The sequence below is a fragment of the Sparus aurata genome, chromosome 22 (assembly GCF_900880675.1).
Source record: "Sparus aurata chromosome 22, fSpaAur1.1, whole genome shotgun sequence".
Lineage (NCBI taxonomy): Eukaryota > Metazoa > Chordata > Actinopteri > Spariformes > Sparidae > Sparus > Sparus aurata.
This window is the reverse complement of record NC_044208.1, coordinates 6,826,751-6,948,646: the sequence shown is the minus strand read 5'-3', so window position 1 is coordinate 6,948,646 and position 121,896 is coordinate 6,826,751. Positions and strand designations below refer to the sequence as shown.

The window sequence follows — 121,896 nt, the reverse complement described above, 5'->3', positions numbered from 1 at the left end:
GGAGGAGGAGGAAGAGGAGGAGGAAGAAGAAAATGTTGGAGGAGGAGGAGAAGGAGGAAGAAAGAAAAAGAAGAGGAAAAAGAAAATGTTGGAAGAAGAAGAAGAAAAAGAAGAAGAAGAAGGAGGAGGAGGAGAAGAAAAAGCAGAAGTTGGAGGAAGGGGAGAAGGAGAAGTAGAAGAGCAAGGAGGTGCAAGATGAGGAGCAAGGGGGAAGAGGCAAAGAAAAAGAAGAAGAAAGAGAAGGAGATGTTGGAGAAGGAGAAGTAGAAGAACAGGGAGGAGGAAGAGGAAAAGAAAAAGACGAAGAAGAAGTTGGAGGGGGAGGAGCAGAAGTTGATGATGATGAAGAAGAAGAAGATGAAGAAGATGGTTGACCGCTGACTGCCCGCTGTCACAACTTTCTGAAAAATAAGAAGAAGAAGAAGAAGAAAAGAAGAAGAAGAAGACGGCTGACAGCTGACAGCCCACGGTCGCAACTTTCTGACGGGTCACAGATTCCTCTGTAACACCTGTGACACACCTGGTTAATCATCATCTTCTAATGGGAAGTTGGATCGAGCAATGGAAAATAAAAACGGTCCTTTACAAGGTAACAAGTAATATTGCATGACAGTCAGTTCGACACATTTCAAGTGTTAGCATCGTGTAAAGTCGATGAACAGAATTAGTTACTGTGTGTTGTTTTTAACAGCTAGCTAACGTTAGCCCGCTGTGCACCGCGGTAACTTTAGCTAACTTAGTTGTCCTGTTGCCACAGTTGAGCTAATCTGTAGGCGAGTTCGTTATTGTGTCCTGCAGCTGGGATATATTTCCCAGCGCTGTTTTTCGGAGACAGTTATGGATTCAGACTGCCACATTATGTTGGTAAATCATAAATTAGCACAGGGGAATCTTGGCTTCAGTCCCAGCTAATCTGGATGCACCTGTGCTTAGGTAAAGGGAGAAAATTAACCTTGTGCGTGACTGCGAAATAATATTTAATAAATATGTGTATCCTTACAATTTTCATCATTTCAGTCAGAAATCCGAGAAAGGACAAATGTAGAGATTTTGCGGGTGGTATTAAACAAGACGGACAGACGGACAATAAGTCTCAGAGATGACAGCTAGCTAGTTAGCTTGATTTGGCTGTTAGACAAGGACTCTGTTGAAATACATAACGGGATAAAGTTGGTTTGGTTACAGTTTGGGAAGATTTTGAAAATGTAAGACGTGCTAATTTAACGTTACTGGTACTTTGTTTGTGTTAATGAAGTGTTCTGTAAAACCTAGCACAACAAAAAAGCTGATTAGGTAACAAGTTACAGGGTTCTCCCCAGAAATTCTTAGTATAGCGGCGCACCGTCTGTCCGGGGGGGGGGGGTGCGCGACCGCTCGTCAACGTCAGTCCGGGGGGGGGACAGCCGGTCATCAACTCCGTCAGCCGGGGGACGGACGGACGCTCATCGCCGTCAGCCGGGAGCTCCTAGCCGTCAACCGGGGGACGGCGGACGGACGGACGGACGCTCAACACTGTCACGCGCGGAGTATAGCGGCGCTGACCGAGCGGTAGAGCGGCGCAGCGCCGCTGTTCCACCGTCTGGGGAGAACCCTGAGTTAACTGTGATGGGAAGCTTTTAGTCGTGTTTTTTTTTGACTGACTGAAAACCATGCAAGTAAATATACCTCCCACAAACTGCTCTGAAGTAGCACCTATGATTAATGTTATTTAGCAAATTTGAATCCGTGAATTAATTTGTAAAACCACACTTGAGCCTCCTTAAATTGAGGATCATACGCCTGAATGTTTGACTAAACAGTTGCCAGCCTGTAGGTAAATATTAATAATAATAATAATAATAATAATAAGTGGCTGCAAATATTGATTAGAATATCTTCATTTTAGATAAATCTGTAGATTATTTCCTTAACAAGTTGATTAATTAAAAGAAAATAGTTCCACACAAGTTTTATTTATGGACAGTACATTTCTATTTTTTGCCACGCACCTCAGCAAAACAGTTATCTTGAAGGCTTACTCTTAAAAACATGTATCTTCTGAAGAAATGTGGATAAATTAAAAAAATATATATTGATTTACTTTCTTAAAATCTGCCCTCCTCTCTGTCTCAGGAGCGAGTCGGGCAGAATGGTTTGTCACGAAAGTCAAAGTGGCGCTGGCGGTGGCTATAATAAAGATGAAGCCCTCTGGTGTGAGCAGCAGAGAGTACGTCGAGGCTCTGGCGCGCAAGTTGGAGAGTCGGGATGAAGGCTGGAAGAATAAAGCTGAGGAGCTGCAGCAGGAGGTGCTGAGGCTGCGACAGGAGCTGCTGATCACCAGAGCGACGTCCAGCGCGAGGAGCAGCACGGAGGCAGCAGGTACGAGGAAGTATTCAGATGCCTGACCTGAGCAATGGTACTCATACTGCACTGTAAAATACTCCTGTCCTGCAAGTAAAAGTGTGATAAGGAAAATACACTTCAAATTATGCATTCAAATTATTCAAATCATTCAGAAGAATATCTGCAAATCTCCACATCTGTGAAGCTGGAAGCATCAAATGTTTTTTTTTTGTTTTTTTGTTTTTTTACAGCAATCAGAGTCATTTTCACTTGTTGGAAATAACTGTTGTCTTAATCATTAACAGGTCATAGTTTGCTTAAAGTTGGACTCTTTTTAAGTCAAAGTTTCAGAACAATTCATCCAGGGACCTGCAGTTTATCTGAGCTGAAAGGTGGGCTGGTGTCAGAGAAAGAGCTGACAGTTTGTATAAAAGCACAGCATGTGTGCTGATGTCTTAAGTGTCAGGAGAGGACAGCTCAAGGACATCCTGACAAAAGACGCTGAGTGGACTGAGGTTATCACACAAGGCTGCTAATGATTACCGACATGATGCTCATGAATGTTGAGGTGTCTGGTTTTATAGCTGCTTATCCCTCCCGTCGACCCCGCTCATCGGTTATTCTACTAACAGGAGACTTGATATGTCTTCACCACCACACTCGTAAAACAATATTACGATATGTAATTCTGTGTTCTTGATTAGTCACTACCTTAATAGAAGTTGCAAAGTACTTTTAGCTAGTCTCTCCACTAGGAAACTGTCTTGGCAGCTGACTTATAAGCTGCATCAAAAGGATATGAAGTTGATTTATGTAAAAATGGAGATGGATCCATGAACAGAAATCACAGATCACCTGTGCAGAGTCTGACACAGGTGCGCAGGGAAGAAATGCTGTGGAGGACTGTGGAAAATGATCCTAAATATTGTAATGCTGTTATTTTTTAACCATAGAGACACACAGAAAGACGTCTTTTATGTGGGGAGTTTGTCTAAGCTGTAAGCCGAGCATAAGGTTAGTTTAACTAGCTTTAGTCCTGGTGAGGAGGACAAACCATTGTAATCTGTGATACTGCGCTACGTTCACAGTCTTATGTGCAAATAGGAAACATCAAATGTTGCAAAACCTGGTGACAGCACACGTTGGCTTCAGTGAGTTGTGGGAACGGAGTAGAGGAGCAGGTTGATAGCTGTTAGAGAGATTGAGATAGCTCGTAGTTTTGAGCACACTGAGCAAGAAATAACATCACAACAAGCAAAATGTGGAAACACTTTTACTACTGCAGGTGAAATGAAAACACCTCTGTACACTGCTCATAAAAATGTTCAGATAATCCAAGAAAAAACATCGCAATAAGGAAATGTACCTGTGCAGGCACTGGTCATTTCTATTTACTTCTAAGGGTTAACACGGTTTCATGACCTCAGTTTCATTCAGCTCTTCCCAGCAGAGCTCCTGAACAAATCCGAGACTTCAGTGCTTAAAATGTCATTTAAGCGTGCATCTGCATGATATTCTTCTTTTCCAGGCTTATTCTGAGTCCGTCTCCACCGGCTCTTTCTTCCAACAAATCAGTTAAAACCGCCGTGCGTCTCAACTGATCCTTGTTCGTTTCCTAGTTCGGTTGTGATAAAGCAGCTGACTTATTACGGCATTTATCCCATATAACCACCATCTCTGGTGTCACAGACTTTTCTCTTCAAACTGCTGTGGGTGATTTGTCTCCTGTCTTTAACAGTCCGTAACCCAGAGATAAGCAGTTCAGTCACACGAATTGGTAAAGCTGCAAATCATGACGATTGAGAAGCCACTTAAATTGCTTAAATTTTAAGAAGATAACATAGTTTCTCTCTTAGAATAAAGAATAAGTAGCACGTAAATAATCGGCCTTTATCCACATCGTTTCAGAGGGCACTGGATGATCTTCAGCCAGTTATCTAAACATGAGGAAGACCATAATATGATCAATTTGGCAAGAATATAATACAATTCAATCTCATCTGTATCAGTTATTAAATAGATAATGATTCTTTTATTTTGCTGAGCACATTAAACACGTTCTGCATCTAAACTCAGTACAGATAAAACTAACGCAGTGTAGTAGGAGATGCTTTTATCATTCACTGATTGTATTGAGGTGGACAAAATAGTAGAAACACGTTTCTGTAATGATCATTGAGTTCCATCAACAACTCTTCAGATGCTGTTTTAAAATGTTTTTTTAATGTGGATTTTAGTTGAAAATATTTTTCAAATCGTCAGTCGGTATTATTGTATTTTCAGACCTAATGTAAAAATGACCCGGAGGCCTTAAATTAATTAACTTTTCAGTTTTTTAATTGGTTCATCCATCCATTTCTTGCTGATTATGCAGCTCCAGCGTGTAAAATTATTAGTAATTAGGAAGAGTAATTACAAAATTGTGATACGCATGTCAGTAAATTATTGCACTTGTTAAATGACTCAAGGCCATTTTGAGCCGCCTGGTTTTTGTTGATATCTCTCATAGTTTGACTGGTTTGACCATGAAAAATCTATTGAATTCTCAATAAATTGGACTTTGGGAGCTGTGCAGAAACCCTGTACACTGTACACATAATATGATGAGTTTACTTACAAACTGAAACACGCACAAAACGTATCTGTACTTGCAGCTATCCACTTCTCAAGTTTTTAAAGCTTCTTCTCATTTATCCATCTTTCATTCTTTCCCTTTTCCTGAAAAAGTACCTGCCAAATATGCCCTGGTGAAGTTATAATTCATTTCTTAGGAAAAGGTTGCAGTGTTCCCCAGTCAAGAGTATGTCATTTTGAAACAACACTCCCATCTGTGTAAAACCCTCACAAAGATATAAATAGCGTTTTCGTTAAAGCACTCGTCCTCCTAAATCTAAAAGCTCAGGAGCCTCAGAGAGACATTTAGGACTGCAGCCGGTGAAACTGATAACCAAGAACCACCTGCTTTTAGAGTTATGAGTTACAACAGCTATAATTCAGATTCTAAAAGCCATTGGTTTGATTTTTAGGGACCTGGAATACAACAAAGGATCATATTTTTACCCTGAAAAAGGAAAACACTTTGTCCGGAAAGCATTTAGACTGACTCACTAAAATGCAGATCAGTTTTATTTTGTCGTAATGTTCTGCTTTATTTTTATCCAGCAGCGATGTGACACAAAAACAATTCACACATAGGGAAAATATGAAAGTTTAATTAAGTGCAATTTTCCTCCCCAATAAAAAAGTGTTGTGGTCATGTTTTGATGCTTATGATGTTGTGTGAAAAGAATAATATTATGTTTTATAACAGAAGCTGAGGCAGAGACTGAAATAGAAACGCTGTGATTCCGACCACAGGGATCATATTTGTAAACCTGTAATGATGTTCTTTAATGATCATTATTTATGTAATAATCCAATTGTGTCTCTTCAGTCATATTAAATCTGTCCTTTTGACATTAATGTGTCCCAAAGCCCCTTCAATGAGTCTTCCATTCCATTACCATCTGACCTTCATTTTACATTTTTATGACCTGAACCTGTAGATAATTCTCATTGTCAAACACTCACGGTGACACATTTTGTCCCTCTGTGGCCCTTTTGTGCCTCTCCATTGTGACATGCTCATTAATTTTATTGAGTCTAACCGTGTTCTGTGCCACTGAGTGGGTTAAATGCCAGATCTCGCTGAAGAGAGAGGGGCGATGAATAAAAACCCCAGTCTCTGGTCAGGGATTTTGTTGCAGAAGTGGCTCCAGGAAGAAAACTTGAACATGGAGTCTGTTTGACAAACAATAGTGAAGATACACCCACGCTGCAGAGGTCAAAAAGAGAGGCGTGTGTGTCTCCTCTCATCTCCCATGTCCTCTTCTCTGAACACCAAAATACACTCAGAAGAACCAGTTTACAGCCAGCACGTCTCCGAAACTGAGACACCCAAATGAGACGTTTGACGACGAGCAAACGAATCAGCAACTATTCCGATAATCGATTTGTCGGTTTCATTAATTTTTTAAGAAGATAAATCAAAATTCTCTGATTCCAGATTGTTAAATGTGAATATTTTCTACTTTCCTTCCTCCCCTGACAGTTAACTGAATACATATGAGTTGATGACATCATCTTGTGCTTTAGGAAACAGTGATCGACATTTTCTACCATTTACTGACGATGACAATAACCGTTAGTTGCATCTCTTCTCTAAACCCACCTCTTCTCATTTTTATTACTGCTGAACAGCCTCTGTGTCAAACATAACAGTTCTTCTCTTGAGTCTTTCAGTTGCGATTAGCTTGGTTGTACTCTTTCTCAGGCTATATTAAGAGGTTTATGCTAATGTGACTCATTATTTTTGGACGACCTGACAGCGTTGTCTCCTAAATACAATTTTATACGTTAATAAAATGGTTTTGCCGAATAAATTTTGAAAAAAATTGATCTGTTAGCTCTATTTTAGCTTTATTAGTGCTTTGAGCTGCCTGAACTCCATGAGAAAGATATTTAAATTAAAAACTTCTGGTCATTTATAAAGAACAACTTAAAAAAAAAGTACTTGTCTAATGCACGTAGTTACATTTCATCACTGTTTATGCATTTTGTCCAAGTGTATACAATTTATTTGACTCCTCTTTCTTCTGTGTAAAAACGTCAGGTCATGATGTCATGATGGAGGGTTCAGAGGATCTGTTTGGTCCAGAGAGTGTCAGGCTCAGCACAGACCTTCAGCTAGGCAGCGACTCAGAGACTCCTGAACTCTTTCTGGACCCCCAACCCACCATCATCTCCCCTCAGCCTCCCACTCCACCTCTCTCCAGTCGTCATGCAAGCCCTGGAGGGGAAGCCATTCGAGCTCATGTGCAGTTCCTGCAGTCGCTTTGTTCCCTTCACAGAGTTAAAGGGAACGACAGAGGCCTGGAGTCACTGTGGTTCCGCCCTGATGACGACGCAGGGTCAGTGTTGGTGGACTCTGTGTGTCAGCTTCTGGACTCTGTAGTGGCGGCGTGCAGGGATCCTCCTCTGCTGGGACCTCCTGACCTCGTCCTGCAGGCCTGCCAGGTCGCAGCCCAGGCGATGGACCTGTTCTGCTCGCAGAGGCTGCCGTCTGTGGAGTTCATGAGGAAGGTGGAGGGGTCACTGAGGGAGCTGACGGGGATGCTGCTGCACTGGAATCAGCTCAGCAGGGTGAGTAATGGGATTCATGGAGAGGGGATGTTTGCGTGCACACTGTATTTCCTCTTTAATGTGACTGTGGAGGTTGTCCACAGCTGGAAGAGCAGAGCAGGGAAATAGATCTGGACTTTTCGATCAGATATATTCATATACAGACAAACTCTGCATCAGCACCAACTTCTCTGGACCTTTTACCAAAACTGAGTCGAGCTGCAGCAATTAGTCGATTAGCTGTCAACTACTAAGATAATCACCAACCAATTTGATAATCGATTGATTGTTCTAAGGAATAAAAAGTCAAAATTCTCTGATTCCAGCTTCCTAAATGGTAATATTTCCTGGTTTCTTTCCTCCTCTGTGACAGGAAGGACGCTTTATAGCCCAAATTCATTATGTGAGAAAAAAATCAAGAGAGAGTTAACAATGACCGTAATTATCAGTTGCAGCCTTGAAACCAAGTGAAATCAGATATTGTGTTTATGTGATCAGTTATGATGGAAACTGTGCCCGTGTTACCATACTTATTAACATATGTGAAAAGGAATATTTGCGAATGAGGTATTAATGTGTGAACCTGCTCTAAATGAAGACACACCTTTTGAACTTTGTACATCAGCAGAGATCATGAAGTTATATGTAGAGTTCGAGGTGCACTGTTTACAATGGCAGGGCAAATTTGTTTAAAATAAAAGCATTAAAATAAAAGCAATGATTTCTATGTCATTTGAAGTTTTTTTTTTTGAGAAGGAAGAAAAAATCGATTAAAATCGTAAGTCGAGTTTGGTGTGAAAAATCGGAGATTCGATTTTTAGCCCATATTGCCCAGCCCTAACATACAGTAGTTTAGAGCTGTCCCAAACGATTATTTTTCAAACGATTAATCTAGCGATTATTTTTTCGATTAGTCGACTAATCTAACGATTAATTTAACGTTACATGACCAAACAAAAGTAACGTAGTAACTGTAACTAACTGTCGTTGGTAACTTATATGAGGAAAAAAATACCGCAGTTGTAGGAGGAGCAACATCTGTCCTCCCGCCTGTCCTACCAACTCTTCGTCACATTTCTGCCTGAAAAACAGCGTCTTTCACCGGCCAAAAACCTTTAACTCACTCAAGTGGTTGTGTTGATAGAAATCACCGCGATGGTCAGCCCTCCTGACCGAGACTTCAGTGAACTTTCCCCCAGAAAACAGCCTCCGTCCCCGCAAGTGACAGAGTCACGCAGCGACCTGTTTACTGATGGCGATTATGTAATAATCTAATTTAGCGCGAACTCTTTCACCTTCCAGGATGTTTAGGGGGCCGGGTTCTCAATCACTACACATTATAAACGGTCCGTGGGTTTAGAGTGACAGATAGATAGATAGAATTACTTTAATGATCCCAGACTGGGAAATTATTTTGTTACAGCAGTAGTGGGTCCGCAAATAAAACACTTAAAACACATAAATAGAATCCAATATATACATAGTGAATATATACAGTGCACAGTGTGCTATAAACAATAAACAATAATAATATATACAACAAAACAAAATATGCAAAATATACTATAACAATAATAATATATACAACAAAACAGTAGAGAGACCAGAGTTCTCTGTCAGACAGAGGTGAGAGAGTTGTTGTATAAAGTGATGGCTTGTGGCAGGAAAGATTTCCTGTATCTGTTGCTACGACAGCGAAGCTGAAGCAGTCTTCCGGAGAAGGTGCTCCGCTGTCTGACCAGTGTGAGTTGGAGAGGGTGGAGAGGATTATCCATGATGGATAACAGTTTTTTCAGTGTCCTCCTCTCCACCACAGCCTCCAGAGTGTCCTGTTCGCAGCCAATCACAGAGCCAGCCTTCCTGATCAGTTTGTTGAGTCTGTTGGTGTCGCTGGCTCCGATGCTGCTTCCCCAACAAACCGCAGCAAAGAAAAGTACACTGGCCACCACAGACTGATAAAAGATCTCCAACATCTTGCTGCACACGTTGAAGGATCTCAGCTTCCTCAGGAAGTAAAGTCTGCTCATCCCCTTCTTGTACACAGCTTCAGTGTTAGATCTCCAGTCCAGTCTGTGGTTGATGGTAACACCAAGGTACTTATAAGACAGGGGGGACACCTGGGAAACACCCCGACGTCATCATCATGACGTGTACCGTCACGTCTCTTTAGGAGCGGCAGCACAGCTTTCTGTGTGAATTACATGGCGGTTCGTCTTTATTCCAGTGGTGCTTCGCTCTGTGTGAATGACCAACGGCGGAGAATTGACGAACCGCCGCTGCGGCGTTTATGCAGCATCTCTGTGTGAGAGGGGCTATTCTTTGAAAGTTGCTGCATTGTGAATTGGTCCATCTCAGCTCAACTTCGGCCAGCTGATGGTGTCGCCTGTTAACTCAGCTTGTCAAATCATCTGTGGCTGGAGAAAAAGGAAAGTTATATCATCGGTTTGTTTGAATAACAGCCGTGTTTGTACGACACAAGCCAAAAATGTAAACTTACAGATAAAACCGACAACTTCACTGTTTCCTCACTTGCCGCTTGCTTTCACCTCTAATTCATCATCATGTATGTAGTATGCTATAACTGAACTCATTCATATTTTAAGGCTCTACAAATTATAGCCAAATAATAAAAACACACAAAAAAGCCAGCACATTACAAGTAGTTGCAAGTTTCGACTTGATCTGAGTGAATCTTTGGTCTGAACATGGCTTAACAATTATTTTCATTGTCAGTGCAATGAATTGTTTAGTCCAAAAACTGTGAAATATTTTCATCACAATTTCTCAGAGCCCAAAATGATGTCTTCAGATTGCTTCTTTTGTTCAACCAACAGTTCAAAATCCAAAGACTTCTTTTACTGTCAAAAGCTACAAAAGAAAAGCAGCAAGTCCTCGCTTCTAAGAAGCTGTAACCAGACAATGTTTGACACTGAAGGGTTATTATCAAAATAGTATCAAAATGTGTTGTAATCAAGTCATCGACTAATCATTACAGCTCTGCAAATCATAAAGTGCCTATATATTACACCATAATGTCAGTTTCCATGACAAGAGGACGATTGTGCTACATCTCTAAAGAGCAACTTGTGTCCTTTACATACATTTTGAGAGGAACAGCACAGCTTTTGTGCATGAATGTGTTTGCTATTCCTAGTCATTCCCTGAGCAGCATGATTTCTCCTTTGTGTTGTGCTTCTTGTCTCAGCCCTCTAGCAGGAGCAAAATTATAAGACTTTGGTCTGTTAAATGTGTATGAACCTATTTTTCAACTTCATCACACTAGCATCTCATCACTTCCTCTAAACCTAAAGGGTGGCTGTTAAAAGAGTCGTTCTATCACAGATGGCCTCTGATTTCTGATTTCAGCGTAAATTTGTAACCATAAAAATGTACTCCAGAGGCAATGGAAAAGAGTAAATATCAAAGTAAAAGTGCAACTTTTTGCGGCACAGCAGGTGAAAAAAAATTCAGATTTGAAATGAAATCGATGGGAAAATGAAGTTGTATACAAGGTAAATCTTCCGAGATAATTGGAGCGAAAAGAAAAAAGGTAAAGCCCTTGGCAGACCAAAGGGAGTGATGCGTCTGAGCCTGTTGTAGGTGCAAATAGACCTGACATGAGCAGTATTCACTAGTATCATCAGGGTATCTGTCATCTCCCAGTTCTACTGTCAAGATTAAAGAAGCAGCAGATTTCTGTGGGATTAAAAATGTATAGCGGTCAAAAGTTTTTTAAGTCTGGTACAACTGATCATCCCTCTGGTAATTTTAGTTCTTTGCTAATGGGGCTTAAGGAGCTTACGGGACAATTGAAGTTGTTGGAAAGCTTCGTTATCTTTGCACAAAAGGGGTTTTAATGCAACCTGATTTCCCATGAGCATCATTAAAAATATCATATTTTATTTTATGGAGGCAAGGCAGGATTATTAGTGTTAGTGTAAGAAAATGTGTCGACTCAGCTTCATTTATTCAGCAGCTGCAGCCCAAAGCTCGAAGAAAAAATGTGAGAGAATTATAATTTTCCTGTTAAACCCAAACAGAGTTTGATTGGAGTAAAATGGCCCAAATACATTTTATGCATCAACATTGTCCTGACAGATTCCAAAGCAGCAGAAAGTGGGGTGAGCAAAATGCTAGGGCTGCAACTAGTGATTATACTCAATCATTTTTCCTCATGGTTTAATCGTTTTTTTTTTGTTGTTGCATAAAATGACTCAATATTGTGCAAACACTCATCATAGTGACTTTAAATGGCTTGTTTAGTCCAACCAGTAACAAAACTCAAAGATATTCAGTTTACAGCTTTAAAACACAGAGAAACGCAGGAACGCTCACAACAGAGCAGCTGGAACCAGAGAATGTTTGACGTTTGTGCACAGCAGGTCTGTCGAGCTTTATAATTCTGAACACGCAGAGGTGATGTGCACAAGGCTTTAGTAACTAAGATACAAAAGGCTTAAGAGGGTTGTGTCTTGTTTCCACTGATCCAAAACATACATCTAAGGGGTTTTGAAATACTTCTAATTAGAGGTGTCAAATTTGATGACTTTTGATTTTAAAGTCATGATTGGATTTGGATTTTTAAAAGATTTTCAGCATCGACAGCTTTGCTTTTGCTAGACTTTTATGCCCTGATGACTGTAATTTACATTTTCATGATTAAAAAGGGATATTTTACAACAGCAGCCTGACGTTATCCTGGTGCTATTTGCTAATCCCTTAATATTCACTATAAATAAAGATACCAGAGTTTAGCAAAAATACAGATTGTCAAACTAGAACGCTGATTTTGATCAATTTTTTATTTTAGAATTGAAATTGTGACACTCGTTCTTCTTCAAGAGGATGGTAGAGACACCACAACTGCAACGACAATGACAGTGGTGAATGATAACGTGATCACTTTCAGAGCGTTTTGCTAAAAGATAGAAACACTGACAGTCACACAGAATCCATTTGAATGTTCAGGCCATCGTGATCACAACTTACAACGCTTATATAAAGTGATATTAAAGATGTAATATGTGGGAATTTTGCATTAAAATAACATTATCAAAATAATATTATTACATTATTTGTAATAATATTATGTTGACTTGTGTACTTGCATAATCCCAAATGTTTCCAACAATGTTCCAACCAGAGAAATCTACAATTTTACTCAACAGCGCGTTTCATTTGGTTATCTGTTGCTACCTCCGGGATCGGGAGAGTTAGCCTACATGATTATAACTTTAAAACATTACCACGTCTGTGAACATCCGTGCCCCTGTCATGTCAGAGATTTTTATTAGCGGTGGTGGTTGGTCTTCATCACAGCTGCTTTTATCATTTTTCTTCGAGACAGCACATTTAACAGCATCGATTTCTACCATAGTTATATGCCAGCCCAACACCGTTATTACCCTGACGCGCAGTGCATCATGTGTTATTAGATTTAACCTTCATTCAAAGCTCGCTGAGCCTATAAAGGGTAGAATTGCCTTTGCAGCAGATTGTAAAAGTCACTCACCGCCTCGCACATGTTACTGCCATGACAGGGCTCAGCAGCTGGGAAATGGAGATGAAAGTTAGGCTGAGATGACAAGGATGAAGTTATCCCATCTGGCTCTTACTAAATTCTCAGCGAATGGCTTACCCAACGAAGATGGCTGCAGGCAATTTCCTCTTTACAGCAAATTCCCCTTCTCTCTGTTTGTCATGACGAATGGCGAGGAACGTTGAGTTTTCTTCCGTGGCGGCGCAGTGATGTTTAACAGTTGTCAATGAAACTGATGATGGCGCTGAGGAGGGTGTTGAATAATTTAAATTTAATGAGGACTTCCATTAACAGAGCACCAATCTGTCTCAGAGAAACGTCAGCGTCCCCACTGAGGACCGTTATCTTACAGCCTTATAGGACAGGTTACTTAGAGCAAAACAACCAATCACAATATGGCACAGGGAGTAAATTAAAGGAACAGGAAGGCCATTAGTATGATTCAATATGTGATTGTTATGGAAGGAGAGCACTTAATTATTGTGTGCCATTACAGAATCTATGACTGGTCATTGATTTCTGAACAGATGACAAAACATTTGAATTTTCTGAGTTCAGATTCAGTTCTCATAAAGGTAACCCTTATTATGTGACTTACTGAAATGTATAATAATGTTTAGATATAAAAGCTGAAGCAACTGTCATCTAGACTAGAATACCGAAGAACTTTTTTTAAAATCCACAGCACTGATTCATGACTCCTAAATACTGCTCACACCATCATCATCCAACTTGTATGTATGACTGGGAACATCATTTTTTGAAGGCTTATACATTTTTAAGGGCATAAAAAAGTTTTAGTTTTATGATTTCTAACCCAAATCTGACCAGTGACAGCTATAATAACTGTACATTAAATCCGATGTTCCGACTGATGGCCTTGTTTGCTTACTCAGTTCATAAAGAGTCATCAGTATTAAATTGAGACGGTTTCATAACCAGTTGAAAGGTCCTTGAAGTATTTTTAAGGATTGATTCTTTTCATTATTCATTAATCTGACACATACACTCTAAATCCACAGATACATTCAATTTACAGTTTGGTAAACAAAAGACAGCCCATTCTCACATTTCAGAGGCTGGAACAAACAGTATTTGGTATTTTGCTTGTAACATTACCAAAACAATTTGAGTATGAAAAAGTTGATCTAGTTAATCAACTAATCTTTGCAGCTCTAAATTGGACTTCTAAATCCTATAGAAGTGCATGTGAAGGCAAACAAACATGGATGCCTTTCATCAGGTTAAGTCTGTTGAACTAAATATAGCTGTAATATATGCTATATTCATGTGTAGAGTAACGCAGCAATCATACAAACGTCCCTCAACGTTGGACCTTTATATGTTTGGTGTTTGAAGAGAGTGAGACAGCTGGAACTTCCAGCCGAGTGAGAAGCAGACGTTGTAAATGTGAATCTTTCCTACCTTCTGTCCCACATGGTATACAGTAAACCTTCCTGTTTTGATGTTTGAGGTTCTTGATACTATTCTTTAAAATACTATTCAGTTACAGACGAGTTTAATCTGTAATCATCTCTGTTGTCTTCTTCTGTGACTGTAAATCGCTCGAGGTTTGGCAATACATTTATTCAGACTCTCGCTTTTTTTCATCGGAGCACCTCAGAGTGAGCTCTGTGTTTGGAGAGAGATTACACTGTTTAAAGTAAAAATCCACTCTTTGATAGCTCTAATGTTGGATTTAACTAATCTGTGATGTTCAATGCATGTGTAATTAATGTTTTTGATGTGCTTCAGCATGACTCATCCTCTTGTTTTGGTGAGTTTTATATTATTTTTGCCCAAATCGTGTTTTGACAAAGCCTCAGTGGAGGGCTGTAAGCCTGTTACTCTGTCAAATGCGGGTCTGTATGGGGGGAGAATAGCTTTTAAAATGTGATCATTCGGCTGTGGGTGATACGGGTCACTGAACTCAGCTGTGCTTGTTACTCAAAATGCAACACCTCTTGGCTGCTTCACATTTTGCTCTATTGACACAACTGTGCCAGGAGAAATGGGTTTCACTGCCGTTTCTTTTATGGATGCCCCCTTGTCTGTTGGATGAGCAACAGTCTGAAATGACAGCTTTACAAAGGGGCTTTGTCATATTGATTCTGAGGATCTAAAACTAATGTTTTAGATATTTTTCAACATGTTTGAACTAGGGATGTCCCGATCCAATCACATGATCGGAAATCGGTACCGATCACGTAGTTTCAGACTTGATCGGAATCAGACGTTACATCGGATATATATGTATATTAATTCTCATTATTTTTCATCAGATCTATAATATTTCAAATCAAATCGGAAAATAACAGCTTAGTATTCACTAACGTTATGTGGTGGTACAGAGTCAGACCGTCTCAACTTCAATCAGAAACAACGCATGCAGCTTGACATCACTTTGCTGCAGTGACACTATTGGTTGAATGCCATAAAGTGAAGCCGAACACGGCAGCAGCTTGAAGCTGGGGGCGCGATTATGTCTGCGGTGTGGAGTTTTTGTAACGTTGGTGGTGAAGGGGAAGGTTATGGTCCGCTTTCAATGGCGGTTGCTCCGTTTAGCTTAAAGACAGGGCAGGCAACATGTGGGATTTCCGCACGTACTTTTATTCCGCTATACAGACTATACCAAGCCAGGTCTCTACGGCACTAGTTATTACATGCATACCCGCACAAAACACAGGCCGAGGGTCCTACACCAACACACCACAAAATAAAATAAAATAAAATGGGGTCTTCACTCCGTGGACGGCATCTTTACGCATGATGGAACGGAAGTACACATGCTCTTCTTCTAGGTACAGGTTACATTATCCACTAAACAAAAGGAGGCGCCACCTAGTGGTGCTACATTCAGTAACTGTAGAAATGTTGCAGTATTTTAAAGTTGTAGACAAAAACATTGCGATTGCAAACTGTGAGATATGCAAACTTGGGATTTCAAGAGGTGGCTTTATACACTGTGGCACTTTTATTTGCTTATTTGTTTACATGCCTGCCGGGTATTTTAAGTTGAGCTGCTGTTCATTTTTATATTAGACATTTTTATTTAATATACACTGTTGCACTAAACTCCAATGTGAAGAATTTATTTTATTTGTTATAACTTGATTGTTCAAGCTACCTCACAGAAGTGCTACGTTTATAGGTGTTGAATGATAAAATAAGATGAATAAGATAAAAAAAAATAAGGGACATCCTGGATCTGTTTCTACGCTCTTCTTCATTTTTTAAATGTATTATAGAAGTATCAGATCAGGATGTGAGATCCCTTATTATGTGTTTGACATAAGCTACCCATAATTGTATCTCTATACATCAAACAATAAAATGGCCAAAGAACTAAAGGGAGTTTGCTAATAGTCTTATTGCGAAAATAATGTATATTTGCAATTAACTGGTGCAGTTGGCCCTTTTTGAAGGACACATATACGGCTTATTTTCGTTCTCATAATTGTATGAGCTGTTTGTTCCCCCTTCGTCTGAATAGCTCTGTTTTAGCTCCTGTCCTGTCCTAGTCATTTTAATGTTCTGGCCGATCGGTTTATGTTCATCACTTCAAGCATTTTCTATGTGGTAGAAACATCCTTTGCACAAATTCTCTCCAAGAAATTCTTCTTAAAAAATTAACAGTCTCCCCCATTAAGGATGTTGCAAACAACTTTGAGGATACCCGTTAATGAAGTTTTTATATTTCTGATGTCCAGTGAACACTCCATCGCTCTGCCAGTCAAACTGATTGTTCATGACAATCCAGATATGGAGAGGAGGTCAGAGATGAAGGGCAGGGCTAATTATAATACTGGGAAGACTCCTGACAGGATCAAGGAGTGCCAGTGGAGGAAGATGACCACTGGGACACTATTCTAAAACATTCTGACACCAGACTAATCAGTCAAACAGGCTGTTCAAAAACAGTTTTATATTTGGAGGGGGATAATATTGTCTTAATGAACTACTGATAGATTTCAGCTGTATTTTCTTGCATCTGACAGTATGAAGGGACAACTCATTTTCTGTTTAATGAAATGGTTTCAAAGAGAACATTTCAACATTATCTTTAAAAAAAAATTGTGTTTCATTTGAATTTTCGCATTATTTCAGAAACAGTCTGATCAAATAAATAATGGTCCAGTCCCCTATCAAATATCAATTTTTCCAGTGCTACCTGCCTGTTTTTCTTATCAGCCTTATCACCTCAAACAAACCTTATCTAAATTGACTGTCTTGGTTGTCAGTCATTTGGAAGTAACTCCCAGTTAGATTCAAAGTGAATGGTTGTATTATAGCAACCAGAAGTGTACCGGTCAGAGGGCAGTGTGCCCCCACAACTGTAACTCTCTTTTATGTGACATGCCATTTTTCATCACAGGGACAGGAAATTAAGTTGTGTTGACAGGAGGGTGAGGTGCCGTATCCCAAGTGTGAGTGTGAGATATGTTCTTCACAGACTCTTGTAATTCTTGCAGGCTGTAATGCATCTTACTGTACATACATGCACTGTCTGATGTGATTTATGTTTTTAACCTTTCTTAATGAAAGTTTGTGGTACAGTCTACGACATCAGTGGAGGGATGGTGGGCTCGGCCGTTTCCATTCACCTCAGAGTTGTAAATAACAACAACACAGGGCTGAATGTGAGTTTCTGCTATCATTAAGTCTATAATAAAAATAGACCGCCAGTTAACCTTCTTCTTTTTCCCGGGTGACTACAAGCCCAGTGGCAGACACAATTGTGTAGTTACAAGACAAGGTTTATAATAATAATGATAATGGATTAGATTTGTATGGCGCTTTTCTAGATACTCAAAGCGCCTCACAGGGTTCCAGGTTCCATTCATTCACACACAGTCATACTGGTTGTGGTAAACTACGATAGTAGCCACAGCTGCCCTGGGGCAGACTGACAGAAGCGTGGCTGCCATTCAGCGCCAACTCAAACATACAGCAGTCATACACATTCACACGAGGCAGAGGGTTAAGTGTCTTGCCCAAGGACACAACGACCATGGCGCAGTTGGCAAGGGTGGGGGTCGAACTGCCGACCCTCCGAACATAGGCCGACCTGCTCTACCACCTGAGCCACGGTCGCCATAGGGGTGCAATGTATATATCAATGGCTTCATTATGCTATATTCATTACATCTCGTAGTCAGTACTTACTTCATAACAATAAGCTGAAAAAAACTCATATCAGGGATCCAGACTGTGAACATTTAGGTGCATTTTGCGACCATTTCTACTTGCAACGTTTAGCAGTGGCTGCCACAGCAATAACAAAAGAAATCACAAAAGGAAACCAAACATTGCATGATCAGTTAGCTGCTCCAAATCCAGACACAGCCATTTCATACATGAAATGTCACCTGTATAAGGTGGATCTACCGATGTGCATTCAGCGTACGCTGGACTTGGGGCAAGGGTTCATATGAATCAGCTGTGACTCTGTATGTCTATTATAGAGAATCCAGTCTTTGATTTCATAACAACAGATCTCCACACAGTCAGAGAATGTAAATCTTTGGGTCCTGCTTGTAGTTTAATATTTAAATCCCAGCGTAACACAATGTCTCTTCTGCCAGGCTGCTGTCAGAGCAGGGCTGGTGCCACACGTTTTCGTGCCTTAGACAAGATTAGGATTTGGTGGCCCAAAATTGCAGCTTTTCTCACCAGTTAACCACCATTGAAAGTTTATGGTTCCCCTTATTTATAATTCCTCATTTAAATGCTATAAATGTGCATTTTTATAAGCATCTTTATGTTATTATTGTAATACACACACAAAGACCGGAGCTACTAGTTGACAACATTAATCTGGTCACTTGCCAGTTTAATGAATTGACTATTTTTTAAGTCTACAAATTGTCATAAATAGTTTAACATACCTGAGTCAGTTCAAGGAGAACATCGTTCACATTACTTTTGTCCAATCAGTCCAAAAAACCACCCTGCAAATCTTTGCTGTCACGTTAGACAAAGAAAAGCAACAATTGCGCAGCTAAAACTGGGGAATGTTTGGTACTTATAAATGTAAGAAGACAGAAGCACTTAATTGATTAAAAGAACAACGTCCAAAAAAATCATTGAAGTGTTGTAGATTATTGTGTTTCAGCTCTAGTTTGCTTCATGTTTGACTGAAAAGGTAATTGAGTAGAGTATTTAAACCTGCTAATGGTCTTTCAACTGAAAATAGCCTGTTCTAGACATTTTGGTACCATGGGGAACTAACCCTCACTTCTAAAAACCCCAGCATGGTAGTCAAACAATGTGGATGTCTGAAAAAGAGTTCTCTGGAGGTGTCGACAAAGTGCTTCCAGTCTAAATGTGCTCCATATTCAGAAATAGAGCCGTGAGCAACTGTAATTTACCCAGCGGCAGGTTTCCGCCTTCAGCCCTGCTCACGTCCACGACGAGAGTTCTTATTTCAGGCTCAGTTTCTCAGACACACCTGGAGGAGTTGTTACAGTCTAGGAGGAAGGAGATTGGACAAGATGAAGAGCACAGACGATGAAATTGCAGATCCTAAATCCCAAGTGGCGTCATTCAAATGTCACTCTCCCACTGTGTTCGCCTGCAGACATATTTCATGTAATAACCTTTCAGGGAGAAGGATGGTTAAATGTCTGGCTGGCCTTGTATAGCCTCACACCCGCCTCATCTTACCGTGTCATCCTTTTGTCAACTGGATGAACTTTTATGAGCTTCTTGTATATTGCATCCTCGCCTTGTGTGTTTCAACCCCAAACAAAGCGCTCAAGTGCACCTTTTATCACTCTGTTATTTTTCAGACAATACTACCGCTGGCTTTAATGGCTGCAAAATGTGCCTGTAAACAGGAGTTATGGGAATATAAGTCACTCAGAGGTTTTCAGAATTTTGAAGATGTTCTAAATGTTAACCCATGAGTGACTTCACAGGCCTGTCAGTTTATCCTACAGCATGCTCCATGTGTTACAGAAGTCACAGATATTGTAATATACAGACTGCCATTAATCCTTTTCAGTTACAATGACAAGTAACATGTACAGACTTTCAGTCAAAATGAAAGAAGAAAGAAAAGACGAAAAAAGCTCAAAGATGGTGATGAACCTGACTGACATCAGATGAAAGCTTGCTCAACAGATCTGAATCTTAGAACAGTTAGATAACCTGTGCTTGATGACCTGAGAGGTCTGGATTTTAGTCCGTGAGCAGGTCAGACATAAACTGGGGAGCTTAAGTGCTTTGGAGACCATGTGAAGAATTTTGGTTCAAGATTAATGGCAACTTGCCTAATAATGTGGCTCACAAGTCAAACATATGACACTTGATAACATGCAGCCATGATGTGAGTTTCTAGAGACACAAGTTGTACACAAATGCACTGCTATCCTGAACTTTTCTCAACAACAACCAGAGTAGCTGTATTTCAGGTCATGATTATCCTGTCCAACATAGTTGCGATTCAAGATATCATCTCTAAAATCATCAAAATATTCTATAAACTTTTTAAAAATGCCCTGAAATATACTGGAATCACTCTGACCTTACATTATGTTTGAAAACAAAGCTTTGTATTGCATTACAAAGATAAGCTGAGCTACAGCTGTTGTGGCAGTTTTAGACAATTCAAAATAAATCAGGAAACTAATACAGGACTGTATATCAGCGAGCTAGACAGCTGCTTCAAGTCTTTCATGTGAGGATATTCACAATCGTCTCGAGAATGAAAATTCACCACAGTCAACTTATTGTGAGTGTTTTGAGCGCGATTCTCACCAAAATCTTTTGTTGTCCCCTCATTAGTGTGAATTAGGGTTAGGCGGTTGAACGATGCCATTCGTGTGCCAAATGTTCACAGTTATGAGGCTGGTTCCACAGAATCTGACATCTTGATATTTTGTCATATACCTGAACTTGTTGAATAACAGATTTTTTTATCAACAAACTGTTTCATCTCTAAATGTACTGGACCGGTTTTTTTAGATCAATATCTGCAATCTGTACATCTGCAATATCAGGAAAATGTGCAAAGCAAAATACAGGCAAGCTGAAAAGGAGCTGCTACACTTCAAATAGACATTATCCTGACTTTGCACTGGGAATGTAAGTGCCAAATGACTCTGACAATTGCATTCACACTTGGGTTCGGTGTTGTCTGCCGAACTGGCATGTGATGAACGTGAAACATTGTGATGGACGTAGACATTGTTGTTTATGAATTTGAGGCAGTGTGGCTCCTCAGTGTTGTCCTAAGGCAGCAGTTGCGTATGAGCTCACCCCTGTTTTAAACAGTTGATTGATGTAGTAATGTAAATCAACAGATTAAGCTATTATAAACATAAATCTTTGCTGCAGCCTATTTTCATCTGCGCCGCATTATAACCCAGTTGAAACGCAAATCACAAAAAACTTTTGATGTGTCTGTAGCACGACAATACTACTGTAGCCACCAGTGGTCATAGGGTAAGGACAGTGAAGGGTGGAAGATGCTCTTGAGATGGATTTAAACCAGAATGGGACCATAGTGTAGCTAGAGATGAGAGAAGTGGTGAAACAGCTGTGAATGCAGTGTGAAAGCTGAATTTGCTGTGGCAGAACTGACCCTCAATCACAAAATCAAAACACTCTAAACTCAACATCTCTTTAAGTCTCTTTTGCTGTGTCTGTGTCCAGGGAAAAAAAACCAAACAAACGAGCTGATCCAGTTGGGCTTGTGCGTTAAAAGACACTGAGGTCAAACTGGAGGGAAGGATTGCCTTGGAGAAAATCTAGTTAGGAAAACTGAATAACAATCTCCTCCCTCCCTCCTCATTCTGCACGCGGCTGTAATCGGCATCACAGGCAATACAAAGCGGATTGAATTTCAGGTTCTTAATTTCTTTTTCTTTTTCGTTCCTCCTTCTCACGCTCTGTTTGAAGCAAACAGCTAAACACGCCTATCTGATCAGCTTTAAGCATCTGTTTTAGCTCTGCACTTCTGATGTGTGCAGGCTACTAGTTGAATTCCTCCGACTAAATTGAAAAGCAACAATGGTCGCAATGCCCTTGAGCCAAACAATTTATCCCCAGCTGCTGCCGTGGAGCTGCCTACTGGCACAGTAACAGAGGACTGTTTGGATTTGTTGGGCTGCTCTCAGTCGAAAAAATATGAAAAACTGACTGAATATGAATCAGGCTGTTGCTGAATATGAGCGTGCATGCTAAGTATACTCCCTCCAGGATCACAGAAATTAAAACCTGTGGCAGTGGCAGCAAACTGTGTGTTGCATGCGTTTGGCATCAGGATGAAGAAGCTACTGAAGTAACTACTAAAACTAAAGGACAAGACAAATTGTATTTTCTGTCGTGTGCACGGTGGAACTTGCAATACATGTAGCAAGCCTGATGTATCTTTGTCCTCTGTTAAAAACACATCAATGAGCCACAATGAGTTCCCTAATCACCGCGAACACACACGTTGTAGTTTATTTTCACTCAGTCCCACACACACCATCCTGCTGCCACAAATACTCAAGGGGCCACCAAATGTGGATAAATCTGCTGCTGAAAACACTCCAGTTAATACACCATTTCCTCCTGATTGTTTGAGTAAAAACTACAGCAAGCTGGCCTGGGAACCAGGGTTGGGTAGGTTTCCAGTTTTACTGGTCCGGTGTACGAGCTTCAACTGGTTTGACATTCTGCCACCTGACTGAACCGTGGACATTTGTCAGATGTAATGTCAGGTGGAGAGAACCAACAGCACACGGCTAATTAGCTGGAGCTCAGGGATAGCAGATTACATGAACTTCATAGGTGGTGCAGTGCATATGTCTTGTTATGATGTACTAAAACTATGACTCAAATACTACTCAAACCAGCGTCTGCAAGAGAAAACTGCATCTTATTAGCGTCGAAGGTTTTTGTAACCTGCAGTACGAAGCCTTTTTTTGATCCACTGCCCCTGTTTGCCCTGTTAAAGTTACTGCATTCTGCTGTTAATACAAACACTGTATCCATTTCGAATTAAAAGCCCTCTAGTTTGTCAGTTAACCATAACCCATTTATTTCTTAACAAGGCTTTTATTGTGAAAAATTATCAGGAATAGGCCTGCACGATATGAGGAAAATCTGCTCTGTGCGACAACACTGTTCAATATTGCGATGACGATATAGCATACGATAAATAAACAAATATTGAATTTAGCATATTATTAGCTATGCAGTTAATGATGGCTAATGTTAGTTTAGAATTTTCCGTGTAGGTCTTTATGGTTGCATTGCAGCTGGTGATGGAAGTTGGTTGTGTTTCCTCTAGAAGTTGCAACAACTGCTCGGCATATTATGCACAGTACCTGTGTTTGTAACTCGTCGTCTCTCCTGAATCCAAAATAAGTCCATATAGCAGAAGTGCTGTTTCTTTTCACCACAAGGTCTTCATCAACCACATTTTCATGGCTTCTCTCTCCTCCCTCTGCCGTCATAACCTGGCAGTCACCACCAAACTGATGCCGATTAATTTTGTCAGGGTAGCTAACAGCTAGCTGGGGCTTCATCTGATGGGCCCTTGTATCCAGGACTCTGGCTGATAGGCTAAATGTTGGCATGCTCACGGTGCATGCATGGCGCATGTAAACAAAATGTTTTTCCTTATTCATCGCGTGTCAGGCAGTCTTTTGTGATGTGTTTATCGCACATGCTCGTATCGCGATGACAATCAGGAACATATTGTGGAAATCTCATTGACTTCCGAGATTCATATACTGTATGTGGATGAATTGAACTGTCATCTTTTCTCCTGTTTCACTCGGGTAAAATCTTATTTATTTAGTATTTTGGTGTTAAACTTTAGAAGAAGAAAAGTTAAGTTGAATCGTTGAAAATGAAAACAGTCGCAGTTGCCCTAAAGGATTGTAGTGCTGCTACACTCATTCATGGGCTCTCATTATGTTCCTCTTGGGAGCAACTGAGTCTTCTGGAACACCTATTGGTGAAATCTGGTAGTACTGGTTGGGTTTGGTCTCGTCTAAGGCCTTAAGTTAGACCTGATTGAAAAGGTTTTATTTGGTCCAAACCTAGTGGGAACCAGTTGAATCTGCTGAAATCACGTTTTATTTGCTCTAGTAAACTTGGTTTGTTGGGCGGGTTTGATATAATGACTGACAGAGGAGCTTCACTGGTCCATATTTGACAAGTTGCCGTTTTACTGATCTGATTGGTTGTAGGTCTATACACTTACAACCAGTTTGCAGGTCTGTTCAGAATAACAAAACAAACTGTCAAACTTAATTAAATATTCTGTCACTGCTTTGCTTACCCATGGATACTGACCTAAGGAGCCAGATGATTTGTCTCCCAATCATATGTAAAGATGCTGCTAAAAGCAGTTTGCAAAGGGGCAGACACTTGGCAGGTGACTGGACAAACCATCTGTCTATCACGGGCTAAATTCAACAATTTATCAGATCAACAGTAGGAGAGTGCTACCACCAGTAGAGCCAGTTGGTAAATTAAACTCTCACAACAACCATCAAGAAAAGTCTTCAGTATCATTCTTTGCTCTTTCAATGAAATATACTCTCCAGTTCTGATGGAATTACTAGATTAAGCTTGCTTCTCTTGCTGGTCATCACACCTTAACCACTTCTGGAGCTGCCAGTAGTTCCTCAAAGGATGCTGATTGGTCCAATCAACTGTGGTTTTCCCAAATGTGCATAAATTGAAGTATGGCAAGATGGATCTGTGATCATAAGAAACCAGCCAACCTTAAATAAATGGAGAGGGACCAGACTAATATGCGTCTGTATTGTATTGTAGTCGCCTACTGTTATTAAAAGTTAAGTGTTTTCTCAAAAGTTGATGGACAAAAACCCTTATCCCTTTGTTGCTGCATTTATATTGTTTGTAGTTTGTTTGCCACATAATGAGATTGCCACTATTAATCATAGTTTTAATGATTTGGAAGACTAAATGCATTTCTGCGCCTATGTCATCTTGTATCCAAAGTGAATATTAAATCAAACGAGATATTGCCTGTGTGCCTTTGAGCCAGTCATGGTCACATGTGTGTGATTATCCCAGAATCATCAGCAGCAGCAGAATTAATTTTCAGCACTCTTCATAATGAGCATCCGACTGCATTCAGTGTTTATCCTGAGTGTGAGGCGCCTGGAGGCTCAGAGGGAGACTGTCTATTGTGCGGAGGAGTTTCTCTGGGGCAGAAAAATGGCAGCAAAGTGTCGTAGGTGGGATTTCATGTCATGTCTCAAAGATTTCCATTTACCTGAATGTAACAACAGAAAATGACTAGTCATCAAGGATAATTCTAGTTACCTGATGAATGCCAGAAGCATCACCCGTCCAGGCTCCAGTTTTGAACAACAGATTTTAATGTTCACAATGCACTAGGTGCTTGAAGATGTAATATGTAATATTTCTGCCTTAAAATGTCTAAAAATGACAACACCTCTGTTCTATATTTTGCAGAGTTGTTTGCATTTATGTTCAAATTCAGTTTACCCAAGGTAACGGAGCGTTTCATTTGGTCCCCTGTTGCGATAACTGCCAGGGAAATGTTTGAGAGTGAGGACGGAGAACAAGGCTATATGTAGCGTTAACAAAAAGCTCGACTCGCTTTACTTGTGTGGGTTTGATCACAGGATCATTTGTCTTTGTTCCTCTGAAAACAGTCTGATTATTTTATATAAATTGCAACACCAAGGATGTGTGCATCTGTGTTTTTAAATCCAGGTGGACCTCGTACTGAACTCAGCGTTCAGCAGATACTCTGGTTCTCTCTTCTTTTTCCCCTCTCCTCTCTGTAACTTTACGTTCATGAAGTGAAGTACATTTCCCCTCCAGCTCCAGTCAGCAGTCAACATAACAGTACATAAACACCGGACATTGGAGGTCACCTCTGCTAATCACTGCTACAGTCAGGTTGACTAACAGGTTTTAAGATAATCCACTTTTATACCCCGAAAGTTAAAAAGTAATCCCTGAGCTCTCCTCCAGATCAGAGCAGAATCTGATGTGTCTCTGAGTGTTTATTCCTCCAGAAGGTCTGGATCTGTGCCTGACGGTCCTTTCCAGGGCAAGATGTTTGAAGTAGCCACTTCACGCTCTGAGAAATTTTAATTTTCTGACATTTCTTATGTAAAAGAATCAATTAATCAAAGAAATTGATAATGAAAATGATCAAAGTCACAGCCCTCAACTGGACACATATTGTGTTTACCATGTCATCTGCACTGTACACTTTTGTGGTGTCATTAATCAGAAAGACTTGCATCATCAGCACATCTTTATTGCTACCAGCTTGGAATAGAATTTGTTTTTTTATTATCGATACAGACTTTTACATATTATTCAGTTATAAATGTTATAAAGTTATAAAGTTATAAATTTTCGGTGAAATCTTTTTTTTTTCTTCCAAACCTCAGCTCCAGGCTGCAGAGAAGCTGACGGAGTACCTGATTGCGCTGGGGAGCAGCAGCATGTCAGAGTCCTTTCTCATTCGTCACATCCTCTCTCAGATCAGCGCTCTGGCTGATCAGCTCTGGCAGGCCTTCCAGGTAAACACCCCCACTGCTTCTCCACACATCCTCCTGCATTCCCATCATCTTTTTCCTCTTCTGCTTTTGTATGTGTCGTTCTCTTCTCTTTCTTTATGTGAAGGTACTGCAAATTTAAAGCGGTATGAACTTTTGACAGTTCGTATAAATGGCAGTTTTGCATTTGAACCATACTGCCATCATGAGTCTCTCTCTCTTACTCTCATCGGCTTTGTATGTTTCTCTGTGTGTTTCTCCCCCACAGGCTCCCTTTCTCTCTGTCATACACTGTTTTATTTCACCTTTCTGCTCTTAGTGAGCCACCCTTTGTGCAAGGCTTCAGGTACAAACGGTTTGCCCTATAGACTTGTTGCCACGGCCACTCCTGTACCCACATAATCAATACTGCGTCCCACCAGTTTCCTGTCTGCCATGTATTCAAACATCTTTCAGTAGCTCTGGAGACCGCCTGATTCACAGGCAGGGCCAGGGCTGCGTTTGTCCGCCTGGCTTCCTGTGAAAGGCAGAGCTGAGTGTCAACCCAACGGGGGTCCTTTCGAAATGGAAATGTGCAAAAAAAGGAAAAGGATACAGATGATTTTCCCCCTTTGCCCTTCCTGCTGAGCTCCCCTCCCACTCAGCAGGGTCGGTCATGCTCACTTGTGCCTGTTTTTTCCTCCTCCTCATGAGAGCCTCTCGAGGCAGGCGATGCCAAAAGGAGAATTTTATCAACACTGCATTTTTGAGGGCCAAGTCGAGGAGAAAAAAAAACAGCTGAACCCACTGTTCGCTGGAGATACTGACAATGCAAAACAGCCTTGTGCTGCCGTGGAGCCATTGTCTTCAACAAACCAGCAGTAATGAGTATTTGTGAGGAAGATTCTGAAGGCTCAGTGGTCCACAGTCTGTCACATAAAGTGGCGTTATCGTCCTTGGTGCATTCAGGAGATCTGAAATTGTGAACTTAAACAAATCCACATGTAGGCGTAGACTTCTGGTAATGTGGTGGTTTAAAATTTAAAAGCACATAGACAGCTATCCAGACATGTAATTGCGCTGGGGGATGAGAGTTCACACCCCCTCCAATATTTAGATTATTGAAATGTGTCCCATCAATATCTAAGCTGACGAGACACAGCCTCCGCTAAGGATAGCTTATTTGTCACTTTTACATTCAATATTAAGATGAAGTCATTCTGCTACATGTTTGTGTTCATATATGTTCTGTAACATCCATTTCATTATGCAACCCTGTGCTGTATAATAATGATTAGATTACTTTGTACCTTGATATTAATCAGCAGCAGCGACCAAAACAGCTCTGCTTTTGTTTAAGGAGCCTATTTAACCTGCAGCATCACTGTTAAGAACAGTGATTCATTGGTTTATATGGAACACAGTTGACACATGTGGTTGGGTGTTTTTTAATTACAGGCTGGAGGATGATCGGAATTTCACTCAGTAATGCTGGCCCAGCACGAGGGGATACAGTAAAGCCCAAAATGTTTCATACCCCTAGCAAATTTTGACTTAGACTTACTTTTATTCAACCAGCAAGTTTTTTCTTGATTGGAAAGGACACAGGCGTCTCCCAGGAGATAATAAGACAATGTACAAGAGGCATCATTGTGTAAAAAAATATTTCTCAGCTTTTATTTACATTCGAACAAAAGTGGCATGTCCAAAATTGTTCATACCCTTTGCAAACTGTCACAGTCTTTGGGAAAATCCAAAGTTCTATACTATTCCAAATAGTCCAAGCTGTTCTAAAGTATCCTAATTACCCTGATTCATTGGGAACAGCTGTTTTAATCAACTCAACAGGTGAAAAACAGCAGCTCTCTGCAGTTGGTTTGTGGACAGTCATGGCTAAGACAAAAAAGCTCACTGAGGACCTTCAGCTGCGCATTGTGGCTGCTCACAAGGCAGGAAAGGGCTATAAGGCCATATCTAAATATTTTGAAGTTCCGGTGGCTACAGTGCAAAGTATTATTAGAAAATACAAGACATTCCACACTGTGGAAAATCTCAGAGGACATGGTCAGAAGCCAAAAGTGACACCTGTGCTGGCAAGGAGGATAGTGAGAGAGGTGAAAAAGAATCCAAGGATCGCCACCAAGGCCATTCAGGTGAATCTGGGCTCTGCTGGTGGCAACGTCTCAAGACAGACAGTCCAACGGACACTGCACACTGCTGGGTTCCATGGATGCAGACCAAGGAGGACTCCACTTCTTCCAGATTCCAAAATCCCACTTGGCCTTTGCAAATGCTCACCTGGACGAAGAAGAATACTTCTGGTCTTCTGTTTTATGGTCAGATGAAATTGTTTGGTCGCAATGATGTATTGGTGTAAAAAAGGAGAAGCCTTCAACCCTAAGAACACCATCCCTACTGTCAAACATGGTGGTGGGAACTTAATGCTTTTGGGGGTTTTCAGCCAATGGACCAGGGAACCTAATCACAGTAAACAACACCTTGAAAAAAGGGCAATACATCAAGATTCTCAACAACAACATCAGACAGTCTGCAGAGAAACTTGGCCTTGGGCACCAGTGGAAATTGCAGCACAACAACGACCCAAAACACACAGCAAAAGTGTTGAAAAAATGCTTAGCGGAAAAAAACATTAAAGTTTTGCAATGGCCCAGCCAGAGTCCTGACTTGAATCCAATTGAGAATCTATGGAGGGAGCTAAAGATCAGGGTGAAGGCACGGAGACCCTCCAACCTGAAAGAGTCGGAGCTCATCGCTAAAGATGAATGGGCAAAAATTTCAGTGGGGACGTGCAAAAGGCTGGTCAGCAATTATAGGAAGCGTTTGATTGCTCTAAGAGCCAATAAAGGCTTTTCTATTGATTATTGAGAAGGGCATGAATAATTTTGGACATGCCACTTTTTGTTCAAATGTAAATAAGCTGAGAAATATTTTTTTCCACAATGATGCCTCTTGTACATCGTCTTATTATCTTCTGGGAGACGCCTGTGTCATTTCCAATCAAGAAAAAACTTGCTGGTAGAATTTTAAGTCAAAATTTGCTAGGGGTATGAATAATTTGGGGCTTGACTGTACGTGGGCAGGTTTTGGGCCTGATTCAGACTGTTGCAGGGATGTTTCCATTTCAAAGCTGGTCCTGAAGTTAGAGCCTGGATTGGAGTCCTGCAACTTTGAATCTTCACTATCAAAAAAGATATTCATGACTTGAAACCTTGTAGTATGAAAAGAACAGTGATGGAATATGTGATAAAGCAAATGGCTGTCTAAAACAATGTTTTCTTTATAATGATGCTGATCATAGATCAACAACAACATAACATGATGTTTGCCTGTCTTACCATCAGATTTGGGCTCCTAATAGCTAAAAATTCATATGGTATTATTATTTTATGCTATTTAATTGGCAAAGCTATTAGAATTTGCATCTACTGCCAGTCAAATTAAAAGGCCTGTTTTTACTGCAAAGGGGACGAGGGCATGACACAGGGGCAAAGTACCGTGTGGGGTTGTTCACACATGATGACATTCAGCCAGTATGTTTGTTTTTTCCTGAGGTCACGTTTTATCTTGAGAGTTTCTATGAGATCTTAAGTCAGTTGTTCAGTATAAACACCAAGTGTGTAGTCCTGAGTCATCTGTGTTTTCATACTTTTACAATATTTTTATTTTTTTTAATCTGTAAGGTGTAAAATCAGAAATCCTTAAGCAAACACCAGGCATTGTGTCGCCAACCAAGTGAACTGACAAGGTTATTATTGTGTTGTTGGCAAAAACGCTCATGCTTGCACGTGGCTGGAGTGAAAATTGTGTCTAAATGCTCATCTTCGGCTTGAACATCCAACATGTAAATGTTGGTTAAAGAGCAGAAAATACAGATAATTAAATGTTAGGTGGCTTTTACAATAAAAGCTTGTGTACTGACTGTACTACACATTTGGATTCATACAGAAGCCTGAATGACCTGTACGGTGATTGATTGCACCGTGGGGAAGAGCCAGATAGGTGGAACCATAAAACAAAAATAAAATAAATATATCAATCTATCCATCTGTCCCTCTATCTATCCATCATAACGGCTGACAGGACTTTGTCCTTGCAGCCATAAGTATGCTCATCGAGTCCAGCCCCTACCACTCCCAACTCTCATCTATATTCTTTCAAGGCTAAAGATGGAACAATGAGATTGCTTTTGAAGAATCGGTATGTTTGAAGACTGAGCCACGGGGGCCGTCTTATTTGCTTGTACCTCCATGCCTGCAGCTCTCTGTGGCTCATTCTCTCAGGGAAAGAGGTCTCAGGGGGAGATCTGCACGCCTCCCATTATGTAAAAACTGTAGAAGAGACCACATCTATATTTCCATTAACATTTTATGCACTTAGCTCATGCTGTTATCCAGATGGAATGGTAATGATTGGAATTTCAATTCCTGAGTCACCATCGCAGACAAACTTTTTTTTGAGCAAAATGTCAAGATTTTGTTGAGAGTTTTTAGTTACAGAGAGCAGAGGTTATATTTAACAAAGAGGAGGAGGAGGTAGGAACTGATTTACGTTTTCATTTACATTTACAGTTGGGGCATTTAGCAGATGCTTTTGTCCAAAGCAACTTAATGCTATGTGGGGGTCAAGGTGAAGTCTGAACAAATGAGTCTTGAGTCTTTTGCGGACGATGGCGAGTGATTCTGCTGTCCTGACATTGGTTGGAAGTTCTTTCCACCTCTGAGGTGCCAGTCGTGACTTGGCTGAGAGGGCTTTGTATGCTCTTAGGGATGATGGTACCAGCTGGCCAGCTGTTGGATGTTGGATGTTGGATGTTGGATGTAAGGTAAAACACCTTGATTCCATGTATAGTAGCTCTGTGTGAGTGACAGCTAACCTGAAGTTCATTAATTCCTGTAAAACCTCCATGACCTCCTCCCTCTTTGTTTTTTTTTGGTCTGCAATATGCCATTCAACTTTGATCTTTTGCTGCAAATATTGGAAAGACCTGTTTCACTGTTTGCTACAGGATGTATAAACAAATTGGCTAACTAGCTGATTAATGCAATACAGCTTTGTTTGCTCTTACATTTACAAGTGAGAAGTTATGCCGTAAATGTAGTTAGCTTTGGTAGCATTTCAGCTGCATAACATATTATGCGCATAGCATTAGTAGTTCAAAAGTCTTTTACAGTATGTGTTAACTTTAGAAATAAAAGTTATCACGTCACGAGAGTACTGCCATTAAACTTGTTACGTTACTGCGTTATCTACTGAGAAAAATATTGCCTGAGGGTACTCTAGAGTTACCAAAAAGTACAGCAAAACCCTTTGCGACTCGTTGAGCATGTGGGTTATATTGCCAACTGTGCATGTACCTTTTGAATATATTGACTCCATCATTTTGGTAGAGTCTTTGCGGCCTATAATCAGTAACTGCAGCCTAATAATAGGAATGACAGATGCAATATAACATTTACATCTCTTTGTTTTGCGAACAATCTGACAGCGAGCTGTGCAGAGGCATACAGTATCGGGCACAGCTGTTTCAATGAAAATAATATAATATTGGCTCTTATAGCGGAGTATATGATGTTTAAAAATGGGACTAATGAACCTGTAAACTATAAGTGCTTACATAGAAACCATAAAAACATAATGAAAGTGAAGGGCTTTTTAAAAAAACACATTCCTACATACAAACAATTAAACTTGCAAATCACTGCTATGTCGTTTTTGTCCTTTTCGCCCAAAATCAAAATACTACTGTAGGTTTACTTTCTGCCGGCACGCAGCCGCCTGCTGAGCAGCAGGAGACAAACAGAGACAGTGCAAATGATTCAAGGATTTTATTTTATTTCGTGGCAACAAAAGCAACCATCACTAATACTAATCTAGCTCCTCAGGGATGTAAAGGAGAACTTCGGTCGATTTGAACATGCAGCTTCATTGCTCAAGCTACCCTTGACTTGCCAGTACCGAAGACGCGAACACATTTGGTCCAACCATTACAGAGCTCCGTGAATGGAGATTTAGCGTTTACAGCTAACAGTATGGGGTCAGAACTTTACACTGTGTTTTAAGCGTCTTAACATGCTCCACATCTCACACCAAAAGTTATGCAACATCAGCAGACACCTTACAACACAGCACTGTAGCGTGTATGACTCAAAATGATTAAAAAAGTAGTTAAAACAGCGTGTTTGTGCAAGCAGCTACATATAGTTCATAAAGTGGTCCACTTTTCAACACAGGACTGTGTTTCGTTTACGCAACATCAGTGTGTCAAATGTTAACACCACCATATTTTTTTGAAGCTCTAAAATGAGCTACTCCCACATTAAGACTACAGAGGTTATACAGTTTAACTCAATATCATTGTTTATTTTACTTTGTTTTGTTTACTTTTATTACACCTTATTAACATTTGAGCTACTTTGTAATAGTTTTGATACAAAGATTAAACCACCTCAACGTAACATTTTATAAGTAAAGACTGAATTCAGTATGGTTCATGGTTCAGTCATGGTTTGCAATATTTTCATTACTGTTAAAACAAGCAACCAAAAAGTCCAGTAAAAACTTACTGCACGGCAGACATAGCAGGCAACTTATAGTGAGATATTTGTCACTTTGCACTTTCCCTCAGGGAGTTCTTGTCCCCTGTGCTACACTACCTGTAAAAAGCCATTATACACTCCCCAGGCTGAGTCTTAGACATACCTCAGCTCTTTGTCAGCAGCAGCAGACCCCTCACTCCCCTGCTGTCAGTAGTGCTGAGTGAAAGTATTTCTCAGCTCAGAGGATTTCCTTTGTGTGAGAAACTGTCGTGGCAGTGACATACAAAAGCTGAGTGGATGACTTCTGTCTCCTTTTTGTTCAATTTCAAGCCTTTCCTGTGTTTTTTAATTTTTTAATTTTATGTCAGGATTAATAGGTGCACATTTGTTCAAAATAGCACAGTGACAGAGTTGTTTGTCATCAAGCAAATAAAGTATGATTTTTAAAATAAAATGCCTAGTCGTTTAATTGGATGTAATATTTTGAGAAAGGTACTTTGATAGCTGCCCTGTTCAGTTTGGTATGAAAGTACTCTGGTGCATTTGCATATTTTGTTTGCTGGCCTCTAAATGGGGGGTGTGCTAACTACCACCAACTATGTTCAAGTACCTCATACGAAACCCATGTCAACAAAATGGTCTATCCCGATGACATAGCCAAAACTGTCTTTGAGTCTGTGTAACTGTTACATCAGTGCAGACCAAGTGCAGATGTGAACACTACTTTAAAGAATTGGCCGTTAGCCTCTCATCAAATGAGTTAAACGGTATGGGCAAACATGACTGTAGCCGCCTGCAACACAACATTTAAGAGCACAGGATATAATGCCTAAGCTGCTGCAAAGACTTCTCAGATCTAATTTTATGATGTGATATGAGCTGCTTGCGTCATCAGGTTTCCATCAAACTCAGAGTTGCTATGAATTACCATCTATTCTTGGTGGAAAGCATTGATTACAGCTATCAACAGAGAGCATTAGTCACACTCGAAAGCACAAACTAGAAAGTGCATAAATTCTTTTAGGAGTTACAGCTATGAGAAGTCTTGGTTTGAGACTTTGTTTCGGCTGATTTTATGAATAAGAGCATCTTATCTTATAATAATCAATACACCATTTTTAAAATGCATTTCCCTGATTGATAATGATGCACTTCAGTTGTACTGAATGCGGCCTCCAGACAAACATTAAAACGAAGAATGATTGTAGAATTTAGATACATTGAATGCCTATTGCTGAAAAATGCCAAATCAATTTGATTTCTGTAGCCAACAATCACAGTCATGTTGCCAAAGTGGGCTTACAATTTGTAAAGTGAACACTATCTTCTGTCCTTTGACCCTTGAGTGAGGAAAAACTTGCCACGGGAAAAAACAAAACAAACGGGGAAAATTAGATGAAATAAACCTCAGGAAGAGCCACAAGCTGTTTTTAGACAGGGCAGCAAGCCGCCAATTTGCCCGTCCTTTTGGCTGCTCTGTCCGCAGTTTTAAACAGAGGCCGGCAAATTGGGGGTCTGTTTTGGTCCGCCGATTTTGCCGCGTCGGAGGGTACACTTCTTTCTGCCTCGCCTGCTATCTAAAAATGAGGCGGCAATTTGCCGGCCTCTGTGTGAGGTGGGCGGAGGTGTTGATGACCTGCACTGTTGTGTGACCCACAGCCGGGGAGTTTTAAAACCAAGAAACAGCTGATCACAGCAGTCAGTTCATCTGTGGACATTAAGACGAGCAACTGGACAGCCGCTGAGATCCAGGAGATGCTAGCGTCTCCTTGATCTCTGTAGCTGTTTGGTTATGTTAGCTTGTTGTTGTGTCGGTAAGCTAAGAACGGTTGCTACTTTCAAATTAAAAGCCCCCTGCTAAGAACCCAGCTCTAAACTCCAATGGGGTGCAATGTAAAGCTCTTATTTTGAAGACAAATTCTTTGTCACTGTTCACAGCCCAACTTCGAGCTTCTCGTCACATCACATGTTTACGCCTACCCCAGAGGCGGCTTTTTGGAAAAGGAGGAATATTACGCCTCCGTTTTAGAAAGACAGGCCAGCACATTGCCTTCCTTACCTTGGAGCAAATGTGCCGCCTTTTCTATCTGAAAAGGGCTACAGATACCACACAGTTAACGATGATACAATGTGCTTAAAAGCAAAATATGTCATTTCGGCAGCTTGGGTGGGGTGTGAGGGGGGCGGTGTTCACGCCATCAAAGCAAAACAAAAAGACATTCGCCAAGGGTTGTGTTGGGATGGGATCCAGACCTGAGAAACACCTTGGGATTCAAAAGTGGATTTTTTTTTCACTCCTGTTTATGCACCTTACTGCAGCGGTGATCTGGGGAGGTGACCCCTATTGTCGGTTGTTTATGTACTGTAATGTTGATGGCTGACCAGAGCTGAGGGGTAAATGTACTTTACTTCATGAAAGTTATGTGTAATACATACATACATACGTACGTATGTATGCGAGGCGTTTGTTCAGAGCAGTGAAGGGAGGGAGGCTGCCGGACTGGATGGCATGACAGGAAGGGTTCTGAAGGAATGTGTGGACCAGCTCTCCTGTACTTGTTCAAATCCATCATCCCAACGTGCCTGAAGTCTGCCCCAATTATCCCACTGCCAAAAAAGTCTCATCAGCGACTACCGTCCGGTCGCACTCACACAGTCATTATGAATTGTTTGGCGAGGCTGGTCCAGCAGCACATCAAAGCCAGCCTCCCACCCTTCTTTGACCCATACCAGTTTACTTACAGAGCAAATAGTTCTACTGTATATGCCATTGTCACATCTCCCCCACCATCACACTCAGCACCGGCTCCCCTCAGGGCTGTGTGTTGAGCCCCCCCGTCTAAACTCCATGACTGTGACCCCACCCGCTCCACTGATATCATCATCAAGTTCTCGAGCAATACGACTGTGGCTGGACTCAACTCAGGAAGGAATGAGGCTGCCTACCCAAGTCCAACGACTGGCAGCGTAGTGTTCAGACAACATTCTGATCCTGAACACCACAGAGGAACTTATAACAGACATCCGATCCGAACATTAGTGCAGACCCTCTACCCCTTTTCATCAACAGAGACTGTGAGGAAAGGTTCTCTGTGTTCAGATTTCTGGGCATGCACATTTCAGAGGATCTCTCCTGGACTACAAACACCACCACAGTAGTCAAGAAGGAACAGCAGGGACTCTACATCCTGAGAATCCTCATGAAAAACAACCTAGAGGAGAAGCTGCTGGTGTCCTTCTACCACTGCTCCATCGAGAGTGTTCTGGATTACTGTATTTCTACGTGGTAACCAAGCCGCTCAGCAGCAAGCAGGAGAGCCATTCAGAGAATGATCAACACCTCCCAAAAAATCACCGGCTGCTCACTGCCCATAGTGAATGTATATTTATTTATATTTAATATTTTATTATATTTAGCTCAAATGTGCAATATCCTAATGTGTAATTCCTTCAGCAGCTGCTACTGTAAAATTCTGGAATTTCTGAGCCACATGTTCACCTTCGACATTTTATTTATTCTTGACTTTTTTAATACTTCTTTATTTAAATTTTTTCATACTAGTCCCTTTCTTCAACTCTTGTCACTTTAATTTGTTGTTTGAATGCGCCGTCAGGAGGACCGCTTACTCAATTTCGTTGTGCTTGTGTGTGATGAATAGATAAAGGAATTGGGATTCTGATAACAATGATCTACTCGTTTTTAGTCATTTTAACTAAGAATTCTTACATGTTATATCTTTAAATCACTGCTCTTGCATTATGCATCCACACTTCACTGCAAACAGTAAGACTTTCTATAACTTGAGTTTAATCCAAAGCAAACCTCTGTATGTTTGAGTTTGCTGTTTCTTCCTGCGTGTCAGCCTGCCTGTCCCATCGTCTGATCTACCCACCAGCTGCGCAGCAGTATATTTCTGGTGTCTGTCAGTGATTTATGTGGGCGTTGTAGATTCAGTTAACCCCTTCACTCTGCTGATAACAGAATCATATGATTTGCTGGCCTGAATGTGTGGCCTCTTGAACACCTATTACTGTAGGGGCTGCCCCCCTACGGGATGAAGACTGGCAGACTTTTCTGGCAGAAGATTCAGCATATATCTGCTGTGTTGTCCTGCATCACAAATTACCTCAGAACTTATTCAGAGTGGTGGAATGTAATGAAGTACAGATACAGAAATGCAAGGCTTTTCTTTTCATGCCACTTTCTTAATCTGTTTCACTCCATCTAAGAGGGAAATATGGTATTTTAATTCGACAATTTAAGCTCCCTGTTACTTAACAAATCAAAGATTCTAGCATTCAAAACATATGAAGATTTGAATGTATTGGTAATAATGTTGAGGTTTGGACAAAACAAACATTGTGAAGGTGTCATTTTAGGCTCATTGTGGCCAGTCCTTGGCAAGTCACTTTTAAATTGTAATGCATTACAAATTATTAGTTACTATAATTTTTATATTATTATTATTATTTTATTACATACCTTATCTCTGTGCAGTGTGATGCATTACAATATTCACAACTTGGATTCATTTGATGAAAAACCCTTTTTGGTTCTTTAGATCAGTGGAACCTTACAGTCTGAAGGAATATAAATTATCAAAGAATGGACACAGATTTTGACCTTGTGCCCTTTTCAAAGGCAGAGTCACAATTTCTTTCTGTGCGACCTTTGCTGACCATGCCCACAAATCTGAATTAATTATTTGTCGGCTATTCAGGTTTCTGTTAAAATTGAAATGTAGAGACTCTAACCTATCTTACCATGTATGTCCATACTGCCAAAAGTTTAAACATTTATATCGTTCTGAGCCTCTTTGAACAAGCTTAAACAGGCTTAAACAGGCATCAAAAATATCAAATATGTTTAAAATATTGTGGGACATGAAACACTGTGTTGTGTTTTGTTCCTACCACTGAACTGTTATCAAAATTCATAAGTAGCAAGTATATTATTATTTTTATTATTATTGTTATTATTGTTATTATTATTATTATTATTGAAATATTATTGAAATATTAAACTCTCATTCATCACCATTCCACCTGACCCTGTAGTGAATGTCACACAGGCCATCCCCTCCTCCAGCTGCAGGTTAAGAGAGCAGAATGTTTCTCTGTGCGGAGACTCTTAGCTGACTCAGGCATTTATGATGCAGAGGTGGAAAGGACGGGCGATGATCATTAAAGGGCTTTGTGTCATTTTCACACATCAGCAGGCTTATTTCCCTGCTGTCATTCTTGTCATTGTTGGGGAGACCTTAACAGCCCCTCTGGGCGTTTGTCTGGAAACACATGCAAGATGACTAGCAAATGAGGGAACAAGTCATGAGGTTTTCACTTCTTAAACTCATCACTTCTTGACTTTACAGGTACTTCATACAAAATCTACTTTGTTAACTACTGTACAGTAATATGTCATTGTAGATGTACATGGATTTTTCGTATTCCTTTGGCTGAAATTGGTAGTACTTGTCAGAATTGTTCATTTTAACTATTGATTAATTAGGAATCATTCTAAAACTACATATTTCATGCTTATTTCCATAATGAAATTTCTCCAAATGAGTTTTTCCTCATTTCTTGATTCTTCTTTCATGCCAAAACCCGACGGATGCTGTTTTTTATGCTTGTTGACACAGGTACATGGATATTGAGTTGGTTAAACATTGTTCATTTGAATATTTTATTTTATAATATATTTAAGTCTCCAATGTTTACACTGACGTGACCTGTTTTCCTGACAACTTCCTGTTTACATAGGCTAAGTACATATTCTCATGCTATAACTGACTAATATTATGGTAAAATCCATCATCTTAATTATGGGACATGTCACATCATTCCCCTTGTGATTTTGCAAAGACTTTGTTAAGGCCTGGTCCTTCAAATCTGAACATTAAGGCAGGCTAATAATAATCTGAAGCATCAGACAGTGCCAGTCTCCCTCAAAAAAGAGATTTTATCTTCAGTGGACTTCCTGGTTAAATAAGATAAATAATGAAATGACAATAGTTTGTTTTGCCAAACCATCTGAAAAGGCTCTAACAATTGTTCGGAAAAGAGCAGACAATTAAAAAAAAAACATTTGGGCAGAACAACATTGTAATATAAAAGTTTAAATATTGCTCAAGCCTAGACGATGGTGAAACAGAGTAAACTTTGTTGAAAATCTTAAAATATCATTTTTTTAATTTGATGGAAGACAAGGAAAAGGAATAAATACATTCTGAAATATTCACAATGGAAAAGACAAAATCTGCAGATTTAATCTGAGAAAAATGAATGATTAAATGAGAAACAGAAAAAGAGATAGCTACTGATTAATTTAGGGCTGGGACGACGTGTCGACGTAGTCGACATAAATTCGTCGACATGAATAATTTGTGTCGACGCGTCACCCCAAACAGGAAGTGGTAGTACCTGCGGAGGCTGAGAATAGCCCCTCTCACACAGAGACACTGCATTAACGCCGCAGCAGCGGTTCGTCAATTCTCCGCTGTCGGTCATTCACACAGAGCGAAGCGCCGCTGGAATAAAGACGAACTGCCATGTAATTCACACAGAAAGCTGCACTGCCGCTCCTAAAGAGACATGACGGTACACGTCATGATGATGACGTCGGGGTGTTTCCCAGGTCCCCCCCTGTCAATATAAACCCGCGGACCGTTTATAATGTGTCGTGATTGAGAACCCGGCCCCCTAAACATCCTGGAAGGTGAAAGAGTTAAGTTTTTCGTGCTAAATTACATTATTATATAAAATAAAAATAAACTTGCCATCAGTAAATGGGTCGCTGCGTGACTCTGTCACTCGCAGGGACGGAGGCTGTTTTCTGGGGGAAAGTTCACTGAAGTCTCGGTCAGGAGGGCTGACCATCGCGGTGATTTCTATCAACACAACCACTTGAGTTGGTTAAAGGTTTTTGCCAGTGACAGATGCTGTTTTTCGGGCAGAAATGTGAGGAAGAGTTGGTAGGACAGGCGGGAGGATAGACGCTGCTCCTCCTCCAACTGCGGTATTTTTTTCCTCATATAAGTTACCAACGACAGTTACAGTTACTACGTTACTTTTGTTTGGTCATGTAACGTTAAATTAATCGTTAGAATAATCGTTTGAAAAAAAATCTTTGGGACAGCTCTAGATTAATTGATTGATTGTTTCAGCTATAGGTTGACTTGTGATTTCAGTACAGTAAAGCAAACATTTCATAAATAAATGAATAAATAAATAAATTTTTACTTTCACTGCATTTTTTGATGCACTATTTCAAGGACAGAGGTGGTAATGAGAAGATGCATTAAATTCATGAGTATTCTATCAGGAGCAGCGTGGCAGAGGCCACTGTTCCTGTCTGACATACATCCTCAGTGACGCTGCAGCCGGGTGCCACTGTCCTTGGAGCAGCGTGGCATACAGATTAGCCGTACCATCTGGGTGCTGTGTTGTTCTGTCGGAGGGCGTGACAGTCAGCAGTGTACACCAAACAGCCACAGCCCCTCAGGACAAAGCCGCCGTGAAACCCAGCAATAACACTAAACCACTGGGCAGTGTAAATGCCACTCTGACGCCATTACAATGCATCCTCAGTTGTCAGTGTCCCAGTGTTGGCGCTGTATGCAAACTGTGGGTGGTGCACAGCTAGCTGTCTCACCTTCACCTTTTCAAACGTATTTAATGTGGAGGCTTGTAGTTACATGGAAGGCAGGAGGAGATTTAAATCTCAGTTGGATGCTGTTCAGAAAGGAGAAAGCTAAGAAGAAACTGATTAATCCCTTTAATTATTTAACTTGGTGCAAAATGAATTAAGTGGGAATATGAAAATGAACCAAATGATGCTTCTGGAACCGCATTTGTGCAGAAGTTCCCTCTCACTGAACATAACAGATTAGTCAGTTGATCTGTGCTTCCTAATGACCCTTGGAGAGTTTCCAGGAGTCCAAGGTGTTTTTTCTTTTGTCCAATCAAAAGACCAAAGAAGAGACATTTTACAACTGGACCAGAGAATATTTGGTACTTAATTCAATATTCAGTTTTACAATTATTATCAGAATTGTAGATTCATTTTATGTTGATTGATTCACTGATTTTGAGTTTTGAGGGTCGCTGTAGGGAGGACAACAGTGTAATGATAACAATATAACTTGTGTATGTCATAGCTGTGAGAAGAAATATGAGTAAAAATAGGATTGTTATTATTTTTAAATCTAAAATGTTAGGGGCTTTTGCCGTATGATGGCAACAACTAAAGAATGACAAACTAGTGTAGGGATGAGGATCATGGGCTGGAACCTGGACCACTGCAGTAAGGACCTTGCTGACGTACAGGTGAGCTACAATGGTGCTCAGAAATGGCCAATGTTGTAAGTTTATTGGCGAAAAACAGGCAGTACTTTTGAAATAAGTCCTGTTTACCTGAGATTTTCTTGGTCAGATCTTTTTGATGTGTATGAGAGTGGAGCTTGGCTGACTTGTCTTTTTGGTTGCTGAAATGATCGTATTGTCTTAAACAAGATGTTAAACAATCACTTCTAGTAGATACAACTTTGACAAATGTAGTTGCCCCAAAGGATTACATTGCAGCAGTAGCAGTCATGTAGCTGCTTCCATTTACTGGACTGATGCTAAAACCTTTGGTAAGAATAAATCATTTACACAGAAAAACATCTAGGTTTAAAAATACCAGGATTTACCTTTTAAAGAGATAAAAATGCTTTGTAGAGCTACACCTGGTAAAAATTCTCTTTAACAAGGAGCAACACCTTTCACATTCCACTCCATTCTTTCATTAGTTATATTTGATTAATGGTAAGATTCCCAAACAATTGTAAGTTCTCAATTGTTCTAAAGCTTGATAAAACAAGAAATTGAAATTAAACATTTAACGTGTTAAAAATTTGCCATATATCATGATATATGCATGATCATCAGTTGCTTGGAGAATTGAAGAATTATAAGTAATTTGAGTACAGAGAGTCTTGGTGAGGCGGCCCTCCTGGTTAATCTGCCATTCATTCCCTGAAACTTCTCCGTTGTATTGTCTCATTAGAATGATATGACGAGTTTCCCAGCCAGCCAGTGTCTGGGCTGATTGCCCTTAATGATATTAAGTTTGGCTAGGGGGATATTAAATTTAGCTTTGGGATGATGAATGAGTTTTCGGACAAGCAGGGTTCAGCTGTGGTGGCAAAGCCAGAGGAAATGAGCATCGCAGCTGATGCCTGTAAAGGCCAGTGCCAGTTCAATTTGCAGCCTTTGGCTCTGCAGTCTTCAGTGAATGCTCAGGGAATATTTTTGCTGCAGGACTGCTCCGTACATCATTTTTAAATACCAGGAGGAGGCTGATTCCTGAGTTTCAAATACTCCTACATTTTTCTTGAGAGCCGGGTGGTACGATGCTCATTGGTCATCTCTGACTCACATGAGATGAATTTCACTCTCACAAATTGTGAGTTTAATAGAACTTCTTTGTCGGTGTGAGTGGCAGTGGTATTTGCAGAAAGTCATGAAGAGATGTGAGATGAGCAGTGGTGCACACGGGTGGCATTTCCAGGAAACTGGCCTCATGTGCCTTAAAGCTCATTTGTTATGGGTTTCATGTTTGTCACCATGACTGCAGAAAGTTCAGCTGGATCACTGCCTCCAAGGCTCTGAGAGAGATGTGAAACTTGAAGAAATCCTAACTGTTCAATGGCAGAGAATTCCAGCTCTATTTAAAGACTGCTCTATGAATAATCAGGTCACTTTATTATTTTACAAAATGTCAGTTGTGGTGCAGAGAAAAGTCAGTTCTGTAGTTAGAAGGGTTGGGCGATGTCTGCCAAATTGGCATATGACAATGTCTACAGTGAAACATCGTGATGGAAAATGACAACGTTGTTTATGGATTTGAGGCAGCATGTGTCCTCAGTGTTGTCTCAAGGCAGCAGTTCCGTATTAGTTCACCACTGTAGTCGCCACTGTTTCCCAAGTACCCTTGTCTCTGCACTACATGTCTGTAACTTAGCTTTGTCAGCCTCAAATGCATAACACAGTGTTGGTTGACTAGCCAAGGAAGCTAAGTTTAGAAAACTATATAGAAAATCGCTACGACTGAGAGAAACAGCGGCCGGCTGGTAAAAAAACACTGCTGCCACAAATTTAACCTAGTGTAATAGAATAAAAAAAAAATACCAAATAGGACATGCAAACATAATGTTAGTGCCCTCAGCAACGACATACGTTTCTCCTTAAATTTCCTCTCCCCAGATATCACAAATAACAATTCTTGCCCTATGGCAACTCTGAGGGGACACGGCACTTAATTGTGCTCTCTGGTGGGGAGCTTTTTAAATCGCTATGATACGATGGAGTAGTTGGTGGCTACTAGTTAGAGCACATTGTAAATGGATGGAGCATGGTTTTTAACCTATATTAGACCCCATTAACCTTTGATGCATATCTAGATAAAGGGAAGGATCCAGATAGATTTTTTCATGTTTTAACCCTAAGACTAAAATGGATTCCCATAGTTTTTCGATCTAAGAGTTAAGTGAAAGATGAAATTTTGTGGCATGATTAAGGATAATCTATTACCATCTATTATATGACAAATAAATAAGAGGGCCCTGATTGATTGAAAATGATCATGTCTTTGTCAGTGAAGTGCCATGTCAGTACTAGCATATCTTAGCTAGCGCATGCTCATTTATCAGTCTAGTTCTATTGTACTGTTTTCTATTCGCTTGACTATATAGCTGAACAGCAACGTATAAACTCCTTATGAATGCAGCCAGAATCATGTAAAGCAAAGTGAATATTTAATGTGTATACACAAAGCAATTGTACTTTTTACTGCTAACATAATTTGCTAGTCATGTCAGGCTCCAGTTCCATCATTAGAGCTCCATAATGTTCACATTGACTCAGAGTGAGAACTACAAACACCTTTCCTCTCCGCTCGAGTTGCCATAGAGTGCCTTGTCAGTATATCTCTGCTTCTTTTTACACTTACTCACTGGCTCTGCTGCGCTCCTCAGGGAGAAAGAAAACCAATAACACCTTTGCAGGGAAAACAAATAACGACATTGTGATAGTTTTCTTCCTGCTGCACAGCTTTGTATGAAGCACAGGGCTGCCAGGTGGGGAGGATGCTGGCATTGTGGGTTGAGTCAGCAGTAAGTTGAGAGGAGGAGATAGTCCGTCCTGATACAGGATAGCCATAGAGAAACCATTGTGTAGTAACAATCACTGCAGCATCCAGGTGCCGATAAAGCTGCAAACAGAGATGCAAGTCTCAGGGTAGAAATCCAACATTTTCACATCAGCTGTAGTGGCCATGTTAACCATATTAAACATTTCATCTTCACTTTTTCTGGTGTTACAAACATCCACCTAAGACACAGAGGTCAAAGAGGCTAAAAGACAATAACCAAATGGTGTTTATAAATAAAGGTTACGTTAGTCGGTTACTCTCGATTGTCCATAGGTGTGAATGTGAGTGTGAATGGTTGTTTGTCCCCATATGTCAGCCCTGTGATGAACTGGCGACATATCCAGGGTGTACCCCACTGTCGCCCAATATATGACCCTATAAAGGATAAGAGGCTCCAGATGATGGATGGATGTTTACAACGTTGTTTCTTTATTTTCAAATTTTATGAAAGAGATTTTAAATTTGAATTTTTAAAAATATCTTGTAATTGTCTATGCAATTTAAAAAAAAATAAAATCACATTTTATAAGCAGGGTGCCTTATCTCTTGTGCTCACTACAGCCAAGAACCACTCAATCCAGTCTTGATTTATATACAGTATATAAATTTATACATCTGGGTCTGCTCCGCAATAAACATTAATGCTGCCTACATAGTTTGTATTCAAATCAGTTCAAACCAGTTACCTGTTTGACAGCCCTAAGTCGTGTAATTTCTCAGTATTATGTAAAATGCCATTTGAATCCTTTTTCATATTGTTTTTTCTGTTTTATCATAATAGTCCTCATTCTATTTAAATGTTGAGTAAGTGCATTTCTGAAAAGTAAGCAAATATAAATGTGAATCATGGGGTGTTATCCCTTACTGTTATGCTAATATTCTCGAAAAATGTGACAGGATAACAGAATTAATCGAAGACCATTTCTGGCCCATCATGGCATTTCAGTGTTGTTTCACAACCAGAATTATATTTTAATTAATGAATTTATCTCTTCTGACTCAAGCATATCTTGCTGTGTGTTTTTTAATCAGCGGCTTTTGAAACTGTTACAGCAATAAGGGATCCTGTCTGAACTCACGCTAGATTTTTTTTTTATGTCTTTGCAGGCAGATGTTGGTATACATTCTCCATAATGAGACAGTTCCACAGCGATTCAGTGTTTGAAAATTTTTAGTGTAGCGGCGCACCGTCTGTCCAGGGGGGGTGGGGGGTGGGGGGTGCAAACGCTCGTCAACGTCAGTCCCGGTGGGGGCGGGGGAGACACGGACGGACGGTCATCAACTCCGTCAGCCGGGGAATGGACGGACGCTCATCGCCGTCAGCCGGGAGCTCCTAGCCGTCAACCGGGGGACGGACGCACGCACGCACGCACGCACGCACGCTCGCTCGTTCGTCACCGTCACGCGCGGAGTATAGCGGCGCTGACCTAGTGGTATAGTGGCGCAGCGCCGCTGTTCCCCAGTCTGGGGAGATCCCTGGTATAGTTTAAAAGTGTTTTTGGTTTACTAAAGCTATTCTTCCCATTTCTGTCTGGTTTCCGTTTTCATGTTTTAATCGAAAAAGCATTTGAAGTCGGGTTGTTTTGAGCTTGTTATCATCCATACACTTGAGCGGAACTACAGATTTTGATGAAATTTGGTGGAAGGTTTTCAGCCCAGAATAGACCCCATTATTTTTCACTTTCTTTAACATAGTGAAGTAGGGACATTTTTGTGAATTTATCAGGGAATAATGCATGGATCTTGATAAAAAGAGTAAGGTGTATCTAGGTGTCTGGCAAAAAAAGGGTTGTTGGGCCTAGGTGGAGGCAAGGCAAGTTTCTTTGTATAGCATAATTCTGACATAAGGCAACTCAAAGTGTTTTACAGGGGCATACAATTACATTAAAATACATTTAAAAATGGAAGGTTTAAAAGAGACAAGACTAAAGAATAAAAGTCACAGTGCAGTTCAAGCTTTAAAATTGTTTTAGTGAAAGGCAGTGGCAAACAGAAAGGTCTTCAGTCTTGATTTAAAAGAGGTGAGAGTTGGAACAGACCTGCAGTTTTCTGGGAGTTTGTTCCAGATATGTGGCGCGTAATACCTGAACACTGCTTCTCCATGTTTAGTTTTGATTCTAGGGACTGAAAGCAGACTTGTGCCTGATAACCTCAGAGGTCTGGGTGGTTCATAACTTAGCAGCAGATCAGAAATGTATTTTGGCTCAAAACCATTCAATGCTTGAAAAACAAGCCGCAGGATTTTGCTATCTATTCTTTGACAGACAGGAAGCCAGTGTAAAGATCTAAGAACTGGAATGATATGATCTATTATTTTGGTCCTTGTCTTGAGCAGCAGCGTTCTGCATCAGCTGCAGCTTTCTGATGAATTCTGTAAAGTCCTGTAAAGGCACCGTTACAGTAATCGTCGGGTCTGCTGAAGATAAGTGCATGGAAGTTTTTCCAAAGTCCTTGAATCCCTGATATATTCCTAAAGTGATAGTAGGCTGACTTTGTAGTTGTCTTAGTTTGGCTGCTGAAATTCCGGTCTGGGTCCAGGATTCACCAAGGTTTCTAGCTCGGTTTGTAATTTTCAGCATTACAGACTGAAGCTGTGTGGAAACTTGTAGTAGTTCTTCTCTTTAGCAGTTTCATTAGGAAAACTCTGGCACATCCAATAGTTGATTTGTTCAATGCATCTACTCGGCATTTGTATAGGATTATAGTCCCCTGGTGATATGGTTATGTGAATTTGTGTGTTGTCTGTATAACTATGGTAACATATTTTTCCCAGTAGTATATTGTGGTCGACCATGTCAAATGCAGCACTGACATCCAGTAATGCTTAGACTGAAATTTTGCCACTGTCTGTTATCATATGAATGTCCTTGAGGGACCTTGACAAAAGCAGCCTAGGTGCTGTGATGTGGTCAAAATCATGTCTGGAAGGCATCAAAGCAGCCATTTATTATTAGATATTCACTCAGCTGTTGAAAAACTGCTTTTTATAAGTTTTTACTTTAAACTTGGAGGTTTGGTATGGGCCAAAATTATTCATTACCAATGTTGACAATATGTAACAGATGTATAGTCATGCAGTCTTAAACCTTTTTGAAGAACCATGTTGGTAATATATTTAGGCAGCAGGAGGAATATTTTAAGTGTTGTATTATGTCTTGCAGGTTTTTGTCATTGATTGGATCAAATTATGTCATGGTATTAGAGTTGGTTTTAGGTGGACATGTGGACAACACACCTCCTGTACCTGGTATGGTGGCACTGACTGCTTGACATATGATCTGTATTTTGGCAGTGAAGAAGGATGCAAATTCATTACAGGCCCTGGTAGATTGATGTTCAGAGGTTACCTGTACAGGACGGTAGCTTGTCAACAGTAGCAAACAGGGCACTTGCATCATTATTGTTTTTGGTGATAATGTCTGAGAAGGACTGCCTTGACTCTTTGGGTTCTAAATTAAAAATGTCAAGTCTCTCTTCATAAATCTATTTTCTGCAACCTGCGCTCAGCTTTCAGACATTCCTCTTCAGGAGATTTTTTCTTACTACCACATTCACTTTAGTGGTTGCAATGGCATCAGTGACATTTGTTATTTTAGAACTGAAATGATCTACAAGGTCATTGAAAGGGAGCACCTGGAGAGGGGAGGTGTGGAAGAGACTGCCTGAATGAGGATATCACTGGTGTTTTCAGTAATGTAGCCTTTTGAGGCAACCTCATTTTGAACGTTTGAGGACACAGATATATCAATCTCAAAGAAAACACAGTAATCATCAGAGAGCGCAACATCAGATACCTGAACCTTACAGTGATGTTGGGAGGTTCTTGATAACCTGAAAAGATATCACCCATTTTATTTCCACCTTCTATGCACTTTTATATTCTAAATCCACAGGAGACATCACCAACATTGCACACAGAAATGAAAGAGTGACTTTGACACTAAGTAGACTGAGAGAGACACGGTATGAAATTACACCCTCTACATATAACTCCTTCTATCCTGATGGACCGTCGGGCCTCATCTGTGTGTAACAAGTGTCAAAAGGAGGCTGACACGTATTACCATTTGGGGCACAATTTCTCAAGAATTGGGTAACATCTTCAGGGTAAAGGTTAAGAGAGACACAGGCCTTTTCATTCTGAGTCTCCTGCCAAAACAGGTCAATCTGACCCATTTAAAGTTTAAACTATGTGACAAGTTAGTACTGTTGGCCAGAAAATGTATTCTGATTAATTGGATTAGAGATGAACCACCCACAACAGGGAGATATTCAAGGTCCTCTCCCATGCGAGAATCAGTGCCGTTCTGAAGGGCAATGAGAGGAATTTTACTGAAATGTGGTCGCCTCTGCTTAACTACTTTTCTGATGAGGGGCCAATTGCTCCTTGCAATGGCCACTCTCATTCAGAATAAATCCCAAGTGTTCTTTTTTCTTTTTCTGCTGCTTGATTATTGCATGTATATGTTTCTTAACTCAACTTCATGTATCACTACACTGCTGTGGAATGGTAAAGCTGACGTGACCATTGTATGTGGCCATACTTACCAATAATGTGTCTGTATCCAGAACAATGTAAAGGGAGCTTCTGTCTGTAATGTAATGTTGTGGATGGCGCTCTTTCATTTTCGACTTGTTCGTATTTTTAGTTTTTTTATTTGTGCATTATAAATATGATGCCAAAATGTGTAACTTAAAAAAAAACAGAAAAAAACCCTTACCTTACCTTATTGATGGAATGTTAAAACCCTTTGAGTGAACCAGGTGTCGGGTGTGGTCCATGTTGTGTGTGCACTGCGTCACATGCTATGTGAGTCCAAATTTATCGAAGACGCAACACATTTCATTAGTCCCTCTGTCCTCAGGTTTATCTACATGGATGTTTAAGTCACCAACAATTAACACACAATCATAGTCAGTTAAGAGACAGTAGCTCAGCAAAGTCATTAAAAAGTATGCACAGTATTTAGGTGGTCTATAAATATTTAAAAATATAGACTGAGACGATAAGCTTAACTGCTACATATTCTAAAGAAGATGAAAATATCATATAAAGAATGTCTATAAAACATCTGATTGCATTTGACTCCTGACTTCCCCTTTTTTATGCATTCTAGTCCCACTCATGAATGACAAGTTAGGAGGGCGATATTCAATGTGAACAGCTACACTGTTATCTTGGCCTAACCATGTTTTGGTAATAAAGATAAGATTGCCCTCTACTGAGTGCCGCTCCAGTTTATATTATGTGTTTTATGTTATCCTGTTCATCCTAGAGTGACTATGGCGCAGGAGGTAGAGGTTTGTCATTTAATAACAGGGCTGGTACTTCATTTAGGGTTGGGAGTTATGACCTTAAAATACCAGGGCAATACACAATATATAGCTTGATTTTCTTCTGTTTTTAAATTGCTGTCAATGACATCACCATTTATACCAAATAACCATGTCCAAAATTTAAGACCATATACCGTATTGACCCGAATATAGGACGACCCTGATGATAAGACGATCCCTCATTTCAAGACTAATCCTCAGAAAAAGACTCAGATAACCAAATTGACTTTTTTTAAAGAAATTATTTATTGAAATTCTGAGAAAATCATTTAAATGCAATTAATGTAAATGAATCACTCACTAAGCAATTTAGAATTTAAAATATTAGTTATTCATTAACCATAACAGTGAGATCAATTTGTCAAGCAGTTTGACAAAAAACAAAACAAAACAGAAAACACAATATTGCATTAAACAGCTGTGCAATTAAACAATACTGAATTTAACAGGAGCAAAAAATACCACCACACACATTTCATTTAAAAGTCTTGCAACACTGCAACTAGGATGCAAACTGTTAGAACTGATGCTCTTGAGATGTCTTATCTTAAGTCTGCATGAGGCTTTTACTCACAAACTTCCTCTGCCTCGCTGCGCTCACTGTCACTCCCACTCTCATTCTGCGGTCCCATCTCCTCCCACAGAACGTCATCCTCGCTACCATCCAATGCATTTGATATGCAGCACTTTTTAAATCCACTGATGACGCTCTCTGGTGTTACTTCGTCCCATGCCTGGAGGATCCATTCACAAAGCCGACGTACAGCTGGCTTTTGAATTTTTCCAGATGGTGTGAGTGCGTGATCACCGGACAGGAGCCATTCGGTGTACCTCTTGCGCAGATTGTCCTTGAAAGGCTTGTTAACCACAACATCCAACACCTGTAGCTGGCTGGTCACCCCCCCTGGTATGATGACTAAGTCACCATTCATCTTCCTCACCTGAGTTTTGACAGCATTAGTCAGGTGGAAGGCATCCATAACAAGCATGTTTCTCTTTTTTCTGAGAGCCCCGCGCCGTGTTCCCCACACCATTTTCAGCCAGTCTACGACAAGTTCACTCTCCATCCAGCCCTTTTCCTGGGCACGTACACTGTTTTGTGTTTTAAAACACATATGGGGGCAACTTTTTCCCGTCTGCCAGGCTCGCCAACATGACAGTGACGCAACTCTTTTCATTTCCAGTTGACTTCACAATAACAGACTTCTCACCTTTCTTGTGCACAGTCACAGGTGTAGGCATGTCAAAAAACACGGGGGTTTGATCAGCATTGCCGATCTGATCGAGGGGGTATGAGTGTTTTTTCCTCAAGCCAATCACATAGCGCTGAAAAGATTACAGCTTCTCTCCAAAGTCCGAGGGCAGGTGCTGGGCAAGGCTGGTTCTGCGCCGTAATGCAAGGCCGCTACGGCGCATCATCCTTCTGCACCAGCCGATGCTAGCTTTAAACTCGGTGGTGGGTATGTCTAAATCCTTGACAATGTCCAATGCTTTCAGCTGGATGATAGCTCTGGTAATGGGCATGCCTTCGTTTCATTTCTCAATCACAAACTCACATACCCTCCTGTCAATCTCTTGGAAGTGGCCGCTTTGAGGACCACGATAAGCTTTTCTCTGACTGTTCGCATTTTTCAGACAGTCTTTTTGGACCCGCCATCTTCGGACGTTACACTCCGTAACTCCATATTTCTTGGCTGCCTGACAATTGTTTGATGCCTCTGCTGCATTGTCCACCATTAACTTAAAATTAGCATCATAGCTCCACCTCAGATGTCTGTTGATTTGCCCCACTTTGGATCCACTTTGCTCTGTACAATCACAGCGTCTCTCCATTTTTCATCTCCTGTCACTTCTTTTCCGCTGTGATTGACAGATAACCCCAGCCACAGTGTCAGTGACGTCTCTACAAGGCTGGCGCCCTCTGCCGTTGCGGTCGTGTAGCGACCCAGACAACTATCAGCATGTGTCAACGGTTAGACCCCGATTATAAGACCCACTTTTTCACATTATTTTCATAGAAAAAAACCTTGTCCTATATTCGGGTCAATACGGTGTATATATAGTGGTGTGAAAAAGTGCTGGCCCCCCTCCTGATTTCTTATTTTTTGTCACACTTAAATGTTCCTGATCATCAAACAAATTTAAATTGTAGTCAAAAATAACACAAGTAAACACAAAATGCAGATTTTTAATGAAGGTTTTTATTATTAAGGGGGAAAAAAAATCCAAACCTACATGGCTAGGGCCCTATGAAATCCGTTTTATTTTTTCCCAAATTCCGTTTTTTCCGTTTTAATTTTTGGGAATTCTGTTTTTTCCATTTTAATTTTTGGGAATCCTGATTTACTCTTATTATACTACTAAAAACAGTGTGTTTTCAATGTAAATAACTCAAATGTACACAAATTAAATAGAAATTACCTTAAATTAATTGAGGGGACTAACATATTTCCTCAATACTGTACCGTACAGTACAGTAAACTGCATCAAAAATATTTTGACTTCATCATGTCTTCATACAGTAGTATATTTTGTGTTTTTATGGGTTTCATTGAATAAAAACATGGTCAGCTCTCAGGCAGATCCAGAAAAGCCTCCCAGCCCAGGCAGAGTCAGCTAAGAAGGCTGTGGCTAACGGGGCTAGCTAGCTAACAGCAGCTACTGTTAGCAGCAGTTAACAGTCACTCTGGTATTACATGCAAATAATATGAATCGGACAGTGGCTAACTCTGACGCATTACACCTTTAATTATGATTTCTCAGGTCTGCTTCTTTGCAAAACAACAGTTCACCTGACACATACAAGTCGTTCGGGAACTGCTCGGCTCTGTACTGAGGGGTAAATGTCAAGTTTCTCAGCTTTTTCGCCGACGAAGACGGAGCCGTGGGCAGCCACTTCGCCATGCTTGCAATGTTTTGACGGGAGAGCTCAGTCTGTGGGGAGGGGGGGCGGCCGCGACTTGTTGTGCCACCCAGATTTGGTTCCCCCCGTGCAGTTTTCCCCAGACAAAAGTTCCTCTTCCACACGAGAACAACATTTCAGTGAAATTATGTCAAATTCCGCGATATTCCGTGTTAAAAAGTAGATTCCGTTTTAATCGGCCAATTCCGCGATTCCGTCCGCAATTCCGTGATCGCGGAAATCATAGGGCCCTACATGGCCCTGTGTGAAAAAGTACACCCAATAACTGGTTGGGCCACCCTTAGCAGCAACAACTGCAATCAAGCATTTGCGATAACTTGCAATGAGTCTTTTACAGTGCTGTGGAGGAATTTTGGCCCACTCATCGTTGTAATTCAGCCACATTGTAGGGTTTTCGAGCATGAACTGCCTTTTTAAGGTCATGCCACAGCGTCTCAATAGGATTCAGGTCAGGACTTTGACTAGGCACTCCAAAGTCTTCATTTTGTTTTTCTTCAGCCATTCAGAGGTGGACTTGCTGGTGTGTTTTGGATCATTGTCCTGCTGCAGAACCCAAGTTCGCTTCATCTTGAGGTCACAAACAGATGGCTGGATATTCTCCTTCAGGATTTTTTGGTAGACAGCAGAATTCATGGTTCCAGTTACCACAGCAAGTCTTCCAGGTCCTGAAGCAGCAAAACAGCCCCAGACCATTACACGACCACCACCAAATTTTACTGTTGGTATGATGATCTTTTTCTGAAATGCTGTGTTACTTTTATGCCAGAAGTAATTGGACACACACCTTCCAAAAAATAAACTTTTGTCTCGTCAGTCCACAGAGTATTTTCCCAAAAGTCTTGGATATCATAAAGATCATAAAGATGTTTCCCAGCAGTGGGTTTTGTCTTTGAACTCTGCCGTGCCGCCCAGTCTCTTTCTTATGGTGGAGTCATGAACACTGACCTTAACTGAGGCAAGTGAGGTCTGCAGTTCTTTGGATGTTGTTGTTGGGTCTTTTGTGACCTGTCGGATGAGTCGTCGCTGCACTCTTGGGGTAATTTTGCCGGCCACTCCTAGGAAGGTTCAACATTGTTTGTTTTCGCCATTAGTGGACAATGGCTCTCACTGTGGTTCGCTGGAGTCCCAAAGCTTTAGAAATGGCGTTATAACCTTTTTCAGACTGATAGATCTCAATCACTTTCTTTCTCGTTTGTTCCTGAATTTCTTCGGATCTCGGCTTGATGTATAGCTTTTGAGAACCCTTTGGTCTACGTCATCTTGTCAGGCAGGTCCTATTTAAATGATTTCTTGATAGAGAACTGATCAGGCCTGGGTGTGGCTAGAGACATTGAACTCAAATGTGATAAACCACAGTTAAGTTACGTTTTTACAGGGGGGGCAAACACTTTTTCACACTTAATAATAAAAATGTTGTGTTTAATTGTGTTATCTTTGTTTTATATTTAAATTTGTTTGACGATCTGAAACATTTAAGTGTGATAAACATGCAAAAAAATAAGAAATCAGGAAGGGAGCCAACACTTTTTCACACAACTGTATAGTCTGATAATATGATAAAAATATTCTATCTTTATTTTGCCCAGACCTAGGAAGTGCCTTTGAGCAGGACACTGAAGTTGCATTGCAGCTCCACCCCCACCAGTGTGTGAATGAGATGATGTGGAAAAAGCTATATAAATTCTGTACGTTTGCCATTTTGCTGTGTCATGAGCTCAGCAAAGCAAGCTCCAAACAATTTTGTTGTAGTTCAGCTCAAACTAGCAAATCCAAACTCACTTCCTGTTTGAGCCACAGCTCTCAGTGGACATTTAGTACGTTTTGTCACTTGCATCACTGCAGTACTTTTTTCAGCTGTGTCATTGTACACAGAGACAAACAGGACAACAGCATGGCAAGATATAAATATTCACACGACACGTTGTGTGACTGAACTACAAAATTGTGATGAAACATAAAGGGATGCCTGCGTTTGCTGCTGAATGTTGGCAAACCCTGCCAAACTATCAGCAGCAGGAGACATGCTCCATGGTGTGCTAGGATTTTAAAGCTTAACTGATCGTGACACTTTTAGAGCAGAGACTGTGTGGAAATCTGATGTTTTCATATCACAGATGCCAAACAAAACCACTGCAACATGAAACAAGAAAAGACACAACTAGGCACACTATAACACATGACAGGATTGGTATGTTATAGCAAGAGAAACACTGAGTGAAGATAAAGCAAAGAACAGAAAAAAATAAATAAAAGAATTGAGTATGTCCAATCATATAAATGATTATCTGATAATCTATCATTGATACAGCTGACTATGAATGAAAGAAATTGCTTAAAATTTGCATCCCTCATCAAGGCAATCAAACCTTATTGTACAGCTAAGAATGTCAAATTAGACTTTCCCTGCTTGTGAAGCTGCAGGGGTCCATGTCACTGTCAATTTACACACTGCATCCTGCTGTTGGACATCACAGGGAACTTGGAAAAAAGTCGACTACTTTAATTATCTTTAGCAAAACATAATGTGTATCCTATTTTCTGTAGAAGTGTCTGCATATTAGTTGTTGTGGTGACCTGCTGAGTCATATGGAAAATGAACAGTGCTATAGTCAGCTACAGTTGATGCTTGCAAATCAAGATGCCCTCCCTTTGAAATCATGACTGACTATTGTCTCTCTGTAGATCAGCCTAAAGCAGGTATATTATCAAGTCTTTGTGGTAGAAAACTGAAAGGTTTCGATATAAAGTTATCATCTTTAGTATTTTTTAGGGATTTTCTGGGGACACTTTAAAAAAAATCTTTTGTGAGGAAGCTCTGCCGGAATCTGCGCTGATGGCTTAATTAATTAGCATTCTTTCTCTCTCTGGTTGCCTGTTGTCTTCGTCTCTGTCTGTCATCATCTTCCTCCCACATAGCTTGCCTGTCTCAGCTTTCATTAAAAATAATCCACTGCATCCACTGCTCTGCTTAATCTTCTCTATCACATTCATCTTGTTGCTTTGGATGGATAAATACATGGAAGGGCAGTGATGATTGTATTGAATTACTGTGTAGAAATTCGTGGAAAATATGTGGTTACATGATTACCATGGTCTGCTAGTCACACAATAAAGGTTCATATCTGCAGACAAGACCTCAGGCGGTGGGAATACACTCTTTTTGTCCCCGTCCTCTCTGACTTTTAATGGGTAGAAGCATATTTTAATGTCAGTTAAATGTGCCCCACATAAATGCAAGCTATAACATTCTCAGGCAGCTTGATTAATGGCTACTGGCACTTCACAGTCATAGTCATAATGGCTTTGGCATTTTAGGTGGAGCTACTATTGGACTGGCCTAAAAATCCACTAAGAGTTAACTTACATCATGCTGATCACAGCATAGAGACATGTACACACTGTGGTCTGTCAGCTTGTCTGCAAAGCAGCTAAACTTTGGCTGTCATTGCCAGAGAAAATGTAGAATTAATTGAGCCAATGTTTAGAGCAATCTGCATCATTTCCAAGTACATTTAAAGAGCAGGAGTTTGGCCCAGAGCAAAACATGTTTTGGCAAAAACCTGTTCTCGAATCTGTGCAGAGACAGAGGCTGTCTCCCATTTTATACCCAGAATCCACTGATGCACTTTCACAACTCTAAATTACGGAGAATTAAAATAAGCATTGTGTTCAAGTCACTTTTTTGTTTCTCGTTTAAATTAAAATCAGCCACTTCCAACATTCACCACCACCACTGCCATGGCCACAAAACAACCACTACAACAACCACCACCAGCAGCATTACAAAAAACCACCACCAACAACAATGACCACCACCACCATCACTGCAAAACAACCACCACAAAAACAACAATAACAACAACTACCACCGCCACAGCAATCACAACAACCACTACCATGACAACCACCATAACGACCATAGCAACCACCACAGCAACCACCACAACAACCACAATGGCAACAACCACCACCACCACAACGGCCACCAAAAACCACCACCACCGACTACCACCGTCATTACCACAAAACAACCACAACCAACCACAACAACAATCAACCACCACAACCACCACCACAGCAACAGGAACCACCACCAAAGACGCCACAACCACCACAGCAAAAAACACAGCAACAACAACAAAATGTATTATCAATATTTTTGGTAATGAATGTTTCATCCAGTAGTGTCAAGCTGCTCTCTGAGAGGTGGGCTGCTCTGTTTCCTCATTTCGACCAAAGAAGCTCTGATTCTTAGATTCCTGGAACCTCAAGGTGCTAGTTGCAAACCATCTTGTGTTTCCACCTCTTTTAATCTGGACCATTGTAATTGAGGATGTGTCATCAGCAGAGGATGTTGCACAATCCACAAAGGATAGTAGAATATGACACGCCCACTTCGGTTCAGACTGAAAAGTGTTTCAGCTTTGAACCTTGTTTCTGGATTCTAAACTAATTTATTTTGGGTCAAAACGCTCCAAACTTCTTAAAGTTAGGTGCACAAACTCTAGCAGAACTGATCTATGCTGGTGGTAAAGAAACCTGTGTGTGATGCAAAGATGTTCTGTTAGGTGAGATGCTCCCTGTGTGATGAGCACTGCTCTGTCCCCGTCCACTGCCGTGCATGTGACAGATTTTAAGAACGATGAGATTAAGGGAAAAGGCAGAGAATTTGATTGACAATTAGCCAAGGATCAAAGCTGTCCTCTATCCTCAAAGCACAGCACTCTCATTAGCACTCTGACCAAGAAGAAAAATTAGACTGGTTGATCAAAGTCACTTTATAAAAGTAAACCTGGGAGCTTCTGTCAAGTTACTGTCAAACTCACATGCTCATAGTCATGCAAAAATGTACAAACACACTGTAGACACACTGAATTCATTCAGGTGTATGAATGGTACCTAAATCTGTAATATAGTATTTCTAAAATCTAAATTTAGTCTGTTTACAGAGTAAAAGCTGCACACAAAGACATTATGTTGTGAGTCTTTGATATCCTTCCTTTTCTGTGCCACCATTAGCCATTTCATGATTTCTTGTTCTCGGTTTAGAGTGCAGATCTTTTCGGTCCTTTTTAATGTAATAACTGTGCTGCTGAGAGATCATGACATGTAATCTGTACTTTGAATTAGAAAGAAAACCATCCAGTACGTGTTATGTACTGTATGATAATATAGAGCAGACTGCAGCATAGAGCAGAGAAGGTAGTAAGAAGCAAAACTGAATGAAGCTTTTTTTCTCCAGATCTCAGATATTAGATTGAGAGCAGTGACAATACTGACATCAATGTATGACAGAGTCTGTTTAGTGTTTAGTAAAAAAGTGGAAGAAGGTTTTCAGTTGTAGGATTCACTGGTAGTCTGGTAAAACTACACGGGGCCCTCTTTCTCAAAGACATCTCAGACTGGTTTGTAATGTTTGGCCAGTCTAATAAGTGTACTGCAGATCAGATGATTTCGGTAATAAGTAATGACGTTTTAAAGTAAAAATAGATATATTTTCAACTGTTAGCTGCCTGGTTACTTTCCAAAGTAAAGAGCAACTCTAAGACTCCACGTTTGAGGTAGAAACCCTAATTTCAGAGTTGTGAAAGGGCAGCTGGTTGTATTAGTAAGTAGGCAGTTATTTCACTCACTGACCTAGTAGAAAAAGTTTTAAACTGTCTCAAGTACTGGTGGTAAGAGGAAATGCATATCAATGGAGCGCTCACTCTTGTTATACCCCGGTTTCTGTCACTGTCCATCTTCACCTGCTTTGCCTCATACCTTTTTCCAAGAAAAATCCTATTGCCAGTTCAAGCCACAGAAGTTAGCCACTTTACAACCAGGCTAACACTGAATTTACAGCCATCATCAACTAGTCTGAAGTGGGTGCATGAGCTTGACCACTGGTATAATGTCATTTCAAGTCAATTTGGGATCTCGGGGCTTCCAGTGACTTGGATCGCTCAGTATGGAGCCATTTCATGTTTTTTCAGCTGCAACGCTGTTTTGCCGCCAAGTTCCAATTTTCTGTGGTCTATGAAACTGACTTTTTTTTATCAGCATGGTGCAAACAGTAGATAATGACCGAATTTAACATTTTGGTTGAATCTTTAAGGCACCTTTGCACTGGCCGCACCTTTTAAACCCGGAAGCTCCATCCATATCTCATGTTTTATGCAGCTCAGCTCTGCTTCACTTCTGAGAGAGTTTATACAACTGGAAGTATAATGACATTCTTTAAAACATCCTTGAAACTGCAGACTTCTGCTGTAGTGAAGGGTTTGATGCCTTGTTTTCTCTTCATATACACAGAGTTCAAGTCAAATAAACTTTCTTTACCTTGAAGTTAGACGATCTTGGTTTGAGCTTATCTACAGTCCAAGTCTCTTTGTGAAACCAGCCTCTTGAGGCCGACCAACCTCTCAGTGAATAGGGGGGGATAGGCAGAGGAGAACCAAGGAGAGCTTGATGAGAGAAAAAAGAAGGACTGCAAGTCTTTGGGTCAAAGGTGAAGCTCTTTTGTCAGCTTCCTGCTCTATCAAGTCTCTCTGAGTGAGTGAACACTGTACATTTGTTCTTTTGGGGTGTACATCATGGTCTTTTGGGGGAACTCTGCTGTCTTATCAGCTGTGACAGAACTGACCCCCTCTCTCTGTCAGTCTCTGCTTCATCAGACCATTTAACAGAAAAGAAAAATAATCATCCAACCCAACGGACCTTTCTTGGGTTGCTGATGCTTAGATAAACTTGCAGAATACAGGGAGATGCAGTACATTTTTCTGTGTGTGTGTGTGTGAAATAGACAGACCTGTGTTCTTCCACCTCCTCGGGCAGTCAAGATGTCAAGATATGAGCTCAGAGTGCCGGCTTGGATGAGATTGGATCGATTTTCTGTCGGTTGAATCAGTGGATTGTCAGCGGACCGCCTTCAAAGAGACGGTCAGGGGAAAAAATAAAACGCAGCAAGAGGACGCTTCTACAAGACGGAGGCGAGAAAAAAGAGAGGAAAAAAATCAATCCCTAGGAGTTGTTGTCTGCTGCGGGCTAACGGGCGGGGAAGGTGGTGTGTGGTCATGTTGTGCGTGAGCCTGCAGCACACTGGTTGTACTCACTTCAGTGGAGAACCACAAGGAATTATTTGTACGCTGCACTTCAAAGGAGAGTCGTACCAGAGAGTAATATGACTGCTGTGTGTAACGGGGCTGTATGAGGACAACCACTGGGCTGAAAACAGTCTGTCTAAAAAAGGCTTATCTTCATATTTGACCCCTTTTTACTTCAAGTGTAAAATTTTTGCTATCGACATATTTTAGCAGAACCCAAAAACGAATTCCATTTTAATCAATTAGTTTGTGATTGGCTCTCTTATGAGGTCACTGGATCATGTTCCTCACCTTGATTGATATTAAATCAAAGTGGATACCGACTCCATACCTTTTTCTCTTGTTGTGCTTTTCAGTTAGTTTCAGTTTGATGACATGCTATTTACTATTTACTAATTAGTTCATTTGTGAAATGACTCTTTTTTAACAGTTTTTACTTGTGCACCAATCTTTTTCATATAGTTGCATACAGTGATACTTTTTAATTTAGTTTCCTAATACTATTTAAATGATTATAAACTAGGGGTGTAATGATTCATCTACTACATCGATGAATCAGTTTATATTCCTATGATCCAACTACATCGATCAGTGCTCGGCAAGTTGGCCTTCCAGGCGACATATATCGATAAAAAATCATTTGAAATGGTAAACAATCAATTCTATCGATTAGGGCTGCACGATTCTGGGAAAAATGAGAATCACGATTTTTTTGCTTAGAATTGAGATCACGTTTCTCTGGCACGATTTTTTTCACAAAATGTTTATTGCACTAATGAACTTCAACAAAACAAAAAAAACATTGCTTTGGCAGAGGCATAGTAGTATGCCTCTGCCATACTACAATGTTTTTTTTTGTTTTGTTCAAGTTCTATCATTGGATGAGAAATTATTTTTACAAAGTAAAAAAAAAAAAAATAGTCTCCAAGATGAGAGGGCATCCTTTAAGCCCTCATGTTGTACAGTGTTTATTGGGGCCGTATCCTTGGCTAGGTGATATGTGATAGCTGCTGTGGTCGGCTTTCTAAAACGGAGGCGTAATATTCCTCCTTTTCCAAAAGCCGCCTCAGAGGAAGGCGTAAACATGTGACGTGACGTGAAGCCCGAAGTTGGCCTGTGAACAATTGACAACGAATTTGTCTTCAAAATAAGAGCTTTACATTGCACCCCATTGGAGTTTAGAACTGGGTTCTTAGCGGAGGGCTTTTAATTTGAAAGTAGCGACCGTTCCTAGCTTGGGCTACAACAACAAGCTAGAGATCCAGGAGACGCTAGCATCTCCCGTATCTCAGCGGCTGTCCAGTTGCCCATCTAGCAGGCGAGGTGGAAATAAGTGTACCGTCCGAGGCGGCAAATTGGCGGACCAAAACAGACCCTGAATTTGCTGCCTTCTGTCTAAAACCGCGGACCTAGCCGCCAAAAGGACTGGCAGATTGGCGGCTTGCTGCCCCGTCTAAAAACGGCTTCTCACTCTCACTCCTTCCAAACACTCAACTGAAGGCGGGCTTCCTCCGCTGAATCAAGTGCTGCGTCTGGGGGCGCTTCAAAAAATCCGGGAGGAAAATAGGACCATTTGTTTGTGATTCAGCTCGAGATATAAAATGCTTCAGAATCACCATGTGTGGAAATGAGATCACGTGTATGTGTGAATCGAGATCGCGATTTTTTAACGATTTTTCGTGCAGCCCTACTATCGATACTAGGAAATTGCACATTGGATTTAAGCACAGCAAACTTTAAGGATGCGTGTTTTTTAGCACTTTATATGAATACATGTTAAACGTGTCTCAATTCAGTCTGCCTGTCTGTGATGTCATCGGCACGTACCAGCAGCAGCGGGAATCTTAGAACAACAAAACGCAGCATGGCGGGTGGCAGAGGAGACGGCGAGTGCGTGTGGAAACACTTTGGCTTTTGCAAAGGCGGAGATGTTTTAATTAAGTTGCTCGCTGTTTGTAGAATATGTAAAAGCCAAGTAAAATACACGGCAACACGACTAATCTCTCTAACCACCTACTAAGGCGCCATGGGATTTCACACAACGCCGACCCCCAGGCACCTCTTGCAGCGTAACGTCAGCTCTGCAGAATGTCGATTGCACTCTGTTTTTGGTATTACTATTGTACTCTTTTTAGCAGAAGTAGCAGGTAAACCTACTGTTAATTCAACCTGAAGAAATGTTGGTTGCACTTACTGTACTCTTTTAATATTGAAAATGAGAGCAGAAAAGGTAAATCTCCTGGTTGCACTTCATTCAGATAAAAGGTTAATACATTTGCTATTAGTTGTTGTTTACTTGTTTATATCCATAATTAATTTAAACCTGATTCCCCTACAAGAAACAACAGGGATCTAGGAAACTTTACCTGTACTGTCCAGTATTCAGGTATTTATTTTTATTTTTGGCTAAAAAGTTACTGAATCGATTTCAAGTCACTGAACTTTATCGGATCGTATCGTTTTAAATGAACCAAGATCATCCTTGAATCGAATCGTTGTTAAAATGAATCGTTACACCCCTATTATAAACAGTAAGTATTAAGTTGCATTAACCCCTATTGTTTGAAAAAAAAAAATGCAAAATTTTAGGCACAACACTGTGACAAATGAAAAAGTTCAGTCCGACATTACAGATTTCGCGCCGTTAAGCCCTGCCTACTAACTGGTATCAAGTAGTTGATGAACAGAAACCAAAATGGCAGCAATGTTGAGAATTATTGATCAAGCAGATATACCAATCTCTTTGTTTCTCTACTTTATATTTATAACTATGTTTACATCCTATTAATCAAAATTATTATTGTTATTATTATCATTAATGTGTTTTCATACGTTGCTGGTTTCCTCCTCCAATTAATTGGGATGTTTTCAGGTGTCCTATAGTGTTTTTTTAATTCATGAACCATTGGCTCTGTGATGGAGGAAGTTCTGATTTACAGTTTTCTAGAACACACTTTTTCCTAGCTTTGCCCAGGAATATGAAATATTCTTATCAGAACATATATTCAGACCTTGACAAGACAAGATTTCAGTTTTCGTAGTGTCAGAAGTTATTCTAATAATGTTTTTCAAAGATTTTTTCTGATGAGAACAATTCCAGAGCATGTGAGGTAAATCTTCATCAGTCATTATAGGTTCAATCTTCAGATTCAAGGATTGTTCTGACTCAGAGTTGTTCGAACAAGTCTTTGAAAAGATAAATCCATCAAGCCAGAAACACAAATATTGTTCCCAGGACATGATGTGAGTCCATCATGAAAATTGTATTAACAGGCAGAGTGAATGCATAAATTTTAATTTCTCATTAACAGTTGGAACAAGAAACTTCTTCTTCTGTTATGTTTCCGGACAATTACAGGCTTCACAGTTTGCACATGTCAAAATTTCAAAGCCCAAATAAAATACAATACATAACAATACATATATGAAATACATAAAATATTTAATATAGCAAGTATAATTAGCTCTTTTCACACAGAGAAGCGGCATTATCGCAACAGCGACAGTTCTCCAATTCTCCGCCGTTGGTTGTTCACACAGAGCAAAGCATTTGCACCTTAAAGACGAACCGCTGTGTAATTCACACAGAAAGACAGCGCTGTGGCTCCTAAAGAGGTGCGACGGTGCACATATTTGTTTTTTTTCAAGGTGTTTCCCCCGGTGTCCCCCCTGCCAATCTAAACCCGCTGACAGTTTATAATCATATGGATGCTGTTATAATGTTGTGTGATTGAGATCCTGACCCACCAAATGTCCTGGAAAGTGTCAAACTTTTTTGGCACCGGATCCCTGCATCCAAACGGGAGAGTGAATGGGGCTACTGATTTATGCAGTGCTTTATATATACATAAATATAATTAATGTTCAACATATTCAAAACCACCTAATATACTAAAACAAGATCATCAGGTAAAATCAATGTAGAATATTATTATGATATAGAGAGAACGTTAAAATGCACAACCAGGTTCCAGATCTGTCAGGTCAGCGGCCTTAAAGCACCTTGTTCTGCATCTTTCCTTCCAAAACTTTTTCATATCGATCGAGACTTGCTCAGATCAAAGGAAGCTGTCATATCAGATCAGCCATCTGTGATGAACACCCACGATGTCTCATCTATGACCACAGTCGTCAGCCAGTTACTGAGACTGCTGCAGCGTGGACAAAGTTGTTAATTAGCAGTGGAAAAGTTGCAATACTGTTCTCATAAGTAGTCCAGTTGAATTCGTATACAAACAATGTGTGTGATTTCATGATGTGATGGCAATCCTTTTGTTGCATTCCCATATTGAAAGCAACTCAGAACAGAAAAAGAAGTCCAAATTAGTTTAACCTCAGGTGAAACCAAAAGAAAAAACTTTGAGCATTAGATCACATCCGTGTCATGTGTGAAAAGTTTATTTAAAAGTCTACATCACAGCAGGAATGTAAATCAGGGAGGCACTGATTTTAAAGTTCATGGCCAGTACGATACCAATGTTAAATTAACAGTTTTGATACTCATGATATCTTGTTCTTGTTCATTGCCCCTTTTATGCCAAAGAAACAACTATGTAAGGGATAAAGCCTGACGAGGTGTCCATAATCAGGAATTAATGGACGTCGCGGAGGCGTGGTAATGGACACCTCGAAGGGCATTATCCTGCTTATTCCATGGTCACTTGCCAAAGAAAAGAAAGTCGGACCATTAATGTATATTTTCATGCGTTTTACAATCAAAATATAAGGTTTTTCACAAGCCATAACTGAGTTCCCCTGGTAACGCCTGAGGGTTTGACTAATACCTGAAACAATCATTACCCTCCTGTAAGGTCTTTATGCAACGGAGACGTTGATCACTCCACCAGTAAATAGGACGGACCTTAGATACGACTTGGCAACGGGAGATATTCTAGTCCGCTCAGCGATGAGCCAGAAAGCTAACGCTATGCTAGCAAGATTCAAAGTTAATAACATTGCATATGGTTGACAAACGGTAAATATAATTTGACAGTATGTTTAACAACAAGACTAGCTAGCTAACCAGTCATGTCATTGTCCCCACATCAATATCAAGATTTTCCCAAATAAATGATCGGCCTTGTGTAACGTTACTGTGGCCGCAGCCTGAAGTAGAGAGCTGAATAGCGAGCAGGATGTGAGATTATTCGCGTATCAGTAGGTTTAGAGGGAAAGTGTACTTTCTGCAGCTTGTGTGTTACAGTCGCCATCCTGTGGTGTTCAGAGGATAAGGCACTGAAGGACTGACAGACTGCACTCAGTGTTGGAAATAAAATATTAAGATTTGATACGCCAGCTAGCGCATTAATTTAGACAATTGGAACTACTTAGTAGGTGTCCAAATATCAGGGATTAATGGACACCCTGCAGCCAATCAGAATCGAGTATTCCCCCAGACCATGGTATGAATATACATACACTGAACAAAAATATAAACGCAACACTTTTGTTTTTGCTCCCATTTTTCATGAACTGAAGTCAAAGAACTAAAACATTTCTATATACACAAAAGAACCATTTCTCTCAAATATTGTTCGCAAATCTGTCTAAATCTGTGTTAGTGAGCACTTCTCCTTTGCCGAGATAATCCATCCCACCTCACAGGTGTGGCATATCAAGATGCTGATTAGATGGCCTGATTATTGCACAGGTGTGCCTGGCCACAATAAAAGGCCACTCTGAAATGTGCAGTCTCGCATTCGGTATTGAATACTGATGGTCAGCTGATAAATTGGTGCATCTCTATGAATTCATAGGAACATTGGATTTCTTGGACTCAGGTCTGATAAACTGGTCCTGCTTCAGCATCAAACTCAGACTCAGAAGTTGTGCTCGGGGTCAACGCAGGCCGAGCTTCTGTGCATTCAGACGTTAACTGTGTGCCAACTAACTGACAGCGTTGTTGTAGGGGGAAGGCTGAAGCTTCTCACTCACGCTGTGGGCTTTCTTTTCCACTCCGGTGACAAATCAATCTCTGTCCTTGATCAGTAAATTACTGCCCTTCACAGTCCCAGCCGAGCACAGCTTCATTATGTACTCTTTGTCAGCGTCTCCCTCACTCTCTTTACTCTAACTGCCTCACTCTCCGTTTGTCGCCTGTTCTCCCTCTCTTTCATCAATCCTTTCCCGGGAACATTTTTCCTTTTTTCTGCCTTTTACATTTTGTCTCTATGAGGCCCTCTTGCTTTTTCTTTCTTTCTTTCATAATGTTCTTCCTTCCATTAACCATGATGTCTCGCGTTGTCTATTTTTCTGTCTTCTTCCCTTTGCCATTTTGTCACTCTGTCTATATCCTCTTAGAATAACTCCATAGGTGCCAAATATACCAGGACAAAATGAAGCAACACTTCCTGGAAGAAGGCATTGTTGTGAACTCGGTAGTAACTTCATCAGAATTACGAACGGCGCTGAAGCAGTGTGTCACAGAAGGTTGAAAGCTAAATAGCAGCATTTATCTTTATGTAAAAGAGTTCTGGCAATAAGCAATTTGATATGCAAGTTTTTTCAAAGCAGCACAAAACAAACTCCCCAAGCTCAGGATGTCAAATCATCTGTACCCAAACTGCAGGAATGTCGAAAAAATATTCCCTTTGTGATCATAAAAATTAGCAGCAGTACAAACTGTGGTCTTTCAAAAGTTGGTTAGATAATTGATTCATTTAAAGGCGCTTTGCGTTTGAGCAGTTTTGGTTATTTTCCATAAGACATGCCTGTATTTCTGTTTTTGTTGTTTTCTTTCTGGCTGGTTTGAAGTGGGTTGGGCTTGGTTGAACAAATGAGACGTAATTAGACAGTTCACAATGTTAATTAAAATGTAATTACATTACTTTTCAACTTAAACGCTAATGGATTTATCTTCTGAGCAAAAATTACAAAAATTCATGGACGGTCCCACAGAACAAGCCATTTGAAGGGGTCATATTGGGCTTAGTCTGGCTCACCGGATGTAGACTGGAAATATAAAGCTTGGGTGTCTAAAAGTGGTGTAGTCTGTTGTCCTAAAACCCACAAATCAATTAGCATGTCTGCACATCCGGTTCCCTTGTTTCAAAGTCTGCAAATTTTTTTAATCAGTTTTTGGTTTGCCTGAAATAAGGTCTGTGGTTACCAAAGGCTGAAAATATTTACACATTATGTTCGACTACCACTAAAATACATCATTAAGTGTCCCACAATTTGATTATGTTGCTCTTACAAGACTCATCTACTCACTCTTCCATCTCTACAGCTAATTAGTTAATCCTGTTGATTGTGTGTCCAAAAAAAAATGACATTAAAAGGAATTTGCTTTAATGTGTTATTATTGCAATAACTCTTACAAGCCCTAATTTGGATTTTTAAGACATGCAAACAAGCCAGAGCGTTTATTTCCCCTATTCCAGAATGAATATTGGTGCCACCAGACCGTTCTCCAGCACTGACACGATGTTGACTCTGCAAGTCTATGAAAAGTTAAATTAGCTGTTTTTCTCTGTGTAATATTCACAAAAGTTAGATATCTTTTAATTTTGAACAGTTGGCCGGACAAAACAGGCCTTGGGGCCTTGTATTTATTGTTATTATTATTTAACTATTTTGTTACATTTTAGAGACCAGAAAAATAAATAAATGAGTCTGCAGCAGTGACGGACTGGGAACAAAAAACGGCCCTGGCATTTGCACCCACCAGCGGCCCATGGAAGGGGGGTGCGCGCGCCCACGCACACGCGCAATTTTTGACGCACGTAAAGAACAGGCCCTTTTGATAACCCCGGTGATAGTAAACGTAAATTCCCAAGCTATAAACAACTACACCCCAATACATAAAACACATTAATAAATCAAAAGAGCCAGTTGCTCCATAATGCAAACGTGTCTTACTGTCACGCAGTCATCGATGTCTACCTCTTCATCCTCCTCTTGCTCATATTCCTCCCTGTCCTGTCTTTCTCCCTGGTGTGCTGGTGCTAACAGTGTTAGCACTAGTGCTAGCTGAAGCTGCACTTGATTTTAAAAACAAATCAGTCGGTTTGCAGCATTTTTCACCGTCAACCAACAGTGCTCTCTGAGATGTCTCTCTTTTTCTACGCTCCCACCTTGTGTCGCTTGATACCTCGATTCATTTTTTTGCTAGCTTAAACTCAGTCAACTTCCAACTTCCAACTTCTAACAACCACACTCAGACGGTCAACTCGATTCAGTCTTGAAATTCCCAGAAGGCATTGCTTCATTTTAACTTTTGCAAACAACTTTTAAAATAAAAAATGCAGGTAGATTTGTTTTATTTCAAACCATGCACGTTTTTGAACATCTGAATAAGACATTTCGCTACAAAACATTGCAGAGTGATATAAAAGTTTGTGACTGTAGAAGGTAACCATGACTGTGATATAGAGACTCGTATGTGGCATGTAAGTAGTGATTAGGTCACATTGAAACTCACTGTGCAGTATTTGGAGAAATTTGGCTTAAAAACTTGAATGACGCATGAAATAGCCGGGAGAAACGAGCTTGGGATCGCTCTGAGAGTTGTCAGCCGCCATCAGCTCCGCTTTTTTTTTAATTATTTTTATTTGTTAATTTATTGATTTGCGGCCGCCTTTTGATGCAGCCGCCGCTTTATGTTTATTCATTTAATTATTTATGTACTTATTTGTGATGCGGCCGCATCACCAGGCGGCCACAGTGGCATTTGCCCACATTGCCCAATGGCCAGTCCGTCCCTGGTCTGCAGTAATATCCAGTGAAAATAATTGTATTTGAATAAAATTGCCTATTATTCAACAATGGTTTAGTTACTTTTAAGTTAAAATCTAACTTCTCATCCATCTTCATTCTTGTATTTTTCTCCACTTGAGAAACTTTCTGCCCGGCTCTGCCTCCTTCAACAGCAGGCTGTCTGCCCGCCTGTGACCCAGTCGGCGCAGTAACAAGCTCCACGTCCAATCAAATGGACGATTAAATCCCATTCAGGGCACAGCTTTATAATCTCAGTGCAGCTGATGTTATCTGGGTCATGGTGCTTCAGGCTCCCGTGCTGCATACAGATCCCAGAGATGTCTCCTTAACACAGCCCAGTCCTCGTCCACCTCTGTGCAGAAGACTTTTCACAATTCCAAATCCCACCTGTGTTAATTAACGAGGTTCAAGGTGTAGGTTGTTTCTCTTGAGACACCATTTTGAAACATCTCTACAAGGAGTCCCTTAGATAAAAAATGTTGAGCTGCTTATTATATGTACCCTGCCTTCAAACATCTAATTTTGCCTTCAAACCACAATAATGAGAGTTTGCGTGCGGTGACAGTTTAATTTCTATGATCTACATAAAGATGGAATGATGGAATTTCACTACGACACATCTGACCCTGGTAATTGTTTCATTCTAGAGTTAGATGTTCAAACATTTAATTCTGAGTCATCCACCCGTTGTTTCACTAAATTTGTTTGGACTAATGTTCATTTAACTCACAACTACTTCTCTAGTAAGTTATGTGATAGATGTTGACAAAGAAATCTCAACAAAATGGTTCCAAACCAAGGTCCACCTGATAGCCCTTTCTAGTGCTTTCAACTAGAGGTCAGTGCCGATGGGCTCTTTTACAAACTATTGCTATCGGCTGCAATATTTGCCGTGCAGCCTCAACTGACCACATTGGAGAGTACGTCACAATTTTGCATGGAAGATACTCTTAAGTCAATCATCATCATTTTAGGGCCACTTCTGCTGAAAATATATATGTCCTCTTACTCTCCCTCTACCTCTATATATAAAGTGAACACAAAGTAATTCTTCTCTCCATGAAATAACTTCCCCTCATTACTATGGCGATAGGGTTAAAAAACATGGGCTAAGGTTAAATCCTTTGCGGTCCCGGGATAAAGTTAAACGTTGAAACAGCGGATCATTACTGGAGCCTGACAAGTGGGGCAAGTAATTTATATCTAGTCTCACATAGCAGACCATATCAGACCTCTCTCATCTCACCCGTATGCAGTTCAAGGAGTTGCGGTTATATAACGCGACACCGTCACCTTGTTCACAATAGGGACAGGACACTGAAGACAGCCAGGCAGGCAGGAACAGAAACATTCTGTCAACGTTACGTTACTTAATGCTGTACTAACCAATGTGGCCTTCTCTCTTCCAATTATTTCAGCCACATAACTATTCATCCATTCATGAATGAAGTTCCACACTACAGGATACTCCTTACCCTGGGAATATGCACAAACATTAATGGTTTGTAAGGGAACGCACAACAGAAATAATCCTGGCCAGTTCAGCCACAGAACAGCTCATCGTACATTGTTAATAGAGCAGATTCCAACTATGTAATCCACTATATCCACATCTTGTGTCTTGATATCAGACAGACAGCTGCTGCTGCTAGCTTTTCAACTAAGATTAAATACGGTGTCCTGCACATCTCTAAAGTTACTTGTTTTAGAAACGTTCTAAAGCCTGAGTGTCACTGTAACTTTTCACTGAGAGGCTGGGAGAGAGAGAGAGAGAGAGAGGGCCCTAAAGTTCAGTTCAACAGTTCTGATGAAGTTAATAACAAAGATGGTTCAATTTCAACAGTGTTTGAATTCTACTATATTAATGTCACTAAAAATATGTATATTTGTAGTTGATGTCAAGTTTTGTATCTTTAAGAACATAATAGTTTTATTAAATTAAAACAAAGCTAAAAAATACTTTGTTGGAATCATAGTTATTGTAACTGGTAAAATTAGTAATTATTGTGTAATTCCGTGATACTTTTAAGGTTGCAACCATGGGAAACTTTCACAGTAAAATAACCTTCTTTGTATTCATATTTAAAATCAAGTACATTTTCGGAAGAAAAAAACTATTTGCCACAATCCAAATTGGTTGCTGAAAGCAGCATCTGCGATCATGTTACACCTTACAAACACAGACGACGTGTTTCTCTTCTGACGAGCTGAATCTCAGGGTAGCTAATTATCACCTTCACAGGGTGCAGTTGAAGGGCGCGAGCCTCTGTGTTACAGGTGCAACCTCCTGCAGATATTGCAGACTGCAGACTCTCTACAGTGTCCTGTTGATAAGCTTCAGAGCCAGAACACATCATCGAGCTCACCTGGAAACTTGATTACAAACAGCCTACCCCTCTGCTTCAGCCTCACCTGAACCCTCAAGTCCGACCTTTAGCTGAGGTTGCCCTGTGGGAGAGGAGACGCTGAGGATGAAGCTGATTCCGACTTTGCGGTTTGGCCTGGAAATGAGAAGCTGTCCTGTCATGGTGGGAGATGGTAGTTTATCAGGATTATTAAAAGGCAGCAGCAAATCCTGTCACTGTCAGCCTGCGGCCCGCGGGATCCCTGAGGAGTGCTAACAAGCAAACAGACAGCTCAATCAGTCCATCCTGCTGTTTCCATCCTCTCACTTAGTGGAGTCTGGTCAGAATACATGCAAATGGGCCCTCGATCGCTTCATCTGATGTTTTTATCTCCAAATCTTTACATCCTATTTATCGTGTTTTATTTCTCTTCTATTCCTAAGGTTCAGCTCTGTATTTTGGCTACCAGTACTTTAGGAAATACGGGCAGACACTTTTATAAAAAATACTTGGCAGGGGATTGGACGATTCATCCATCTATCACAGGCTAACTTCAACCAGTCAGGTCAGCAGTAGTTGAGTGCTACCACCAGCGGAGCCAATTTGTAAATCAAACTCTTACCGAAGTCAGTTGAGAGAAGAGTTTTCCATGGAAAAAAGCCTTCAGTGTTGTTCTCCACTCTTCTCTCAATGAAATAAACTCTCCAGTTCTCACAGAACTAATGCTATAGCAGCTAAACTAACCTCCTGAAGAACCGCCATTGTTGTTTTCAAATGAACAGTCACTCACTGCTGATTTTTGTTCTGCTCCTGCTTGATGAAGCTGTCAGTCTGCATTGTTTCTTTTTCTCTTGATGCCATGAACATTGATTTCCAAGTAACAACAACGCAGTTCTACGTGACAGGAGCTCAAACATTGATTTCAGATAGTATTCGTTGGATGTACAGACAGGAATGTGAGGAGAGCTGCTTCTTTGGACTTTGGGTCCACGTTTGCCCTCTGAGGAACCTAAATTATTGTTGCAAATCTGGTAAATAAAAAGCATTTTATCTTTAATTTACATTAACTTTAAGTTGGGTGATTGAATGTTTTGTAAAATGTGCAGACAGTTATTAACTACTTAGTACAATACTTGTAGCACATGTATCACATAAATCAACCCAATACTATAAAAGAAACAGCCATTATGGAGATTTTTGCAGTAAGACATCGTGTAACGCAATATTTCTAAAGCAGTTTGTGTCTGAGGAAGCCAGTAGCTCCACTGTACCGTCCAGATTTTTATCTTAAGCAACCGCTTCTGTCAGCTCTCCTGGTGGACGAGCAGTCGTACCGTTTGTGTATGTTCAAGGCCGATGCTCCATCACAGCTCCCTCTGGATTTTCATTCCAGTTATCGATTTTTGTTCCATCGAATCCCACTTCACAGCTTCATAAATTCCTTGGCTGGGTTAGTGCTCGACAGATCGGAGATGGAAGTCAGAATATCTTGGGCTCCATCTTACAAGTCTAACTGGCATAAACTACCTCCATCTCCTGCATGCTGGTGGATGTTGTTGTCAAATGAAACTGACGGTGCCTGGGCGGTAAAAGATTGGGTGAATTGCAGCAAGATGGACCACATATAAAGTAAATAATTGTCCCATACACTTGAGTTTGAACTGTGTAATGCTGCATTATTGCACTAGATATGGCTTTACAAAAAGTGATAAGCATGATTTAAAGACATAACGCATGACAAGTTGTGTAGTTTGTCTTGTCAGAATGAGCCCAGCCAGAACAGTTTGATTTAAAGAAGCAGAAAATGATTTTACGTCAAAATGAATTCTTCTTTTCTTAGACTGAAAGTTGTAAGGTGTTGTTAGACAGCTTCTTTTTCTGTAGCAGTGTCTGGAAGCACAAGGACTGTTGTCCTCCAATGAACATGTTTGATAAGGGAATGTTTCAACATGTTTGTCTTTATTAAGGCTGCACTGAAACTGTTCCCAAACTCCAAGGTCACATTTTCAGTTTACTTATTTGGTCTGACCAGCTGTCCAAAACTGAAAGATAAATAATGATGAATAATATGAAACGAAGAAAAGCAGCAAATCCTCACTTTTGGGAAGGAACACAAGTGAATGTGTAGCATTTAGCGAGACAAAAACCAGGAGAGGGCACTGAAAACTGGGAAATCTCTCAGGAATTTTGGCAAGTATGCTTTACGCTGATCAGAGCCATCATTGGTATTAGGGGCAGACCAATTCCCCGCCTTGCTGATTATTAGAGCCGATATACAGCATATTCCCGATTATCGGTATCTGTGATTTTTCAGTCAGATTGCCAATAAAATGAACTAACTTAAAAATGTATTACCTTAGCTCTAATAGAACATCCTGTCACACAATGTCCGTCTCAGTCTCAGTCTCAGTCGCAGATATTGATTTCTGATAATCTGTATCGGCCATGAAAAAGCCATATTGCTCTGCCCCTAACTGATATTAAACTATTCAAGCATTATGGATTGTGGACAGCTGATGACAACTATAATGCATCATCAACATTAGCAATGTTGAAACTTAAGCTTCTTTCACACAAGTTACACGACCAAACAACAGTAATGTGGTAGCAGGTAGTGTTACATGGGTAGAAAAAATACTGAAAAATACTGAATTTAGACATGTGGCTGTTATCCTGTCTGTACTTAAGCCCTGAACCTTTAGCCCTGAAACTGCGATTGTCCCCAACAGCGACAGCAAGGCAGCTCCTGTTGTTTACTGGTGTTGATTATGTGACATGACTTTAAGCAAAGAACTTTAACTCAAATTGTCATTGTCTCCTTCCACTAATGTGTTGTCTTAGTTTCACTGCGACCGTCAGCCCTCCTAACTGAGTCTTAAAGGGATATTCCGGGGTAAATTTAATCCATGGTCTAATACACTGTGACACCGAGTAAGACACCCCCCCCCCCCCCCCCCCCCCCCCCCCTCGAGAGATCAAGTTTTCCAACCGCTAGCTTATGTAGTTTTAGCAACCTCAGAAAAACACACGATAACAATACACTGCAGTCTATGCCTCCAACCAAGAAACCACTCATAGCCACAAATAATGCCCATGATCAAACTTACGCCGGAATATCCCTTTAAGTGGACTGATCCCCTGGAAAACAGCTTCCCTCTCCAGGAGTGAAGTGTGAACTTCAGTGTGAACAAACAAAGCCGATGTAGAGGTGAGCCTTTGTTGCGGTGATTTTGCGTAATCTCTGTGTGAAAAAGGCTGTTGTTAACTTGTTCAGCTAATGTAATGCCAGTTTCACATCAGTATTAAAACTTGAAAAATGTATTGCCGAAAACTCCCTTATGTTTCAACTGCAGCACTTGTGGTTCGAGATGGTTTTTGGAGACAAACCAGGTTCTTAGAGCATCGCTGGTGCTTCAAAGGCAACCTCAGAAGCCATTACTGCAACACAAGAGTGACTGTGAAAAAAAAAAACGGCAGCCCTTCTTCAAAGTTAAAAAATATATGGTGGATGCATGGAAGTGGCAGGAAAAAACAACGAACAACGCTCCAGAGCTCTCAGAGCTCTCAGAGCTCTCAGAGAGAAAATCTTTGTTTTCTTATGGGCAAAAAACATAAGAGAGACTGCCAATTGTGAACACACTGCTGATATTTTGTGCACAGAGCCAGTAAAATGTTATTGATTACACTTTTTGGTCATTAATTGTTGTTTGTCAGCAGGATAATTCTCTCTTTAATATCTGTTAGTTGAGCTAACAGGTGGAAAAACTGAACAATTGACTTGGGAGATTTAAAGAAAATTGTGTTTTTGCTCTCCAGAGCAAAGTGCTAAGTGACCCGAGCCTGATGGGGTCTAAATGGTGTGTGTTTTTTTTTTGTTTGTGTGCGTTTGTAAGGGGTTAAGGGCCGTTGTTGTCACATTCTGTCAGCTCTCTGAAAGTGTAGGCCTAGAGGAATACCTGACAGCCATCTGGCGGTTGTTTTTCTCTGTGACATCTCTCAAACACACAAAGGTGCACTCACAGAAACTTTCTCATGCACATAATAAAGCACACACACATTTAGGAAAGGTACACCGAGATCCAGCCTGGAAGGCATCCAGCAGCTTCTGTTCATTTGAATAATTAACATTTGCTTTGCAGTGTTTTGTGTATTGTATACCTCGAACTTGACTTGAGTGTGTGCTATGAAAACAATGACAACTTGTACCACATATTTCAGTGCTGTCATCTTTTGTTAAGCAGTGTTGTACCATCAATCCATCAGCACTGGAGGGTAACAACAGTGTTGATTTATTTGAGTAACGATTTGTTTCTTCACACTGTCTCTCCTTTGGATTAGACCGATCAGAAATAGCTTCTCAGTCATGTAGCGTTAAGGAATTCTTTGTTGTCTGCATCTTTGCAGTGGAGAAGGTATCTATGCTGGTTGATCCTCAGGATGTGGTAGGAAGCTCTGACATATCCAATGTTAGAGAGTTCAATGCTGCCATTGTGGAGGCTGCTGCTCTGTAGAAATGGAAGCAAGCCAAAATCCTGTTAGTCAACACCAAAGATGAAGGAAGCTTTGAAGGCCTTTATTCAATAAGAAAATAGCTCAGTACTCAATAGTTTTACTTGTATGAATGCACTTAGCGAATACGCCTTGGTTTATAAACAGCCTATTATATCCCTCTATAATGAAGTGTGCTACGAGTGACACGCAAATAGCCAGTAATTTATCAGATGCTTAGTGTGGTTGCACCATCGCAATGTGACTGACAACAGAAGAGCATTTTAGAGGCGTTAATATGGACCACAGTTCTCACAAGACTAGCCGTGGTGATAGTGTTTTTTGTGGTTTGATCGGTGGTTTACGACCTGCAGCCCTGCTGACAAACATACTGAGCCCCTCAGCCTCTGTCCCCGTCTTCTGCTGCTCCTCTCGGTATCACTCATCCTCTGGAGCCGCTCGTTGCTGCAAGAGTATCTCCGGGCTCATTAGGTAGAGCAAACTCTGCCCTCCTCTGCTCTGCCACCCGGCCTGTTTGCTCTGACAGAGAGGAAACTGTGAATTTGTGTGATTCGTGTGTCTTTTTGATTGTTGTGTTAACAAAATGTTAACTTGTGTGCCATGAAAAAGTAGTTAAATTCAAAATTAAGAGGTTAAATTCGATCTTTTTTCGCTAGGTTATTAAAATGTATCAATAATTATCAATATGGCTGATAAGAATCTCCTTCCCCTAGGGTGCTTTGGTAATATAGAGTGTCAGAGTCTTTTGTACAAGCCATTTCGGTGTCTGAGCACAATAAATAATGCCTAATTCTGCATCAATAGTGACTTCTTTTAACGGTGCAATATGTCAGACTTACACATTCATCCTCCAAATTAATTTAGGGCAAAGGAACAGTTAACTGCTTCTAACTGTAGCTGCTAATGGGTGGTTAGCTCAGTTAGCCATGTAGCTATTGGTGTGGACTGGGAGCTCGGAGCAGTGGTGGAGTGTTGGTGTTTACATCGATTGCTAGCTGGTTAGCAGGATTTCTTTAGTAGATATCGCTGCATAAAGACATAGACGTCATAGCATCCAAAGGATTTTTCTTCTTCTTCACATTGTGCTGAAAGTTTTAGTTTTGAATGTTTTCATCAACAAAAAAAGATCTTACATTTTCCTTACATTGAGTTCAGGTTTTCTTGATTTTGTTGGCCCTTGGTTTTCTCCTTCACACCTTTCAATCCACAGGTGTGGAAAAGCAGTAAACTTTAAAGTTGGAAAAGACTTTTGTAGGTTTGAGAGTATCCATCTTTACAAGCTTTACCTGACACTCCCATCAGTTTAAATTCCCGATTTTGTGTTCAACAATGATCCATGTCATATATGGTCAGTGGGGTTGGAATTGGTTATCAGTTGATCATGCAGCTCTAATATTGATGTGTCCTTCTCGGGGCAGGAAGGCTCAGGGCTCGACAAGTTTCCCGTGGACCAGTATCAAAATTCATGCCACCTGTTCTGGATCCTGGAGACGCTCCTCGAGAAGTCAAAGGTACCGTGCAGGGTGGAGGTTGGGTCGGAGGAGACGGGCTTCCTGAGCCACTTGGAACAGCGTGTCTTCCAATTGTCAAATGAGTTTCCCTTGTTTTCCATCTATATGTGGAGAATAGGAGGTCTCCTCACCTCCTCGGACAGAAAAGATCCTCCAGATGCAAGAGACAAGTAGACAAACACTTTTTACCAGCATCTGTAGAAGCCTGCACTGTGGCAGGGCGCTAAAAAGGAGTAGAAAGACTATGTCAAATTCGCAAGGACCATAATCTCCAAAACTAGTTAGAAGTTAAGTTTGGCATTTAAATATTTTTCTTATATTTAATGACTCCGTCAAAAACACCAAAACCAACAATAAAGCAATCTTGGCAATCATATCATCTGAAAGCTCTTATCACATTAAATGCAAAATAATGTAAAACCTTGAAAGTCATTAAAAGCTCCATGCACAGTAGTTCATTTTAATGCAGTAACACACACGCTGTTCTGCTGCCACAAATACTCACTAGAGCACCAAATCAGATTAATCCTTTTGTTGAAAATGGTCTCCTATAGGAACTATTTCCTCCTGTTAAACAACATTGTGCCTTTATTTTTTTCCTTAAAACTTTGTGTCATTTTTTAGTCACACAGTGTAGCGAGACGGACTAGCTTGTTGTTGGTGTTGGTCTTTTTTTGTTGACTTAAAGAGAAATACGGTGGCTGAATGTGTTCGTTTAACTGGCAAATTTTGAAAAACAGACTATTTGACTTGAAATCTTGTCAATAAATTAATCTGAAAACCTCTAAAAAGAATCAGAAAACCATACAAAATTATATAAACTTTGAAAGTCATTGAAAACTCCTTGAAGTTGCATGGTAGTTTATTTTGACTCACACACACCATCCTCTTGCCACAAATACTTTTTAAGTGAAACTATATATTTTGAGCCACAAATTAAGTAAATTACCCTTCTTGTCCTTAAAAAATAAAGGTAGTAACATAATAAAACCTAAAGCAATTCTGTCAAACTATGGAGCCCAGGACTTTCTTCCCTGTATAAGTGTTTATTTATTGCTTTTTTTAGAGGTTGTCTACACAAAACACAGAACACATTAAATGATGATTTTAATCTTGGATTGAGTGGATTTTATGTTAGCAGTAACTCCCATCAGGAGGGAATACTATCAGTAAAAACTGTGGAAAATGTTTCTTCTTCAGGCTATTTTGTTTTAATTTGCTCATTCTGTTAAGTGTTATGAAATGCATAATTGCACAACTGAGTAGGAAAAATAGATTCAGACATTTTTTATCATCAAGTGTGTCTGTAATTAAGTAATTAGACACTTTCATGTTTGCAGTGTTTCACAACTGGCCAAAAATGCCCAAATGTTGATCCTTTAAAGGCCACAAAATTACCGAAAATTGTTGTGAAGTACTTATGGTTTGGATTCCTCCTTGATATTCTGTCAGTGATTTCTTGTAGCATTATTCTTCACACCAGACATTAGAGGCTATGGTATTGAATAGGTAGTAGATGTCTGTTCTCTGTTTCCTGCAGGGGTTCAGTGCAGGTCTTAAAACACTACAGAAGTGTTACAAAAAGGACCTGGATCAGTATCGGCTTGCTAACAGTTGGGGAACTGGTAATGAACTTCAAAGAATAATGTGTTGAAACAGTTTTGATTCCTGAGTCATTTGAAACACAGTATGTGTCATTTTCTGCCAGTTTTAGGACGCATAGTAAAGAGCAACCTTCATCTTGATATTGTAATTTGTAAAGAAAAATGCAAACAGAATCAACCAAACTTTATACAGCAAAGAAACATAGGATCTGATGAACTGAGAAAGCTCAATCTTGAGTCAAACACATAAATAAAACATAATAATCAATTAAATCCAGGGATTAAACACTGTTAATATTGAAATATGCTAAAGTATTAAAATACATACAGTCCAGTTGGGTCAAAAAGTCTGAGACCACCTGTCAGAGCACCTTCATCTAGCACCCGCCCAACTCCACCCTCTCCACCACAAACGATGACCACAATAAATGCACGGGAATCACAGGATATCCCAGCACCCAGTACAACCCAACCCCACTCCACTCCAACAACAGCATGCAAAACCCAATGACTCATATTGACCCAGCGTGACTCAGCATGACCCGCAGAGCCTCAAGAAGAATCCAGCGATGCCACAGAAAGCCCGGCCCTCCCAGTTCTCATGCACCCTTGCAAATGCCAAGACAACTGCAGTAATAGGAATCCCAATAAATAAAGACAACAGAAAAGTAATCAGAGTAGAAAACAACACTATAACACATCATTTCCATTACAACTACAGCTGAACCTGAGGTTATTATGCCTACACAACATATTCATTGCCAAAAGTAAAGTAAGTAAGTAAACTATAAGAACATATTGTTCTGATCACAGAATTTACTGTTCACCACATTGTGTGTTTTTTTTTTTTTACATTTTAAGCTAACAAAGTATAATAAAGACATAAAATAGTGTTTCATTTTATCATCATCATGAAATTTGTGCAATTTTACAGTAAAATCTACTGCGTCTTAAATGTAGAAAACAGTGGGTTAGATTGTGTTATGTGTGTTATTCTTGATGAATAGTCTTGTCTTGGATCTCCATTGTATATAAAAAAAATGTGGATTTGTTCGCTATTTGCATTGGCTTTACCAATAATTCATCACACTTCATCAGATCTTCTTAAACGTGGATGATCAAATTCCTAGTGGTCTTGTAGTCTGAGTCCTAACTGGTCCAGCTGGAGTTTAATTAGGTCAGCATAGTCATGTTGAAAAAAACTAATTTTAACACATTTCTGACGATTGTTCCTTGAGTAACTTTGAGGAGACGTTTCTCCTTATTTTGAGATGAAAAGGCGCCACATGCTTCTTTAAGTGTAAGTCAGAAAACACAGGACTTGAAGTATTTGCCTTGACTGTATCCCATAGAAAACCAGTGATTTGGCTTGATTTTTTCACGTTCATCTCTGCACCCCATTATCACTTTCAGGTTCAAAATCAGGAATCATAGTGTGCAATCAGCCCTTTTACTGTTCTTTGTTAGGTTTACCCCTTTCATCAACACAGGTGTGTGACATATAGAGAGTCTTAAACACAAAACGATTCTTCAGAGTAACAGTAAAAAGGCTTGTCCAATCAACGTCTGTTTATAAATGACACTAATTTCCATTTACAATTGTAACATCTTGCTACACAACTCGATCAGGCTTAATCTCTACAGTTTCTAGATCAGAATCTTCAGTTTGTTTGCTGCTCTCATAATATGCACACTGAATGCTTAATATCTTATTTTTTTGAAACTCAAAGAGGGGTGAATTCAACAATTATGCCCCAACTGCATTGGGAGAGCAAGCTGTGGGAAAGACACCTTCAATCTCAGGTACTTTTAGAGTCTGAGGCCTGTTCTCTCAGTGTTTCTGTCTTCCTCTGTCCCTTCTGTGGTGTACTGTCTGTCAACAAAGCTGTTCTTACTCCTCCAACTGTTGCTGTTCCTCAAACTGTGACCTTCTCCAGATTTGCTGGAATATTAACAAGTACAATGTGATCACAAAATTAAAGGACCTGCTCATCATGAAAATGTCAAACTCTCACAATTTTTGAAAAGAAAGTGAGAAATAATTCATGTCGTTGAAATGGTTGAAAAGATACAGATAGTAGTGTTCCTCGCTCATTTGCTAGGACTTCCCTTACGATCAGAGGGTGTAGAGGGATCGTGTGTGCAGCCTAAAGGGCTGCCAATCGGCATGATTAATATTAGATTTTCTGCCAAAATCACAGATAAGTTAAACCTGACCATCTCTTTTATGTTGTTACTTTGTTGTTTTGGGTTGATATGTCGAAGTTCCGATCTGATCTGCAGGATCTGGATTGGGGCGGATATGGACACTTTTTCGCTGATCGGAATCGGCAATTTTGAACGTGGACCCAAGCCCAATTTTATTTATTTTTTTATTTATTTTAATTTTTTTACATCAGAGCACAATTTGTGACAGAATGCAGACGTGCGTGTTACTTTACTCTGGCAAACCTGTGGATAAAATGTCCACAGAATCGAATAACTTAAATTAGATAGTGAAAGCAGTCCTGCAGCGACATGTAACATCAGCAATACGACCGTTTTGCAGAGCGGTAACGAAAGAGCTACATTTAATACTACACATTTGATACGGCAAATAAAAAACAAACACTCAAGGAATTCAACAAGTTTACTCAAGCAATACTGGCAAAGACACCAAAGCAACAAACACTTGCGGATACTCTCCCTTAAACAAATATCCTTTAGACAGCAACATGGCCAAAAATATTACAGAGGAGATAACTGAATTGATCACTCTGGATAACCAGCTCATCTCCATGGTAGAGGATCTGGGTTTTCTTCATCAGCTGGAGTTTTTTAATTACTGGTAGGCCCTACCATCTCAGCATTACATCACATTGACTCCACTTTTGAGATACAACTCGCCGGTATGCGCATAGTTTGGTGGGTCTCATACAGCAGAGCATGTAAAACAGGCAATTGAGGAGATGCTGAACTCGTGTGAAATAGACAAGCAACAGGTCGATGTCATTTTACGTGACAACATAAAGAATATGAAAAAAGCAGTGGATGATATGGAGGTATCAAGCGTGGGCTGTGTCTCACACACACTTCAGCTGGCTGTACACGAGGGTCTGCTGTCACAGTGCAGCGTCACACACTCACCTGCTAATGTAAGGAAGATGGTAGGCCAAAGTTGCAATAGCATATGCAGAATAAGAAAGAGCCATATGAAAGTATAAACTTTGTTTCAACAAAATAAAAAATCTATTTAGGAACAGCTTGGATGCAGGTATTTTTTTTCTTAAAGGTCCCATATTATGAAAAACTGACTTTTTGGGGTGTTATTTTCGGTCTATGGTGCTGCCACATGCATATAACCTTTGAAAAAAGACCATCCGTGCATTTTTGAGTGAGATACAGGTCTCTCACAGTGTCTCCCTGCAGTTTCCAGATTAGCGAGTCAAATTCGGATCGGTTACCGACGTCGTTGACCGAAACATTTGAATATTCCCACCCACTACCCCCTCCAATCACAGCATACATACCATTTTGAGACTGACTGTTTCTCCAACCTCGCTCAGTACAAGGCAGGATTAGTCAGGAGACTTTTTCTAAACGGTGGGGCACTTCCAGCTTTGCTTTGAATACCTGCAGATGAGGGACATGTAAGTATACAAATAATTAGTTGTGTGTTTCTTCTTTAGATTAGGGTGAACTCATGCGTGATGTAGTGTGTGTTTTGCCATTGAGAACACGATAAGGCTAGCAGCTAATCGCTAGCTTCTCTGACCACGCCACAAGTTAGTGCTACTGTAGAATCATTCTGTGTAGTATGTTTCTGATCTTAAAAATTATTTAATGCATGTCCTAAGGAAATGGCAGAATGTCCAAATATTTAGCTGTGTTTAATTTGCAATTTTACACGAACGAATCAAGCAGTGTCACATTGTACAAGCTAACGCTAACCGCTAGCTTCCAAGCTAATGCTAACCGCTAACTTCTAGTTAGCAATCAGCATGGCCTCCACATGCAAACCCAGAGACCCGGTTGGTCAAGCAGTACATACACACACCCTCTGCCGGGTCTAAGTTTTCGGGATTTTGTGAAATAATGCATTTGGAAATGTTTTCTAAACTGGAATATATTAGCATAGCCCAGGGCACAACGAGTGTATGATTGACTGCTACGTCACAGTACAATTTACGCTCCAAGCCAACCATTCTGTGTAATAAGTTGATGTCACTTCTCTTTTTTTATTTAGGCCAGTACATCATTACAGTTACCTGCTAGCACTACAAGAGATACTGTCTGCCAGACTGAGCCACCTCAAAGATGCAGTGTTAGCACACAACTCTCTTCTAGGACTCTTCATTCACATTACAAAAGTGAAGGGTTGTAGTGTTCTATGACGGCCAGTAAGTCCTTAAAACTTTCGTTAGTCTGTGCAGTAACATAAAAGCAATGTCGAGGTAACAAATTTCACTACTAACCACTGAGAAACATCCATGTTCATTCTTGGCTGCTTTGTTCTTGAGCCTCTTCTTGTTCTGGGTCGGACTCCGGCTCGAACATGTACGGTTCCACCACAGTTTGTTGTCCGGCAGCCATTTCTCCCACAAACTCAGCCGTTGCCATGGTCACGCGATGCCGTCCTCATATCTTCCGCAAGGCAGGAAGAGGTGGACTGTGCAAAGACCGTCTTTGGGCGGTGCACGCAGTAGCTCATTAGCATTTGAAGGGAAGGGCACTCAATCCGTCCACCTAGAGCAGGGCTGTGAAACTGGTGTTTCAAGAACCCTGCTGTGCTCAATCCTTTGGCTTTTTTTGACCAAAGCATGCTACTAACATTCCATTTAGACATCAAGGAACCAGGAAATGAGCATAATATGGGACCTTTAATGCAGGAAAATATTAGTTAAGGCTATGTATTTAATTGGGACCCGGTATTGGCATTTACTAATTACTAAACGACTCGGATTGGGATCGGGGTTAAAAAAAACCTCATCGAGACATCCCTAGTCAAAAGGTTGTGTTATTTAGGTGTATGTTAAAATACCTGTTTCGGTTGCAACGTCACTGATAGTGATGATCTGACATAAACATATCATGTGACTAGTTTGCAGAAACATTACCTGCTAACATTATATCATGAAGACTGGGCTGAAGACACTCCCTGCTGCTCATCAAGCTTACTGCTGTGAGCTTACCATAGTGATTAAAGTTTGATCAGATAAGCCAATAAATATTTTTATCAACTTTTCTTTGGCATCAGAATTGTTGGCATCAGAAGAGACTATTTAGAGAAATCAGAGGGAGGAAATCAATGAGGGGACATTAAAGGATTTGAAAAGTGAGGTGGACTCTTCCCATCATCCCCAGTGGAAACTATGCCTTGGTTTGTACAAACACGGATGCTACAGCAGCCCTCTGCTAATGGACTCTCTGTCTGCATCTGTTCCCTGATGTTCTGAGCTTGTTAGCCTTTCATCGTCCCCTTGTCTCATCAAGAAACCAAGTGCCTCCATTTGCAGTGATGTTCAATTCCCTGCTGCTTATTTGGTGCCTGCAATAATGGCCCAGGCATGAGCGCAGCTAAATAAGTTTCCTGGTACGTCACAAATTACCAAAGGCTCACGGGCCCCGGCTGCGCTGATAGCCATCACTCCTATTGTGTCTGCTTTGGGTTTCTGCCCGTCTCTGTCTGTGATCTGCTCATCTTTCATATCCTGTTGAGAGCAAGGCAGGGATAGGCCGCGCTTTAAAAAATAAAATGGACTGTTCCTACGTGCACTGATGGTTAATGTGCCTCTGCAGTGAAGTGAATCCGTCTCATCATGCGGGGGATTGACAGGAACAGACATGGCGGAGTGTCATCAGCCGAGAGGCCCAGCGAGAGCCTCAGTATACAGAATGTGAGGAAGCTGTTTCATCAGTAGAGGAGATTTATAAAAACCTGCCTGGTAATACAATAATAACAAGAGATGAACGAATACTGAAAGTCATCTTAATATTTTTCTTACTGCCAACAAAATCCATGAAAACGCCCAAATCAACATTCTATCTGACTAACAGGTATTGTCTGTGTATCCAAAACTGATTAAGCATCATGATCTTAATCTATACATCTGTGTAATCTAATTTTTATGTAACAGTGTCCCTCACTAGCATTTTTCACACAAAGATTTCAGAAGATTGCCACAACGAAGGCTCGCTTCTACACTGCCTTTGTTTGTTCACAGTGAACCAAGCAGCAGCAGCATAATGGAACAAGGCATGACAGTACACATCATAATGTTAATTTTAGCATGTGTTCCAACCTGTAAATCTAAAAATGTATCTGCCGACAGATTGTTATCATATAGATGGTGTTATGAAGTGTTGTGATTGAGATCCTGACCCAACTATGCATTATGGAAAGACTTTAGACTTTAGACTTTTATTTTATCCCACATCGGGGAAATTTACTTGTCACAATAGCAAGGTGGACAGACATATACAGATATACAATAAGTACAATACTAAAGAAATACTAAAAAAGATTTGAATAAGAGAGAAAAAATAAAGTAAAATAAATTAAAATAGAAATAAAATGTAGAACGGACAGGAAGCGAAATATGCATTATATACATATAGATAAAGTGCCGAAATTAAATACAGTATTTAAGAATAAACAGACTCAGTGTAGGGTCACAGAGAAGCGTTTGCTTCATATGACATCACATAATCACCGTCAGTAAATAGTGGACCATTCCTGGCTCTCACTCCCGGAGAGGGTAGCTGTTGTCCAGTTGTAGGGGGGAGTGGTTTCACTAAAAACATGGTTGGGAGGGATGACCGTCGCTGTGACTTTTCCTCATTAAATTTGGTGATTATTTTCAGCAACAACACAATAGTGGAAGATGACAAAGACATTTAAGTTAAGGTTTTTTGCTCGAAAACATTGCACATAATCACCACCAGTAAACAACAGGAGCTCTGGCTCTTGTTACCGGGGACAGACGTTGTTTGTGTGACAGAAATGTGACACTCAGTACGTTTACATGCACAGCTTAGTTGGATTACAGCCATAGTTCGACTATGCTACTCAATCAGACAACTGCAATTGTACGAGTATACATGCCGGTGAGAAAATTTAATTATTGGCTAAAGCATGTCATACCCCGGTACAATAGGTGGCGCTGTACCCATTTCAACTAGTGGTAATAGAGCCACCTCCAGCTGACCTCTTTACATCACCAGCAACAACAAACTCTGCCTCGATAATTACACAAACTAGATGCACAATGGCGCTCTTGCTTGCGGTTATTTCGGAGGAAAGACGCCGCTGCCGTCCTTTTACTTCGGGCTCACGGCCCCGGGAAAAAAATCTCGAGCCTGTGCAGAATCCAAAATCCGAATCCAATCTGATAGAACATATACATGGAGGAGTAATGCGACTATCAATCGAATAATCTAGGTATTTTAATCCAGCTATGAGAAATCCGATCCGGTCCAATTTTAGTCAGACTAAGGTGTATACATGCATCTTAAAAATCTGCATTGACACTTCCGCATTGGCTTCATTTATTGTCCCCAACAGGGACGTTGCCATTTTGGCATATCTGGACTATAAGTAGTGTTTTCAGGCAACATCTGGCTATATAACAATTAAAAAACAAAACTTTGAGAAAACATTTGTCAATGTATTTTGTAGTAAGTAGTTTTAGTAGAGAGAATTGAGCGTTCAGCAGTGCATTGTAGAGCTCGACCATGAAATACTGTAGCTATATTAAACAGCATGAAAATCTTGAACTAAGGCGAGAGAACATAAATCAGTGAGGCTGTGAAGTGGCTTAGGGTGCAAAGCCTGCAGAAACCGTGAGCAGATTGTGTAAATAATGCTTCTCTTAGGCTTATCCACACTCTCCCATCAGGAGCGGATGATTTATGAGCTCTCTGACTCCTTCAATCTGCACAACCTTGATTGATATGAAAATTAATTTTCCATATGTTCAGTCACTGCTGTTATAGATCAAAGAATTTTTGATGTCTGGTTCTGAACAAAGTCCAGTGTTGTTGAGGTCACGTATGCATTTCAAAGTCATTTTATGTAGCAGCTTTTTGGAATAGGAATAGAAAGATTGTGTAATCCTCTGTGTATTTTTATGCCTGACAATGAAGGAGTTTGGCAGCCAAACAAATAGCAAAGGAGAGCTTTTACTTTAGTAAATGCTCCTCAGCGTATCATTTGTATGCAAATTTAACAAAAGAGCTGAAAAGTCAGACGACAAAATGAGCTGCATTGAGGTTGACAGAATATATTCACAGAATAGACGATGGAGAGAGATTTGTATTCTCAGCGTGAGGGCGAATTGATTCAAAGAAACATTCATCACAATCCTTTGAGCAAAAGAAGATGATTAAACCTCTCCGTGTTCCTGTGTTTTGAAGTAAAGGGAGGTTTAAAGTGAGTTTAAAGGGTAATATAAAGAGCTTTCCTTTTAACCGTACAGACTGGGTGTGTTTTGTTTTTTTTTGCCATCCGGGCTGATAAAGCTGACTTTTAAAGGCTTTCTGACCTTGATTGATATACAAACTAATTGAACTTTGATGCTCTTCCAGATGCTTGGTGTCTGATGTTTCAGATCACTGGCCTTTTTTGACAGCTGTTTCAGAAATCATCTTTAACAGCAGCTAATGATTTTATTACCAGAGAGCAATTAACATACCAAATTATACCCTCAAATAGATATTAAAACTGTTATGGAAAGGGCTTATTGAAATGAGAGGATACCAGATGAACTGAATCTGTTTGATTGGACAAAATCCAGTAAATATATTTTGTTGAACTGAAAGCTTGAACAAACCCGTCATGTATTACGGACGTCAAAGAAATGCGTTCAATAGGAAGCTTGATTTGATTTCACTTTTCATATTATACTATTTCCTCACAAAACTGCAAATGCAAACCCACAACATTAAAGTTAAAAGATAATTGCTTACTGTGTTGTATCTGTTTTCATTTCTGTGATATGAAACCTAAAGTGAGCTCAATCTAAGCGTATTTAGAAACAGGATGTGTTGCTGGTTTGGCACCAAATAGTAGATAATGCTGAGGTGCCCTTGAACAAAATGGCTCCAGTGGAGTAACTCAGTTTTAATGTTTGCACGGCAGTTTTTTAGGCAATGGAGGTGATAGTCATGTCGAGCTGAGCTGTGAGCAAGTGCAACCACTGAACCCATGCTGGCATAGTGGCTGTTTGTCCACTACAGTGCTCGCCAAGGTTAAAATAGCCGTTCTCCATGATGTGGTGGAGCAATGCTGGTTTGAAGCAAATCCAGTTACAGTAATGATTTCTGCTTGTACTATACCTGCCCGTAATACTTGGAAAAGATTTGCTGAGCAAATATTTCCAAATGTATCAATATCTTGTGTTTTTTTGTTTTTCAGACAGTTTTACCAGCGAACTCTGTGGCAAGAGCAGCATTACCTTGAAGGGGCAATCCCTAAAATATGGTTGTCCATGTTCTGTATTGCAGAGATGTCTACTGAAGTTAGCATATGAGATTGGCTACAGTTAGAAACCAAAATTATAATCACACATGATTTGAATAGTCATCAGACAATGTGTTTATAGTTATTTTTATTAGGGATGTCCCGATCAGGTTTTTTTTTTTTTTTACCCGATCCCAGTCAGTCATTTAATATTTAGTATCTGCCGTTACCGAGTTCCGTTCCAATTTACATGCTCTGCTGTACCCACGAAACTTGTGAGCATGTAGTACCGCACGTTGTAACTCAAAAGTGGAATCAATCTAGTGTGCAGTAAGGCATAGCCATAGCATAGGGCAAGCATCACAACTCCAAATGTCTGTCATGAAGCTAAAAGCAGTCACATCTGTTAAATCACCTCGTAGGTGGTCATGAACTTTGCTGTACATCTCCGATAAGGCTTTATCCGAAATGTAATGCCGAGATGGTAGGGCATACCTGCGATTCAAAAACTGGAGAAGACGGCGAAAACCCTGATCCTCGAAAACGGAGGTGGGCTGATTATCCAGAGCGATGAATTCAGTTACCTTCTATGTAATATTCTTGGCCATGTCACTGTCTCGAGGATATTTCTCTTTCCTTTTGAAAGTATCAACGAGTGATTGTTGCTTCTCTGCCTTTGCTTGTATTGCTTAAGTGAACTTGTTGTATTCTTTTGAGTGTTTGTTTTTTATGTGCCGTATCAAATTTGTAGTATTAAATGCAGCTCTTTTGTTACCCCCTTGTTGAACAGTTATATTGCAGATGCTCCATGTTGCTGCTGGGCTGCTTTCGCTTTCAAACTTGTTCTGTTACAAATTTTGCTCTGTTTACGACAGCTGACGTAAAAATCACCTGGCCTGGATCCACGTTCAACATTGCCGATCCCAATCAGTGAAACAATGTCCATATTGGCCCCAATCCTGATCCCGCAGATCAGCTCAGGACATCCCTAATCGTTATAGTTACTGTAATTGGTGTGCTTGGTCCCTGCTTAGATTGTTATGAGCCTCACTTCAGGAGTTTTTAAGTTTGGGGAATCACAAAAATCTAATTTAAAAACAACAGATCATGAGAAAATAGCACAGCAAAAACTTCCTATCAGGATTATATCTCAGACTTGAAAAGTTTCCTTAATAGGTGCCACAAAAATGAAATACGATTAATGGCTTGTCATTAACCTCAGGCATGGAGACATATGTTGTTTTTTTCCCATAGTGGTAAAAATAATTGTTTTGAGCTGGAAGCATCTCATAAATCTGTTCCCTTTCCCAGGAGGACTTTTGGTTCTTAAAGTTAAACCAACTCACTACAGAGCAGTTGACGTTTCCTACAGTCACTTTCCTCTGCAACTTTTTCATCGTCCCCTAAATAATCTGCTGTCATCCAGTTTCAGTACAAACAGCCCGTCTCATCCACCTGCTCACTCTATGAGCACGAAGTCAGGCTGATGAATGTAATCTGGTTTAGCAAGTTGTAAATTGAGGAGGACTTCCGCTCGTTCATCTTAATTTTACAGGTTTTGGCATCGCTGGGAGACGATGGCATTACTTTCCCTTCAGCCATGTTCAGATGACGCATTACTTATCAGTGTTTCATTTGAAATACGCAGAGGAGGAAGAGACGGCATCAATGAATCGCAAAGTAAAATCAGGGTTGTGTCAGTTTCTGGTCCTCTTGTTAATCTGTAGGTGGCCTGATGATGAAAGAAGTCACGTTAAAGTGAAAGGTTTGCTGACAACCATCAATGGATTACTGTGATACTGAAGAAAACTTAAAAACTAGATTTTTCTCAGGCAAGTCCTGCACATGCACTTTGTTGGGGATTTCTAAGCAGATTTATGGAGCTTCACAGCAAAGCATGTTTGCAGCATTCTCCTGAACAACTGAAGTAGTTGGGAAGCTCATCCGCTGTAATCCAGGTCCCCAGAAACCCAGAGATCCAAAATTGAGTTGAAAAGATGTTGTTTATACCCACTAACAGCTCTCATGGATTAACGCAAATTGTGAACTGAAAACAGAAAATCTGATTTTTATCAACACGTCAAACATCGCATGCGATTAAAAACAGCTAGATTTTCTTGTAAAATCTTCGCGTCAAAAAGGGAAAAAGAGAGAAGTTCATCTAACTGACTAAAGCTCTGTGCTACTAACTCAAGCCTTCTTGGTTAGACAGTTCAATAAATGGGTGATTTAGTCTTTAATTCAGACTGATTGGACAGCCAGCGCCCGTCCTCCAGGGCTTCCCGTTGGCTGCCTCTTTGGTTCAGCATTTCCAGAGGCTGATTGTGACCGTCACTACCAGGTGCTCTGTGCTTCTCATTAAAGGCATTCATGTGTCAAGAACACAAGCAGTAATGGGTGCACGTTGCCAAAAACGCAACCAGCAGGGAGCGCACACTTTTGATGACAGTCTCACAGCAGCAGCTGAGATTCATGTTGGTTAAATAGCCTCCCCTAGCCAGTCACATCATCCCCGACCTGGATGTTTTCAAGTGAGACCTGCTTATTAAAAATGTTCATCACGTCTCGGTTCTTCTGTGCACCTGAACCTAATTCTTGCCTAGATGAACAGACCCTGAGCTTCGCTTTCATTCAGGTTGGAATTATCTCTAATGAGATCGACCACAAACATTTTCCCAGCGTTTCAATAACTGATGGTCAGTTCAGTGCCACATTATTTCTCTGTCCTCGTTGTCTTTCCACCATTTTCTCCTCTGCTTAACAAACTCCTAATGGTGTGCTCAGACCAAACGTGAAGAAAATATCTGGTGTGTCGGCCAGACGTCAAACAAACAACTTTGAAAATGCTTGTTCCCTGAATGGAGTTTGGATCGCTCAGGGCTATGCTGTGCTTAGACGTGACTTACCAGGTAGTCCGACTTCACTTTCCTCCACGCCAGCTCTTCTTTTGTCCTGTCTCTGTATGAGTAGATGTGTTATGGTACAGCTCTGGGTGTTAGCAGACGTGATTATTTAGCTCTTCTCCGGTGCTGTTCATGAATGTCTGGATATCAACAACATCAACATCATGATGTCAGCATGGATGACAGTATCATGTGAAATCATTGCTTGAGTTTTTTCAACTCATTCGCACCACCCAGCACGAATAAGCGCAAATTTGTGTCCATTTGCGTCTTTTCACTGACTTTGTAATCTAGATGTGCGAATAAGAGTTTTTAAAGTCATGCTCCCTGCTACTAACCAAGGTAAGATGCCTTGTGAATAAGAATAAATAATACATTTCCAGGGGAAAAAAATTAGACCACATGATGATGATGAACTTCATCACCAGGAGCAACTTTAAGTATTAGGAAGCTTTATGAATAATAAACTTTATTAACACAAGGAAGCCAAGTTTGAGGTGAGTTAAAACAAGAAGGTAGAACAGAAAATTTAAAAACACAAGTAAAAGGAGTGGAAGTGATATAATGAGGCAAAGAAAGAACAGAAAGAAAAAAATAATACAAAGTCATGTAAAGATAGAAATGATTTAAAGAATAAAATCAATTAAGCATGACAAGAACGACATACGCATGGCCCCAGAGACGCAGGTGAACGTAAAAGTGAGTTTTCCGTTTGGTCTTACATTAACATGCAGGTGTTAGCTGGTACTGATCTGTTACTGTTACTTTGCTCAACTTTTAACTTAATAATGATAATGATGTACAGATACCCATAGGAATCGAGCATCGTCGACGAATATCTAATGATCTTGCTTGTCGTTATAAAAGACAAAATATTCATGGTACATTTGCGAGGTTTCTCATCTGTGCAATTTTATATTCAGTTGCCTGCACACCGCTAATACATGTGCACATGACTGAAAAGTGACAATAGATTAGCTGTCAGATGCTCTTAGCTTCCCCAGTGCTCCTAGGGAGCTCTGTTTTCTTTCCTTTGATGGAAAGTTACTTTCATCAGCTTGAGATCAGTCAACAAAATAACCTCTGCTGTGATTTGTTATTTTTCCTAATATAGCTGAGCATGTCAGTTCAGTTCAAGTTCAGTTTTAATTCATCAGGGGTGATTCTGTCCTCTGCTTTGTTGGTGACCCCGGTGGGAATTCCTCAGTAACACAAGAGAGCAAAGTGAACGGTGGGGGCTCTCATTTTCTTCTGTTACTGGTTGGTTTGATCTCACTTCTGTCAGACTCCTCTTAATTCACTCGAGAGTGAAATTTTCATTAGTTCCCTCTCTCCATGCAGCCCTCTGAAATATTCAACAAATAAGAGCTGAGCCCTGGCTCTGATAGGAGCTGTGCTCTCTTCAGATTGTCTCTGATGTCATCGCCTGGAATGCAGCTGAGCCCGCTTACCTCCATACAATCACTGAGAATTGACCCTCTTAATATCTTTGTCATTCTTTATTGATCCCTCTGAGCCAGACAGGAAGGGCAGCCAGACAGAGCTGCACTTTGTGAAGCTGTAAATTCAGCAGCTTGTTGAGGAAACTGCAGAAGGCTCAAGTTCAAGATGATCAACAAGATGATAAAAATCTTGACCATCACAGCAAGCAGTGTGTCAATCAATATCTGTCAAAACATGCTTTACACTGAACCCTAGGTGCTTTATAGCTCTCTGAAAGAGAACTGGCTCAGTGCCTCGAATATTAATCAACCAAATAATCTGATTGAGTGCTGTGAATGACAGCCAACGAACTGCCTTGGTTTAAGACATTTACATTCTCGCTTCAAATGTCTGACATGTGGACTGAAAAGATGTTATATAATGTAAGTGCGTATATATACACAAACATTTTCTGTTCTCATTTACCCTGTTTCTACCAAGTTGGCTCAAGTGCTGGTTCAGACCAAGTACCCAGATCTCATCCAAGAAAATTGGTTCCAAAGTGGCACAAACTTTTTGCTGGTCTTGAACAAAGAACCGCTTACGTCAGGAGCTGGGGGCAGTGTTATTACGACCAAGGACCAACTAAAACTGTAGATAATTTTTAATAAGCAGAGAAAATGTAGCGTGTTCTGATTTATCCATGGGAGAACAAACTAAAGATTTTCACTGCAGATGTCAAATTGAAGCAACAGTGGTCTGAGGACCAGTCATGTTTGGATGCCAATGTAGGCATGCAAGAGTGGATGTAGTCCGCCATAGTTGTTCCTAACAATATTGGGAAACTTATTCAGTGACTGAATGACATGACTCTAACAGGCTGGACACACTGGATGCGTGTGCAGCGCTTCTGCGTGGCATTACATTGCGCTTTTCATTTTGGTATCCATGTTAACAGGTTAGAGCAGCCACACTAGAATCATGAGTCGTGCTTCTTACGCGCATGTCGAGCAAAACTGCTGAGTTGCGTCTTCTAGAATTTCGGAGTCTTGCCTATTTTTACCACGTCACGGGCAAGACTCTTGTCAAAAACAGAGCTAACCCCCTAACCCTAACCTGTAGACAGTCATATGAACATCATACCAGTGTTTCGCTATAGTTTTAATGTCTCTAGATAGATATATTATTTTATTAATCCCTAAAGGGAAATTAGGTTATTATAGCAGTGAGTACATTCAAGTACAAATACAATCAAAATACAAGGGCAGATATAGAAACAATAAAGTACTATATACAATGTAGAAAAACAATTATATACTATATAGAATAAAATGCTGAAGTAGCTATAAATAAAATAGTGAGTTACGATGTGTAGAATATGGCACAGACAGGAAGAGAGTATACAACAGGTGAGGGGACATTTTTTTTCCCTGTGCATTCTCTTTTTTTCTCTCACTCCCCCCTTCTCTTTCCTCCTCCTGCTTTCTCGCTCTTTCATCAAGGGTAAAGGAAAACCACCTCATCGTATTTATTGTTAATTATCAAAGTCGAACTCCATGTAAGCCGGGCTGCCTTAGCAACGCTGGCTGTGTGGACTCAAAGACACAAGTGAGCAGCAGCAGCAGCTCAGCAACAGCGCAGTACACAAGCATCCTGTGTGGCCAGCCTGTAAATTGCAGCAGCAGTGGTTTCGAGGACCAGTCATGTTTGGATGCCAGTGTGTTCATGAAAAGCCAGGAGCAACATTTGTTAAGAGTGGATGTAGTCTGCCATAGTTGTTCCTAATGATGCTGGGAAATTAGAGAAGTATACAGTGACTCAATTACGTGACTCTAACATGGCTGTCGTGCTCGTAGAAAAGGAAACCAGTTAGTTCTTGAAAGTTTGAAAGGTTGAACCAGCCCAGAACCAGCATGTGGTTCAGCTTGGTCGAAAGGGGTTATTAATTGGTGTAACTGATGGTTCAGGCACACATGACAAAAAAATCAAAGGAACCCAAAGTGACAAAGCCTCCTGCAGGAGGCTAATTAGACTAATTGTGTGTTGCTATGTACAGAAATAGTCTCATTTCAACAGTTCAACAGTTTTAAGCAGAAGAAATTTACAACTGACAACCTACCTAAGATTAAAAATGTGTCTTGTTTCTTTTCCTGTTCTTCTGAATATGTCACATTTCTTTTTCAATTATGAAAACTAAGACAAAAGGGCATTGTTTTTTTGTTATTCAAAGCTTTACAGGTCAGACATAGGGAATTTAAAGGTCTGGCCCTGTAGCACTTCACTTTTCATCAAATCTGGCCCTTCTGATAGACCTGCTGTAACGCTCATTAGTGGGTCACCTTATCAATGCTTAAAAACCCCCAATGTTAACTTAAAGCATGTAATATTCAGTCTGTTTCTACAAAGTCAACTTTTCAAAGCTGCCAGAGTTTCATCTGGTAGCTGCTTTAAATGAACACCCGCAAAAAATACACATTATTATTATTATTGTTCCAGTCATTCTGCAGCCTGCTGATAAAATAAATGAGTCTATATGCTTTTAGATATTTTCACACTTTTATGCAGCTTGAAGTAATTCCTGAACATAACTCTGCAGAAGTAAATTTTCTAGTCTTGTGCACATGAAGATCCTCCACCGGCCTCAGCTTTTTCTGAAAAGCGAAACAATACAAATGTGAAGCGAGGGCCTCGTGTGAAGCTCAGTTAATCACTCCCTTTGGATTACTAATGAATCAGGAAATCCCTGGCAGACTGAATCTGCCTCGCAGGTTTAAATTACTTGTAGCTTCGCTGCCGAATGACTCACAGACACAAACGGCTCCTTGTAAATAATGTTAATATGTGAGCTTGTCGAACTTTTCTGCTCAGTAAGCAGCAACAGAAGATTAACATAAATCTTCCAGCTCGTACCTGCCGGGTGAAGAATGTTGGGATGGTTGTTCTGTCAATAGAAACACTGTTAGCATTGAGATTACGGCATCACATGATTTAGTGGCTTCAGGTGCTGAAACAGCTGCTGTTAAAAGTAAAAATGACAGACAAACAAAGGCTGTCCATTACAGATTGACATGCTCATGTTATGTATTAATACATATTTAACATGTCACACACTTGTATCCTCACATTTCTACTTTATTGATTATCCCAATTGTTGAGTCATATTCAGTTAATCAACTAATTGGTGGAACCTTGGTCACACTTTTCACTGTGTCAGATCAACAGCTATAAGGTTGAAGGTTTACTGATATTTTTTATATTTTTACATACTTACTTCAGTCTTTCCCTGGGATTTTTAGTGTTTTTAGCAGTTCTTGTAAAAAGTTGATCCAGCGCACAACAATAATGGGAAATTTGAAGTCATTATCCACTGTGTCTAAGACATCTGCATGGATGCATTAATGACATTTAGAGAAAGAAAGCATTTAGGTTTCAGTGCATACAGTATTCTTAAACAACCAGGCAACCGTTTTACATTTACATTTTAGGTCATTTAATAGTCGCTTTTGTTCAAAGCGACTTACAGAAATTCATACATTCATACACTGATGGCGGTGGCTGCACATCAGGAGCAGTTTGGGGTTCAGCATCTTGATCAAGGACACTTTGACGTGTGTAGAGGGGAATTGAACCAGCGACCTTCCAATAACAAGACACTGGCTCTACTGAAATAATCTGATATTTAATGTTCTACAGTATTGAAAGTACAACTAAAAAGACAATGATATAGTATATGTGCATATAGAAGCTGAATATACCGTAGACTATGAGCAGAGGGATCATCGGCCTATTATTGGATCCCATATTCAGTATTTTTCTTGTTTTGTTTTTTTATTTGATTGACGGTTACATGAATAGATTTAAATGTAAAATGTAAAAAAAAAAGATAATTTGTAGTAGTAGTAGTGAAATACTCTTCTCTCTTTGACTCTTGATATTTTTATTGTCAATTCTCTACTTCTCCTTGAAAACAAATTTGATTCCATAACGTGTCTACTTTCAGACGAGTCGAAGGAAAACGTCCAAATCACAGAAAAGTGTTTATTTGAATTCAGATTTATTTTCCCAGAATCATTAATGCAAATTGGTTCTGAATTAATTAGATATCCTCATGTGCATAATTACCCCTAAAATATCAGAAAATGTGTAATACAATAAAACCATTTGTCTTAAGAAAAAGTTATCTTCGTAACAAAAGCACACGTGCTTAACATCCAGCGTCAGTATCTGTCAGAAAACTGCTTGACACCTCAGACAAAGGCTGGCTGATTATTGGCTCCTTAATCTCCTCAGGTGAGCTCTGAAACAGCCTCTCTCCTGCAGTGACCTCGGTCAGCAGTGACTCAGATGGCCTTAGTCAGGTGAGGATTATTGTTTTTTCTCCGGCTGCTTGTTTGACCTTTATTTTCTCTGAGCAGTTTTGCTGAGCAGGTCTGTTATTCCTCTAAGTGTCAAAGCAGCAAACACAGTCCCAGCACAGGGCCGGACACTGAGCAGCAATTCAGTTCAGGATTAAGTGGCTTTTCTTTTGAATGGGAACACCTTGTCTACAGGTCCACGGGTTGATAAAAACTTGTTAAAGTGACCGCATGGAGTTTTCCCCACTGGTGCACCTGCAGAGGAATATTTAATGAGGTCCCATATTGTTTGTTTGTTATCCAATAAGGACATACATTTAAGAAGCATTTTATTTTGACTAGTCTGTCTTCTCTGGTCAGATGCTGATTACAGTTACTCGATGGATTCTTTTTTGCACCTGTTGCCTTGAATTTTCTTCACAGAATCTTTTTTTTATTTCAATTATAAGCATCAACCTGTTTAAAGATTGTTATATCTACGGTTTGTTAGCTAAAAGCTAAAAAAGAAAATCCTTTTTATATTTATACCCTAAAGATCTCCTAAAACAAATACAATGATGCTGTCATATCATCAAACAAGCATGGTCAGACTGCAGAGGTTATATAGCTCTGCAACATTTACTGTAGAGCTAATTTAATAATTGTATTTTGTTGTTATATTTACATGAATAAAGGTGAAAAAGAAATGTGACTTTGGACCATTTTTTAATAAGATTGTTGCATTATTTGGATTTATTCATACAAGAAAGTCAGGCCGTTGTTAATGAAAGCATCTGACCGACCCAACAATGCGGTGGCCCATCAGGATTTGTCCCAGTGTGCCAGATGGTCAGTCCACCCCTGTTTCTCATGGAACTATGAACTATGCTCAGTAGAGTGCATACTGCTGCTTTTGTACTCACTCATTGATAACAGCCACCTTAAAACATCACCCAGATCCATGTACACTACTCAAAATTAAAAAGTAGTGATATTTGGATAGTTTAAGTGTTTCACTTGATTGTTTATTCTATGACATATCTGCTTCCTCTGGAGCAAAACAAGGCTAGAGTTTCCCTTTAAATTTTGAACTGCCTGCAATTAAATTTAAGAGTTTTATCAGTGTTGATATGTAAAATGTCAATATCACATTTTCTTTAGCAAGTTTACTGAATGTAATCATCATAAATTGCATAAATGTGATTGAATAAATGAAAATACAGCTGCAGGAAAGCTTTTGTTAATGTGTTTGCACCACAGCAGCTCTGAACATAAACGGATGGAATCCTGTTTGGATTCAGTGTGAGTGATCGTCTCCGGCCTGACCACCACTGTACATCTCAGTGCTCCTCGCCAACTAAAGGAGGACGTGGACTTAACAATCAAAGTATAGCTTGTGGGAAAGAGGAATAAACAATGTATAATTAAAAGGATTTGCATGCTATTAGCATTCCCTGACTTTGTCTGCAGTGACCCTGGAGGCTGACGGAGCAACAACAATGTTCACAGATACATAAATTAGACTCTGAGAACCAAAACATATGCTTGAGAGAGCAGCACAAGAGTGTGTGTGAGAGCACTATGACACCGAGTGGAACTCTACAGAGGGGTCAGAGATCATCAAACCACTAAACGAGGTTGGCAACTGCACCAAAGCTCATTTGTTTGGTTTATAAACAGAGGACAACAGCGTATCTTTATTCTATTGTTTTTGGCATTTTTCTTTTACCGATGTGAAGCAATGAGGAAAATAAGACAGGAGAATTACATACTCAAGCTATGATTTTGATGACTACTTTAACCTTTAACTCAAGTACTTATTAAAAGATAAGTGTACTTTTAATTTGTCCTGAACAAGACATTTGACCCCCCCTTACCTGCTCCAGCGACCCAGCAGTCAGCACAAAATAACTGCATCTGCAGATGTGAACATCATTGGAACATGAAGCTGTTAAGATCCTCATCGTAGTTGCTGTAGTGTAGAGTGGTGTCAAAGACAACAGAGGTGATAACATGCATGTCAGTTCCACCCGGCCAGTAATCAGCCCACTGAAGCATGAAAGTAACCGTAGTAGAGTTACTTCCTCTGACATTTTTGCGGCGATGGGAATCAGAAGTTTGAAACAGATGATTGACCAAATTATACGTTGTTATGTGTCTGTGCGTCGAGGTCTTGACTTTAACAAACTCATATTCTGCATCGTCTAGTTAAAACACGTTCTGTGGTTCTGGAACACTGAACAAATGATTTCCTCGACAAGGTATTTGTCCTACACATTCTGTCTGACTGAGCATGTTGAAACCAATCAGTTTAACATCCACTTTGTATAATGTTGGTTTCAGTTTACACCATCATTTTGTTTGTTAAAATGGTCTCTGGTCAGATAAAATGAGTCATAATCTGGGATTCACAACGGGAGGAGCTTTTCCCAGCGACTAGAAACCTTTGGAGGACCGATTCGTTTTTCACTGCAGGGACCAGCATAGATTTAATTAGGAGAACCAAATATTGGACACAAAAATTGAGCTTGTTCAATCCATTGAGAATTGCTCTTCTGTTGCATAGAACTTTTCTTACTTCCTGGTTATTTGGCCCATTGAATATGCACAGTAGAGTTATTTTTAATCAGTTTCTCAGATTGAGTAAAGTGTTACAAATATACAACCTCTATGGAAGAGTCATCATTGATCTTGTTTGCAGTTTGAGGTGTCATGTCAACAGTTCTACAGGCATCTCGACAGAGGACCATGGTCTAAATTAAGTATTGGGGGTGACGTTTGCAATGCTGTACGTTGAAAATTCTTCCTCTTCAAATGTAATTGCAGCCAACATTTTTAGAAATCTGCACACCCAAGTTTTTGTTAACATCATTTATCTTTCCGCTCTGGAAAAATGCCGATTGATTCATTCTCTTCAGGCTCCTGGATCCAAATCAGCTTCAACCTCCAGGATGTATTTCAGCACATGGAGAAAAGTTTTCCACTAGTTTCTTGTAACTCAATATAACATACTGGCATGCTGCCAGAAACACTCACAGGAGCACAAAACTAATTGACTAATCTGCTGCTGAATAAACCCATTATCCTCCTATTTCGATAACATTGCTAAAAGATTACAGTGAGAAGCTGTTTAAGGACATTACCGGTCGTCTTTCCAAAAAATGAAACTATATATTTGAGTAGTTTTTTCAGACGTCTTCAGGTATAAACGGGCATGCCGCTAAGGGCCACAAACAGGAAGTGAGAAAGTATTGAGACACGGGCTTACATGTAGGTTGTTATTGGTTACCATAATTCTTCTTTTTTGTTAAAATAAAAATAATGAAATCGAAATGAATACCAGAAATAAGTCTGGCAACTAATAGAGGAAGACATTCAGAATCATAAAACAGGAGTAATTCTTTGTAAAAGACAAGTCTTTTTTCGTGTTTGAGTGTAAAAATCTTCAGTGTGAAGTCATGGTGGCAGGGTGGACCTGTTCGCTGATAAGCACGAGAAATAACTTCAGCCTCCGTTGCAGCCTGAGGCGAATTCCTCTCTCTACATTTGCGTCGTCTTTCAGCCGTTGTGCTCCATCAGTCTGGTCCCTCCAACAACCTGAAGTCAGATCCAATCAGATCAGAAATAACATAAGCATGTCCTGTAGCTTCCAGAGCTCTCCCACAGACATTAATAAATGCCAAACAACCCCCCAGATACTTTCCAGACAAACCTCCTTTTTTCAGATCAAACATTTTGCAAATCACCTCCATGATGATGATTAGTCTGTCCTCTCACCGTGGGTCTTTGGCTTTTGCTAGCTCATTACAGAATCTATCACACTTCCACATTTCTCTGTGTACGAGCTGTCAGCTAATTGAGCCGTTTGTACGGCTAGGCTTCTTTGTGAACTGGTCAACACCTCCCGTGCCGAAGGCCCATTAACACAAACATAGTCTGTCAGTGTTAGTCTGAAGCACACAAATCATCTCAGCTCCCTATGCATGTAAATATGAAGCGCTTTATGAGTAAGTCATCCATCAACCTCCATCGGTGTGGAGGGGAAACGTGATATCAGCTGCTTTCCATTAACTCATTGTTCATGTTGTAATGTCAGGTGGTAAAAATCTGACTCATTAGGCTTTTTAAAGGAACAGTGAGCAGTCCATTCGCCGCTGTGTTCCCATTTTAGCTTCACAGGAAATAAAGTTCAGGATTTAGTCAAAGGCCTTCAGGGACCAACCATGAATATATTGAGGGTAAATCTTGATACAGATTTGAAAGTGGAGCCCTGTGACACATTAAACCAAAAATGTTTGACTTACTGGGTGTTAAATGATCCGTATCTTCTGCGCATTTTCCGTCTTATTGTGCATCCCAAAGAGCATGTGCTAACTTCATGTTTAGCTCTGTGCTAATTTGAATGGGAATAAAAATAGTTTCATCTTGCAGCTTTTCTCGACTTTCCAAATGTTTCTGGGCCAAAGGGCTCCAATTCTGATTGTAAAACGAGTCATTTCACAGGGGTCCAAAAGAATGTACCCACCGTTTTATAGTCACTTCTTTCACAAAAGCCTTTTGGGCCAGGATGCATCGTGTGACGTTGTAATTACATGGCTAGGGATCATCCCAAGACATCATGAAATCTCAGTATTCACTATCATGATCATAACACATACTGGCCACATGGCACCATTTAGTGTTTTTTTTACCTCTAGTGATGTTCCTTATTTTCTTGTTTTGTTTACATCTTGTACATGCTAATGTGGGCGTCACAGAGCGCATTCCTGCAGGTGGTTTCATTAACCACTCTTTGAGGCAGCTGTGTTCTCCTCGTGCTGGGTGGCTGGTGTCCTCCGTGATACTTGGGTCCTTCCTTCTTTGGCTGCTTTAGATGTATAAGTCATTTTTCTTTCCTTCTCTGTTGTTTGTGGTCTCCCTTAGGCAGGAAGCCTGACCAAACTATGGCTCCTATGAAGATGCACTCGATGGCAGCCTGGCAGACACTGCTCAGGGTTTCTGTGGATATTTCCTGCCATGAAAAAAGGCAGAGAGAAGCAAACATGGATGCGAACAATGCAGGTTCACACATCCAGTTTAAGATTAAACATTGATGATTCCAATGATCAGTCAAGAATGAGTCAAATCTCCTTCCATTAGTTGATATTGCTGCACGTTTTCTTTTTCTTTATTTAAATGCTGAGGCAAACTAAATTTTACAATATACATCTGTGGGTGGAGGTCATGAACAAGTATATCATAATAATAGGATAAGTTATTATTTATCAAATGTAAGATAAAGACAGAAGAAAGAAAAAGCATGAACAATAAGCATGTGACAAAACAAAAACTTGATTTGACCCTGACATCATGGGAACAACTTCGTTTACCAGAAAACTGTGCAGTCAGTGAACATCAGCTGGATAATGTCTGCCAGCTGGTCTTTTTTTCTGGTAAGGTTATTTTCAGCATCCAAAAAATGATCACTGTGCACAACTGCATGCTTATGTGGGCTGCATCTAAGGCCCTTTCCGCTGGCACCTCATCAGGAGGGCGGGGACCACACACACTTATTGCAGTTTTGATATTTTTAAGTCTGTCAGAGGTTCCTATGTCTGGCTGCTCCGATCGACACATCAGTCAAACTCAGGAGCTAGCCCACCGCCTCCAGACTTCACCTCAATCTGCGGCTGCAGGGAAAGTTTCCTCACAGGGTTCTTCTTCTTGTTGTTCCTGTTCTTGTTCTTTGCCTCCTCCTCCTCATTCTCTCCTTCTCCTTCTTCTTCTTCTTCTCTTCCTTTCTTCCTCTTCTTCGCCTCCTCCTTCTTCACCTCCTTCTTTTTCAACTGGCAACAGGCGGTGGAAGCCATTGTTTTGTGTCATACTTTTCTGTATTCTTTTGTTTTCTTTATACTTTCCTTGGTGAGGGGAGTTTGAGTGGTCAGTGTTTCTTTCAGTTTTAAGTGTGCTTTCTTTTAAGCATTTGATCCTTTGTTTTTTCGCCGTGGTGGTGGCGATGGCCACTCGGCCAGAGAGCAGAGGGTGGAAGTGAGTTTACACTTCGTTATGGCATTGGTAGTGTGCTGGATGCCGATGCCTTTATGGAGGTTGTGCTGCTTGCTGTCGTCAAACAGGTAGGCTCCATCTGCACTGGAGAGAAGGTAGGCAGGGGTACAGAGAAGGCTGACTGGTGGTCAGCAGGAAGTCAGCGGGCCGGCTGAGGAGTCTGAAGGAGAGTGGGATGAAATGGAAATGTGAAATGGATCAATATTTTTTGGACAGAAGTTTCTCAGATCTGTGAGAAACGTGCGTGGGGGCAGGAGGGTGTCTTCAGGTGTTAGGGTAACTCCAAGAAAGAGGGTCAGGCTAGTTGAATGGGCTACAACTGTTGGGAGTTATCTTCACTGGAAGTGTGATGAATGTGTCTGGTATGTCACGGTATGATTTTGTTCCTCTCTCTGTTTTTCCTCTCCTCTTTTCTTATGGAGGTTTATAAGCTCGAGACACTAAATCTAAATGGCAAAAACAAAATTGTTAATGTTATTTTCTTGCAGGTAACACATACTGATGTGGATAATGCCATGGACTGGGGGCTGGAAGGGGTACTTACATCCTATGCCATGGTACCAATAGGAGTGCAGGGGCTGCAGTCTTATTTACGGCAGAGCTGGCGACTGGTGTGATTTCACAGAAGTTTGTAAAGGCAGGTTGTCTGTTAGTGAGGGCAACAATTCAGGGGCTGGTGTTTGTGTTTATGAATGTGTATGCACATAATACAAACGTACAAAGACTGATCTCCAGTTGAGCAGGACAACATCGTAGTGGAAGGGGGGGGATTTCACCTGTACTATTGATCCGCATCGAGACAGAAGGGGTGAAGAGCCACATGTGGGTTCAACCAGTGTATTGAGCAAGATTTTAAAAGATTATGATCAGGTGGATACATGGAGGGTGAAATAACCAGACAAGAGGGGCTTCACATGGGTATAAGCATGGCCTGATAGGGTTGGTGCAGCTAGGGTGGACAGGATATATATTTTCAGTAGACACAACAATATATTGGTGAGGGTACACTTGTTCAGTGCAGTGTTTTCAGACCACCATATGGGCCAGTGTCACTTGAAAGTTTCCTCAGGACGTAGGCACTCTTTGTATTGGAAATTCAATGTGAGGCTTTTGCAAGATGCCCATTTTTGCTTTTGTTTTAAAGATTTCTGGATGGTGTGGGGAGAAAGAAAGCAGGAGTTTGAGTCGCTCAGGTTATGGTGGTATGTGGGAAAGTGCCAAATCAGAATTTTTTTTCAGCTATGTACAGCGTCTGCTGCTGCAGAGATGAACAGAGCAATTGGAAGGATGAGAGTAGCATAGAGGATGTTGAGGACAGACTTGTGGAGCAAAACACTGCAGAACAGAGACACAAATTGGAGAGATTTGGGCTCCATTCTCTAGGATAGGGCGGGGGCTAGATTTTCAATGTTGAATGAAATGAATGCACCTACCTCCTTTTTTTTCTAACTGGAAAAAGGACAGGGGAAGGATAGGCACATGCACTGCTTGTATCTGCCTGATGGCCGGGTTACGTGTGAACTGTATGAAAAGAAGGAGGTGGCTCTGGACTTTTATGAGACACTCTATTTAGCCGAGGACTGTGATCCAGTTGCTGAGGTATTTCTGGAGGGTTTACCACAACTATCCTCAACCTGGATGAGTGAATTGAACTCCCCTGCCACCTTCCAGGAGGTGAGTGAGATCGTGGCACAGGTGTGTCTGGGCATTCCCCACTTGTGGATGGCGGCCAGCTGATTTTTCTAAAAGCTTCTGGTCAGTTCTGGGCTCAGACTGGTATGAGGTGTGATGGAGTGCCTCAGTGTAGGGGAGCTACCACTCAGCTGTCACGGGGCAGTTCTTACTGTGCTACCTAAGAAAGGGGATCTAAGTGACTTCAAGAACAGGTGGACATTGGTTCTGCTCTGTGTTCATTTCTAGGGATCGACCAATATGGATTTTTTAGCCGATACTGCTTTTGCTCCCTCAATTTACATCATAAAAATTAAACAATGATGATAGCAAATGTTACGAGTCTCAATTTTTTTTTTAAAAAAAGGAACATTTATTGAATTTAAAAAAGGTGAGGTAGAACAAGAACAGGTAAACAATATTTAACAAATATTAAAAACAGGTGAGGTAGAACAGTGCTCTGTGAAATGCTGCCACACTGGATTGGTTTTCTGCTCTGCCACTTCTTGCAGCGTCTCCAGCAACACGGAGCTGCCTGTGGACGCCTGTTTGTAAATAATGCCGGATCGGCAAACGCAGCAGCATACACATAAAAAACGCAAAAATCGGCCGATAATCTCTGCCGGCCGACGTATTGGTCTATCACTATTAATTTCCCAATTTTCGAAGAGTCTGGCAAACCAGCTGAAGGGATATTTAGAGACGATGATACACCATAACCACTAGGGGTGAGTATTGGCAAGAACCTCACGATACAATACGTATCACAAAAATATTTCATTCAAAACAGCCTCTCCATTTTATTAATTACCATGAAATTCACTGAAATAAATATTGAAAATAAAATGAAATAGGATAAAGTACCCTGAGTGGCAATGCACAAAAATAATAAATAATAAATAATCAGGGGTGGAAAGAGTACCAAAAAAATCTACTCAAATAAAAGTACTGTTACCTTGATGAAATTTTCCTTCAGTAAAAGTACTTGTGTAAAAATCTACTCAAGTAAAAGTAAAAAGTAGCTCATTTAAAATGTACTCAGAGTAAAAGTTACTTAGTTACTTATCATGAAGAGGGTGTATAATCTCTCCCCATGCATAAAAAAAGTACAAAAACATACACAACCCTCACGGATAAGCGGAATAAAATGACATGATGATATGACAAAAACTGCACAAATAAATCAAAATTTGACAAAATATGACTTTATTCATGCCTGAGCTTTGATTTTTGACTGATTTTTTAAAGCACTTTTTACTCCATTTCTTTCTCCTCCTGCTTTGCATCAGTTCCTCATTTTAATTACTCAAGAACTTGGTATTAAATTTGAGCAGGAGCTGGTTTTCGAAGTTAGTAGAGTTCATTCTAGCTCGGTTTGCAGTGAACAGCAGTCCAGCACAGCTGAAGAGGCGCTCACAAGCAGCAGAAGCAGGCAGGCCAGTGTTGAGTTTGAGAGGGAGCTTTTTGAGTTGAAAAATCGATATTGTATTGGGCGGCAAAGTATCGCGATGTATTGCCGTATCGATATTTTTACCCACCCCTAATAACCACACTTACTTTGTACCAGGCCGTTCAATACATGACAACCTGCATCTCCTGCGTGACATGATGGACTTGGCAAAACTTTCAAATGTGAACTTTGGTCTTCTAAGTTTGGATGAGGAGAAGGCCTTTGACAGGGTGGACCATGGGTACAAGTTGAAGGTTTTATATGCTTTTGGTGTGAGATAATGTGTTGTTGCTGCTGTTGCAGCTACCCTTCTAGAGACCAGGCCCTATGCCAGGGCCTGGTCTCTAGAAGGGTAGCTGGGGGGTTGTGTAGGCCAGTGCCTTTAGCCCAGGGAGATTCAGCAGCACTTTCCATTGTCAGGTCAGTTATATACAGTGGCCATTGAGCCAATTTGCTAGCCTTGCTATGTAGGAAAGTTCAGGGTGGAGTAGGGTTAAAATTATGGTTTGGTTTGACCCCTGTTGTAGTCTGAAGCGTATGCAGAAGATGTTCTAAGACCTGCAGGCATTAGTAGGTACACTTCAGTTTTACCAAAGGGCTTGGTCTGCAAAAGTGAACTGGGGGAAAAGAGGGGCACTGTTGTATTTGGGGAGCTGGTCCCACAGCTACCAGGGGCGTCTTGCGGCTTCTTCACTGTGGCACAAGTTAGCGGTTCTTAATCCACCCACGGGCCTGTTTGAGAAGCTACAACTACGGGGCTGTATCTGCAAGTGATACAGCCCCGTAGTGTGGCCATGGACTGGTTCACTTGGAGAGCAGAGTGGTGGCCTTCTCAGGCTCCAAGCAGACCATAGGCAGCTGTTTCACGAAGATTTTGCTGGGGAGACCCATCACGGTTGCTGTTTGGAAGGGCTAGAGGCACTGGGCAGGACTAGCATCGCTTCCTTTTGAGCCCGGGGTCTATGGACGTCAGTAGACTGCTGTCGTTTTACAGTGCGGTCCTAAAGAACGGTAGATAAAAGTGAAAGTCTTTGCCTTCTTCTACATTTTCCTTGCCTCCGCCTTCATCTTCTTCTTCTTTTTCTTCTTCTTCTTCTTCTTCTATTTCTTTGTCTTCATCAGCTTCTTCTTCTCTTTATTCTTCTTCTTCTTTGTCTTCTCCTACAAATCTTACTCATCACACTTTAAAATTAATATTTCTCACAGAGGGCAGAATTGAGCATCTCTGTACTCGTCTCCAGAGAGTTTTAAAAGTTAATTATTATCTGCACATTTTTTCTGAGATATTATCTCCAGAGCTCCAAAATTACAGAAAAACTGTCAGATCGTTGCAGCGGTTCCACATACTTCAGCTTCGGCTCTCCTCCTCCTCTGCAGCATTTGAACCATTATGTGAGCTCTCGAGGCGCTGCGAGGTGCTGGCCCTCATGCATGCAGTACCTCATTATAGCAGGCCTGTTTCATGTGTATAACATAACTAATGAGGGACAGATAAGTCATCCGTGTCTTTGTCACTGAAAGAAAAAAAAGGTGGGAGAAAAGAGATGAAAGTCAGGAAGTGAAGCAGAAAATCATCTGCACAGAGCAGAGGTGCACATCTATAAAAGGCCCTTTATCACAGACAAATGTTTATTATAATTTCAACATGTAAAGTTTAAAATTGAGCTTTTTATTTAGTTGTCACGGCTCAGTGGTCAAGACTTTTATTCTGCAGGTGGAGAACCATATTGACCTTTAATGAAGGTGAAGAAAACATGCAGAAATGTTGTTAATCCTGACAAAAACTTGACCTTCAGCATTTTGCTACGATCAAAAGTTTTATCAAGAGTGACCTTCACACAGACCACAGAGGGAGAAACAGGCGAAAACATGTCCACACAAAGACTATTACCCAACAGCTTGTCCAAACTTAATATATTAAACTTCTATCAAGGACAAAAGATTATGGGTTGTAGATTTTTTTACTCTTAAACTGGCAGTAGACAAGTTTTCTGCTTCAAGGAATTATTATGAGGTAAATGTTGGTTGCACAATCTACTGTCTATGGAATAACAACACCATCAGCATTTAGATTGGTTACTTATAAACCAAATTTTCACTTTGCTGTTTTGTCTGCCACCATTTGTCTCCTTGGAAAACGAAGTCAGGCTTGCTTTCACTTCTCTATTTTAGACAAAATGAATGAATAAACTCGTGTTTTTGTGGTTGAGGCGATAAGACAACCCGGAAACACTTCATTCTGTTATAAAAGAATACCGAAACCTTCCTGTGCGTAAAAGAGTTGTTCATATGTGACATCCCAGTATTTTTAACTTTAAACTTCTTTTTGCAAAAGAATAAAGCAATGTGCTGTAGAACTGAGAAGTCGACATGAACACCTGTTCAATCCTATTAGGGCCTTTATCAAAAGGCAGTCAGGTGTGTTTTGGGCCGAACAAATTAAACTAATCAGAGTCAGCTCCCATTCCATTTGCCATTTAATCAGTGGTATTTGTCTTTGCTGAAGGACATAGATTTGTCCCTTAACAGTCAGACCCTCTGCCTCCACTGCCTCCCAATCCTCTGTCATATCAACAACTTTGTTTGACTACTATAAGCAAATGCACCCATATTTTTCTGAGGAGGAGGACTGCTGCTGTGCATCCCTCTTTGTTTCATAGAGATATCTCACTCCATTCATCAGGTGGGGTGTGTCATAGAAAATATCATTCTCATTAAGTGCAGTAAGGGAGTGAAATAAAAATCTTTAATGGGGAACACACTGATCACAAAACCCACAGCGATCCCCCAGCAGCAACCGATATGTGAGTCTTCCTATTAAGAGAGCCAGTGCGCACATTTACACAGGAGGCACAGGAGCTTAACTTCATTGATTATTATAACCCCAATATAAGTCCTGACTTGCCAGGATTTTGACTGGATTTCATATTAACTAATGTTCTGTGTGCTTCTACATATCAGAGGTTCGTGCTGTGAAAAAGTCTGGAGTAAAGCAGCGGTTCTTCTGATAAATCCAGAGCTCCATCAGAGCAGTATAACCCTGTTTCCTCTGGGGAGCTTCCTCTGTCCTGTCGAGTTTACAACTACTAGTTTGCTGCTTAAATGCACCCTGATATTTGTACCAGTGAGATGCAACCTCTTACCATCTGAATATTGCACCCTTTAAATAGCAGCAAAATACTGTGTCCTTGACTTTAGACCAGGTTTTTGTTGGTCCATGGTGTAGTTGCTTTCTACTGCCTCAAAATAGCAGTGCACCATCAATGCACCTGACCAAACCTCACTTTAAGACAACACGGCCATGAGTGCACAGCAGGGTGCAAGTAGATTTTCTGTTTACACAACCAGCTGTGACACTGCACTAGGTGAAAGAACGAGCCCCTTAGGGGCTGTCCACATGGACGAAAACAATATTTTTTTCCTCCGTCTTCCTCGGCATCGTTTCAAGAATATTTGCGTCCAGACAGATCCACTGAAAACGGCTGAAAGTGCTGTAGTTCATATTCCAGGCCTCTAGGTGGCGCTTGAAATTCACCAAAAACGGAGAAGAAGAGACGGAGCATGCGCATTAAGCTTGTGCGCTGTAAACAAACAGACAGTAGATAGAGAAAACGAACACAACAAGAAGAAGAAGAAAATGGCTCGTGCAAGGAAACCAGAATCGTTTGTGTGGACCGTTAATGAGGTCGAACTGTTGCTGCGACTCTAACTCGACTACAAGGCGAGTAAGTTGCAAAAAACACGAACACAAGCAGTAGTCCGCCATTGTTGTTGTTGTTGCTAAGAAACGTCTCAGGGTTCAGAGGTCGGAGGCTAGAGGTCGAGGGGTGGGGCGCTGGCGTCATCGTTTCGGAGAGTATGCGGATTCGCCGTCCACATGAAAACATGAGGGCTGCGTTTTAGGATTTTTCACCCTGAGACCCGTTCTCAAAAAAGTGCGTTTTCAGGCGCTGCGTTTTCAAGATCCGTGTGGACGATCGTCCAAAACGATACAATACATGTGCGTTTCCACAAAAGAGCGTTTCCGTCTGGACGGCCTCTTAAACTTGTCTTGATTAGGCTATGGTCCATGATGAGTTTGACCGGTTGAGAATTAAATCATTCAGCTTCATCCCTCTGTTGTTTATCGCTTTGAGTCCAAACTGCAGAGAAAAGAGTTTCTTCATCTCCAAGGCAACTAGCAGTGTGTGTGTGTGTGTGTGTGTGTGTGTGTGTGTGTGTGTGTGTGTGTGTGTGTGTGTGTGTGTGTGTGTGTGTGTGTGTGTGTGTGTGTGTGTGTGTGTACAGTGGCATGTATGTGTGGCAGAAAGCGCGTGTCACATCCACACAAGCACTAGGCTGCTGTAATATTTCCTCCTTTGGAAAATCTCAGCTTTCAATTAGAGGTTTGGATGAGATGCTCCCCGAGGTTTCATCATGTTTTTGTTTTTCCAAATCTCGCTCATTGATTCTCCGCTAATTGGAACAAATTATTCTAATTGAGATTTACCCTAGTTAGAGGAGAGGAGGGAGAAGGGAGAAACCTATTAAAAGAGAATTAGCACAAAATTAGACAAGTAATCTCATCCTGCATTGGTGTTTTTTGTCTTCTCCGGCGCAGCTGCAGGAAGTTGCTGGTGGGAATTCTGTCTTGCTCAAGGACCCCTAAGCAGGATTAATGGATAGTCTTTTCCGAGTTGGCCTCCAGACTTCTTGTCTAGCAATTTAATTTTTCAATTTTTCATATTAACAGTGGATGAAATTTATAATGTGAAAGTTGTTACTTGTGTAGCCCTGGGTAGTTTGATTTATCCCTAAATATTTAAATTACAAGTTTTCTTGACTATTGATTCATTCATTTACTATGAACTTTATACTGCCACTTTAAGTAGGTTGTTTGCATTGTACCTGGCTAACATGTGACGTAAACAGAGACAATAGAGCACAACAGTGACCGCCCACTTTTTTAACGGCTCCGGTTCCGGAAGTGAATTTGCCATTCATTTACTCCATTGACGTTTCATAAAATCCTTATATAAAGAGTTTTAGGCCTGGAACCAAGCCAATCAGCTAGCAGATGAATCGTGACCATAAAACATTTAATTCGGCGCAAAAAAAATGTTGGAAAACGGGAGAAAAAAAGCAAAGGTACAAGACTGTGTACATAATTATCTTAAGAGTAAAGCAACTACTCATCCCATAAACCATTGCGAATGTAACAGCGACGTCTCTGATTGGTGGAGCTCGCTGTTACCATGTAAATGTTTACCGAACCCGCAAATTTCATGTTCGGCTGAACCCTTAATAAACTCTTCTCCTCATCACTAAATGAACGCAGTAGGTCAGAAAGTGAAATCATGGTCGCTCTGTGGTAAACGATCGTAGAGTTCAGTGTTAGCAGTAACTAGCTAACATGAAATTCGCGGGTTTGGTAAACATTTCCATGGTAACAGCGAGCTCCACCAATCAGAGACGTCGCTGTTGCACTATAGCATTGTGGGTAGTGTAGTACTTATCCATGACATCGCGAATAAAACGTGTTTTTCTCAAAACAAGATTGATATCAAACGGACTTGTGGCTTCTACAGGATCATATATCATCGTTTGACAATCTGATAGCTCGTGGTAAGTCTACTTTAGATGGTTACGACATTATGGCCAATAATCAAAATCTATATGCAGAATATGAATGGCATTTTCACTTCCGGAACCTCACTGTTGAGCTCTATAGCTATGTTGTATAATCTTGTTGTATGTGATTCGCTGTGTATATGTCATGCTAGTTTCCCTGATGGTGATTGGCTGTGGGGCGCGGGCTAGCGGAGCAGAGTGAACTGTGTGTAAAATGAAACAAGGAGGAGTCCACGGCAGCAGTAGCAGGGAAAATGTCCACCCCGTACAACAGCATCAGTCCCGTCAGTTATAAGGGAATAGTCATTAGAGGGCATCTAACTCTTAAGTTGTCAGCAGTGTGTGGTATTTCACACAAATCTGTCTTCTAAAACACTGAAAACATGGCAGCTGATTATTTCCATGTACGCTCAACAAAACAATTACATTTATGACTTGAAAGCTACGTTTTTCGAAAGGAAATAAAATCACCAGCCATCTGATCCCAAGTGCTGGCTGACAACAGAGGGATACAAGTGAATGATCAAAATCTCAACAGGTCAAACAGGCCAACCAGAAATGCAGTTTTTTCTTCAACTCATTGCATATCCTAATATACTGCCTGGCCCAAAAAAAGGTCACGCTCTCTAAAATGATATTGAACCACCTTTAGCTTTAATTACTCAGGGTTCATACGGGTGCTTGAAATCCTTGAAAGTGCTTGAATTTCAATGTTGTGTTTTCAAGGTCTGAAAAGTGCTTGGATTTTAGTTTAAGTGCTTGAAAGTGCTTGACATTATAACTCTGTGTCTTTCACAAAATTGGGATCAGACTGGATAATTAATTTCTGAAGTTTTTGCTATTATACAATATCATTTTAGATGTTTACAGCATAATACAATGTACATAATTGTGATTAAAAAGTGAAGAAAAAAATCACAAGTATATATATTCCTTTAGATACGTATTTTACCGCAATTTACAGCAATATGGTGCTGGAAAATCTTAAAAATGACCCTTAAAAGTGCTTGAAAAGTGCTTGAATTTGACCTAGAAAAATGTGTACGAACCCTGATTACTGCATGCATTCCCCGTCGCATCGTTTAGATAATCTTATGTAATGTCACACAATTTATTTCCGTCCAGAGTTGTATTCATTTTTTGCCACTCCTCCAGTGCATCCCAAAGATTCTCAAGGTCTCGACTGTGTGATGGCCAATCCGGGTGTGAAAATGATGTCATGCTCCCTGAACCACTGTGTCACGATTTGAGCCTGATGAATCGTGGCAGTGTCATCTTGGAATATGTCTGTGCCATCAGGGAAGAAAAAATTCCATTGATGGAAATACCTGGTCAGTCAGTATATTCAGCTATATTCTTATCCTGAATAAGTTGACTTCACTAGAAAACTGTGTGGAAACCAGTTTAAACCACTTACGTTTTACACAAGGTGAAACTAAACAGTTCTAGTTGTACAAACTTAGACACATGATTAACTGTTGTAGACATATTTAATTTTATATGTAGGCTTTGCTCATAACCATTAGCTCGCATACATTCTGTATTTTCAGGAGTCTCAGTTGTACAAAATAACTGTCTCAAGGTAAATAAACAATACATTAAAAAAGATTGATCGATAAAGAACTATCCTTTAATTTACAAATCTTAAACATAAAGTTCCTATGAAAGTCTCTTGAAGAGTCAATACAATACTTCAATTTGCTGATAGTTACTTTGTTTCAGTATTTGACCACAAATAAAATAAAGTCTTTTTCCATATTTTCACCTCATTATAATAATGTGATTGGGTCAAGACTGAAGTCAAAATGAACTTTTATCATGGTTAATGATGTCTGTATTAACGACACATCAACTTCCAATCATATGTCTTTTCTTCAAACTATGAAAAAGAATGGTCTTGGGAGAGTGTTTAATTTAACAACACAAGCTGTGAAGTCTGCTAATTTAAGGGAGGATCGGGCCCCTCCCTTCCCTTACATAGACTTAACATACTATGTAATATGTGCTTAAAATGATCATTGTATCATTGTATATTTCATCTGATCAGTGCAAACAACTAATGTGATTTTGCAATGGCAGAGGGGTTTCACAAAACATAAATGAATAATTAACAATTGCACAAAAGTTTAATTTAAACTAAATCTGGTTTTACATTGTAGTCAGCTGACCTTATTTGTTGGGCACATAACGTTGCTGAACCAAGACCTGAGCAACTGAAGCCACCCAAGATCATAACACTGCCCCCCCAGGCTTGCATGGTACGAACTAGGCATCACTTCATCCGCCTCTCTTCTTAGCCTGGTGCACTCATCATTCTGAAACAAAGTAAATCTGGACTTTGTCAGACCACATGACCCTTTTCCAATGCTCAAGAGTCCAAATGTCATAGTCCCTAGCAAATTGAACCCTGAAGTGGTTCTCTTAAGTCCTCATAGCTGTTTAGTCCATATCCTTTGTGTTCTCCTCACATTGTGCTTGTGGAAATGTTCTTACTTTGGAAGAAAACGCAAACTATCACCAGCTGCAGGGAGAATACTGGTCAGGATGGTTAAGAGCTAACCAAAAACCACCAAAAAGCATGTCTGCAATGAATTGCAATCTGCTGGAAGACAGGTGTCAGTGTCCACAGTCAGGTGTGTTTTACATCAACATGAGCTGAGAGGCTGCCGTGCAAGAAAGAAGCTCTTGCTCCAGATGCAGCACCTTAAAAGTTGACTGAAGTTTGCTGCTGATCACACGGACAGAGAAAAATCATTCTGGAGGAAAACTCTGTGGTCAGATGAAACAAAAACTGGGTGGAGAGAAGGTGAGGCCTTTAACCCCAAGAACACCATACCTTCTATCAAGCATGGTGGTAGTAGTATTATGCTCTGGAGCTCTTTTGCTTCCAGTAGGTCTGCTGATCTAAATAAAGTAAATGGAATATCCAAGGAAGAGGATTATCTCCAAATTGTTCAGGAAAAAACAAAATCATCGGCAGAAGATTGGGTCTTTGCTGCAGTTGGGTGTTCCAACAGGACAGTGATCCCCAACATACATCAGAAGTGGTAAAGGAATGGCTAAATCAGGCTAGAGTTGAGGTTCTGGATTGACCTTCATAAGTCCTGACTTGAACCCTATCGAGAACATGTCCTTTGTGTTATCTAGTGATTACCACCTACTTTCCATGGAATGTTTGGACCTGTAAACTAAAGTTTTAGGAAACATACGATGGGAGACAGTTGTTATCTGTCAGCTGTTGAAGTTGATGTATTTTAGTTCAGTGCTGCAGACAAACACATGTGCAGCAGCAGCACTGTGATGTCAGTCCTCTTGTCTCGTGGACGTTATTGACATCGTCTTGTTTACCTGTAGTTCATCCATCTGCACCAGCGAGTGCTGTGGACTCTTATTTAGCCCGTCACAGCCTACTAGTCTGGACCGCCTGTCATCGGCGGGGCAGAAACGATCTCAGCGGGTGCTGATTGACACAAATACCCACTGAGCTGCTGCACAGCTGTACAGTCAGCAGCCAGGAAATTGCAGTCAATTAGAGCGTAGCCTTGGTGTTGATCTTAATGAGTGTAAGACTGTCACGTCTGCACCAAGTCACTGGCATGTCCTGTAGGACCTGCACTGCTGTCAACAACCAGAGAAAGGCAGACAGGAAGTCAGTGAGTAAGGATTAGAAACAGGAACTAACCTTTTCCTCAGACTGTAGTTTGTTTTTCTTAATGATTGTGCCTGATAAATGGTTTAAAGGTTGGCCTGATTAAGTGTTCAGTCCATAAAAAGACCCAAAGTACATCAACTCCAGGCTGTGAAATTGCTTCAGCACAGTTAAGAAGACATTTTTGGGTCCTCAGAAATCTTTTTAATGTTTATACCGTATTTTCACATTTAAGGTAGTTGTTTCGGATCTTTCTTCCAGCGTTTAAAATGAAGGTGTAACTAATTAAAGCATGGACATGGAGACACACAAAAATACATACACATTTTTTTAAACTTGGCTGATTTTATCTTTCGAGTTTGTGACAGGACACAAACAGAAGTCCCCCTTCCCAAACAACAGCTCAAGTTCCTGTAATCATTTACGTACAGAGATAATTATTAGTTAAAGGGATATTCCGGTGTAAATTTAATCCATGGTCTAACACACCGTGAAACTGTGTTAGACTCCCTCTCGAGAGATAAAGTTTGCAGACCGCTAGCTAACGTAGTTTTAGCATCCTCAGAAACGACCGCACGACAACAATACATTGCAGTAAATGGGTCCAAATATAAAACTGCCATCAAAAAGCCACAAATAATGCTCAGAACAGCACCAAACTTCAACAACATTAGAAATAGGGTCCCAGCACATATTTCGAGGCATCAAACATTTGATATCATTGCCGGATTTGTCGGAATAGATAAACAAATCTCACAACCCGAGGAAGCCTTCCTTGTTGTGGGGAAGCCCTGTGAGTCGATTACCGAGTGCAGTAGAGTTCCGCAGCTCAATGATGATCATTACTGCGGGACTCTACTGCACTCGGTAATCGACTCACAACAGGGCGGTTGTCGTGCGGTCGTTTCTGAGGATGCTAAAACTACGTTAGCTAGCGGTTTGCAAACTTTATCTCTCGAGAGGGAGTCTAACACAGTTTCACGATGTGTTAGACCATGGATTAAACTTACACCGGAATATCCCTTTAAGTCCATAAAATGTCAATTGTTCTGCCGTAATGTTCACTACGACCACTAGAGGCTGCCGCCTAACAACAAACATAAACATGGGTCGTAATAAGCCGCTTTCACAACCGACCTGTAGTATATTGGGGTTTTTTTTCTGATGAGGATGACCTGAAAATTCCTTCATAGTGTTTCCATTGTTTCTCACTTGGGCTGCCTTAAAGGACATTTACAAAAACAGGGAATTTCATTTTATAAAGACTGTAACCGAAGAAGAAAATCATTGATTTCTGTAACTCTGTCTGACTTAGTAAGCCTTATGTTGCTGTAGCTTCAGATAAAATTTGGAATATAGAAATGACATCACTGTGTGATGACTGAGTAACCCAACGAGCTGATGACCCAAGTGGTAAAGATAAGTGCAAAACATTAAACTTGAGGCCCCCACACAGGCAGGAGCAGGGATTTGGATGAAGAAAGCCTTCATTAGTAACATGTTTGAGTTTTGATGAAACAATTTTAAAAAATCAGCCACTTACCTTCATCAGGGTTCAAATGAAGAGACGACACCAGAGACCGGCCTCTGTGTGCTTTCACTCAGGACTGTGAATTAATTGGGAGAACAAGTTGGAGATAATGAGTTTTGGGACTTTCATTTGCAAGAATTCTGTAAGAAAACTTTAAAAACAGTGAATAATGAGTGAGTGACTGATGTTTGTTCTTTGGAAGTTTGGAAATTTCGCCTTTGTCTTCAAGAGACCGGGTGTTTGACTTGAGAGCACATCTCGCTCTGTGTAGAGATATGTTGAGAGATGTTATCATTAGGGATGTCCCGATCAGGTTTTTTTTACCCCGATCCCGATCCGAGTCCTTTAATATTTAGTATCTGCCGATACCGAGTCCCGATCCGATACTTGGCCTTAACTAATATTTTCCTAGATAATACAGCTGCATTAAGAAAAAAAGTACCTGCATCCAAGCTGTTCCTTAATAGGTTTTTATTATTTTGTTGAAACAAAGTATATACTTTAATATAGCTCTCAATTATTCTGCATATGCTATTACAACATTGGCCTCCACCTTCCTTGTGTTAGCAGGTGAGTGTGTGATGCTGCACTGTGACAGCAGACCCTCGTGTACAGCCAGCTGAAGTGTGTGTGAGACGCAGCTCACGCTTGGTACCTCCATATAATCCTTTGCTTATTTCATGTACTTTACGTTGTCACATAAAATGACGTGGACACGTTGCTTGTCTATTAACGCGTTCAGCATCTCCTGGATTGCCTGCTTTACATGCTGTATGAGACCCACGAAACTAGTGCGCATATACCGGCATGTTGTAACTCGAAAGTGGAATAAATGTAATGCAGAGATGGTAGGGCATACCGGGGATTCAAAAACTCCAGGTGACGAAGAAAACCCTGATCCCCTATTACGGAGATGAGCTGGTTTTCCAGAGCGATTAATTTGATGACCCTCTCTGTAATATTTGTGGACATGTCGCTGAGGATATTTCTCATAACTGAAAGTATCCGCGACTGTTTGCTGCTTTGGTCTCCTTGCCTGTACTCTCGAGTGAACACGTTGTATTCTTTGAGTTTTTGTTTTGTATATGCTGTATCAAATGAGTAGTAAAATGCAGCTCCGCGAAACGGCCGCATAGCAGATGTTACATGTCGCCGTTGGACTGCTTTCGCTTTCTAATTGACGTTATTTCCACACGGCAGACATTTTATTCACAGGTTTTCACAGAGTAACACCACGCGCGCGTCTGTGTTCCGCCACAAATTCTGCTCTGACGTAAAAAAAAAAAAGAAAAAAAAAAGAAAAAAATCGGGCTTGGGTCCACGTTCAAAACTGCCGATTCCGATCAGCGGAAAAATGCCCAGATCGGCTCCGATCCCGATCCTACAGATCGGATCGGGACATCCCTAGTTATCATACAAAAGATTTCTTCTAAATAGAAAGGAGCCAGCATTAGTTGTTGGACTAAAGTATAATAAAAACAAATAACATCCTCTTATGGCTCTGTTCATGCCGCTCCACCTGCAAATGCTGAGAATGTATTCATTAACATCAATCAGGACTCTGCACTCTCGCTCTGTATGGAGCTAAAAACGCTGTTTAGTACGATGAATAGTTTAATTCAGATGGTAGATTTCCACCACACATGCCAAACAATGTTTAAAACAACTCCTCAAGCACTCTCAGTCCCTCCACTCGGGGAAGAAGCCTCTTAGCATTCTGTCTGCGTCCCGGCCGAGGAGGAAGCGTCTGCTGCTGGTTGGCAGGGCAGGGCTTCTGACGAGCGTCTGAACTCTGAGATCTGGGCTAAATCTCCGACCTCCTCCGCGGGTCAAACCCTGGCCCGCAGCAGAGTGGAACGCAGCTGTGAGAGGAAAAAGGAAAAGACTTTTGAAGTTCATGTTGAGCTTTGGAAAGTATTGAAAATCATTGCGATGTGTTTTTCCTGTGGCTGAGAGCTGTGGCAGGATGGAAGGACCTGTGGCTCCGCGTTCACCTCCAACCTCATCTCCAACTCTGACCTGCCAGCCCCGAGTCGTCCTCCGATGAATGCCGCCAGTGCACTGGTTTAATTTCAGAACCTCTCTGCAGACGGGAAGCTTTCACTCACTGTATTCATGCTCATACTCTCACTTTAAAGTCTGTTTAAAGGTTTTGTTTCAAACCCAAGACTTGTGTGTTGTCTTCCAGGCGGTCTAGTTGCAACAAAAACGGATAATTATTCACAGGACATCGTACCATTTCCATCCGAGATTGTGGCGACCAAAACGGGTATTTTAATCCAAACCATGATGTTTTCCTGACCCTAACCAAGTGGTTATTGTGCCTGAACCTAACCAGAGCATAAACACAGCTTTGTAATGAGAGAAATAGAAAATTCAACCTAAACAGACAAAACTTTATTGCTGCAATTACGGCCTGAACAAAAATGTGAGGTGGCCATTATTATCAATACTAGCTTATTTAAGATGTAGGTATCTGTGAATATTTCAGGCCAATAAATGAAGAAACACCAGTACAGAAATGTTGAAGATATGTTAGGGAACGTGTGCCTCCATTCTCAAGTTTGACCACCAGAGGGCGCAGACAAGCTAACTTTTACACTTTTGTCTACGCATCCCATCCTCATGTAAGAGTCACCGATCTTTATTGACCGAATTTGAGTGATCCTACATTTTAAATATGATTTTTTATGCCAAAATATGTATATTCGCAGACACATTATCAGATTTTTAAACTATTAAATTCGGACATCAGTAACTTCCAGATTCCGAGTATCCATCAGACTCCTGCTCTGTTGTTTTTGTCAGTTTTTAACCTGCTGGTGAGACAAATGATCTCATCACGACTCTGACTTTATATACACAAATGTCATGTAAACGTGGTTCCAACTACATAAGTGATCACTTTCTTGAGTCATCTGTACAGTCTGTAATTTCTCATAGAAAATGTGAATAAATACAAATCAAAATTTCCCCCCCAAAAAACATCTTCATGCATTCACTCTATTATCAAATGAACCAGTAAAATCAGAGTTGAGACGCGTGATAAGCTGAAGGAGATTTTTGTTTGAACTGATGGAATGTTGGACAGACTCAGCTCTTCGTCTCACTGTGTACGAGTATTTGTATGCATGTTAGTGCGTCTGACTCCATATGTGTGACTGTGCGACAGTCTGTGTCTAATGGAGTCAGTTTGCGTCTCCTTGCATGTTAATGTCCACATGAATATGTATGACAGTGACATTTAATAGTGACTGTATGTCTGTTTTGGAGTTTTTAAGTCTAATCACACATATTCGAATTAAAATCAAGTCTTTGTCCACACTTTAAAGGAGCAGTTCACCCAGAAATGTGAAAGTCAGGTTAACTCTCGTGGTCCACAAAGCATTTCTGGAGCTTCACAGCAAAACAGTGTTACAGCATTCTCCCAAACAGCTGAAGTAGCTAGGGGACTCTTTTAAAATGTAAAAAAACAGCCGCAACATAAACGGCTCCATTCAAGCTGAGATCCCATAAAGACACTATTTTCACCCTCGACATGCGGCTGAACTCCTACTTTGAGCTAACCTTCTACAATGTAGAGTTAAGCTTCTGGAGACTTGCATTACACCAGGCGAGCTGTAAGGAGCCACTTTATGTTTTTTTGGTTGCAAAACAAGTCCCTGGTTACTTCAGTTGTTTAGGAAAATAGTGCAACGCTGTTTTACTGTGAAGCTCTGGAATTGTTTTGTGGACTGCGAAACTTCACCTGACTGTCCATCGTCATAGATGGAGGAGAAGATGACTGGATTTACATTTTCGGATGTACTCTCACATCAAGTACATTTTGCAATTTTAAACTCTTACCTACAGCAGAGTATTTTCACAGTGTAGTATCAGTACTTTACCTTAAGTAAAGGCACAGTTGTTAATCTTTTGTACTGATGATGTCACGTCCATCTTAAAGTCTGGAAGTGCTCGCATTTAGAGCGTATCATCAAGCTCTGCTGCATTTCAAAGTCACGCGGCTCTCGATCTCAAGTCAAATGTTAGATCACGCTGACCCTGTACGAAGGGTGCACATTTGAAAAGCAAGAGACGGAACAGACGATAGATGCAGATTCAGACATTAACACGAACACATAAAACAAATGTTTTAGTGAGGAGTGGTTTATTAACACAGAAACACACTTTTAAATTGAGGTCTACATTTGCTTCCTGAGCATAACCAGGGAGCTGATCAGCCTTCTGCGCTGACTCCTCCTGCTTTCTGGTGAGGAGAAAGTTTTCAGAGAATACTTATGGATTATATGTTTTTAATACTTAATATCCTGCACAGTTGGAGGCGGGAGTCATCCCTGAAGCCTAATGTGTCCCTGACATGATTCAGTCAGCCTTGATTAGCACAGAAAGACCAATCTCCCGTGGCATTGAAGTCCACCACCATCTCCTTCATCTTGCCAGTTAATCTGCAGGTGATCCAGCCCACATATCTCAACCAGGGAGTCCATAACGCCCCTATACTCAGCCTCTTTCCCCTCACTGATGCACTTCACAAATGCAGAGTCCTTGGAGAACTTCTGGAGGCGGCAGGACTTGAGAGTTGCATCAGGACCGTCCTCAGTGGGGGGTGTCAGGGCTTTGACAGCCCCGTCGGCCATCAGTGAGCTGCTCTGCCTCTTGATTTTTGCGGTGCGTTCAGCATCATTGGCACTTGCCAGCTCTGTTTTTGGCAGCTTTTCGTCCAACTGAGCACGTTGAATCAGCGTCGAAGCCCGTCAGTGAGTGAAATCACTCCGATGGAACACAGACTACCACCACCTGCTGGTATTGAGAGTTTTCTCTTCTCAGGAAGGCACAAGAACATACAAGGTAGCAGGCCGTCAGCTGGAGTCTTTACAGTTTCTTGAGACACAAGTGACATGAGGCGATGCAAAAGACGACTTGTCGCCCGCTATTTCTGTGATTTCAGTTTGATGTGCGTGGGCTCTTTCCCACCACAGTGTCAGGCAAACATACAGTGGCCAACGAGTCAGATGATCTAATATCTCAAACTCCGAGGGGTGAAGTAATCATTCTTCGGCCTGTAGTGTCATCTGGTTTTTTCTTTTATTTACACATCTCAAGTGTTCAGAGCACGCCGGCATGGAAGCAAGAGGAGATTTAAGGAAAAAGTAATTTTATCTCAGGACTTCTGTTTGTACATCCCCCACTGAGACGTTGCTAGGTAACCAGATAAACACACTGTTGGTTAGTAGATACAGTATGTGTCACGCTCACCAAGGTTATTAAAGGTAACTAAAAAAATGTCAAACACAAAACTGTTACAAGTCTGACACCCACAGCTCAGCAGTGGAGGAGACTAAAGCTGCATTTTATACCTGTTTTTATCTGATCTCAGCGTGAATGTGACAGTTCTGGAGGTAGTCACATGACCCGAAATCTCATTTAATGAACAAACTGTTTCATTCAATTAGCCGGACACACACTACTGTCCGCTCCAAACACAGCTGCAAATAGAGAGCTGCTTTACCTCCCAGCAGCCGATCGATGGCCAGATTGCACT

At 40.6% G+C, this 121,896-nt stretch overlaps 1 protein-coding gene across 4 annotated transcripts; it reads left to right on the top strand.

Annotated features, from left to right (window-relative positions):
• The first annotated feature begins 396 nt into the window (after positions 1–396).
• On the top strand, positions 397–101,369 carry mei4 (meiosis-specific, MEI4 homolog (S. cerevisiae)). 4 transcript variants are annotated; one of them, XM_030404575.1, is made up of 5 exons: positions 397–589; positions 2,113–2,358; positions 6,974–7,503; positions 26,428–26,559; positions 101,319–101,369. In XM_030404575.1, the coding sequence occupies exons 1-5, from the start codon at positions 562–564 to the stop codon at positions 101,349–101,351; spliced, it is 969 nt and encodes a 322-aa protein (XP_030260435.1). In that variant the 5' UTR covers positions 397–561; the 3' UTR covers positions 101,352–101,369. The 4 variants fall into 4 exon arrangements, with proteins under 4 accessions (XP_030260435.1, XP_030260436.1, XP_030260433.1 ...); XM_030404576.1 differs by lacking the exon at positions 101,319–101,369 and adding an exon at positions 27,973–28,070; XM_030404573.1 differs by lacking the exon at positions 101,319–101,369 and adding an exon at positions 76,601–77,881 and having other exon boundaries at positions 400–589.
• The last annotated feature ends 20,527 nt before the right edge of the window (positions 101,370–121,896 follow it).

What these genes read in the sequence shown, in the direction of transcription:
- mei4 (XM_030404573.1), top strand. Translation starts at nt 562, where the DNA reads ATGGAAAATAAAAACGGTCCTTTACAAG. An exon ending in GAGCAGCACGGAGGCAGCAG is followed by an intron (nt 2,359 to 6,973) that starts GTACGAGGAAGT and finishes TAAAAACGTCAG; the next exon opens with GTCATGATGTCATGATGGAG. An exon ending in ACTGGAATCAGCTCAGCAGG is followed by an intron (nt 7,504 to 26,427) that starts GTGAGTAATGGG and finishes TCCAAACCTCAG; the next exon opens with CTCCAGGCTGCAGAGAAGCT.